A 134,331-nucleotide genomic window follows, 5' to 3' on the forward strand; every position below is an offset into this window, starting at 1 on the left:
GTCATTAATTATTTTATCACTAATAATTGCAGTTTAACATTCTTAAACTGAAAATAGATCCATTGATTAAGAATATATATGGATTAAACAACAATCATAGAAGTACAAGTGAAATCAAGAAGTACAGGGTCCCGTGTACAACATTTATTTTGAAGTCGATAAGCGGAAGTTCAGTTCTGCTAAAGCTAGCTTGATGCTATTGGCTGCGTAATGACAGGAGGAGGCGGCAGGTGAACGATTAACAGCGTTCACTTTTCTCCGTCCCGCCTCTTTAAAAATAAATAAACTGAAAATTACTGTGAGCGGAGATGTTCCGCAGTGACTGACGGGCTCCAGTTTACACATAAAAACCATTATTTCATTCAAACTGTGGATCAACACGAAAGCGCGCCGCGGGAGTTTGGACTTAGCAGGTAGGCTATAAATAACTGTCGGTTGTTGTGGATATGAAATGAGGCGCAGCAGTCTGTGTGAGAGAGACATCTTTTGTTTTGTTTTTTTTATTGTGTTGTTGTGCAGGAAGATGTTTCTGTCTTGTAGCTGCAGCAGCCGGTGGTGTTTAGACTCAGTGGACACTTTTAAAACTGTTGACAAACACACAGCTGAAATGTGCTGTTGAAATGTGACGCAGCGCTGTTTGTGTCCAGCAGCATTTTATTATCACCAGCGTCCTTATAAAGGTTGGAAAAGACACTTAAATCCATCATGGCTGCTTGGACAGATGGCCAGACATCCAGTTATAAACACATGGGCGGATTATGAGATACTGGGGCCCTGGGCACAAACATGTCAGAGCCCCCCCAGAGGAACTGTCAGTGGAACTACAACCCCAGTGGCTGCCACTGTGGAGGGATAGGGTGGCACATGATACACACTGGTGCCCAATGAAAGGAGCCGCCAAAAGAAGAAGCAGCTCTTGTTTGTCCATGTAGAAGTGGATTTTCTGTCTTGTCAACTTGTTTCTATTATACATTTGTTTTTCTTAATCTTAAAAGTCTTAAAAGTGTGATCCTGTATTAATGCAGTTGATGGCATGACATGCAAAAAGAGGTGTTTAATAGTGACTAAAGTGACCTTCATGTTGTTTGTTTGCTTGTGAACCCTCGTATTTAGCTCCAGAGCCTCACTTTGCTTCTGTGTGTGATCAGAAAAGAGGAAACTGAAAGCTATGAGTTTTTCTTTGTGGTGAAGTTGCTGACAGCTGTGAATTGTGTTTCTGGGTTTTCTCCACAACATTCCTGTAGCGGAGTAGCCAAGTACTCCCTGACAGTGCTGAATTACAGTGTTCTTTACATTTTTAATCCACTTTACATAGAAAAAAAGTGCATTCAGTGAAACCAATAAGAAATCTGCTTCTGTGTAGTTTTAGGTTGGAGTTACCTGTGAAAGGTAACTCTCCTCACACACTTTGCATTGAGAATTAATCACATTTAATACTGTTTAAAACCAGCAAGCCTTAAAGTGGACCGAGTTAACACAGGATCTGCTTTTATTCAGTCTTACTGACCTTTCACTGAGAACGAGTAGGTCTTTGTGTGGACACAAAGACCTACTCTATTTACCTTTGTAATCAAATTCAAATTCAAATTTTATTTGTCACACACACAACCATACACAGTATGACATGAGGTGAAATGCTTGTAGCTGTGCAATGCAATGCCCGACCATTAAATGACAGTGGTTTTACAGTATTTACAATTTACAGGTTATACAAAATTTACAGATTTAACTTAGAAATTTACAGTAAAAAAATGTGCAAATAGCAGAAAGAGATTATAAATTATAGGAAGTGTGCATGAAGAAAAACCAGAGTGCATGTGGTGATGTGATGTGTGTGGGAGAGTCCAGTCCTACACCTGGTTCAGGGCCCGAATAGCCTGGGGGAAGAAGCTCCTCCTCATTCTCTCTGTTTTGGCTTTAAGGGAGCAGAAGTGCTTCCCAGACCTCAACAGTGAGAAGAGTCCATTGTTGGGATGGGAGAGGTCCATCATAATCTTCCTAGCTTTGGACTTGCACCGCTTGGTGTAGATGGACAGCAGGTCAGGGAGTTCTGATTGAATGATGCGTTCGGCTGAGCGCACCACTCTTTGCAGATCTCGTCTGTACCTGCTGTATTTATGTCTAGTGGTCCCTCACTCAGCGTTATTGTGGTTTTAATTCTTTGACTAAATAGAGTCTAATATTTTGAGACTGTTTTCTATAAAATGACTATAGCAGAAACGATTTTGACTCAGGAATCTCAGCTAGAAGATGAAACACATGTCAACATGTAGGTATGAATGAGACCTACAGGGTGATGTGACCCTTGAAGTTTCCTGAAAAAGCAGCAGACATGGTCTTAATGAATCATCTATTGCACTATAAGTCAGATTCTGAGTGGTTGTTCCTGTTTCCGTTGGTCCCAAAGCTTGTTGCTGTAGTTCTGCCACAGCCCTCGCACTGAGGGACCCTTCAGCAGGCACGAGGCTGACTCATCAGAGAGTCACTCCCTTCATGGGGCTGGATTCAGATTAAACAAACATTATCAGAGTTTACTTTTGCTTGCATTTTTCACAGACCTTCCATGTAGTCTATTTATCCACCAGCTGTGTCACGTATACACTTCACCAACAGCACTTTTAAATTATGCTTTAAGCCACCTTTCATATTTTAGAAAATCCATCTGTGTTTACTATTGCACTGCTGCTTCTACTTCTAGTACTTCAGCGGCTTCAGTTACTGCTGCTGTCAGCTTCTGTTATCACTTTTACTCATAAATATTTCAGCTGCATGTAGCACTGATCCCCCTACAGCTCTCACTCTGCCGTTACTGCTAAATAAATGCATAATAAACTCCCACTGCAGATAATGCTGTAACGATGTGCTGTTCTCAGGTCGGTCGCAGTGAGAAAAGGAACCTCGGAGCAGCAGCCATGTTGTCGGGGGAGGAGATTCTGTGTAGCACGCAGCAGGTGATCGCAGGGCTGGAGGCGCTGAGAGGGGAGAACCGCAGCCTGCTGGAGAGCCTGCAGGAGGCGCTGGAGAGCCGGGCGGTGCCAGAGAGCAGCAGCGTTGAGCAGGAGAAGACCAGCATCATCCACCAGTCGCTGGAGAGGATAGAGCTGGGGCTGAGTGAGGCACAGGTACCACCAGGAAATAAAGAAGCAAGCAGTCGCAATGAAATCTTGTGTCACACGTCTTTGTCTTCAAGCTTTTTTTTAAGGCTGAAATGGAAGAAAATAACATTCCCAGATAATTTAAAATTGAACTTCTTGTACTTTACATATTAAACAAAGTGATTTTTTTTTATGAAATAGTTTTGAGTTTACGTTTAGTTTTAATTATTTTAACTGACTGTGTTTTTATTTGAACAAACAAACGTGTTTAGCTTGCCAGGCGCAGTTATTTTGAAAAAGAAAAATTAATTTTGAGACTTGCATTTCTGTCATGAATGGTTGATGACAAACTTAAATGAACTGACACATAAAAATATCTGATGTCTGTCATTTTTTATTATTATTTTTTATTTATTTATTTTGTTGTTGTTGTTCCTGTTGGTGTCCCGAGACACTGATGACTGTTTTTCCTTTGATTTGTTTTGTCTGAAGCCGGGCTGTTGACAAGTTTTGAGCTCATTTACTGAAGCATAGTCGTTAAGTCACTGATCTCCCTTCATGGTGCACGCAGTCTTCTTTCTGTTGTTTCTGTTTCTGTTGGGTTTACATTTTTTTACATTGTCTTCAGGTGATGATGGCGTTGTCAGCTCACCTCGGTTCTCTGGAGGCAGAGAAACAAAAGCTACGAGCTCAGGTGAGTTTGTCGAAAAGACCTGTATACTTGTGTTGACACTCATCATAGGCTGCTTCATTTGGTCTCCCTTTTTAAATGTTTGTTAAAGCAAACATCTAACTTAGCATTCACCTGTCATGGAGGCAAATTCATATATCCGTCTTTAGATTCAAGATTTGAAGCATCATATGTCTCGCCGAAGAAGAAGACGTCCTCTTCACCAAAGAAACAAAATGCAAAGGAGGAAACGATGTCTTAATAAATTGTCTTCCTCTCCCTGCTCATCTCACTCAGGGCTGTAACACATGCGCATAAACATGCTAATCTAGTCCTAATTTAGTCAGCAGATTTGTCTTGTCACACTCCTTTTACTCCCTCCACCACAGTAGTTAGAAAAGCATGCTTCACACCCGGCATTGACAGCTGAGGTAAACAGTGGACTGACAACCTGCCACAGAGGGGGAAAAACTGCAGTCTGGGGTCACTTTGCTATCTGTAGAAAACTCGCTACAGATGAACAGCGGCAAGAGCTTTTGAAGTGACTTGGATGAAAACATAACTGCAAAATATTTAAATGGCACATATTAGTTTTTTGTTTCTTATGTATTGATTATTGTTGATATTTTTCAAATATGTTAAAATAGAAGGTGTACAAAAGCTTTTTTTTTTGTAATGAAAACTGGTAGAAATATGCTGGCGGGATGTGGCTGAATGTAATGTTTTTGATCTCTCTTGGCTGACTAAAACATGTTTGTCCTACATCGGCCACCGTAGCTTAGATTAGCACTCGAAGCGCTAAGAAAACAGGATTCAATTGGCTGCAATCTGCATTCTCCTGATATCTACTGGTGAAAACGTTACACACTGTAACTTTAAGCATTTAGATATGGCAGTGTCTCCGTTTTTGTTGCATGGCTCCTTCATTCTCTTGCCTGTTTCCTTCCTCTTCTCTTTGTTATGTATCATCCTCGCTCTCATTTCTGCATCCTCCCTCTCAGGTTCGTCGTCTCTGTCAGGAGAACCAGTGGTTGAGGGATGAGCTGGCTGGCGCTCAGCAGCGGCTTCAGGACACGGAGCAGGAGGTGGTCACCCTCGAGGAGCAGAACAGACACCTGCAGTTCATGTCCTCCATACGCAAGTATGACCAGGATGAGCCGCCTCTGGTGAGGACAGAAAACATGCTAACCCACATATGTCTGCAGAAGAGTCTGTTGGTATTTACCAGCCAGCTGAGAGTTTGAGTAACAACAAACAACCTGCCCTTCAAGATGAGTAACAGGGAGAGTCAGCGCTTCGCTGTGTCAGCACAGGAATCTTAACCATGGTGTTTGTGTGTATATTCATCAAATTAATATGCTGAAAGTTTGTCTGCAGCTGGAGGTTTGGAGGACTTTACTAAAGCTGTTGTAATTATATACTGGGCAGAAGGACGTCATGTCCCATCTCAGCAAGTTTAGCAAGTTTTTGCTGATGTGTTGGCAAACTGTTTAAGCTCTAATGTCATAGAGCAACATTAGCATTCATTTGGATTCCAGCTGGTTTGCATCTGATGAATGCACCACCAGTTTTCACTCTCTCTGCTTTAGCTTCACTCAGCTGCCTTCCTGTCATTGCCAATTAGCGTGTAGGACAGTGTGCAGTTGCGGGTTTATCAGAGCTCGCTGACAAAAAGCAGCTACTGAAACGGATGAACCATATAGTCAACTTTTAAGCTTACCGTTAGTACTGCTGTCTTCTAAGTCGTGCTGTGTGTGTTTCTTATTTCAGGATGACAAAGACACTTCCTCCAACAAAGAGTCTCTGGATGACCTCTTTCCTGCTGAGGATGAGGAGCAGTCTTCGAGTGAGGCTCTTCTAGGCTTTGAAATGTGTTTTTATTATCGTTTTGAACACCTCCCTGTCTCCAAAATGACAAAACCCTTTTTTTGATAGATTTTTTTTGGATACAGAGGAGGTGTTGAGTAAATGCAAACTGTTTTTAATTTAAATTAGTCAATACATTGAGCGCCACTCTCATCGTGATTTAGTTTGAGTGCTTTGAGAAGTGTCAGCGTTGAAACTGGAGGCAGATACTGGTTTACATCTTCACTGGGCATAGATAAGCTCAAGGTGTAACTGTTGCTTCTAATCCTGATATCTGAGTAACTGCTGACACACAACAAACGCATTTTATCAGCTTACACATGAATTTAGAGCGCATGAAGGTGGAAGCATGAAAGCGATCTGTGAATCTCTGTAGTGTGAAATACGACGCCAGTCTGAAGTTATCTTTTAGGACAGCGGCTTCCTTTTAGAAAATGGTGAAACATGAGTACGCATCGCTACCTCCTTTGACTTTTGTTTTTTGACAGCGTTAAAGCCTGACAAAAACTTAAAGATATAAACTTTAGTGTTTTTAGAGGTTAGACGACTGCAGGTTGAGTGTGAGTGACCAGGGAGAAAAGATGAAATGGGAAAATTAAAAAATTTCGCCTGCATTTATTGTTACGCTTAAACTTTTCTATTATGATCAATTTTACTTAATTGCCTAAATAGCAGTGCAATTATGCAGCCAGTTTTCATGTAATACATCTTTATTTGGGCTTAACACCATCCATCCATTCATCTAAAAAATAGTTTTCATCATACTTTATTTGTGAGACATACAGTATAGAAAACAGGTCAAATTAAATATTAGGTTCCACCCTGCCTTGTTTTTGGTCCTCTCTGTTAGACCTGTTAAAATGATCCAAAATGGAACTGGGCCCTTCTAAAGTCAGCATGGTCTTGCTTTTATTTGTTTGTTTGTCGTTTAGTGTCCCAGCCTCACCACAGCAGTGCAGCAGCTGCAGCCCAGCAGGGCGGCTACGAGATCCCCGCCCGCCTTCGAACGCTCCATAACCTGGTCATCCAGTACGCATCCCAGGGACGATATGAGGTCGCGGTACCGCTGTGCAAACAGGTGGGAGGGGCTTCCACTGTCCTAACTGTTGCTAACCAAAACAAATCGCCTGACAACCATTTAACATGACCTCATCGTGTCTCCGCAGGCTTTGGAAGACCTGGAAAAGTCCTCTGGCCACACCCACCCAGACGTAGCCACCATGCTCAATATACTGGCGCTGGTGTACAGGTGATGTCAGTTAGCATTGCAAAAGCGTCTGTATTGGTATTTACAGCTACCGCGGTGGCACTATCAAAGCTGGGTTAACCATTCGAGGTCTTCCAGACGACTCAGAGTTCATGCTTTATTTGTTCCGGTCGAGTACGTCATGTGACTCACCTTCAGTTCAGAAATGTCCTCGCGGCTTTCGTCTCGTCTAACCCATCAGTGCCGTTTGTCTAGCTGGTGCACGTCTTTTCCTTCAGCTCTGCCGGCAGAATGATGCACTTTAAATGTTAAATGTCTTCAAATGTTAAAGACGTAATGATGCTGCAGATAAAGTGATTTATTATTCAGTTTTAGATGGAAAAAATGGTTTGTTGTGCTTGTATCAGTTGAGGTAGGCGTATAAATGCTTTTCCTGCCCGGTTTGAGCCGAGCGTCCCGTGTAAGCAGTTGGTGTGCAGTAATTAAGCGGATCAGCTTCTCTGTCATCAGCATTATATTGCTCTGACTGGTTGTGGCTTTGACTCTGGCTTGTGATACCTGGCAAATTTGAGGTTTAATAAAAGTTTCTTGTAATAGATGATAGATTATCTGAAACTCTTAGGGAGGAAGTGTCCTTAACAAGCCAAACGCTTCTCACTGGGTGAACAGTGTGGTTTGTGTTGTTTCCCTACAGAGATCAGAACAAATACAAAGAGGCCGCCAACCTGCTGAACGATGCTTTGGCCATCAGGGAGAAAACTCTTGGGATGGACCATCCGGCTGTAAGTTACTCGGCTGCACTGGAAGAAAACTTATAATGAGGCGGCTAAAACTGGTTTCAGCGTTCTCTTTCATCAGCGTAAACATGAAACATAAAACCTTGTGGGTTACAAGAATTTTGATCCTCATTTGTTGTTCGTTGCTTCCGACATGCCTGACCTGCAAATATTGGCTCCCTTTGTAGTCATTTCATGTGGTTTAGACTTTAGTGAGTGAGCTGGTGTAGCAATAAATTTTCCCATATCACTCCTATACTAAAATCCCTGCATTGGCTTCCGGTTGAGTATAGATATAAGTTCAAAATCCTCACCTTTACGTTTATGTCTCTACAAGGTGGGGCCCCCATCTATATCTCGGAGCTTCTCCAGCCCTATTCTCCAAAGCGAACTCTTAGATCCACTGATAGCGGTCGTCTATCTATCCCACGGACTCGTCTGAAAACAAAGGGGGATCACGCATTTCAAACCCTGGCTCCTATACTGTGGAATGGTTTACCCCCCCCACTACGCACCATCGACACGATGGCTTCTTTCAAAAAACAGCTTAAAACTCATCTGTTTAGACAGGCATTTGGGAAATGTTAATGCGTAACATGTTGTTTTATTTTATATTTATATTGTACTATTGCTTTTTTGATATGCTTTTATACTTTCTTTATGTTGCTATATTGTTTGTTTGACATGTTTTCTTGTGAAGCACTTTGTAACAGCGTTTTGTCTTAAAAAAGTGCTATATAAATAAATTTTACTTACTTACTACTTACTTATTTGTGTGTGTGCGTGCATGTGTGTATGCAGGTGGCAGCGACGCTCAACAACCTGGCAGTGCTTTATGGGAAAAGAGGAAAATACAAGGAAGCAGAGCCGCTTTGTAAAAGAGCTCTAGAGATCAGAGAGAAGGTAAGAAAACACCTTTGTATTACAACAGATATCCCAAATTCCTACTAATAACTCACTTTAACCTTAATCTAACCTAGATTATGGATGCCCGACTTATAACAGACTAAATGTTTTGCTAATTTACTTCCATCCATCCATTCTCTGCTGCTTATCCTTTTCAGGGTCATGAGGGGGTCTTAGGGTAAGAGGCAGGGTACACCCTGGACAGGTCACCAGTCTGTTGCAGGGCTAACACATAGACAACCATTCACACTCAGGTTAATTGGAAACTTTAAATTATCTGCATGTCTTTGGACTGTGGGAGGAAGCCGGAGTACCTGGAGAGAACCCACGCACAGGGAGAACATGCAAAGACCCCAGTCTGATGGTGGGATTGAACTCCGGAGGCAACAGTGCTAACCACTGTGCCACCGTGCTGCCCTTGCTAATTTACTTAAACATCTAAATATGTCCTCTATCTTTCGATGTCACAGAGCTGAGTGAGCAGGCATCCCCTGTATCACATACTGGAAGTGTTATGGAAAGAGTAACTGGTTGATCGTCCCTCACCGTGCACCTTTTTTTTTTGTCGCCTCCTCAGGTTCTCGGTACAGATCATCCAGATGTGGCCAAACAGCTGAACAACCTGGCTCTGCTGTGTCAGAACCAGGGGAAGTACCAGGAAGTGGAGCAGTACTACGAGCGCGCTCTGCACATCTACCAGAGCAAGCTGGGACCAGACGACGCCAACGTGGCTAAAACCAAGAACAACCTGGTGAGAGGAAACCTCGTTGTCTGGATTACTGAGGCTGTTGTTATTTACGATATTATTATTTTTTTCAATCATCATTTAAACCCCCCCCCCCTCTCCCTCTCCCTCAGGCATCATGTTATCTTAAGCAGGGGAAATACAGACAAGCTGAAGCTCTTTACAAAGAGATCCTGACTAGAGCGCATGAAAAGGAGTTTGGGTCTGTTGAAGGTACAAACAGATTACTTCATGTAACTGCTCATGTTTATGTAATTGTTCTCGTGACACGATGACATTTTAAGAGCGTGAGATAACCACAAGGGATCAGTTCCACCACTGAGTACTGAGAAAACTACCTAACGCTGGCATAACACATTCATTTTTATCATTTTAACATGAGCTGTGATTCATTCTGCTCAGTTTTAGCTTTCTGTGTTGTCTTTGTGTATTCATGTTGAATTTGGCTAATGTACCTTTTTTAATGTTTGCATGATTCGCATTCAAATATACCCTATATTTACCCTATAAGCCCCGGAGTTTGTCCTTAGGGGCTTCTCTGACAGCAGATACATGACACATAATAGCTTCTTTGCCTCATATACTATTTCATCATATAAGTCTCAGTCAGACTCTGTGGAAATCTGTCATTTTTGTAGTTTTATTTCAGCAGTTTTCATATTTTTAAATGTAGGTCTGTCTCAGTCTTTCTGCAAAAACAGTTTTATTTAGATTTTTTTTGTATACTGTACAGTTTTATATTGTTCTTATCGTATTAATGTCCAACTGTGTCCAAAAAAAGAAAGAAACTTCAAATTTCAATGTAAACAATTGCTTGTTTTATGTCTGTTGTCCAGGTGACGGGCGTCCCAGCTGGTCCGGCGTGGTGGAGGACGGCGGGTCCACACAGGACGGACTTAAGCGCAGTGGCTCCTTCACCAAACTCAGAGAGTCGATCAGGCGAAGCAGCGAGAAACTGGTCCGAAAGCTGAAAGGAGTCGGAATGGAGGAAACAACCCCAAGGAATGCTGGGTAAATGCTCTGTAAACAAGGTGTTTTAGCTCCAGCTGAATGCTGAAAAGCCACCTGATGAACAGTTTGTTCTGCCCCGTTTTCAGGATGAAGAGGGCAAACTCTCTGAATGTTTTGAACGTTGGCGTCAGAGAAAGTCAGGATGGCAGCGAGGTGAGCAGACTGTTAACCATACAGTCTGAAAACCAGAAATCTGCAAGCATCTCATGCACATTTAAGATAAACGTCACCTCTTAAGACACATTTTGTGTTTTTTTTTTTGTTGATCAGTCGAGCCAGCTGACGGATACTCGAGGCCTGAGCTCCAGCACTCAGAGTCTGATGAGAAGAGGCTCACTCGGTGGGAACAGCTAACGCAAAAATAAGAATATCCCCTAAAAACGCAACACCTTTCAAAGATGACGATCGGCACAGAGCAGTGTGTTTAATCAGTGTGGGAACATCAGGCCTGAGTGGATTCATCATTTTTAGTCTTCAAGGAAAAAAAGATAATTGACTCGACTAAGATGCTTCCAAAAATCTGACTTTTAAAATTAGTTTGTTTCATTCTAAAAACGCACAATTTCAGTTTTTTCTTTTTAAAAAAAACAAAACAAAACAACAAAGCATAAATAGAGGGCTGGGTCATGTGATGAATTTTAACTTGACGTTATCGGAATTGCACTATGACATTTTCTTCCGGATCACTTGAAGTTTTAAATCCCGTCATTCCTGGTTTTAGGTTCAGTTCTATGATTTCCAGTTAACTTTTGATCTTGAACTCGTAGGACCTGGCGTCCACATATGTGGACATCACATTTTGGGTTGTCTAGACCACAATACAAAATTTTTCCCCAATCAGCTCAAATAGCAAACAGAAATTAAAAATGCATGCCATGAAAGAGTTCGCGTCTTAGCAGGTTAATTTTAAGTTGTGCTAAAATCACTTTAATCTAGTTTAAATGCATTTCCCCTGCAGACTGTGTTTTTACACAAACGTGACCACGTTACACTAAGGAAAGCGGCAATCTGTAGGTTAACATTTGAACTATGGGAAATTTTAAGACACTTCACTTGATGCTTTGATACTAAAGATCATATTTTTTAAATGGAGTTGTTTGTAATTTGAGAAGCAGTGCAGGGATGTAAAGTTCTTTACACAATTTTTAAAATGTAAAGTGTAATTTTACATTCAAGGAAGATGATAAGCTATCAAAGTTTACACTGTTTAAAGTAAAAAAAAAAAAAAAAAAAGGTACGTGTATTTTGCCTTTAAAATGTGCTGGTCATGTATAATTTATATTGTTAGACTGCTGCGTTATTGGACCAGAAGTCCTGTTCGGACACGATGAAAATAAGGAACAACTTAAAAAACAAACAAACAAACAAGTAGGAGCAGTTTCAGGATTCCAGCTGTTGGTTTGCACCTTGTGAAAACAAATTGTCTTTACAAAAGCAAATATTTGACTTTTTAACTTAGTACTTTTTACAGTCAGTACTTTTGCACATATGTACATAGGTAATATCTTCTAACTGCTTATGGATGTAAATCATTCTCTTAGGCTACGTTCACACTGCAGGCGAACGCGCATCAAATCCGATTTTTTTGACCCTCTGCGACCCATATCCGATCATGGTGTGACAGTGTGAACGGCACAAATCCGATATTTTCAAATCCGATCTGGGTCACTTTCGTATGTGGTACTGAATCCGATACATCTACATTATTATGTAAATAACAAAATAACTTCAAGCAAAAATTGGGAAACGTCAAGTCCGAAGTCTTTATATTAAGGGCCATCAGTCAAACAATATTGTTTGCTCTGGGTCTAAACAGAGCGCGTTGTGTGTGACGTCTTCTTTTGTGCATGCGGGTCGCTTTGAGCGTTCACACTAGAGCGCGTTTGCTGTTACATTTTATTTGTAGTGTGAACAAGCAGACAAAAAAAATCAGATTTGATCAAAAAATCGGAATTGAGCATTAAGACCTGCAGTGTGAACGTAGCCTATGTTCAGTATTTATTGATTATCCGTTTGTTGCATTTTGAATTTCAGATGTGTAAAAGTCTCCTTAGGTTTTTTGCTGTGTGCCCAAATGTCAGCTTTGGCCTGATAATATTAAACTGGTTTTGAGGTCGAGATGAAAGTCTTTACCGAAAGCCGCCGTGTAGATTTATACAATGTTTCCAAGGCAAAGCACAAGAACAAGTAGTAAAAATAGCAGCGGCGGTACAGCTTTGTAGCCAAGTTGAAAATGTTTCTGGCAAACATCACTGATGTCTAACCAGGAAAGTAATCAAATCATGAGACAACCAACAAGCAATGAGAGAGGACGGGTGGATCGCTCAGCAGCCGAGTGATACATAAATATGATGGTGCATTCGAGGCTTTCACTCTACGCTGGTAGAAGTAGCATTATCAACTACTGAGGTAGCCTACGTTTAGATATTGATGTATTCTTCTAATGTTACATCTATGCTTTTCACTGAAATGCCTGAAATCTACTACTACAAAAAGATTCAAATAATGTGGAATGTCATTCTACTTTCTGATATTTATTAGAGATATTTTTTTAAACTAGTTGAACTGAAGATTTGTTACAAAGAGCGTTGAATAACAAGTTTTACACAAACCCTAACACCTGAGAATTCTGATAATAGACTGGGTCCCTGAAAGCAGCATTACCACCTGATCCATGAAGATTTTCATTCCATGAGACTCCTCGTAGGAATCTTGTTTTGCATTTACAGTGGTAGAAGACAGCCACTGCAGTCTGTTTAAAGGGCTGAAGTCGCACCGTGTTAGCTGCTGTTAAACGACAGTCTGTTACAAGCTGAGTGAAGCACATGTAAGAATGTGGAAAAGATGAATATTTGTTTTATATTTGCAAATTTGAGCTGTAATAAATTAAACTAAGCCACCGATAACCCTTGTATATGTGTGTTTTCTTTCCTCTGTTTGTCTGAAAATGTTTTCAGGGTTTCATAAATTAAAGCCCTTTTTTGTCTAAATATTAAGATCAGCGAGTGATGGATGAACACTTTCGATTCAAACACTTCCCACAGAAGAAAAACACAAGTCAGCTGTTAAATACAAACATTTATATTCCAGCTTCCTGGTTGGAAAACAGTATAAAACAGCATTTATGTACAGCTGCAGTAGAAAAGGAACCTGACAGTATTCTTGTCTGTATGACAGACGCTGCACAGACACCAGTGTTAGTGTCACATCTCTGATGCAACACGCTGACCTACTGACACATTTCACCAATCAAAAGAAATTAAAAAAAAAACTAAATGAATTGAAACTTCTGCATCACGGTAATGCTGAAGACTGAAACACGCACATTTAGAACTTAGTGTATATTTGTCTTATTTCTAGTCAAAATTATCTCATTACACTTAAAATAAGACACAATCAGCTACAGGGCAACATTTCAGTAAGCTAAAGGAACTTGTTTCAAGACAGTGAATCTTGAAACTAGAGAAAAACTAGAGATTTTTCACTTGTTCCACTGGCAGATTTTTTTCACTTAATACAAGATATTTTAGCTTAAAATAAGTGAAAAAATCTGCCAGTGGAACAAGTGAAAAATCTCTAGTTTTTCTCTAGTTTCAAGATTCACTGTCTTGAAACAAGTTCCTTTAGCTTACTGAAATGTTGCCCTGTAGCTGATTGTGTCTTATTTTAAGTGTAATGAGATAATTTTGACTAGAAATAAGACAAATATACTTGGTAAGATTTTGAGTTTTTGCAGTGTGTTGCTGGATTTTCTGTAGCATGTGCGTCTGCAGAAGCAAAGGCTTCTTCCTTTGATTAATAAAGGGGAAAATAAGTTTACTGCTCCGTACTTCAGTGAAAAGCTGAACAGAGTACTGAAATATGTACTTAAGTGGTTCAAAGGTCTGCAGATGGTCTACTCTGCAGACCGAGTGCAACCTTAAATACTGACTGACCCATGAGCGGCTTTGACTGAGGCTCACATCGTTGGTGTGGGAGCGGCTCTCCTGTCAGAAGTCATTACTGTCACCAGCAGAGCTGAAAATACTTTAAATACTTTTACAGTATTTTTACCACTTGGGGAAAAACAGACACTTAAAACATAATTCTGAGTTTTTCCTTCCTAAAGTTAAGGTGGACCTGCCCTTTTAGAGCCGACCCATATTTAACCCTAGTCTGGTGACAGCTGATGACTCGGTTTATGGTGCTGCTGTGGTGACAATGTCATACGGTTCGTGTCACCTTCAGGTCTGATGAGCAATCTGAGTGATTTTCTGCAGCATTTCCTCCGACTCCAGCTGCTCGAGAGTCAGCAGAGACAAACCCAACTGGTCCTCCTGGAGAGAAAGAGAGAAGCAAGCATGGCTGCCTGGTCAGCTGTTGTCCGGAAACGTCAGCGCTCATAAGAGCTGTGCAGCTCCGTGCAATTCAAACTGCTTTACAGCAGCATTTATTCATCTGATCAACAAAGTCAGGTGGCTCATGATCTCGATGGCAGTGGGTTGATTGTTCTGGTGCCAGAGTTGTGCCAGTAAACAATCACACCAACAACTCGTCAGACACTTTAAGATTAATTTGCTAGATTATAAAACTTTTCCCCATTTAAGGTATTAAATTATAACATTAAGTTTCATTTAGCTTCAGAAATGAAGCAGACTCTTAGACAAGAGGACAGATGTTTGAGCCAATCACGGGGAGAAGATCACTAAACCCACTGCTTTGCTCCTTTTAAAGCCAGTGAGTTGTCCTGTGTTTGTTTACTCGTTGCAGTGGTGCTTGTGATGCTTGGCCGGTTGTACCTGTCTGAAAGGCTGAGCCATCTGCCGCAGGAAGTGCTTGGAAAGCTGCACGGCCTCGTCCACAGTGAGGTTCAGACTGCCGTCGTTGATGTGCTCCTGAATCCAGCGGGGTAGCTTCCCACGTTTGTCTGCTCGTGCGTAACGCTGCAGAGCACAGAGGAGGTTAGTACAGGCTTCGCTCAGCTACTCCAGCGTCAAACTCGAAGGACTGCTGCTGTGAAGCAGAGTGTAGAAGCCTGGAGTACTGCGGCAGGATCAGACAAATATTCAGACACACCTTGTCAGCAAAAATCATGAGTCCATAGTCAGTTTTGCCTCGGATGGCTCTGCCTACGCACTGAGCCGCGTGGCGCATGGCGTCAAACGTCAGAAAGTCGTTCTCCCTGATCTGAAACTGATCCCGAAGGTACTCCAGCCGAGCCTGAGTCGAGTTACAGAGAGAGAAAAACCCTTAGGGAATCACGACAAAACTATCCAGACTGAGAAAAGGGAAAGAACACAAACTAAAATGTGTGGTTTTGTTACTCGTTTGATAATATAAATCCTTAAATAGCAAACATCACACAAAATATGAATAGATTTAACTTTCTGAGCTTTGACCCCACACAGAGGTGACTCTGACCTTTAGGATGCGGCTCTGCGTATAAACATACGGCACTCCAAACATGATGACAGCACGGCCATAATGGTGCACTGAACAGAAAACACAACGAGACTCCGAGTCAGCGACAAAGCGCACGTTTGCTTCACCTTATCGTCTCCAGCCACGCAGGACTCTTCTTCTGCTGTTTGCTTTAATTTGTCCTGCTGGAGCCGCACAGAGCAACTCGATGACTTACCGAAATCGATCCCTTCAGACACTTTTCCTCTGGCCACAGACAGGAGGATTGCTCCTCGGCCGTTCTCACACGCCTAAACAGCAGAGACAGAAAGGTCAAAGGTCAAAGTCTGGTACCAACACAAAAGACCTGAACATCTGTTTGTTTGTTCACGGCTCAATTTATGATTTTGGTCTCTTTGTTAGTTAAATACTACTACAATAATGGGTCTGACCTCTTGGTATTTCTCCAGGGCCATGCTCGTCTCTGCAGCATCCTGAGTCTCGATGAAGATCAGCTTGTTTCTCTGGATATTCTCCAGGATACCCTGCAAGCGAACGTGACCCCAGAAACAACAAAAACACACAAAATTAATTTACTGTTAATATATTAGTTACTAAACGGACTGGGATTAAATAAGAGAATGCTTCTTCCTGCTCATTTTTGAACATGTAAAGTTATCTACTGTGATTATTTTTCTCTTTATGTTTTATTTTGTTTGTGTTTTTTTCCTTCATTGTTCTATTTTTTTACATGTTTAAAATAAAACCACTTCACAGATTACAGAAAGATATGTCAGATTTCTACAGCTTCACGAAAGAAAAACGGCGGTTGTTTCAGTTACTCAGATGCTTGTGGATTACACACACTGACCTGTTCATACCAGGACGCCACGATGTTCTCCATGTAGACGTAGCTGGTGAAAAACGCCACAATCCCATCGGGAACGATCGCAGACATCTCCAGAAGCAGGTTACCATAATTCCGAATCACAGCTGGAGAAGCAAACATGAAAATTATCTCGTTACATGTTGATGAAAACACAGCGTTGTCATTTGTAGTTGTACGGCCTTTGATTTGAGAGGTCACGCTCAAATAGCACAAGTTATTTTTACTAACCGAAATCTTCTCTGGTCTCAAACTTGGAGCTCAGGGCCACCTGGTCGTTTCCTCTGCCAACAATCTGTGGAAGACAGAAACAAAGTGATGGAAATGTTTATGTTTCTCTCCTCTTTTTGTTCATGTCTCCAAGGTGGTGCTGCTTTTGTGACTCCACCCAGGACCACAGTTGGGTTTTTTTCATATTAAGTGTTGTTACAGACCAGAGGGCAGAGGCAGGTGCGCGCCAGTGTCATGGTGAAGGACGCCATGGTAACCGGGCGAAAGTCAAGGATGCGGGGATAGATGTCCAGGGGGGAAAGTGTCTGAAGAGAGGAGAAACATCAGGGGTAAGATGGTGAAATTAGATCAGGCTTTCATTTAGATCCTTCGAATCAGATCTTTCATTTCAAAGGCTTCAAAGAGGCGATGACCTGATGTCTGTTGACTCAGGAACAAACGAGGTGCTTCTAACGGCTTCACTTAGACGTTTAAAACTAAGAACAAGACACTGCAAGAACGAATTCAGACTCCTGCACATGTAAGAAAAACTCAGCAGTCACACATGTCGTTGAATAAACAGCAGGATTATATTTCAAGACAGAACGTGTTGAATGGAAGTTTTACAGTATTATGATGTTATTATCGGAGGTCTGCAGGGAAAAAAATGAAGCGAGAACTTCACCTAATTTTGTTTCAAAGAATAAAAAGGAAACTTGATTACTTCACTCACTGTGCGGACGTCACCAGATTGTTTTTGTACCTTTAATGAATAAAAAATGTAAATTAAATGTCACCGGACTGAAATGAGCAGGAAGTACGCACCCCTGAGGTGATGACGACTGACTGGAATCTTTGGAAAACTGGTTTGATGGCTATAGACGGGTCCATGCAGCTGAGAGGGGAACAGACAAACACACTGACCTGTGATACACAGATATCAACCTGGCATCTCCTTTTGTGTTAAAACGCTTTGTGTAAAAGAATGAAACTAAATGACAGTCACAGGTAATCTCCTCTGCAGACGGCAGCACATGAACTTGTTCAGAATTCATTGTGCAGCTCACCTGAAATGCAGCACGGGGTTGGCGATGGTCGGAGTTCTGTCTTCAAAGGGCTCGATGATGATGGTGAAGCCTTTTTAGACACAGAGAGATACTACAGATCATAATCCAACAGCATCTGCGTTTATTAATGCCACCGTGTTACTTGGAGTTGAACAGAGGCGGGACTTTTTACTACCTTGGCTGTAGGTGCTGACGAGAGTGGCGAAGTTCGAGATGAGAGTAACAGCTGAGAAGTCTGCGATGTCGGCGATCTCCAGAGTTCGAAGCAACGACTGCAACCGCTCTGCACAAAACCTGGAGATACAAGGAGGATGGATCGGTGATAAAGAGACGGGAAACAGAAACAACCAAGAGACTAAGCGAGGCTGTTCGCATTCGCAGAAAAGAAGCTGAAACTGACCTTAGAGGCTTGCGGTCGATGCAGACTTTTTCGAAAATGTCTTTAAGGAACTGCGGCGCGCTCTCCTGTACGACGTGTTGGACCCTCAGACGAGACTTCAGATACTCCAGGAAGCGTCTCATGAAACCTACAAAGTGCTCGGCTGTACGAATAGAGCCAGGCACCGCCTCTGACAGAAAGAGAGGAGGATAGTTTGTGCTCATGTCTACAATAAGATTCGGCTCTTCATCTAAACCGTCCAGAAAGATTACAGTTCCAATGTTTGGAGTTGGACGGAGGACTTAATAGAGACAACTTGAAATGCTTACTACCAAACTCTACTTCTAAACCAGCGCTTCAAAATTTACTCTGAGCTGAGAGAACAATTAAAGGAAAAACCTTGAAGGATTTCATCAGGCAACACCGGATTTGCGAGGTAGATGTCGGTTTCTCTCGCCACATTGGCTTCCTTCAGCCCCTCCACCAAGCGTCTGTACTCCTCCCTCAGCTTAGCAGCATCCGTCTCCTTTATCCTATAAACACAGGCAGATTACAGTAGCTTAGATTAATACTCATTCGTAAGATTTCCTTATTTTCTGTCTCTTTAATCTGTTCTGCAAAATTACAGCCAGTAAGAGGAGCAAAGACGTTCCAATTATTGGTGCAATCTTTCATTCGTTCAGGAAAACATGGATGCATTTCCATGTTGCAAGTGATGATGCAAGCATTACTTGTGTATGGTGTTCTGGAGAGTGTCCACGTTGGTCTGACAGCGGTCCAGCGTTCGCCTGGTGATATTTACGCTCATGGAGTCGATGCACACGTTGTCTGAGGAGAGAGTGAAAGAAAATATGAATTATTTTAAATAATTACTGTAAACAAATTCCTAAAATAGACAAATACATTCAGTTAAATGCACCGAATGTGCATATTAGACTCAGATTAATTGCTCACCGATATTATGAGCCTCATCAAATACCACTACAGATTTCTTTGCCAGCTCTTTAGACACCAGATCAGCTATCTTGGGGTCCAGCAGGTAGTGGTAGCTGTACACCACAATGTTGGCATGCAGGATCTGAGAGAAATCAAGAGGAAACAAGCTTCAAGATACAACATTAAACTCTGGATTATTCAGTAATGAGAAGCTGGTGTGTTATCATTTATTTTCCAATTAGAGCAGCCAGTGAGAAAAATGTTTTTCCTATAAAAGCATGCAAACAGCATTTTACATGTAATAAAACACTCAAAATCTCATTCATGTTCATACACATTACATGGTCACGGATTTGGCGTTTTCACAGTAACTCACTGAATAGCGAGCCAGATAGTAAGGACACCAGCCCTTCCTCCTGCCAAAGGCCTTGAGGTCATCAAGGTTGTAGATGCCAGCAGGAAGAGGCACCTGTCGGCCGACTGAATCGAACTCCTGCAACACAAACCAGGTTTTCCTGTTTCCCAGTTTTCAGGCATTGCAAACCTACACAGTTTGTATCTGAGACTCATAAAACTTTATCAGTTCCTGAGTTCATGTAGGCGACAGCCAGAAAGCAAAAACACTTTTCTAATCTGCATATCTGATGGTGTCGAGTAGTGGCTGGATTTAGATTTTCAGGCTGATTAAATGCTCCTAACTAATCATGTCGAGCCAGTACGTTGTAATCATCCAGCACAGAAATGAAAAGATTACTAAAGAATAGAAACCTGAACTTGTTTTTAAACTTTTAATCCATAAAGATCAAACCCCACCCGTTACGTTGAAGCCTGATGCTGTCATGTCATCAGCCATTACAAAAAACAAAACAAAAAATAACTTCTGCTTCTGCTGAAAAACACCATCTGATGTGAGTTCTTACCTCGTAGAAGCGACAGACGGGCAGGTTGGGGTTGCTGTGATGTTGTGCGCGGACGTACGATGCTGTCAGACTGTGGCACTTCCCATCGACTTCCTTACCGAAGCGCAGAGAGCTCACCTGTGTGAAGACAAGCGTGTCGGTCACTTTTGAAAGGAGAAAGCTGAATCCTGAATCGCTCCTCTGGCTTTGTGGGATGCAGGTGTTCATACCTCAGGGTGGATGCAGAGGTTCTTCCTGGAGGAAAGAGCAAGAGCCAGGAAGTTGTTGCTCTCTCCTGTTTCTTTAGTGTAAAACTCCATCAGCTTCCTCAGCTCCTCCACAACCTCATCGGAAAGAATCAAACACAGTCTGAGACGTCGGGGCTTTGAAAGCTTCTTCTTGTTTAACTCAAAAAGAAAGTTACACAGTAGAAACACGCTTCACTGACGACTGATTTGACGTCCACTCACCTTCTCGATCTCTGGAACTGTTCTAGAGCAGTAAATTAACTTGGTGACCTCCAGAGGGAAAGCCTGAGAGAGAGAGAACATATTTACATGCTAATCTGCCACCAGCTGTTAGTATGAACCGTTTATGAGAGAGGCTGAACTCACCCTTTGGTAGGCCACAATGAGGGACAGTAGAGAGATGGTCTTCCCTGTTCCCGATGGCATCTCCAAGACTCCATGACCCTGAACGGGAACAGGTTCGGTTAACACAGAAAGCAGCAGCTGAAAGTAAACACTTTTAAACACGCGTGTGTGTTTGTGTGTCAGTGGACACACTGTACTTCCCTGAAGGAGCAACACAATACGACACGATGACACAAAAGGTAAAATCTGGACTAAACACTGTAACTTTAGGAATCATCTCTTCACCTCCAAGGAAGAAAAGGAGGAAAAAAGTAACTCAAATTTCAAAATACATACATGCATGACTGGAAGAAAAATGTGAACTTTTCTTTAACTGGAAACAGCAAAGAGCAGAAAATATGATCATCCTAAATAACTGAAATAACAACTGGATAAAAAAGATGACTCGTCTTCCATCTTCTTCAGACCAAAATGAATTTATCGCATCGCTTCCTCCTCTGTCCCCAACAGCAGCTGTACAGGCTTCATATATCACATGTCCTCCTTCACCACATCCATTTCTCTGAGTCCTTCCTCTTCTCTCCTGCCTGGCAGCTCCATCTTCAACACCCTCTGACCAATATATCCACCATCCCTCCTCTGCACACGTCCAAACCATCCCAGCCTCTCTAACTTTGTCTACAAACAATCTCAACCCTCTGATGTATTCAACTGTAATCTAACCAGCCTGGTCACTCACAATGAAAATCTCAACATCCTCAGTTCAGCCTCCTGTCTTTTTTACGGTGCCACCGTCTTCAAACCAAACATCATACCAAGTCTCACTACCATCTTGTAAACCATGCCTTTCACTCTTGCTGATATCATTCTGTCACAAAACACTCATCTCCATGCAATCCACCTCATCTCCACTGTTCATTACTCTCGTTCACACGTGTCATCCAACCCAGGGTATTTGTGTAGATAGGAGCACTGTGCATGAAAACCACACCTTCAGATTAACCTCTAACGCCACCCACCTTGGCATCCAGCGTCCTCTTCAGCTCCAGCATGTAGGAGTACTGCTCGGGGTAGATGTAGTCATAGGGAAAATACACCAGCAGACCCTCAATGTTGAGCCTGCAAGGAAACAGCAACGATGTTAACAGTGCACAGCAGCTGTACAGGCTTCATTCTGGACTATCTTTAAGCCAAGTATGTGTGAATGAGTGCGAGACATCTAAAATAAAAGTTAAAACAGTGATTTGGATAAACTAGAGCCACAAAACTCTGATTTTATGTGGACTTGGCTCAGGTATGTCACAGTTGCTGGAAACGCGCTAACACTGAAAGCCCATGTTGTCTGTTTGTACTCAGTAAAACACTCACTTCATCTTCACAGCACGTTTAGCGGAAGCTCCTCTTCTTTTTACGTAACTTGTGTTATTTTAAAACAGTCATTAAAATTTGAATGTGCGCCAAAAACACAAAACAAAACGCCGCATTAGCAACGCCACAGCCTGCTACAGCATTTAATTCTTCTTCGTTTATCGTTTGAACGCTATCAGACGGATTACCGCCCCCTGCAGGCCAAAAGGAAAACTAAATACTCCTCTGTAATGCTTCGAAGTTACATTTAAAACCCGTTATTTAATCAGTTTATAGTTATTATCGCCTTTTATTTATTTTATTTATGTATTTACATTTAGATTTGACTACGACTACTTCAACTGGAAGTGTTAGCCTGCTGCTATCGACGCTAACTTTGACCACATGCGAGTCATAACAATTTCATTTCCGGTGAATAGTTTGAAAAAGAAACGCTAACATAAATGGTATACTGTGTTGCCAAACATCGACACAAACAGCTGTTACATCTTACTGTGTAGCTGTAAATGTGACTTTTCGGTCGTCTTGCTTGTTACGTTATAGTTGTAATTCACAGCTGTGCTTTCTCCATGCTTTCGTTCATTATTTGGGCTTCAGCGTCTACAGCAAAGGCATGCATGTGTTGGGTAATTTCATTATATTTTGTGTTATTTGGAATACCCTATTATATAACTTTATTTTCACAGGCTTTTCCGGAAGTAGTTCTAAGTCAGCTGCATTAATGAGATTTTAGTCATTTTAAAGAGTTGCCATTCCAAAGAATGACCACACGGGGGCAGCACATGGCAATAAAATCGCCCTTGTGCACACTAGAATCACTACAGTCCTTTCAAAATACTCCTATTGGGATGAGTTTTTCATCCGCTACCAAAACAAAGCAATCTGAATTCTCAGAATATATTAATAAATAATTTTAAATAGCCAGTCAACAAAATTACAGTCCTTTGTTGTTGTTTTTTGCTTTCCATGTTCTTCAGTTTCACACATATTAACATTTATTATACAGATTTACACTTTTACTGCACCTGCGCTGAATTGAAAACTAGTTTTTAGTGGTTTGAAATTTAATCTGAAAACTATTAAAAATGAATCTTTTTGTATTTTTTTTGTAGTTACATCACTGTGGTTCAGGTTTGGAAATCTTTATTCACCTCATCGCTGCATGTGAAAAACACCCATAAAGTATGCCTACTAGTGTTAATGTCTGTAAAGTGTGTGTCTGCAAAGAAGCAACCGCAAAGTTTTTGCAGTAGGAAACATTTTATTTGTACATTTACAGATTAATTATACATCATAGATGACATTTGAATAATAGGCTACTGTGAACATGCAGACAGTGAACGTCAGGGAGGCAGAGAGTGAGCCACAGCATGTATAAAGACATATCTCAAAACTCAAAGCAGCACCTTTTCTTATTCTTACCCTTAAAGCTTTTAAACAACACCAACATTAAGCATACCCAGCTTCTCTCTGATGATATATTAAAAAAAAAAAAAAAAAAACCACAAGGTTAAACCTGCCAGTGAAATGTTGATTAAATGGGATACAATCATATTAGAGGATGACAGTAAAGTCAGCAGCAGCAGAGTTGATGTAAAAGAGTGGAGATGTCAACATTTCATCCCCAAATCACACCTTAGAAAGGAAAGATGAAGAATTTAACCTGCAGCATTAAACTAGTAGTATTAGCAGTTTGTAGCTTAGTTTATGTATGCAATGTTAACTCTGCTGCATAAATACACATTTATCCTGAAAGAATTAATAGCTGTGCATCTGGAGATTCCTCCTGTTTTCCCAGGCCGATCTGGAGACAAATATATTTGACTCTGCAGAGAAGTGAGCAGGAAATCCTCAGTGAGAGTCAGATTAACAGGCGATACAGATTAAAGGGAGCAGTGGTGATGTTACTGCAACTGTGCTGGTTAACTTGGAGCAGGGCTGCCAACTTTCTGCTCTCAGTTGGGGTGAGATGAGGGCAGCGATGTTTATGTGGGACAATTAAACACACAAAAATGATGCATGTCACAGGTGAAGGACAGCCTGCATTTCCTCTGATAACTTGTTCGTTTTGCACACTTCTCTATCCCACGCTCTCAGCTGGGATGTACTTGTGGATCAGCGCAGCTGTTTTACTTTTCTATACTAGGTCCATTAAAAATGTGGGAAGCTGTCTCAGAATGTGGGACAGTTTTAAAAGACGATAATCTTTTTTGTGTCATTTTTGGATGCCTCCTCACTTTAAATAACCCAGAAAGAGGAGCAGCGACGTATTTTAGGTAATTTTCAGGATAAATCTGCCAAATTTGTTTTGCTGGTAAAAATTCTAAACGCCTCTTGGCTTATTTTATTGGTTAAATTAATGATTAAAGATGTCGTCCTCCTATACAGCCTGCTGTTACGGTAAACATCCATAAACACTGTAAGTTGAAAAGTTTTTTTGAAAAGCTTTGTTGCAGGGTTAATTAATAGTTCTAAATAACTAATACAGTTAGCTCTGTTGGACTGTTTGGTTAAATATGTGCAGCTGTTTCGCTGTGGGGACTCCCACATGTATCCTTGTGAAGCTGCAGGTATTTAATACACTCACAGGAAAGACTTCCCCCATCAGCTGAAAGCAACAGGATGCTTATGGACCTGTTTTGGTTCTAAAATGGGCAGAAAACACCTGCCCAAAAATAGATGCAAATGGGTGTATTTGTTTTAAATAAAGGAGGGTCTGCAGGTTTGTTTGGACACCGTGAGAATGATGGTGTGCATGTAACCGTTGGCAACCCCGTGTTATAGTTTAAATGTCTATGTGCATGAGGTTCAGCTTTGAAGGCTCGAGCAGCAACGTCCTGCATTTCAAGCTTCTTGAAGTCTTTTATCACCTTCAGACTCAGCTCTCAGGAGTTGGTGAAAAAAAAAAAAAAAAAAGTTCTCCTCCCTCCTCCGTCAGTCCCTCCATCTTTTGTCTCCATCAGTCTGTTCAGAGTTTTAAAGGATATATTAAACCATGTATAAATATATCTTTTTGTCTCATTAATCTCAATCACAGCTCGCAGTGGTTGTCCTCAGCTTTGTAGCGGTCCATGATGCTCAACACATCCTCCAGGATGGATGGGCCCAGATCCAGGTTCAACCCCGCAATGGAGTCAGAGCGCGACACACCAGAGGGCTTTGTGAGGCCAGCGTGGTGGAAGACGGTGCAGGGCGACTCGCTGCGTTCGCTCCGAAGATCCTCGTTGCTCAGGTAGGTGTCGGAGTCCAGGCTGAGGCCCCGGCGAACGTCCTGTGGCCCGCAGATCTCTGACATGGAGTCCTCGGAGGAGCCCTCAGAGAGGGAGCCGGAGGAGGGGACGAGTCTGCGGATGGCTGGGGAGAGGGAGATGTCACGGCAAGGCTCGGACGCCAAGCGACCCACCACGCCGTTCTCACAGAGCGACACAGTCGGGTGCTGCTGGCGCTGACCGTCTCTCTGGCTGCAGCCATTGTTCTGTTTGGGGCTAGCCGCAGGAGGCTGCTGATGGTGGTGGGAGGGACCATCCAGATGGAGGCGCGGCGGTTTGGGTGGAGCCTGTTCGTGAGCGATGAACACAGGCATGGAGATGGTGTTCTTCAGCAGGCCGCTGGACGAGTGCTGGTAATGGAAGCCGTTAAAGGCGTAGCTGTGCACGTCATCTTTCGCGGTGAGGCCCTCTCCCAAGTCTCTCTCCATGCTGTGCGAGCGGGCGTGGCCGTTCTGCGTCCGGCTCGTGGGTGGCAGCATGTCCATCTTACCCTGGAGGAAGCCCACGTCTCCAAACATGTCGCCCTCGCCTTCGGGCCCTACGTGTGCGCTGTGACGCACGTCGCCCAGCGGGGGGCTGATCATATCACCTGAGAGGACGTCCCGGAGCTTCAGCTTCTTTCCCTTCTTGGGAGTCGTTGTTTTTAGGTACATGGGCGTCTTTGCAGGCATCTTGATGTGGCGGTTGGGTTCCTCGGGCCGTTTGAGCTCCAGCAGGAGAAATTCAGCGGGAAGCAAACAGTGCTGAGTTGATAAGAAGCTCTCTTGGCTGTTTTTCCCCACTCTCAGCTCAGATATTCAGTCTGTTCTGCTTCTCCAAGCGAGTAAACAAGTATTTAGGTCGGTCAGAGTAGCGATAGCAACCCGGCGGTTGAGCCTCACACTGACATGTGACTCAGGAAGGGAGAGGAGAAAGGTCTTGATCTCAGATCAGCTCCCTCTGTCTTCCCCTCCTACGCAGAAAATCCATATCAAAGCGAACGCCGAGCCCTCGTCTCCTCAAACTCTCGTCTTTATCCTGGCTCAGGCAAAGAGCACGCAGGGGATCAAGAGTGGGATCTCTGGCTGCCTTGCCGTCTGCTGCCCGGTCGGTCCTCCAAGTTCCTCAGAAACTTCAGGAATGTGACATCAAAACACTGGAGATCTGTGAGGAGAAATCAGAGCGAAAAGGGAGTCAAAAAGCGGCTGAAAGAGATCGAGGGGGAGAGGAAAAGCAGATAGATGGGACAGAGTGAGGAATGAAGCCAGGGGGGAGATTTACAAGCACTTTTTCAGAGAGCCAGAGGACACTTGAAGGAAAACACTCCAAGAATCCACAGTGTTTGCTCAGAGGGCCCTGCCTGCCCCACACTGTGTGAAAATGTGTGACTGGAGGTCCTCGGGCTGCTCTTACAGAGTCACGCATTAGTCTTGCATTCCCAAAGACCCTTCAGCCTCATCAGTGGAAACAAATTACCACACTGAAACTGTCGGTTTCAAAACACCTCGTGCCTAATCACAGCATCTCATCAGGAAATAAAGTGTCTTTCCCGAGAAAGACACAGGGAACACCCGAAGCCTCGAGATCAGAACTCCAGTTATTTAACTGGTTAAACATGTAGAAGTGCAGGTTTTTCAGGACCACAGTTTATCCACAGCTCTTCAGTTTCCACTCTTTTACTTCAGTCATAGCAGATTAAACCTACTAACACTGAGAGTCGCCTCACCAATGGTTAGAAAACAATAAAGGGGTGAAAAAACAGGGAAATATCCGATACTGACAAAGTGTCTGAGGTGAGAATTTGTTCTATGCTCAGTAACACGCTGACATTATGCATCTGTGTTAAATTGCTTAGGAATGGAAAAAACCAGCTAGTGTGAATGGCTGAAAGAGGCCAGTAGTAAAAAGCAGTTTGTGTGTTCAGTAAGAGCAGAAAAGAGTCAAGTGCCAGTCCTTTTACTCACTGAAGTCCAGTTTTTACACCTACAGTGCTTAAAAAAAAAAAAAAAAAAAAAAATGTATTAGAGCATCTGTCATAAAGACAAGTACACAAATAATTTAGATATCTGTCAGAAAAAAAAGACTGAATTTACGTTTAGATACCCAAATCTGAGCCGGCAACCTGAGAAGTGAGAAATTAATCAAGCATTCAACCGCTAAAACTAATTTATTGTTCGTGTTTGCAAAAAAACTAATTTGGTGTCTTAATTAAAAAAAATGTTTTAATATTTTTTCAGTATTTTTGGTAAAAGTACATTTGAAAATTCACAGATAACAACAATTATTATAATTTAATATTAAAAATTTAAAGAGTAAATTACCATTAGACAAAAATAATAGCTAATTACCAGTTCTGTTAATTTAGGGCAGCTGAGGCATAAACCTTAGATTGGGTGATCTTAAAAAAAACAAAAAAAACAACTGTTTTAGTTTTTGATTTTAGTTTATTTAAGGTTACTTTAATAACCCTGGAAACGGCAGTACTTCCCTTGGTAAAAGCTACACTCGCTCTCTCGCTGTCATTTTTGACACCGTCTCTGCTGCACAGAGCTGTTGCTTTTGCTTCTTCAGTGACCCAAAGACTTGCATTCAGACAAGCCTCCATCATTTAATAGGCGAATTAGAGAAAAGCTTTCCATGCATCGTTTAGAAAAACAGAAACAGCAGAACCAGTTCAGAGCCATCTGGTTGTATGTTAAAAACCAGTTGACCCACTTTTGGTCAACCTTTGGAAGAATTTGGTCTTGAATAGTTTGTTTTCTTGTATAATTTTCAGATCTTGTGAGTCAAATTGCTGCTTTATGTGCGGTCTCCGTGTTTAGAAATGAGAGAAGCACGCTCGCAATGAGCATAAAAACATTTTTCTTTAAATCGCACAGCCGTCATGTGTTTCTTGTGACTGCCCGACCCTCACTGGGTGTGTTTACTGAGAATACTTTGGATTGCTTAAACAGATCTCTTTCAACAAATAAAATCTGCCGTCTTGAGTCATATTCGTGCCTCCGTCTGAGTGAAAAAACTTTATCAGCAGGGTTGATTTGTGCAGCTCTGAATCGTTACTGTCCCGGTGTTAAATCTTTGTATTTCTGATGACTCTTATCAGTTCTGACTCAGTCGTGGTTATTTTTCTTTAGCTTTTTAAATACGTAATAAACATTAAAAATACCAGAGTGAGATTTTTAGCTCAGCTTCAGAGTTTCCAGCACATCACAGAGGCATCTGAAGGGGACCTGTGAATCTCACACTGGGGTCAGACTGAGGTCAGGTTAGAGTACAAAAAACATGCGGCTTGAAATTTGAAAGAGGGTCTGAAATGAGTAAACTTTGAGTTCAGTTTGAGATTGAACTGTTTGCTTCTTTTATACAAGTTGCTTCACTTCTTCAGAAATTCTCAGTCCTCCTGTGATTTTGCTCTGGGACAAACTCTCATCAGTTATCAGGATTTTATTTCCGTCTTTTGGTATTTTCCAGCTGCCCCGTCAAACGGAGTTCTTGGGAAACCGCCGGCACAAACGGGAGAACTTCAGCTTTGGTGGAGTCTTTTCGCGTTGCAACATGTATCCTGCGACACATGCAGGCCACCCAGGGGACACGCTTTAATGAGGCCTGAAGTTTCAAAACACTGCTATGTGGAAAAAAAAGATTCCTCACAGGTTACACCCTGGAATAAAAACAGTCAAACGAACAGGAGCAAACACATGCAACACAAGTGAAATTTGCTTTTCTCAAATTCAGTGAACAGAAGGAGAGGGGGAGGTTTCTTTAACCAGCATTCAGAGTGTGAAAACAGAGAGTGTGGCTCTGGGTTCAGGTTCATTTAAGACCGAGGTCAAACTTCACTGTGCTGATAAATGATTAGAAACTATGCAGCTCTCATTTATTCTTTTAATCAAACCAACTGGATGTGTTTTAATAACATTACAAGTAGTTATCCTCTCTGTCAAAACAGAGCCCACTGAGCATTGGTGGTTTTTAGATATCGGAGTGAAAAAAGAAGTGAAATCTTATTTAAAAGCTGCTAAAAACAACTGAGATACACTCCCCGGACGCTTCATTAGGTACAGCTTGCTAGTACTGGTTTTTCGTTCAGAACTGCGTTAATTCTTCATAGCACAGGTTCAACAAGGTGCTGCAAGCTTCCCTCTAAGATTTTGGTACATATTTAGTTGACAGCGTCACACAGTTACTGCAGATTTATCAGCTGCACATCCATGATGTGAATCTCCTGTTCCAGTACATCACAAAGGTGCTCGATTGGATTGAGGCCACTTGAGTAACTGTCTGAGATGATTTGAGGTGTGCGACACAGTGTGTTGTCCTGCTGGAAGCAGTTATCAGTAGATCAGCATGGCTGTAAAGAGATGGACGTGGTCAGCAGCAACACTCAGGTGGACTGAGGACTTTAAATGTTGGTACTAAGGAGCCCAAAGCGTGCCAAGAAAAGCTGACAGGAGTGCGCACTGTGGTCTTCTGCTGCCATAACACATCTCCTTCAAGGTTCGATGTGCTGCATGCTCAGTGATGCTTTTCTGCACAGCTATTTGAGTTAGTGCTGCCTTCTTGTCAGCTCAGCGCAGTCTGGTCTTCTCCTGTGACCTTTGACATAAACAAAGCATTCTTGCCTAGAAAACCGACGCTCATTTTCTCTCTTTTGGACCCTTCCCTGTAAATCCTACGGATGTTTGTGTAAGAAAATCTCAGCAGATCAGCAGCTTCTGCAACACTCAAACCAGCCCGTTTGTCACCAACAACCACACCACACTCAAAGTCACTTAAATCACCTTTCTTCCCTTTTCTGATGCTCAGTTTGACTTTTAACAGGTCGTCTTGATAATGTCGAGAGTTGCATTAATGAGCATGTGAACAGTATAAAATTAAATTGCTGTCTGTATTGACCGGGCAGTTAAATAAAGTGGCTCCAGTTAAGCAGACCTGAATCATTTGTTGTACCGTCTGTTTTAATTAGCTCAGCTCTGACACACGATGGTCTGATGAACTCAAATCTCCGGGATGAAGACACACGGCTCTCTTCTGTGATGAGCAATCGGAAGTTCAGACAGTGTCTGACGGGTGAAAACACCTCAAACCCTTCCCCCGATACATACTGGCAAAGACATGAAAGGGTAACTTCCCCACTTATTAACACTCCAGGTGTTTTCAGCCCAGTTAGCGTCAGGCCTCTATGGAGGCCTAAAGACTTTCTTAATGAGTTTATGGTTTAAATCACGAGTTTGAAGTCTCAATTAACACTATATGATATTCACTCAATATTTTGGTTTCCAGGAATTAGACCAACAAGGAAGATGAAGCAGAGTATGAGTTAGGGTGTGGCTATTTTGTGATTCACAAGTCATCATGAGCGGTTTCTCCCTCAGTTCCACCCCCAGCTGAAAAAAGTCAAAATGGTAAAAGGCTTCAAAAGCCCACTGGTGGGTGACGTTACACTGGTGACATCCATGCTTCTTCATCATCATCGTCATCATCATGTTTCAGATGTCAGATCTTATCCTGCACGACAGCAATTACTGCAGGATAAACATAGTGTAGTAAAAAGTGAAATGGTTCCTCCTGAGTCGTAAGAATGTGGCTAAACTCCAACAAGACTATTTAAAGAAAAAGACACAATTGAGGTCACAGATAATCACGGGTCAATAAAAGCCGATACAGGCCTGATCTGTAACAACTACTGAAACCTCCTAAACCAACGTGGAAGTGCCAGAAACTGCAGTTCAATGAATGACCTCTTGATGTAGCCGCAGTGACGTCACCGGTAAAGTCCTCTGATGAAGCCTCAAGCTGAGGTATCCAACTTTGAAACGAGGGTCACTGCGTACTCATATCCCAACTAAGGCCAGCTATGAAACATGCTTTATCCTCCTTTGTGACTCTAATGCAGACCAACAGTGCAGTTTAACATAGTCCAAGTTCAAACACGAAACTGATGTAACGCACATAAGTTTATAGCTATTGCTAATTTTCAACAATTGTCCCTTGTTGGGCTGACAATCAAAATTTCCAAAAATAAACTTTGCCCTGCGTTCAGTATCACTTCAACCAAGCAACTGACACAACAAACTCATCGGGAAGGTGTTCACCAACGTCATAGAGCGAAGGGGACGTTTTCTATATATCAAGTCGCCCCCTGCTGGACAAGTAAATGCCAGTTTAAGGTATAAATCACCCATTTAACCTGTTTTCAGGCTCTGAGCTTGAAATTATTATCTGAATGACAAGTGGATGCATGCACTGGTGTAGGCTGCCTCTCCACTAACTCACCTCACTGAATTGCACGTCTTGAGTGGAATTTTTGGAGCATTTTGAATGATAAATAATGTGGGTTGTTATGTGGATATTGGTTCTATGAGCCCATCCAAGAAGCTCCAGTTCTGATGGGTGAAATTGAAGCCTATGATTAGGGACAAAACAAGACTTCACCATCCCATAGATGACATTATGGCATCTTTTATTGCCTATTGTACCAGATGTGATTTACACCCTCATTTCCTTCATTTCTCTCTCTGGTCCTACAACAACACTTTGCACAAACAGCTACGAGCAGCAAAGGAACCGAGCAGGGCAGCAACTCTCTCCGTCTGACAGCCAGAACATTAAGATGACATCATAAACAGCTCCGTCTAATTTGAGCCTCTGAGAGTCACAAAGAAAGCGACATTAACTTGTCAGCGCTCATTTTAACACAAAGGGGGCAAAAAAAATACCAGTTATATTTATGCAGCACAAGTCCAAGCAAAGAAACACCACACCTGATGAACTAAAAAAATATATATATAATGAGACTGACCACGACTGTACAAAGACAAACAGGAATAATGGACCGGTCAGAACTGGTACAGAAGGGTGGAGGCTTCTTCAGATGCTGGAGAAACAGTTTCTCTGGATTTTTATGAGTTTTATGGTTAAATTTGACTCAAAAGGCCTGGAAAAGGAGACAAAATGCTTTATTTTTTACCCATATTTTAATGGATCTCTACGTGTCAAAGCTTTGTACGCTATTTATTTGTTATTTTCACATTTGCCAACTAAACTTTCGATAACATGGCCATCAAAACGTATTTCCAGCAGCTTCATGGTCTAACAATCCCAATATGCATCTACAATTACAACACCTACAGACTCAGGAACAGCTGAGAGCAGCAAACAAACTGCTGGGCCTCTCTTTTTGCTGGGCTTTTTACTCTGGCAAAAATACTGTGACAGAAAAAGTCATGTTTGTCCACTCACTCTCAACGAGTTATTCCAGTTAATTCATGAAATAAAACGTGTAAGATGCTTTTAAAAAAAATAGTATCAGATATAACTCAATTTCTAACTAACAGGCTTCATTATTAGTTTTGTGGGATGGGCATGGCTGGCTGGCCTCCTTTCTGAGTGACTGCTTTTATCCGGTGATGAAATAATGGGGGAGGTTTCTTCTGGGATGAAAACAGAGCCTGAAGGTTCAGTAACTAGTCTGATTAGTTAGAAAATGATATGAATCATATTCTATTCCGTCACAGTCATCTTGACGTAATTGCAGTGTTTTTGGCAAAGTGCTCCCCACCACCATCGTCAAAACACCGAATGAGGAAGAATGGCACTCCTTTTCTCCTCTGGAAAATCATGCCTCAAAGTAATCAAGCTGTTCTGGCCCTGACTTTCCTTTTATTTTAATTTGTCACCCATTTGTAGGAGAAAACGTGGTCATATTCCTGCAGCGAAGGCAGTTTTGTGTAGAAGGAGTCGCAGAGCTACAAACTTCGCTTGCATCTAAGTGACAGAGAGGAGACTGTTGTGTAATGTTATTAGTGAGGAAATTCAATCACTGAAGTCATCACCATCACACAGAGAGACGCTCACACTGATGGCTGGGACAGACTTGAATTACTTAATACAAGATCACAAGGAGTGCAATTAATTATGCAGCCAGTTCCCAAAAGATCAGACAACCAATCGCAGCGCTTCTTATTTTTTAGTAGATCTCTCTAAAACCAATTTCTTATCCCTGGCTTTTACCACACACACACACACACGTGTCGGGTATTCCTGTCTTGTGGGGACATCTAATGCTTTCCCTAGCCCCTTACCCTAACCATGAAAAATGAATGGCTAACCCTCACCCTAAACCTGACTGTAACCCTGTCACCAAAAGGACATTTTGAGTCTCAAAATGCCTTCAAACTGGTGGGCACCAGGATTTTGGGCCCCACAAGTAGTAAACTTTCAATTTTTGGTACCCACAAAGATATGAATACACGCTTATACACACGTACCCCTACTGGGAGCTTTGTAGTGTCGATGAAGCGTGACTCCAATGTTTGTTGTCCTTGAGCTCAAGCGTGGGTTCCCAGCGCAATTCTGTCTCAACCACAACATCAACATAAAACTGACGGACCTCTGAGCCTCACTGCGACACACCGAGGTGGGCATCACATACATGTGTACTCCTATTCGCCCTATCAGCCTAAATACGAACGGAGGGAGAAACTCTCAGACGGCTGGTTGGGATTTCTTTGCATCACCTTTCCTGGAAGCTGGAATTTGGGCCACTGCTGATGATGCAATCAACCACAGAGGAGGCCGAACTAACATCTGTTTCTGCTCTCAGGCCCAGTTTGTTTAAAGTCTCTCCACCAAAACGGACCGGAGCCACCCATGAGTCCTGTCATCTCCTGGGACAAACACGTACTACACGCCTGAACGCGCGACTCTGCGGCTGCTTTCATTGTTGTTATTCTCCGCAGAGTGGCGCGTAATTGCGCTCAGCAGGCGACTGTTGACAAAAGCTTTTATTTTCTCCTCCATTAATCCGTTTATTTTTGCCATAAAAGCAAAGCTTACTCCGTCTGTTATCTGGCTGTTTTCCCACAAGGTGGTTTCACGCTAATGCAGTTTGTGTCTGAGAGCTGATGGTGACTAATTTTCCATCTATCATTCGTGCCGTGGGTGTACATCCAGCCTGCTTCTCCTTGGCTGATAACTCACAGCGATTATTGCTAAGTACAGTAAAGCAGACTTCATGTGAAACCCCAGGTGACGCAATGTGCGCTGTAACGAGTCTTTAATGTTGAACAAACCCTTTTTTCTGGCTTTAGGTTTAACGTTACTGTTCCTCCCCCACCCGCTCATAAATGTCTGGAGGATAATAATCAAAAATATTCTATTTTTCTATTCTATTCTATTCTAAAATGCTGCCAAACTGAATGAAGGCGAACTCTAGTTAACTTCCCCTCTCTCCCTCCGTGCGCGTTATGTAACTGCAGCCTCTCAGATCATCCCATGTCCTCCTGAAGCCTTCCTGCAGCTGACTGATTGGTACCATTGGAGCAAATCGACACATGCAGCCACAGATACAGGTCCAGTCAGCTCTGACTGACCCACGAGGCTTTTGTTTTCAAGTATTAATAAACTTTAGCCGATATACATACATATTTTTTACAAAAACAAAACATCAGACTCTTACAGCGAGTGTCTCCTGGCTGTGACCTCCACTCTTGGGTAGTAGTTTGCTCCTGAAGCAGCACATGTAGCAGTGACGTGCTATAAAATAGAGTAATATGTCAGCCTCCCCCGTCTGGGGGGGGGGGATGTCTAAGGCGCTTCTTCTGCAACACTTAATCTTCTTAGAAATTAGATCATCACGAGCCCAGATGGGGAGCGATTGTCCAACATCGCCTATTCTGTCACTGCGCGGTGAGTCAGAGTTGACTGGTGGATGAAATAAGAGTCTGGCTGTATTGTGTCCCCAGAAAAAAAAGTATTTTAGAAATTAAATTCATTAAACACGCATAGCTTTACGTTGTTTATGACGTCAGGAGTCGGGGACACGTGCTGAAACCTTTATTTTTAAACACTGCGTTCCTTCAGATTTGTCTGCTCGTTGAGCCAAACTGCGCAGGCAGCGCACGCTGAAACTAAAGGGAGTGCCTCTCAGAAAACACACACACATGTTCATAAATAAAATCACACACTGCTTCATTCTTCTTATTTTTGTTACACAAAACTACAAATCTCCTCAAAGTGTAATCTATGACCACAAATCAACAGCTGACCACACAAAAAAAAGATAAAATAAAGTGATTTATCTGATATGTACCTACAGTTCCGTCATTCTCCGGGAAATAAACCCACTCTTCTAGTTTGGTTGTAAAATCCACCGACACAGGGCTGAGGTGCAGGGCAGGTAAACCTCTTAGTGACGGCTGATTACTGTCTCTTGAGCGCTCTGAGCGGAGAAAGTAAACTGGTCACCTCTTCGTCCCTTACAGGAGTCAAGTCTGCAGCACTGAGCAGGGAATGCTTCCGGTCATGAATTTCAAAATAAGGTAATCCTCCTCTAAAGCAGCGGTCCCCAACCCCCGGGCCTCGGACCGGTACCGGTCCGTGAGTAGTTTGGTACCGGGCCGCGAGAGTTGAGGCTCAGGTGTAAAATGTATGGTTTTCAGGGTTTTTATCGGTTTTCAGCGTTATTTTGTTATCGTTTTTATTGTTAACTCTGTTTTCCTAGGTCTTTTCATGTGTGTTATGAATAAATCTTTTTTTCGATACTGGTTCTAGTTTTATTTTGTTATATTTATCCGAGACACCTTAAAGGCCGGTCCGTGAAAATATTGTCGGGCATAAACCGGTCCGTGGCGCAAAAAAAGGTTGGGGACCGCTGCTCTAAAGCGCTGTCGCATTTTGTATCACCCACCACCCTTGGACTCAGTGGGGACACTAAATAAATAAATAAATAAAAAGAACTAAGGCAGTATAAAATAACCTTAAACGTGATATTTAATCTTGAACATTTTTTTAAATAAGTTACTTGTTTTATAAAATATAAATATAAAAATAGCCCTGTCTTTGAGAATCACTTTGATAATGAACCCATTTAACGCCTTTTAATCAACACAGAACTCATTTTGGCAAAAACGAGTGTGGGCTTTTATTTTTTAAAGGTAAAGATTAGCTTCCGGTGGCACTGAAGGCGCAGACGCCGTGATTAATAAACTGTTACATGAGCACGTGGGACTGAAACCACCAGAACTTCTCAGATAACACACGAGCGACAGTGTTAATCATACAAATGACCGTGAAAGAGCAGCGAAGCCGCCGAGACACTGAGGCGATGAAACACCTCTTTGATCTACAGGTGCGAAACCATAAAAGGTCACAGGTCACATGGTGAGAATTAGCCTACTATCAGGACGTAGATCCCAGTTTATGACTTCTTTACTGCAGAATGAACTCGTTCATATTTAATTGATCAGTAATTAAATCATCCCCACTGACCCAGAGTGAAACTGAGCAGTTTACTGACCATCTGTTCACTTTAACCAGCCAATTACAGAGCTCTCTTACTGTTGATCTCCTGATGTGACAGACTGTGTGGAGGTGATGAGGGTACTGCTCTTTAATTTGATTAGCAGCAGGCGCGAAACCACAGACCTGCTGCTTTGCAGTCAGCAGCCAGCCTGATGCAGAGTGATTCAGAAAACAGAGCAGGTCTCTCGGATGCCTCACCAGACTTTGTTTAGTGTTCATAAAGAAAAATATGGTGAGACGTTTGGAGAGCTGTGAGCTGCATTCAAAATCTCAGCAATTCACCCTGCAGTTTCTTTTTTTTTTTAGTTGAGCACAGAAGATAAATGCTGTCTGTATTAATCTGTTTAGACATCATCGTGCTGTTAGGTTGGGAAATATATCTGACTCAAGGAATGCGACTCACTTAAAAATATCACGACAGAAAAACATTTTGCTTCTGCTCAACTTGGTTCTGTAGTATATGAAGTTATCACAGAGTTTTTGTGTACGTGACTTCATATACCGACGGCTAACGGTTATGTTAATGTCATATATCCTTCTGTTGTATCTAGGTCAGTGAAATAAACATTTATCCTGTTGTCTCCACAGAGCTATAAAGTCTCAGCATTACAGGGAATAATTATGCATTTTAATTGGCCTTCAGTTTATTTTACTGCTGGAGCACAAAATTTGGAGGCACAGTCTGGTGCTCCCAACAGCATTGGTGCTGGGCATAATTGCTGCAAAGTAATGAGGACTCAACAAATGGAGAATGCAGACGTTTGCTGTTCGCAGGTCAGATTGCAGACACATCTTGTTTACAGCTCCTGAAGGACGCCTGCAAGGCAAATTAAACCCATTCCCTCTTTGCTCATCCACTCGAGTGTGCTTTGAGCCCTTCTGCAAAGAAACGCTGGCGTCTTTTCCGCTGAAGCAGCATCACACAATAAAACTGCACACGTGCAGAACAACCTCCAAAGCACGGGAGATGTTACTTTGGGGATTTGAGGTTTCATTGTGTGCGTTTCTGGAAGCGCTTCATCTTCTTCTGTGACACACAGGGAAGCAAAAAGGGTCCCAGAAGTTCAGCAGCGGTTAAATCTCAAGGTTTTCGGTGGAATTCCTCAAAGCGAGACCAAAACGACTCTAGCTTTATCTCGCTTGCCCACTGTATTACTCTCACTCGCTATCTGCAAGTGTTTGAAGGCGTGTGGAATGTGTAAACTAGATAAGCAAAGAATTACACAAGATGTGGTTAGATCACTGAATCGCAAACACACACAGATTTATGACATCACCTAAGTAATTCAAGATGTAATCAGGGCAGTATGGGGTGGGTCCATCTGCAGATCCATGAGACCACTATCATTTGTCTCTCCCTGACACACACACACATACAAATGCACAGGCCGCCAGGCCCCCCAGGTGCTGCCCCATGCAGAGACCCCCTGAGAGGTTGGTGTTTCTCCACTTCTTAAACACAAAGTCGGGGGTGGAGGTTTGTGTTTGCATTCAATAACAGAGCTTAACCCCAAAGCAAGGACGAGTGTGAGGTCTGTTTAAGTTATTCATGTGAGAACAAAAACAAGAAGGCTATTAAATTAAATCTAAAACTATGAATTGCTTTCATATGAAGCGTTCTGCTTTGTTTTTTGCCTGCAGTTCGTTAAGAGAGGGAAGAGAAACAAGAAGCAGAATTGCAGGAAGAAGGAAAAAGGTTGCATTTCCTCACGCTCTGGAACATGGCACCACGTTGGTCCTGGAAGGCGATGCTGGCAGGCAGGAGCACAGTCAGGGCCAGCCTGTCCTCTCTTATTGTTGGTTATTATGCAAGAGGCTAACTCAGCCAGGTGGAATTAATCTGTCCCCACGAGACACAGATTTCACAATAAAAGACCTGAGATTAAGTTCCAGTGTCGAGTCATCTCAAGACTCACTTCCCAGGAAGATTACTTTCTGTTACACACAATTAAATCTCCATAAAACTCATTTAAATGTAGATTCTGATCATTTAGTATAAATAATACATATCTGCTGAAGTTACACAATATTTTTAGTCTACAGTATAAAATTTAGCTCCCATGGTTAGTTTCAAGTTCATTATTTAAGATTTGTATTGATGTGAAATGAACAGTGCTACTTAACATCTGCTCATTTATTCTTGTCCTATTAGCGCTTGAGTCAGTGTGTCTTTTTTATCTGTATTAGCTTCCTGAAGTACTTCAGATAAACCCAGAAAGCCATAAATCTCAAAAATGCTGTAGCCTCACTGGTCTTAACCCACACAGTCCAGCATGCAGCCCTGCAGTGGCTCTTGGTGAGCGTAGGCGTGTACTTCCATTTCCGAGCAGCGAGAGTCACGAACAACATACAACGGAGACACAAAGTGACCTCATAGGCAGGAATTCTGGGAATCTGTGAGTAAATGAGCCTCCATGTGTTTCCATTTAGTTTGCAGTGATTGAAGCAAACTGCTGCTCCTCAGGGGTGATTGGCCGAAGGAAGAGGGAGAAAAAGAGGAAAATGAATCCTGGAAAACAGACGAGGAAAGGCAAAGAGAAGAGGAAGAAAGACACCAGCTTTGAAATGAGGTAAAGGAAGTTAGTAATACTGACTTGGTTGGAAGTTAGAGGAGTCAATTTCAGATTATATTTACAAATTTCTTTGGAAATTTTATCAAGCCTTAATAATTTAACGGTAATCTAAAAGATCAAACTGGAATTTTTAAAAGAAAAACACAAGTACACATTCATAAACACAAACACGAGAGACATAAACAAGCCCTCTGAGTTTCAGCAGTGAGTTTCGGCCCTTGACAAAGATACGTCCACTGTGAGGACCTGCAGACTGGCCATTTCACATCTCTTTGCACGTGTTTCTGATTGTTTTGTGGATTTTCACTGCCTTTGTGGTCCTGTGTCTCTGGGTAAGGTGAGAGAAAATATCTCAGAAACTACAGGGTTTGAGATTTAATATAAACAGTCATGTTCCTGATTAATCCTATGAAATATTTTGTTCCTCTAGCTCCAAACGCAGGACAGAATTTGCATTTATGTTGCATTTATTAGGTCAAAAACCACTTTACAGCCACCTGGGTAACATCTATAACACTCGAAGCATTTAATGATGCTGGTTTCTCTTTATTACAATTCAATTCTTTCTTATATTCTTCCTGGCAACAACAACAATGCCTGTGGTTATTAACCCTGTATCACCAAGTCTATCATCTTTGATACACAAGCTTTTGAGACCTCTACATCATTCATGCATAAAATACTGGATGTAACAAAAATGATACAAATTAAAACTGATATCTGCAAATTGATATTTTGTTTCTTTTTTACTTTTAATTTGTCTGAAGGTTCACAGTTAAACTTGATTTTAAAAATCAATACACGCTAGTTTACACCCAGCGTCACGGGTGGATGGACTGAATCTATAGGCGGACGCTCCAACGGTAGAATGTTGGTCGAAATTTAACTTCGAGGGGATAAAAGCTTTTTCAAACTTTTTTTTTTGGGCAAAGCTAAGAAAGTTTTCAAGCTTTATTCATTTATTTAAAATGAAATGTGTCAGCTGAGCTTATAGATGCGGTTTTTATGTACCAGTCATTGTTGAAGATTATTTTCAGCTCCAAAATAACTGCCCTGATAATTAAAGTAGTCTCTCATGTGCTATTGGAGGGAGCTTTGTGAAATTGATAACATGTAGATTGCATGAAAAAAAGGCTGACTCAGCCGCTGTGACGTCACCGGCTGTGTTGTAGACAGTTTGAGAGCCTTTAGTTTGGGATTTTGGTCATTGCCATATTTATCCAGCATCTGTTACGAACCATCATATCACAGTAAATGTAAGTCTGGTTTTTGCAGCGAATCGGTCATCGCGTGTAAAATAAAACAATACTGGAAAAACTGGATGCTTTAAAATGTGTTTAGTTCAACCAAATGCTGACACGAGGGCTGGATGTGAGGTCACTGCCTGCTCATCATGTAGTGACTTGTATCCACTTAGAGTATAAAATAAGCCTGTGGATAAACTACTATAAATATTTAAATCAACCTAATCTATCTGTTGTTGCAACACAGGAAGCCCCTTTGATAAATTATCTTGAACATCCTCAGACTGAAGACATAAAATATCAGAGAACAAGTAAATTCAGCAGTGAACAGTGCACCGCTCCTTTAAAAATAACCACATGGATCAAATTAGCCAGATAAAATCAGCTGGCGTGGCTTTGAACTGTGGGGAGTTAAGTTAAAGTGCTTCATGTGCCACTGGGCTTCCCTGCAGATTGACACTGTAAATGTCACGCCATTTTTCCAGCTGGGTTTCTCAGAGAGTCGCCCGGCGGTGGAAACCAAAACAGTGAATGATGTAAGAGGACTGAGGGCATGAAAACACAGGACACCGTAAATGTGTCACTGTGGCCTTAAAATATTCAGCTGTTAACATAAATGCTTGACAGAGACGTGCACGCTTACACAAATACATACGTTCACCTCGACAACTGCAGTGTGTCGTTGCATTAGACATAAACCTTGCTCCTCCAGCCTCTTCAGCCTCCTTCCTTTCCCACAATGCTCTCCTCTTCTTTGGTCTCCCTGCGTTCCTCCCTCTCTCCCTGCACTCCTTCCTCTTTTCCCCCTCCTCTTCTCTGTCAAGGCTCAGAGGTCATGTGGAGGGTCAGAGCCCCCGCCCTCCTGGAACAAACACACCGAAATAAATAGCAGCAGAGAAAGAGAGGAAGGGAAGCGGCCGGATGATTGCTTTTCTACTTATCGCTGTGCCTGAATGAAGCAGGGAAACAGGCTGTACGTATGCGTCCAGAAATTCATTTTGAAATCTCGAAGGTGAGGATGTGTAGCATGGTGCTCACTTCCTCACAGGGGTGTTTCAGGGTCGAAGTGCAATTCAGATGAGCTGGCAGAAGAAAGCTTGCCCGCTAGTGTCAACACACTTTTAAAATACTGGAAGTGCACTCAACAAAACTGGAGGTGTGTTGGTACAATTAAACACACAAAAGTCCTATTATTTCATTTTTATTCATATATATCGCCAAATCACAACAACAGTCACCTCGAAATGCTTTATGGTAAGATAAGATAAGATAAGAGGGTTCGAGTCTGACCTGCGGCCCCTTGCTGCATGTCTTCCCCTCTCTCTCTGCCCTCGCTTTCCTGTCCTTTCTCCACTGTATCTGTCAAATAAAGTTGTAAAAGGCCAAAAAAAAAAAAGGTAAGATAAAGAACCTAGTAGAGAGAAACCCCCAACAACCACTGATAACCAAGCATTTGGTGACAGTGGGAAGGAAAAACTCTTTTAACAGGAAGGAAACCTCCAGCAGAACCAGGCTCAGGGAGGCATGCGTTTAATTACATTAAAGGAACAAACACCACAAAGACGGCTGATAGACACAGTTCAGATTTTAAAATGAGTTTATGCTTGAGCTTATCACACTGGCACTCAGGGGTTAAAAGTGACATCACAGCTGACACGTGCGGCCGTTTTGCCTCATGCACCTCGATCATCAAGACAGTTGTTGCTGTTTTTCCTAAACCAGCACTGATGCTGTTTTTTCTGAGTTGCAATCATGAGGCGTATGCTGCAGTAAGTCTGGTTCTGAGGTGCCATTAAAATCGTTTATGGGGCTGCGGTGACATCACAGTTTATGTGAGCGTTCACCAGTATCAGCCATATTCGCTGTTTGCCTTGCGGCCTAGATGGCGCTCTCCTGTAGGCACTATTTACTAATCACTACACCTGAAGCACTCATCAAAGCAGACTAATGCATGGGTTCAAGCCTTAATGTAAATTAAATAAGTGAGTTATATAGTTAAAAAAATCTCCCATTCACTAGAGACCAAAACTGCAGTTGTTTATTTCTGGGATTTTTACCATTACGGAGTTTTGGAGTCAGCCTTATGTGGCCATTAGAGGAACTGGAATTCTGAAGTAGCCTCATTTTTTACAGAACTTACAGATTTTCAATCTATCGATGCAAAAAAACTTTCCAGCTTTCCAGTTTCCAAGTTTTCTCATCTAACATTCGGCTGAAAAATAAATAGGTGGATTTCCCAAAATATCAAACATTTCCTTTGAGGTTCAGTTCAAGGGTTAAGGTCAATTAGTTTCATGTTAGCGGCAGGTTCAGGGGCTATATGAAGAGTAGTCGAGTTTACAGTCCAAACACGTGTGTTTATATGCGAGTGATTGACAGACAGCATAAACCTGGGAACCTCAATAGTTGAAATACAAGACAAACAAACATCCAGCATGCTTTGTTGGTCCTGGAACGTTTCCAGGGCAGCTAAGGTGTGTGTTTGTGTGTGAAGCGTAGGAAAAGCAGAGGAAGCTTTAAAACAGTCACCAATGTTTATCTTGTAAAACATCAGGCCTGAGAAGCAACCGGTGCTTATGTGCATGTGCTAAATCCAGCGTATGTGTGTGCATGTCTGTGTGTGTTTGTGTCATTTGGATTAAGAAGTGTGTATCTCCATTCTTAAGAAACATCCAACAGAGGCGAGTCCAAAGTCCGGTGCCAATGTTTACTGCACTGTCTGTTTAAGTGTGTGTTTGTATGTGTGTATTTCTGCGTGCGTGAGCGCGGTTCTGGGAACACGCCAGCTGTGGATAGCTACTTTTAAATTTGGCCTGTGGACTGGTTCAGTTTGCTCCACAACAGGAAGTTGAGATGTTGATGTTGGGAGTCTCTGGGAACGGAGGCCTCGTGCAACACTACAAGCTGTGCCGACGTCATCTGAAACGATTCCCCGGAGTTTAATAAAAGTCGGTGAGCTGCAGCTCCGTTTGAGGAATGTGTGTTCAAGCCTCTGAAATGTGTTCACGTAGCTTTGGCAGCTTTCTGAATGGCAGGTCGTGCTGTCATCTTCATTTAAAAAATATTTTAATTGGTTCGTTTTCCTGCTCTTACCAGAAAACTTAGCTGAAGATGATTGTGTTAAATGGTTTAGGGTCATTCAAAGCTACTGTGTGTATTTTCCATCGGCATGCTGCGGCATGCTTTAACAACGCCGAGGCATTCTTTGCTCAGGCGATATCGTCCTGATCGCGCAATCAGACAAACTAGAGTCATGAACACTTGGGTGAAAAAAAATAACATCAGCTACCCGCTTTATATTCCAGTCAGACACATGGGACATTTTTCACAAATGTAATTTAAGATTTTAATGTAATAATTACTACAAATAAATCTTAAGCAGATGAGAATCATTGATATTTCTATGTTTTGGGTCTTAAAATGATTTAATGAACCTCTAGGCTTGAAAAATAAGGCCAGCGTGGAAGGGCCAAAAACAGCACTTCCTCTTTGAGGCTGACTTCCAACGTGTGATGACGCCCATGTTGAAATACTACTTTACAGCTGAAATAAATTTGTTTATATTCTGGTGGAAAATTTGTTTCTTCCTTCATAAAAACTGTGCAGTGCAAATATTTTTATAACTCATCCAGGCTGTCAAGTGACAAGTGTTTTGATCCAAGAAGGCGTAGTTCTCTGCTGATTAACAGAGGTGTGTGTCTGTGCATCCATCTGTGGAGGGCTGCTTGCTAATCAAGTTCGCTAGCGTTACCTGTTAGCTTCACACGCCACCCTTTTGTCCAAAAATGGCACCTTCGACTTCCATTAACTAACACCGTAGCAGCAAAAACACAAACGCTGAGTCTAAAACCAATGGTGACGTCACCGTGGCGATAGCCATCTTACATATACAGTCGGTAAGTGGGTGTATTTATTTACGAGCTTTTTCTCCTTCAGTGATTCACACGTATACGGCAACTATATACAGCCTAGACCTGCTGAAGTCTGCTCCATCCATACTTTGGCTTCCCTCACCTCCATGCGAGGGTCAAACCATCATACCTGTGATTTGACAAAGCATTCATCATCCTGAGCCACAGCAACCCAGACAAGATGACACTGGGAAAAATAGCACATTTAAACTGTTTCAGGCAGTGACACGTCCTGCACTGGAAGTAACAAAGGTTCTTTTCCCCTGTTTTCCAGTTTTTCTTCCACAGGTTTATAAAGGTGACGTTTAGTAGTCCTTGTACCCGACCATTTTCAGGTGAATGTTTCTTTTGCTCATTAAGCCACTCAACACTGATCTATGAATCATTTAAGGATCAAAAAAGACACCTAACATAAAGAACCAATTTTAAACTGTATCTTTAGACACTTTGTTACTTTGTCATGAAAACATTTGTTCCATTTCCTCCTGCTGAATCCATGAAAATGCCACCGATAACAGGTCGGCAGGTATAAAATTCTGTTTTTGTACTGACGGGGTGATTTACTTTAGCCTTAAAGGTCCAGATGAAAGACAATACTCGGTTAACTTTCCTCCTGTTTCAGCCGAGGTGCATGGTGACACACTTTCAGACAGTTTGTATCACAGGCTTAAATTTTAGGACATCACAAAACTTCACGAGGAAAAGTCTACATTAAAAACAGGATCTTATTTTGAAAACATCCAGCCCCTGATTCTCAAGACATCTGCGCTGCATTGCACAGACTCTGTTGACTGTCCCTTTCTAAATAAACAGTCTAATAAACTATCTCAGATTACACTCAGGGTTTTGGCTTAATAACTTTTAGATGTTTACATATTTGCTGAAAACATACTCCAGGATTTTATATCTCTAAGAGCTCTCTCCCAAAATCCGCACAGCATTTGAAGAATGACATTAAATGTCAGTTTCAGGATGGTTATCAGTGTAGAGAGGAAAACGTTTTTCTTTTTTCAGACTCTGGCCGGGCTGAGAATGTGATGTTCCTTTTGGCTCTGACAGGAAAGCACAGCATTGTTTAGTTGCACAAGCGATCCATCATGGAGGAGGAATGGGACCAGTACAGAGGATGAAGAGGAAAACGGAAGGAGATATGAAAAGAGTTTGTTTTGATGGCAGCAAGGACAGTGACCATCAAACCATGAACTGTAGTAACCTGAGCACAAGGAAAGAAAGAGAGAAAGGAAAGAAAATGAGGAAAATAAAAAGGACAAGGGAGGAAAGTAAATTTTTAAAAAGGAAAAGAAAGGAGGAGTCTTCCCAGGATGGGAGCAGCAATGGGAGGAATTTTTTTTTTTACACCAGGCACAGGAAGCGGCGTAAATGTTTATCTTGTGGGGACCAGTTTGGAGTTATAGACCTTTGGAAGGCTTCCCACTTTCTGCCTTCAAACTGCTGTTTGAGGGTTAGGACCTGGTTCCTGGGTTCAGGTAAGAAAGAGTTTTAGGTCAGGCTTAGGGTAAAGGTTCGGGTCAGGCATGCATTGTGGAGAGTTAGGATAAGAGGCTAGAAGAGCCTAGGGAATGCAGTATGACTGCCTGTGTGTGTGTGTGTGTGTGTGTGTGTGTGTGTGTGTGTGTGTGTGTGTGTGTGTGTGTGTGTGTGTGTGCATCAAGGCCTCGTGGGAACTGCAAACTTGACAATCCCAGACTCTTAGTTTGATGAAGTGGGGGCTAAATGCTGTTATCTCACACACACTCTCACCCTTATGCAAAACAACATAACATACATGTGCTCAGGCTCTCAGTTCTCCTTGAAGTCTGATCGTTTGTTTGTTTGTTGGTTGGTTTGTTTTTCAGATAATGTGTTAAATCAATCAGCTGTTGATTTCATCATCTCACATTATCCGCCTGTAAAGTCCAAGTCCCAGTTAGATATCGCTGACAGCATCAGGAGCAGAGTTCCCACGACACTCTGGGGGGTCTAAAGGTCTCCATAATAATCCAGCAGTCTTTAAAAACATCTAAGTGGAGGCTTCACAGACAGAAGCAACCAAAACATCAGGACCACTGTAGTCAAAGGGACGTCGTTATTTCCATCTGCATATACATGATTCTGTTTTTCCATGTGCACATGTGGAAAGCGTGAGTCCGAAAGTAGCATCAAGATCCCAGCACCGAACAGAGCAGGCCTCAGTGGCAACAAGTCAGATATGGCATCCAGGGAGGAGGTGGGTTGCAAAGTAGCTTCACGTTCACTATACAAACAGACACACTTATGCAGACAGACACATTTGTGGAACCATAAATTACGCTTAAAGCAGCTTGAACAGCTCCACCTGTATGTCTACCAATTGGATCTGTTGAAGGGTATCAGCTGAGCCATCAGCTGATGTTGGTAGGAATTGGCTGAAATGGACGGTGTGGTCCAGAAGTAACACAATTCTGCATGAAAACATGCAGAATTGCAGGGTTTCTTTCGTCCACATGTCGCGTTCATTCAAGGTAATTCAATCAGAACATACAGTGAGTATTTCCAGCACTCAAGGTTCTTTGTACTGTAAGTTAAAGACCTTTGTTACGTCCCTCTGCAGCTTCTAATAGTCTCAGTGTTTTCAGCTGGTGCTAATTGGCCACACCTAGTCAGGTGTGGATAGAAGCATACCTGAGGCAAGCTTCCCGGCAGTGCACTAGTCTTTGCCTTGGTGGCACCAGCCATTTTAGCCAACCTGGTTTTCCATTTTAGGATGAAACCTCTTCTCACCCACACTCTGTTATTCATCTCTGTTTTTATGTTGCGGCTTTTGAGCCGGGTCGTAACATAAGTGGGGGCTCGTCCGGGATATTTGGACATTTTAGTGGAGACTGAATGTCAGTTTGTTTTGCTTTTAAGTGGGTGAGTGATGGTGGTCACTGTAATTGTGCAAACTCCCTTTAGTAAGTGTGTTTCAGCTGGGTGGCTGTGCTGCCCTTCCATCGAAGCACTTGTTTGTTGTTTTGCTTTATTGTTTTAGTTTATTGTGTTTGGTGGCTATCCTGGGTGGGGGTACGCTTCAGAGTTTGGTAGGAGACTGTATCTCTGGTCTGCTGCCTGCTCTCGAGTTCGCGTTTAAAGTTGCCTCGAGCCTGGTACACCACTGAAGACTAGGGTAGGAAAAGTAAGGGTTTTGTTGTTTTTAGTGTTTTAGGCTGGGAGTTGCACATAGTAAATCAGTGGCACCAAACTTGGTAGGAGGTTTGAGACTATTCATGATTATGGTCTGTAGCTGAGGCAGGTAGGCTGTTTTTAAGTTGGCATTGTGTGTACACCATGTGTGTGCATATGTCAGTGTTGATAGATGCTAATGAGATCCTTGTGAGGTGAGCGTTTTGTGATGTGACCTTTAGTGTTGTGGGGAATATGGCTATTTTGTTGGATCACTTGTGAGTGTTGTTGGCCAGGTGATGGCAATAACACTGTGGGGTGCTGAGCCACCCTTGATGTGATCATTGTGTGGCCATAACTCTCTATTTTGTGGTTGGTCACTAGTGTGCTTTTTATGTTGCGGCTTTTGAGCCGGGTCGTAACAACCTTTGAATAATAATCTTAAAAAACCCAATATTCAACCAACTGTCATGGTCTGGCTGGCAGACCGTGGGGATATGGGGAATGAGGACCCAGGCGCGGTGCTCTGTGTATAAACAGTGCGTTTATTTACAGTGATGGAAAAACATGACAATAAATCCCGTGCTCTCCCGACTCCCGTGACGTGTCCTCTTCCCAGTGTTAGTGCTCCTGTCTCCGCTTCTCCGTGATGAGCACCCCATGCTCGCTGCCCTCTCGTCTCTCGCTACTCCTGGGAACATAAGAGAGAGGCAGCTGTCAGACATGCAATAATGCAGGAGACTCAAACTAAGAACTGGTCGAGAGACTAACGTGAAGCCACGCAATGATCCAGCGTCGGAGAGAGCTCCACCACACTATCAAGTAGCTCCTCCGACGAGGCCTGATCAGCTGCAGGTGTCACATGGTCTTCAGGTGTGGCCAATCACCTGCCAGGGCCACACCCACACAGACACATATGCAGGGAGAACGAGGGACAGCAATACAAAATACATATATTATAATATTAGTCCAAAACTGCTCAGTTTTGACACAAACCCCCTGTGAGAAGGCACTTTGTGACAGTGGGAAGGAAAAACTCCCTTTTAACAGGAAGAAACCTCCAGCAGGACCAGGGGAGGGGCGGGGCCATCTGCAGTGAACGATCGAAGGTGAGGGAGGGCAAAAGGGCAACACAAACAGTGTGGAAGAGATTTAGAGATTAGTAATAACTAATGATCGAATACAACATGGTGTATAAACAAATAGGAGATTGAAGAAGAAACACTCGGTGCATCATGGGAAGCCCCCAGCAGCCAAGGCCTATTGCAGATAACTAAAGGGAGAGTGAGTCTAAGGGTTCATTCTGGTCAGGATTATCTAATCCAGATGAGTTTGATATCAAACCCACCCTTTGCTACACTGTCACAAAAAATGATCTCAGGGTTGTATTTACTGTAAGTGAAATGATGATTAATACAAACAGCCACACACACGAAGGCCGATACAACACAGATACTGAGCTGTGAGGCTGATCTATAGGAACACACACAGGCACTTATGTGCACAGGCACAAGCATGTGTCTTCCACAAAGGCTCCAGTCACATGTTGAACAGATACATACCAGCACAGTGATGTCAGTTTGTTCATCCCAACCTCACACTGCTGATCTATTCATCGGAAACTTTGCAGCTGAAGGCCACAGTGAACACTGCCAAGTCTTTTAGCTGTCAGAGTCTCTCAGAAATCATTTGTTCTTAGGGTCTTCTGACGTCACGATAGGCTGTATGAAACTCATCGGGTGTAGCTGTGTGCTTACATTTTCTGGAGCACCAGATGGGTGGAGTCAGCGCAGTAACAGAAGATGCAAGAAGTGGCACCAGGCGAGTTTTAAAGAAAATCCTTCTGACGCAGCAGGTGGAGCTGACACAGAAGGGAGCGTCCTGTTCTCGACTTTTCTTCTCATGCAGGAGAACCGGTCACGATTCCTTCACCATCTCCAACAAAAAACGTTGTTGCAGAACTCGTGTTAATCTGATTCCTGGTGGATCAAATACGTCAAACTTTAAGTGATCTATCATATGATTTGATACATTGTAAGTCTGATTCCCTCAAGAAGGATTCAGACTTTTAATTACTGTAAACAACAACAATATGTTTTTAAAATAGCTGATGTTTGCAGAAAGCATCAGCAGAAAATAGAGGTGTTAAACTCAGTTGGATATCAATTTGCTGTATCCCACCAGGTGCAGTTTGCTGAGGCATGTTGCCAGTTTGTGTAGAGGTCACAAACTGGCAACATGCCTCAGCAGGAGCAGAAACAGATTGATGGCGCACCTCTTCCTCAGCACATAAAAATAACATTAAAGGGACATTCCACACGTTTGAACTTTTTATCATTTCCTGCATTTTCTGTACATTTTCTCCCAAAAACGCATTACATGAGGCCTAATATGGTCAGTCTGAAACATTCCCAACTGGCTGTTACTCTACTGATCACACGGACCACATAGCATTGACATTAGCTCAAAAAAATTAAAGGAACAGGTTTTAATCAGCGTCAGTTAAATTTCTGGGATACCGATCTGGTCGGTAAGTAGCAGAGGGCGCTGTTAATCAGTTTCAGCTGCACGAGACGGGCAACAATGGAACAAACCTCAAAACAGGAATGATTTTACAGGTGAGGGACACAGAAATTTCCTCCCTTCTCACCTTTTCTGACTGTTATTTCACTTGATTTGCATTTGACTCGGGTCATGGTCACTACTGGTAGCATGAGGTGATACCTGGACCCTACAGGCACATGCTTGCTGAGGATGCACAGGTAGTCCAACTCCTCCAGGATGGCACATAAATACAAGCCGATGCCAGAAGACTTGCTGTGTCTCCAAGCTCAATAGCATGGAGGAGATTCCAGGAGACAGGTGCTTACTCTATGAGAGCTGGGCAGAGCCGTAGAAGATCCTTAACCAGTCAGCGGGACCAGTATCTGCTTCTTAGTGACAGGAGGAACAGGATGAGCACTGCCAGAGCTACAAAATGCAGCTTAGAATGTCTCTGACCAAACAATCAGAAGCGTACTTCACGAGGGTGGACCCTGTGCTCACTGCCCAGCACCATCGAGCCCGACTTGCATTTGGCACAGAATACCAGAATTACCAGGTGCACCACTGTGCTTTTCACACATGACAGCAGGGTTACCTTGAGCACACGTGACAAACGTTAAAGGGTCTAGAGAAGCTGTGCAGAGGGTTCCTCCTGGTCCACGACAATGTCTGGCCTAAATCCAATAGAACACCTCAGGGACGTTATGTTTTGGTCCATGCGACACCTCAGATTATCCAGTGTCTTTGAATTGTTTGCTTGTTTACACAACAATCATAACAACAAAGTAATATCCAGTGGGATTAGGATTAGACGGCTATGAATCAGGTCAAAGTTTGAGTCTGTTATTTAATAAAATAAGCTTTAATCAGGTTACAACACAGCATCTGAGGGTTTTTTTGTGTGTATTGTGGATAAAAACTACTACCGTGTGCTACTAACGGTAATGAACAGAACTATGTATGTATGTGGCATTTTCTTTGCTGCTCTGTTCGGTTCAGCGCACACAGTTCCTACTTTCCTGCCAAACACGAGGATTCAAAATAAGCCTAATAACGTCTAATAAGTCTCTGAGCTGGATCTGCTGCAGGATTCAGTTGCAGTTTTCACAGAGTTCAGAAGGACTTTCTGGCAGTTGTGTTAAAATGATCAGCTTGGCTGTCCCAACATAATAATAAGACAAAGAGGAGAAATGAGAGGTGGAGTTTACATTTGTGTATTTCTGGCGTTAACAGACACTCTTATCTGAATCGGCTTCCAACAAGCAGCTCACAGAGACAGACAGACTCCCTGTCTGGAGAGCGTGGGCGCCTGGGAGAGGCAACGACCACAGGACAGTAATATGTTCTTTACTTTTATTTAACGCAGATGATGGGATTAGTTGGTTAATTGTTTAAGCAAAGAAGCTCTTTAATAGTAATTCCCAGTCCTCTGGGTGCAATAAATCCCTTTAGTCCTTTAACATCTGTGTCCTCCACTCTTCAGCGTGCAGCATGTGGGAATTTTTTTAGAGACTCTCATGATAGCGAGACAGACGGGCACAAAAGAGAGAGACATAAGAGATCTTGTGAATGGAGATTGAAAGTTCAGCCTGGCCACCAACGTCACCCTTCTCACACTGCGCCCCCACAGGCGCAGGACCAGCACTGCGAGCACTGCGGCTCACAGACCATCAGAGTCCAAATCCAAGCTGAAGTCGTCCTCTAAGAGGATCACGTCTTCTAAATATACTCTCACCACAGGTAGTTTCCCCGAACAGGGAGCTAAGCAGATTACTGATAACAGATACGCCGAACGCACAACTCAGAGTGTGAGGGAACTCTGGGAAAACACCACTATCAGTACAGGTCATCCACTTAACAATACAAAAAAACCCAACGCATCATACTAAAAGCAGATGACAGCGCTCCACATTTCCCTATTTCAGCAATGAGGTTGCATGTTCTCAGAAGTCTGGATCACCATATTCCATCCCACGGATCTTATCTGGAAAACTTCAGCTGTGCTGAAGAGTGAAGAATGTTTTTGTGATTTTAAATTTAGTGGGTTTTCCAGACTGTCTTTACTTTACTTTCAGTTTTGTCATTACTAAAAATATAAACCTATTTAGCTGTTTTGATGTTTTATAAATAAATTATAATGGAGAAGAAGTTGAGAATAGATATTACAATACAAACCAAAGTTTATTGAAGGCAGTTCACGTGCAGATGTCCCAAATTTTGATAAACATCTGCACCACAGCCTCCTCAGGCCAAATTAAGAAAGACCCAAGTCAAAGATAAATGTGACCTAATCAGGGCAGTCTTTACAGTTTTAAAAGCGCTTTGTCACATTAAATTATGATATTTTTATTTATAACCATGCTAAAATATTTTCTGATAAAACAATACAATGGTTTAAATCATAACTGTCTTACCATGAAATATATTTTATTGTCAAGAATGAAAAATCTTGACTTCTAAAACGTTGTTCCTCAGGGGTCTGCACACACTTGGGATCATTGTCCTTCTGCAGAGCAGAGCAACCAACCCGCCAGACGGCCTCACATTTCACTCTAGATTACTTTGGTAAACAGAGTAGTTCACTGTCGACTCGGTGACTGTAAGGTGCTTAAGCCTCGTGGCTGCAAAACCAGCCCAAATCATCACCCCTCCAACAGCGTGCTGGCAGTTGGCTTGAGGTGTTTGTGCTGATGTTCTGGGTTCTTTAGTTGATGCTGTGCATCATTGTCAAACATCTCCACTTTGGTCTGCCGTGCTCCTGAAGTCTTTTGGTTTGTTAAGATACAACTTTGCAAACGTGAGCTGGAAACACGTCCAAAAAAGCCCCACTTGTTCATTCTTTTTCTAATTTTGTCGTCATGAGCCAGCCGAGGCCTGAACATCACCGTGGGGTGAATTTGCTGAGACATTTGCCAACTCCATGTTTGTCCAACGCCTTACAAAAAGTACTGTACAACTGATAATCACTGCCCTGTAGTTTCTGTTAAATAATTTTGTAATGTCATACTTTGTTTCTACCTAATCTTTAGACAATACTAATATTTTCCAATTTCTAAAACCTTAGAATTTAAAGTTGAATTTATGATGTTGTAGATTTGGTGTTTTACGTTACTTCGTTTGGCCAAGGAAGACATACGAGATTTAATGTCTGAGACTTCCTAATTAAATAAAGGTAATAATCATTTTAATTAGCTATTGGATAACCTCGTATAACATTGTGTTGTGCTGTGCTGAAGGTCACAGGCGGGTACAACACGTAGAACCAAACTGGCAGAGGAGAACATGTGCGCTCGCGTGTGTGATAGGAAACCTTTGAGGTTCGGGATGAATAGTTTGTCTTCCTGGAGCCAGCGCTGCAGGATGGGAGGGTAGCAGGAAGTGAGTCAGTAGTGGATCGTACTTAACCAGGAAACAGCCTGTGTGCTGCTGAGGTACTGATCCAAATCCACAGGGGCCGAGCCAAGAACTGCACGGTTCAGGTCTAAATATATAAAAGAACAAGATAAAAAAAAATGACAGCCTGCTTGTGAAAAATACATCTGAAAAGCAGGCCAAAGGGCGTTTTTAGATAATCTGATTTGACTGGAGACACAGACAGACAGCTCAGCGCTCACAACCTTCATCCGGCTGAACAATCGTGACTTCAATGAATTACTTAGAGACTTTGACAGAAAACAAAAATGCGTCAAATGAATCATCCGAGGTACTGACAACACAGGAAATACTTGAAACTGGTTGATCATGTATTAATTTTATTTAAATACTTACAACCTCACCTACAGTGTACAGTTAGAAAACTCCAGTCCTCCAAAGACGGGAACTGGATACTGGTCAAATTTACATAGTGAGGAAAAAAAGGAACCAAACAAAAAGAAATCCATAAAGGAAAAAACAAACAACTTTCACACTTGCTATAGCTGACACTCAGCCTCCTGACAGGCTTTTAAATGGACTGGCAGGGAGGACGACATAATAGTGAGTTTTTCTTATCTGAATCTTCATACACAAAACCAGACGTGAACGTCGTTCCTCTCCTCACACTGCTGCAGCGCGCCGACGCCCCACTGAGGTGAGTGGTAATCTCTGACATACAAAATGATTCAGCTCAAAATTTACAAGTGAGGAAGTATATTTACTCAAGTATAAAAAAATAAATTAAAACGTTTATACACAAGATGGACGAACACGATCCTGAGAGCTGTTGTACAATCTTCACTTTCTGGAGGTCAAAAACATCTGAACCCGCCACAACTGACCGCTCACGTACAGATTCGCCAACGAGACTGGCAATGAAACCGCTCCCCCCTTACAACAAACAGGAACAACCGCTTTCCCTCACCCTGATTCAGACGCTGGATTCACTTCTAATTCACACAGTTCATGGCGTTTATGGCAGACGTTCTGGAGAGAAGACTTGCACTCTCATCTAAGCTGCGAGTCCAAACCGTGAACATTTCCACAATTACACGTCCACTTTTTCAAACATTTTTTTTAGTTTGTTTCATTTATTTTGGTTGGCATGGTTCAGATGAAAAGCAGGAGGGGGCACAGATGAGTGCGACACGTACAAGTCGTCTGAATTTTAGGTCCAAATGTAGTTTATGATTGTCATGGTGCCACCAGCCAAGCATTTCAATTGAGAATGCAAGGCAGAAAACTTCTCTATTCAGAACAGCTAATAAAACAAAACAAAGAAACTAAACGCTGAGATGTAGATGACTTTTAATTCAGTGGTCCAAATTCAAATGTAATTAGGAGGAAATACATGGAAATAACTTTGACAAAACCAGTTTTGGCAGCAGAGATAAAAGGACATGATTCAATGGATAACTAACCGCTAACTAAATGTGCCATTGGAGAGCGAAGTGACAGAGTCAGTCATCAGTCTGAGCAGCTAAACCTGTTTCCTGCTTTTTCCTAACGCCCCCTTAAGCTTTATGGAAACTAGAGCTTAAGTGCTCTCCATATTCACAAACCGATAAAAATAAATGTTCAAGTGAAAGTCTGTTTCTCCTCACAGCAACAAGACTGGAGTAAAGGCAAAATCTGTGAGAATTAGGGGCTTCAACGGTTGTGTAGTGATTAAAGAGCCTGTCACCTGTAAGAGCTAAACACCTGAAATGGAGCTGTACATGAACAGCCTGAAGGGTTACAGCCACTCAAAATATAAATACAAGCCTCAGAGACACAAGCTGACAGTGCAAAGGAGTAGAAAAATACTTAAAAAAGCATTTAAGTAGAATAAAGACCATTTCAGTCATTTCTGCAGAAAAAAAGTAACGTGGAAAGAAAAAAAAATGCTTTAGTTTGATGTGACGCCAAAGACAGAGGACAGTGGATGAAAGCAAAGGCAGTGATGTGGAGGGCATTTAGTTTTTGACAGGTGTAAAGTAAGTTGCCTCAGTGCTCTTGATTCTGTTTAAAGAAACACCAAAAATAAACAATATATTGTTGGGAAAATCAGATATAAAAAAAGCTTTTAATTTGTTACAAAGAGCACAGCCATCTGTAACTAACCAGAAAATATGCATATATACACGAGCACATCAGCTTTAAGAAGAGAAGAAATATGAAACAGAAGGATGTGAGAAACTTAAATAAAAGGAGATTTAAACACATGTGATGCCTAAAGTTTCATTCCATATAAATGTGTGTCTGTTGTCAGGATAATCATTTTCATTAAGCACTGAGATGAGAGAATACATCTATTTATACATCAATAAGTCTGTTTAAAATAGAGATTTCACTTTAAACGCTACCCGAGAGTCTTTTATAGAATCTGAAACACTGTGTTTGGGTGTGTGTGTGTGTCTGTGTGTAATATGTCTGCTGCCAATCTTATCAAAACTCGTCTTACAGGCAGTTGCCGCAGTGCACGTTTCTCTTTGCACTGACATTTTCAGTGTCCAAAAACCTGAAACAACCCACACCCAGCTGCCACATCTGGGGCGTCAGGGTCCCAGGATCAGTGTCACTGGCAGAAGGGAGAGGCTGTGGGGTCAAAGCCTTTGAAAACTTCCTTCAGGGAGCCGTTGTCCTGCTCTGCGGCCGCCTGATCAGACTGTGCAGGGCTGTTTCCCCCAAAGGGGCTGCTTGTCCCGCCAGGCTTACTAGCCTGCTTCACAACACCAAATAAAGAGGATACTGGTAGGTTATGGACCCCTGCAGGCGCCTGGTCTGCAGCAGATCCAGGAGCACCCTGACCTCCAGCTGCAGCCACCCCAGCTGCAGCAGGCCCGCCCTGAGCTGTGGAGTTAGGTGAGGGCGCAGGTTTGGGTCGGGGCCTGTTATAGCTGTTGTATCTATCCGTGCCTTGCTCTGTACTTTTCTCTGGCTCAGGTTGGTCCAATGCAGACTTCCGAACAAAGAGGGGCTCCTTGGATTTAGGTTTACTCGTTGTGGGGTCACTGAGTTTGGACTCAGTTTGGCTGGCTGAGTTAGGAGAGTTGTTAGCGCCACTGCTGGTACCAGGGCTGCCTGGTTTGTTAGTCCGAGGGTCATACAGACTAATGCTGCTCAGCACACTGGCACCCCCTGGTGTCCCGGCCCCTACACTGCGCCCTGCCCCAACTGAGGAGAGCAACCGTGGGTCATAGGGAGCGATGGCAGGTGGAGAAGAACTAGATGTTGGTGCAGGAGATGTGGACGGAGGGGGCACAGGTTCTGATGGCTGCTTCAGTGCCGACTTCGGTGGCTGGAGACGGGGATCAGAGGGGACTTTGCGGGCAACACGGGGGTCAACAGGCTTTTCTATAGAAGCTGCAGGCATGGACTGAGGTTGACCCATAACTGGCATAGTGGTAGGGGGTGTGGGTAAATGAGGAGGAGAAGGAGTCTGGGACGTGCTGGAGTTAACATTCTTCAGGATGCGAGACAGAAATTCAAATTCTGGGAGGGTAGAAGCTGAGGAGGAGGGAGCAGGGGCGTCTAAGGAAGGAGGAGGCTGTACGGAAGGAGGTTGCGAGTGAGTGAGTGGCGTGTGTAACTGCTGCTGCTGACCACGGGACAGACGTGAGTCAAGGGTGGACACGGGAGGGATGCCCGGGGGTAGAGGAAGCAGGTCCTGCTTGGGAATAGGGAGCGGAAGCAGATCTTCAGGAGACCAGGTGATCGTTTTAGCGAATGCTGGCATGTGAAGAACAATATCCTTCTTGATGTGGCTGAACTGCTGCAACTGGGAACGTGGGTCTTTCAGAGCCATACCCATGAGCGGATCCAGAGGAATCGGCACGGGCTTGTCCCGTAGAACCCGCTCAGTCTCCTCCTCATCCACTGCCGGGGTCGTGAGCGGAGGGGGCTTATAGACCAGGGGAGGTTCAGGCTTAGCAGCTGGAGGCGAATGGGAGGCAGATCCTGCTGAGGCAGCAGCAGCTAGCCTAGCTAGCCTGGGGTCTGCAGGTGGTCCAGATGACGATGGAGCGAGTGTGGAGTGGGTGGGGTCAGAGATTTGAGCTGACTCAGCAGCACGTGCCAAGCGTGGATCCCGAGCTAAGCGGGGGTCTGCTGGGCGAGCCGGAGGGTGGGAAGGAGAGGCTTTCACAAGGCGTGGGTCGCTCGGATGCACGTCAGATTTTTGAGGAGCCTGGGTCTGCTGACGGAGGGTCTTCAGGATGGAAGTCACGCTCCCACCGCCATCCTCATCCTCGCTAGAATACCAGTTCCCTGAGTCACCTAGGAAAAGAGGGATTTGACATTTTGGTCAACTCTAAGCAATCACTGAAAGGGTCACCTCCGTCTCATTTCTGTTACACACAAAATGGTTTTAAGTCTTAAGTCTTTGGTTTTACAGGTTTCTCCTGTTCTTAGACAGTCATACGGAAAGAGGAATACTTGCAAAGGATGCTACATCTCACTATGCCACAGGAATCATTTATACACAGATGCAGGTGCTGTTCCTCTACCTTCAGTGTCTCTGCTTTTTTCTGCTCCTCCCTCAGCCATCCTGCGAGCTCTTTCCTCTTCCTCTTGCTGCTTCTGTTGGATCCTCATGAAGAGGACGCGCTGAGCAGGTGGCAGAAAGTCAGGCACAGAAATCCCCCCCTGATTGGCTGTGGCTCCATTAGCAGGGCCTTCCTGGTTGCCTGACTGATTTCCAAATGTTCCTGTGCCTCCTCTCTCGTCCATACCGGAAAAACCCTGGTAACTGTCACCTGATAGGGAACAGACAACATTCTCATAAGTTTAAGAGCCACTATTGTTTGAAGTAAGCTGCTCCAACTCTATTTTGGTATTTAGTATAAAATGATCTCACCTTCTTGAACCACACCCTCCATCTTCATACCCTCTTGCTGATTGTAGAAGTTATTGTAGAAGTTTCCTCCTCCCTGAGGAGGACCTGGAGGCATAGCACCTCCATGTGGAGGGCCCTCTCCTGGTGGAAATCCTCCCATCATTGGTGGTCCACCGGGTCCCATGTTGGGAGGGCCCTGGTTCATTCCAAGGTTGGGGCCCATGTTCTGCATGTCAGGGGGCATCATACCTGGAGGGGCAGGGAATCTGGGAGGAGGGGCACCAGGGGGCCCTTGAGGTCCAGGTGTTGGGGTCTGACCCTGGTTGGTACTGGGGCCCTGGCTTCTAATACAAAAGCGGGAGTATGATTTAGAATTCGGATAGTGACTCTCAAAGCAAACATTTTTTTTAATTATTTAGAGTTAATTAAAAAAATGTAGATACTAGTTCCTGTTACACATTATTCTCTGCTAGTTGTGCATTTCCTAGAAGTCTGACAAAACCAATAACCAAACACTAAAATAATTATTGCACTGAAAATCCTTTGTCTACTCAACACTCAGGGCCCGCGGGTTTTGGGAGGAACCTTTGAGCTGTTGTGAATCTAAGCAGATGCTTCTCAGCCTTAACGCAATTTCACAGATGTTCAGAAAACGTTTTCAGTTCTCAGAGTAAAAACCTCAGACAGTATTCCTACATTCCAAAAACTGAGAACTTGGATCTTCTTACAGACAAAGTCAGGATGCGGATTATACAAATACTCACTTTAATTCTTTGCATTTCTGATCTCTTACCTAACTGCGAGTTTCTGGGCCAGCTGTCCTGTGGGCTGAACTTTAATCTCAAACAACGAGGGGATCTTCTTCCCCATGCCTCCTCCTCCTCCTCCTCCACCAGCAGGAGGTGGGGGACCCATGTGGGGAGGAGGAGGAAGGCCAGGGGGATTCGGCGGGCCACCTTGGAAGGGACTTCCATCAGGACCGTGGACAGGTGGACCGACGCAGGGACCAGGGACAGGAACAGGCCCTGGTCCTGGGGGACCTTTGACAGCCATGGGCACCTGATTAGGTCCAGGAAGACCCCCAAAGTCACCAGCTGGAGGCCCAGCAAAATCCACACCACCTGTGTTGGTTTCAACAGGAACGGGCCGGGGAGGGGTTGGAAGGAGGCCGACTCCAGGAGGGGGCTTAGGAAGCGGGTTAATTCCTTGCTTCTTCAGCTCCTCCACCTCTTTTTCGTCCTCAGCTCCAGCTTCTGCATCCTCTGCCAGCATCTACAAAACCAAGAAAAATACTCTGCTGGGTGAATCTTAAAGAAACACAACTGAAGGCAAACAAAAACAACAGTCTGTCAACTTAAACTGGCAGACTGTGCGAGTGACAAAAATCTAACTTATATACACTTAATATTGTGAGAGTTTACAGAAGATAAACGAGGTGACTGTCTTCGAGGTCGGAGGTTCCTACCTTGTTAAGCAGCTCCCGAGTATCATCATTGAGTTCCTCGTGGGAGAACATACACTCGTCACCATTGACACACTTCCCTGTGGTGTGGAACAGCTTACAGGGGAATTCACGTAGCACAGGAGTCAAGGAGGAACACTCGTGTCACATTATCAGCTGTGTCAACATCAGACAAAGTGGGTACGACGACTGATACAGCACTGCATCATATTTAACCTCACTCACATACAACAATACATCATTTACCCTGATTATTGGATAAAACAATTTGCTAGTTCATCTTTGCTTCATAGTGTTAATGGTTGTTAAAACTAATATGAAAACTAAATGGTCATTTTAACGATTGGAGCTTTTAAAAAACAAACCCTGAAACAAAACACTGGTGCACATATCGAGCAAAGGGTCAACTTTGGCCTGGTGGCCCGAATAAACAGGTGTAAACCCTGGATTGATTTCACTTATGCAACTTCATACTGGTAAATATTGCCAGCTTGACTCTTAACTTGACTTACTAGTCAGAGATTCAAGTTTAATTTGATTGGAAAAACTGGTTCTGATCCACAACTCCAGACTGCCTTATCTATACTGATAAATAGGCTCTCCATGTGGTCAACAGCAAAGGATATCATGCATGTAAGGACAGTGGTCAGCTCGGGCACAGAATCCAGTGATGTAGAACTTGCACAACTCCTTCTTCTTTGGCAGCTCAATGTCATGGCTGAAGTTACAGTGGTCGCCCTGTTGTATGGGAAAAAAGTGTGTGTTATGGATGTCAGGGCTGAGACAGCAGCCAACAGATAATTTGTAGACCAAAATAAACAACACAGAAGACATTTCCTCTGCATTATCTTGCAGCTGTGGTTATTACATGCTGCTATAAGAGTTTATATTAGTATAAAGCCTTTTATAATATTTGCATTAAGCTATAGATTCCTGGCACCAAACGTTGAAATTTCCACTGGAAACAGTTATATTTTTATCCAGGTAGGAGGTAGCTAGTGTGCTAAACAGTATAGTTGAGTGTAAATTTTTTTCTAAAACATCTTTATAAAACTCTAAAATACTATTTTAAAAATGTGTTTGCGTTTGAGGTATGAAATCATGAAAAACTGTTAGAAAGTTACTTTCAGCACAGCGGGCAACCCTCCGCATATTTGATTTGGCAGAGATGTGCGCCGGATGCCCTTCCTAATGCAACCTCAAAGGAGATGTGCGCATGTCCGATTGGAACTAATGTAATACAAAATTTGTATATGTGCACTTTGAAAAGTGAACTTAACTGTATGTATACAATAAAAGAGCATTAATAATACATATTATTGATATTTGTGCCATCCTACCCAAGTGCATCTCCCCTCGATGTAGTACTTGCAGATGGCCTTTCCTTTCTTGTCCTGGTGCTTTTCATTCTGATTCCTCCTCCCCATTCCCGGTCCATCACCTCCAACACCATCCTGAACCCACCCCACACAACAAGCAAATACAAATTAGCTGTACTGTCCAGTTTGTTACCAGATCAGGGCGCTTAACCTGAGCTCATAATAATTATGAAAGTTTTACCCCGTTGTCCATGTCTCCGTTGTCATCATTCCCCATGTCTCCTCTTCCTCTCCCTCTGTTTCGACCCTTTGCTCCTCTAATCATGCCACGCCCTCCTTTACCTCTGCCTCGCCCGCGGCCCCCTTTACCACCTGGTGGAGAAATCAAGAGACAGTGTGAGTGAACTTTTGGGCAAAAAAAAGGATATATTTCCCCATTAATTTTGCATAAATCCTAGTTTTAGCCATTTTAGCTCCCTTAACCCTCCCTTTAATGCAACTTTCTGCTGATTGGCCTCACAAACTGTGTGCCATAGTATGGACATCTAGCTTCTATGACATCAACAGGATGAAAGATTTTAAAAGGAATACTGAAACTGAGTGTTTAGAACAGTCTGGTACCTCAGTTTTTGGCTCACAGAAACACTTGCACATACACTGATGGCATTATTTGAGTCTTTGTCCATATTTAATACGTGCACACACAATTATCTCAATAACATATGAAAACAAGAAAAAACAAACAACGTAGGTCAAATTTAAATAAAAGGAAACGGAAGGAAGAGACGAAAAACAAACCTCTGCCTCTGTCTTTGGACTTCTTGTACTGGTTGAGCTCTTTCGAGTAGTCATCATAGTCATCATCACCCATGTCGTAGTCATCATCTCCATACTGTAAGGACAAGGATTATTATTGTCATTTAACTGACTCTTTGTGAACTTGGAGCAAAATATAATTCTGAGCTCTAATCCTCACCTCCATTTCATCTCCGTAGCCGTCTCCATCATCATCTCCTCCCATCTTTCCTCCTCCGCCTCGCCCTCCTCTTCCTCTGCCTCCTCCTCTTCCCCTCCTCCCTCCTCTCATTAATCCACGGCCTCTGTGGTTCTTCATACGACCTCTGGCCCCTGCACGAAGACAAAGAGAGAAGTAAGAATAAGCTACAAAAGTGGGATTCCACCTGTCAGCAACTTATCTGAAATTTGTATTGATAAGAGAAGTTGTGTGTATGTATGCAAATATGCTCGAGTGCAAATTCAACTGTGGTGCAGGTAAAATAGTGAACTTTGATAACACAGTGATACATTTTTCTCTTTCCTTGTTTGAAAACATCCCTAGAAAAGACAGCTGGCCTTGTCACAACGTTGGATCTTAGGTTTGATTTTTCCGTGTACAGTCTTGCTATGAAACCGTGTTGACTTGTCAGCTGAGCACATATTCAGCATACAGCAGAATATGTTTAAAAAGTCTATTTTTCAAACTGCCGTGAAATTACCTCGCCCACCACGGCCGCCACCTCCCTCCTTGGCCTTTCGGTACTGGTTGAGCTCCTTGGTGAAGTCATCGTAGTCGTCATCCCCCATGTCTTCATCTTCCTCTCCCTCAAAGTTGTCATCTTCGTAGTCATCGTAACCTCCGTAACCCTGTTTCTCCATCTTCATGTAACCACCCCTCTTTGCGCCACCGTAGCTCCCACGAGACTAGAGAGAGATAAGACATTGATAAACTGAGAATACTTTCACAATGTTCACATTATATTATGCACACGTAACATGTGTGTTGGGAAAGTTTTCTTTTCAGACTTACAGAACCGTACTGGGGGCTGTACTCTCTATATTTCCTTTTCTCACTGGGACTGTAGTCAGACTCATCACTGTAGTCTGAGTGGTCATCATCCGAGGACGCATGACGCTGAGAGAAAAAGGGACAAATGTTAGAGTTGATATTTTTGGGTTAAGCCAGAAAACGGGTGTTTTCATCTCTGCGTTTACTACAATTCTTACTTTATGTCGTGATTTGCGTTTCTTCTTGGACCTCCTCTTTTCTCTTTCCCGCTCCTTCTTCCGCTTCCTCTTACGACGGTGGGCTCTCTCGTCGTCTGAACCGCTGCTAGCGTGGCGCTCCCTACTTCGCCGAGGCCGCTCCGCCGACCCTTCGTGGCCTCCTTCACCTCCACCCACTTCTTCACCGTCTCCACCTGGACCGACTGCTGACACACCTCCTGCCATTTCTTCCTCCTCCATTTCTCCCCCATCATCTTCCAACTCACCCTCCTCCAGCTCTCCATCTTCTGCCCTGTATATGAAAAGAAAGCCATCTTTAATATTATGGTCACAAAATTTTACAAAGATAAATGCACAATAAAATTATACAAACAAAGAGGAGGAAGCAAGAACGACTTTATACACGCAGCTGGGGGTAAATCGGCGAAAACGAGTACAGAGGCTCGGCGAATTTGAAAATTGAAGATACAGGGATACACGCACAATTCAAGAACGAGTCATCGATCATAATCTGCTGCTAATATCATAGATGGTGCCATTTTTTCCTGATTGAGCCGTTGCGATTTCAGACTTTTCAGAAAATTATCGGTCAAATTAATCTAGATCCTTGTTTACTGTTTGTTGTATTTTTGTATCCTGGGTATGCCGCTGAGAGGAGACCCTGGGATAGATACAGGACATGCTGGAGAGATCATGTCTCTCAACTGGCTCAGGAACCCCTCCGTGTCCCCTTGGAGAGCTGGAGGATCTGGCTGGGGGGGGTCTGGGGGTCTCTGCTTACACTGCTGCCATGTGACTGTGATATGAAACACGAGCTGATGGTTGTATATAATTCTAAAAGAGACTATTAATCTGTAGCACGCACCACTTTCTGCCAGGAAAATTTCTGATGCTGAAGATTTACAAGGTTATACGGTGTATTCTGATGGACAGTCTGTCACACCGCAAGATGGGTAAATGTAAATTTAACTGCAGAATTTGAAATCTATGGCAGGTTGATGTTAAAGTTAATGATTTTGTATTTGTATACACATGCATTCCTGTAAAGACTGCACATAATAAGTACCTGGGATTGCCATAAGAATAAGATGACCTTTCAATCATATAAGCCAGGTGAAGGAAACACTAAAATGTCAAACACAACACTTTATGCATACACTGGGAGGGATATATAATCGCACTCAAGATTAAAAAACAAACTCAAACGCTCCTGCAGTGAGGTTAGACTGCACAGCTGCTTATTGACATATTATCTAGGTCATCCAAACAGAAGGATAGATAAAAACACGCTGAATGGTGAACTAAAATACTGTGTATTCAAGGCGAACTTTCTACATCGTCTACACAGCTTCCAGAAAGCATCAACACCTTTCCTTTGGATTTAATCTCATAACGTGACGAGCACGAACAATTTCAGACTTCAAATTAGGTCATGTGTATATGTAATACTGTGCTTCTATTATTAACACTCACGACAGCAATACTGGTGTGTTTTCACCTTGTGAGCCTCTGTGCGTGTGTTATCATACACAGATAAAATGCAATCATCACTCCTACAGCAGCAGAAGTAACCACAAAGGAAGTCTGCGCAATATGCCAAGTGTTTGTGTTTTTGTCTGTACGCAGACAGATTTTAGCCACCACAGCTGGAACACTGCCAGAGTAAAAAAATACCCTATAAGGCCTTTTTTTTCCTCTTTTGAATGTATTTTAACTTCTAATATGAAGGACATCCATCTGGTGTAGAAAAAATAAATAAACAGACAGTTCCTGCTGTTTGATGTCTGCTGTTACTGAGGACTACCTCAGAGAAGGTTGAGTACTTTAACGTGTTTATGTTTGGCCATCTCTCAAAACAACAACAAGAACTTGCAACAGAGTGTTGCAGTAATGGGTCTTAATCTCAGATTAAATTGCCGAACAAAATATGTATTTATCATAAACTTTTATTTCCCACAGAGCACATTTCCTGCCACAATCTAGAAGCCCGTGGAAACTTCCTACTGGCTTTTAGCTGAGGGAGCCAGATCGATGCCAACTTCTGGGCCGGCCCACAAAAGGAAAAGAAAAACCATGTGGCACTCTGTTACGTCAAAACTGTGCAAGACACACGTCATAAAATGTTGACACAAAAATGTTAGTAACAAAGAAAAGAAAAAATATTAGTACCTCCCTAAAGGCCAACACCCAAAGTAGGCTGACAAGCACTGTGTCCAGCAGTCAGGGAGAGGTCTGAGCTCTGGATGATGTGAACAGGAGTTAACTGATTCACTGAGAAGACTACTGCCATTCAGTATCAGACTCTCAAAGGCAGGTTTTGTCCTCCTCTGAGCCCACAGTGAGCTAAGATGGAGCAGGTGGTGGAAGACAGCTGATCTGCTTTTGAGGCAAAATGTCAACTCCACTGTACGTGTAGTATGCACCACATCCTCAGCTCACCGGCTTTCTCAGGGGAAGCAAATTAATCAGCCTTAATCATCAGAGCCCAATTTCTCCCCTCAAAACAGCAAATATATTATTAAAAAAAGAGAGAATGCCACAAACACGTTAGCTTAAAGAATGAAAACTGTCTACAGCAAAGTCCAACTTCCACCACAAATCCTGGCTGCTGCCAAGATGTAGCCTGCCAAGGGACTGCTTCAAGGAGTACAAAGGTCATCTTTCATTAGTAGCTGTTCCAGATTTGACTGATTTTTAGGTTTTAGAGTGCAAAGATATCCACAGATGACCTAGTAAACTCTCACTTTTATTAAAAATGGGCTCATAAAACCTGGATTCACTGCCAGAAAAAAAAAATCAGTTATCTGCTAATGGCTCACAAGACACAATCCAGAATAAACTACAAAATCTGTCTTCATATTTGGTACTCGGGACCATGAGCCAGAATTAAACTACACTTATTCTCTCTGGAAATATGTAAAAAGACACGCAGTATCAGATACCAACTAACCCAGTCCAGTCCATTTTTGACATATTATCTAAAACACTTTAATAGACTCTATAAGATGATTTGTCCTAAAAAAGCTATCAGCTTTTAATCAAACACCACAAACTCAGACCCCTACTTTATGACTGGCATGATTGCACAGACCTGTTACAAAGGAGGGCTCCCTTTCATAGCACAGGGATTTGGCTGTATTGTGGAGGCAGGTTGTTGTGAATAGGGGGTGGCTGGGAATCGCTATGGGCACAAGCTGTTGGCCCCCCTGCAATTCTGAAATACCCCCTTACACACACATATCACCTGCTGCTTCCCAATTTAGGGAATAACATAAAACAGCAAACCCCATTCAAGCATACTCTATACTACCAAAACAAGCTTAGCTGTACAGAGCTGTGGAGAGGAAAAACTGTTATTTACTTTGTTATTTGTAAGCTGAGCACAATAAAGTCCAGTCCTGTGCATGATCAGTTCGCCATGTTAGTTACACCAGACAGTTTCCATTTATATCCAAAGTGTAAAATCTCCAAACAAACCTCCTACCAGACAGCTTAGGTTTAGCAGAGCACATGATTATTCCGGATCAAATGGTTTACCATGCATTATGGCACATTATTAGCTCAATATTCGACTCCATAACTTAACTCTATAAGCACAAAGGGCCACATTTAAAATGGGGAATACTTACTGTGACGGGCTTTCTTCACATTTTGCACTCAAAACAACAAAAAAATAAAGCTTCTCGCTAAACTTTCGGGGACACTAAGTGGGAGTTTGTGGGGATTGGAAAGTGGGGGACCAACCGGGTACAGCAAATTTTGCCAACTGGGGACAGTGGAGAAGGGAACTTTTGTGTTTGACTTTAAACACTTTTGGGATGCTTTGCAGACGTTTTACACATTTTGGGGGAGGTGGGGGGACTTCGGGGGGATGTTGGGGACGAGTCAGTGTGGGCACGACTGTGAATAAAAATTGCATGTTAGTTAAAATACATCCATAACTACAGTAAAACGAAAAAAAATCTAAATTTAACGACAATTAAACTTAAATGTTTGAGGGCGTTCATAAGGGGAGCTAAAGGGTTTTTCTTATTTGAGTTATTTACAATTAATGAGACGATGACAATTTTAAGTGCGTAACGCCAAGGGTGCAATTAAGCGCTACGCTCCGCCAACGGCACAAATGCATTTGAACCGATAATAATCGACGATAGTGATCAAATAACTTAAAGTTGGGCTACTTAAAAAACAGCAGCCATTAGAAATATCGACGACCTTAAAAATCACAGTCAACATAAGTATTAGCCCTTAGCTTAGCCTTTCTCTGTTGTTGCCAACAGCATACGTTAGTAACACCAGCTAACATGCTAACGCTGCTAGCCTGAGTAGGCCTCACCGTTAGCAAAAAAAACCACCAGTTTAATGTTTGTTTTTTCCTTTTACCGCTGTGATCGCTACTGATACCAAACACACACGATTAATTGAACTAATTAGTTAAGTTTTTTAAGAGAGGGTGATTAGTTAACCAAGGCGCCGTGATCAATCGTCGAATTGTTAAGTATGGTCGCTTAAAGTATGATTTATCAGCCGTTTCAACCTCATCTCTTTTCCTTGAGACAGGCTGGCTCGAGTCGATTGCTCGTTGATTGTGATAAACGTAAATAAAACACAGGGAACAGCGTTATCCCAGAAGTTTTTTTGGCCTCCCAGTTGGCGTTGTCGTATCAACATGGCGTTACCTCTGTACTCGTTTTCCAGAAAAGGCGAATTTAATCCCTCTGACAGAAAAAAAGGAAAAAGAAACCCCGGGCTTTTTGTGTAAAAGCACAGGACAAATAAATAATTTCATTTAAATATGACTGTAGAATTACTCGACCTTTCGTCAGTCAGGAGACTGTTGTGTTCGTGGTTGGTAGTTGGGGAGTTTGGATGGACAGTCATGCTTTCCACAGCCATTTCCTCTAGCTACATTGAGGTGCAAAAAATTACAACTCGACACTGGAAACTACTGGCTTATGCGTCACTTCACACTAGGATCTAATTGTTTTGATTTTAGGAAGAGTTTCAGTTCATAGTAGGCAATTCTCCACTACAGTTGTAAGAGAAATATTGAGTCCTGACGTTCTCCGTCCTACTGTAGCGATGTGAAATGACGACTGATGAACCTAAAATGGCCGACCGTCTTCTCCAAGGAGAAAAGGGGCTGGCCTTCCCGAGAGTGACATCATGACGAATAGCGTACGCTCCTCACGGAAATCAACGAATGGCAAATTTACAGGGTAAAATGTGGCCTGGATATTGACTTGCAGGTAAACCGTCTCCCCAAGTAATCTTATTCGATTATTAACGATTTCAAAACGTATATTTTTTTTAATGTTCGTACTAGATCGATGTATTTCTCCTTGTTATTTACGTTGGCTTGAAGTCAATTTCATTCACTGTATTTTATTCTTAGGTCGCTGTATTATCTTTCGTATAATATTTCGTGTTAGTGAATAAAAAGATTGGTCATTCTACATCCCATTTTCTCCCGTGGCCTCGTACTTGTTAGGGTCATTATAACACAAAGGTTCAATATGTTCTTAAATTCTCGACACTCTGCGGGCAGTCTGATTTTAAGGCAATACCCAGGGAAAATTTGCCCCAATCTCCTGCACAGTTACGTGACAAAGCTGAAACTTACTTAATTACGTACGCTTTCAAGTTTAAAATTTAAGGGCTCAGTGACCAATGCATACGCTAAATCGCAGCACGGCGATATATGTATATGTTTCTATATCTATATTTCTAATACTGAACTCATTAAAAGTTAAAGCGACATATATTTTTATTATTATTATTAAGTGAAATTAATATAAATATAGCATTCTATTTACAACATGTGAAACTACGAATAAGAAAAAATACATATCCTCAAAAAAAAGTTCGTTAGAAAAGGACTTCGTTAAAAAAAAAGTCATCTATTGTTTTGTTCTGTCGACGTCATCAGCTAGCGCCTGTTCAGCGGGACCGTCGCGGCATTTGAAACAGCTCCATCTGTAGCTGCACAAAATATTAATTTACCCCGGATTTACCTTCATTGGAACGAATTGAAGTGATCGATATGATCGAGAAGGAGGACCCGGTTATTAGTGAGGAGGAAGCGGCACAGTACGACCGCCAGATCCGACTGTGGGGACTGGATGCCCAGAAGAGGTCAGTTAGCTCGGGAGGCTAATCGGTGCAGCCGGAGCTTTGACTTGCTGTACTTACTCGAGTACATCGTTAAAGAAATCTATCTTTTACAAAAAGCCACGATTAAATTATATAATTTACTAATGAATAATAAATGTGTTATGCGATCTTACTTGAAAATATTGATAATTAGCTGAGTAGGTAATTTCTGTGATTGCTTCATTCAAACAGATGATGTAAATAATATCGGCACAGACTTCTTGTTCAAACTGGAATTATTACATGTGAATTAACTGTTTAAGGATATATTTCAGTTAATGCTCACGTGATATTAAAGCTTCAAAAAGGCTGCTGAATCTCACAAAATCAAGCTTTAGTTTCACTCTCAAACGGCTCAATATGCGTTATTTGTAACAGCTGCTCGTTTTATTCTGTCTGAATGTTTTTTTAAGAATCTCTTTAATGTAGTCAAAATGTTTACAGAACATTTCATATTGATTTTCTTCCAATCAGCACACAATTACTTCTGAAACCACACAGTAAGCAGTACTTAAACTGGTTTTTAAATTCTGTCTGTATTCCAGGTTGCGAGGGTCTCGAGTGCTCCTGGCAGGTTTGGGTGGTCTCGGGGCTGAAGTGGCCAAGAACTTAATCTTAGCTGGCGTTAAAGGACTCACCTTGCTGGACCATGAACAGGTAAGCACTCTTCATCGTTATCCCTGATTAGAGATGTCACATCAAGAGCAGCAGGAATTCTTTTACACATTTTTCAAACAAAACACATTTACTCAAATCCAATAAAACAGTGGAATAGTATGTGAGACCTTTAGATTTGCAGTACTAAAAATGCACACTAGGTGGTTCCAGTAGATGGATCTTTTCAAAGCTATTGATAAAAAGTGCATTTAAGTATTAAAATAACAACAAATGAAAAATGTTTTAAGTACAACAAAAGATGAAATACAGTGCGTCAAAATGCAAACCTTTTTTTGTACAGGTAATCCCCAGATAGAAAAAGAACAGTTGTTTTGGTACTTGTTTCTCCTACTGAAATGTTGCATCCAGAGAAACTGAATTAGTTTTTGACAGAAAGGATGTAAATAACTAATATTCACTTTGAACATTTCCACATCTTGCCATAGAAGATATCTTCTGTTCAGTATTTGTCTGATACCCTCCAACCTCAACCCCACTCTGTGCATTTTTCCAGTTCCAGGCCAATAAGACAAGACTGATCAGGGTTTGTTTAAGCAGTTTTTGTTGTTGTTTCTTTCAAAAACATCAAAATTCATATAAAAAAATGTTCCTCTGATAATCTGACGACAGGCTCGTATTATTAAGCGTGTTTGTATCAAATTACATCAAACACCAAATGTGCAATCTGTCAGCGGGAATTCACATTTTGTGGGAAAGTAAAACTGAACATTGTAATTTAGCTGTTCTGTGATGATTTTATAATAAAAGTTGCACACTTCTGTCTTCTTGTTCCTTGTTCTCTGACACTACATGAGGGAAAAGTGGAGTAAAAATATGATAGATAATTTATGATCATAAATATAAATTAACACCTGTCTGTGTGTATTTAGTCTAAAAGGAGATCTGTTATGTGAGCACAACAGCAGTAACAGTTGCAGTAAGAGCCTCATCCAGCTGTGCGCTCCCTGTCGGGGTGTCTTCCAGGTGTCGGAGGAGTCATGCCGAGCTCAGTTCTTGGTTCCAGTCACGGCTCAGGGTCAGAATCGTGCCAAGGCCTCTCTGGAGCGAGCGCAGAACCTCAACCCAATGGTGAAAGTGCACGCTGACCCAGACAGAATCGAAGACAAACCAGACGACTTCTTCCTCCAGTTCGATGCGGTGAGTTTAACATGCTGACTCCTTTCTTCGCTGACTCTCCTCTCGTCACCAGAGGTGCAAGATAAGGAGGTGAGGCAACAGAAATTTAAACCAATGAGATATGCTTACCTCAGAGCTGCTGTTTTAAAGTAAATTCCAGTTAAAAATGACACCTGGTTGTCAGGCCAGCCTCTTGAAGTCTGTTTTTGTCTGTTTGGTCAGAATTCACACCAGTGGCCCATTGGAGGTCACTTTATAGCTCTGACAGCGCTCATCCTCTTCCTCCTCACCTAAAGGAACAGATACCGATCCTGCTTCTTGGTTACGGGCTTTCTACGGTCCTGTGCAGCTCTCTCGGAATAACTGTTTGTCTCCCAGAATGTCCTCCATGTTCTTGAGACTGTGCTGGGAGACACAGCAATAACACAGCAGTAACAATAAGTAATCCTGGAGGAGGTGGCCTACCTGTGCAACCTCTATAGGCGTCCAGTATCGCCTCATGCTACCAGTCTTCACACTGACCCTAACCAAATGCAAAACAGTCAGAAAAGATGAGGAGGGAGAAAATTTCTCCACCTGTAAAACCATTCCTGTTTTGAGGATCGTCTCATTGTTGCCCCTCCAGTGCACCTGCTGTTAATTTCAGTGACCCCGAAACAGCTGAAACTGATTAAAAACCCGCCCTGCTGCTTAACCGACCAGATCGATATCCCAGAAGAAGAACTCTGATTAAAAAATGTCCTGTTACATTTTTCAGCAGTGTGTTGACTGACTGCACCTCACAGGTTGACCACTAGGTGGCGCTATCAGACCATGTGGTGCACTGAAACACCTGCGGTGAGATAATGTCTGCAAGGTGTGGTAATGACATGAGCTTCATTGTCCAGCCAGTGAAAATAGTGACGTTTAGAATTAGATGCTGCACTGATATAATTAATATATAATTATATGCAGATTATAAACACAGCCATGCTGCTGTGTATGTGAGGAGATTAAACCTGAAACTGAACAACTTAAAACCCAAGAGGCTGGAAGGAAGAAGGGCCACATTAACCCCCCCAACCCTAACCCACCTTTCACTAAGACCACACTGACTTAAAGTACCCACCTGTCAAACCACGGTGAGCAGACTTTCCTTGTTTGTGTAGACTTTGCCTGAGGGAATTACCCACACTTCAAACTGTTGCAACATTAAACACGGGGGTAACAGGGGAAGCCCTGAAGCTCTAGGGAAAAGGGCAAACAAGGAATAAAAAGACTAAACTAAGCGAATGGATTTTTTAACAGCGTCGTTCACTCAGTGAGCCGGCAGAAGGATGTCCGGGTCAGCGAGTCGGTCAGTCGGTCTCTTTGCTGATTTGAAAATCAAACTTTCTAATCAAAAAGCAGCACAGGACACGTTATTGCATGATACATAACATAAGATCAGGTGGTGCGTCTCATTCCTGTTTATTTAGTCTGAGTCACCTGTGATGGTTTAATGCCGTTTGGAATGGAGCCCTAAATATTGTCACGCATATTTATTTCAGTTAAAGGAGGAGTTCTTACAGTTGTTTTCTTTTTATTAGCTTTTGATTTCTTGGAGTCTTTATTTTATTTCAGTTCAGTGTTTTCATTTAGAGTGTCGGAGCGGTGACGCAGCGGTGCAGCATGGAGGTTGTGGGTTTGAATCCGGCAGCTGGCTGGCTCGGGCACTTCTGTGTGGAGTTTGCATGTTCTTCCTTTGCCTGTGTGAGTTTCTCCGGGTCGTCCTGCTTCCTGGTTGTCTTCCTGATTGCTACTTGTCCTGGGTGCCTTTCACCCTACGCTAGGTGGGCTCTGGCGCGCACGCCATTACCAGGAGATCATGAAAACTGGTTCCAGATCAAGACCTAGTTGAATTTTCTGACTGCATCACCAGGATCAGGAGATACTTTTAACAAAGGAGTAATAATAATTACCTTTTTCATAGTGTAGGAGCTCAGGATTAAGATATTACATTTCTGTTTTCCTTGTAATAGAAATTTACTTCCCTCTTTGAGTTCATCGTGTAAAATATGATGTAGTGAGTAGCTGGTGCTAAATACCGTGACAGTATTTTTGTGTTGTTGTCAGGAAAAACAAATGAATTATTGCATTTTACATTCGGTTTCATTGCTTAGGCGCGATCTAAGTTTTGTCAGCTGACGGCGAGAATTCATTTGAACACTATCAGAAGAATAACAGATTTTTTCCCCTCCCGTTGAGCCAGAATCGTCGGCAGTCTTCCTCCCTCCGGGGGTGCTAAATGAGTGTCAGGAGGAGGGAAAGTAGTACAGGAGGAAGACGAGGGTGGGAGCAGTAAGACAAAAAAGAGTGAGGACAGGTTGAGAAGGATGTTAGTAGGACAGATGGAGGGAGGACGAAACTTTTAAAGAAGAGAAGGTGAAACAAAAAATAGAAAGAAATGATTAAAAAAAGGTGGAAAACAGAAGGGGGTCTCTGCTGCTTTTATCTGCTTCCACTGATGTATCTGTGTGTGGCTCAGCGGGAAGATGGAGGGTGATTAAAGCGGAGCAGTTGGAGTGTGGTCGCAGTTTTCATCTGAGAAGCCCAATTACTGAGGGATGAATACAATAGAAAAGCACACAGTGTCCATCTGTGTGCCTGCAGAGAGCTGCCGACAGTGTTTACAATTCAGACTCTTTGGTTTCAAGTAGGAAAGAAAAGGAAAAATCGCACGTCATAACTAACACACACGCTGATAAATCTGAAATGTATCCTTTACCCTTTTTTTTATTTATGTATTGCTAAAAAAATATAATTATCTGCATTTTTTTCCTTTAAAGACAATAAATCTGTGCTGCTAATTTTACAGGGTTTTCCTGTTATATCTGACAGTTTGATCAATAAAATGCAGCGTTGTGCACGAGTAAATAAAACTCACAATTAACAAAATGGTTAAAAGATAGATGCTGGTCATTTCCCTCGGCTCGGTTTGGGGCAGGCACCAAAATTCACCAGAGTTTCTTGTTTAAAAAAACCTCCTCAAACATCGACCTTTGAAATGTAATCCAAGGTTTTTCAAGCGTGCAAGAGGTGTTTCCTCTCCCAGTGGCCCAAACTCTTCAGTGTTCAGCCGAACTGAAACATCTGGCTACAGCGAGCCTCTCGTGGTTATTTCTGATGCTGCTCTTATATATAAAACATTTCTACAAAAAAGATTTCAGCCTTGCCTCAAAGGAGAATCTGTAACTATTTTATTTTTATTTAAGTGGACTTAAATGTACGTGAAATGGTATTTGATTAATGTAAAGGTAAAACACTGGCTTAGACTCACTGCCTAATCTGTATGCCGACGAATCATGCTTCATTTCTCAAAGGCCAATTATGAGGCAGAACAAACCCAGTCGTGTTCTCAGAAGTTCTTATTTTTACCTCCCTGTTATTATTCCACAAAGACGCTTTTAACAGCTATGTGTTTGGTCCTGCATGCGTCTCTGCTCGTAACTTCATTTTTCTACATTTTCTGTATTTGGATGTGAACAAAGGTCCTCTGTTACAGTGAAAACACAGGTGCACATTAAAATACCCGTGGTTATCTAATATGAAAAACATAAACGTCTTCTTTGGACACTGGTTTGGCTGCATGCAGCTTGTTTGTGAGCAGTAAGAGGTCGTGCATTTGCTGAGACCTGGAAACCACCAGCTATCGTTGGTGTTTGATTTAACTCTTATTTAGCTCCTCAGAGTTTATCTGCCATTTATCCTGAAAGGGAAATCCAGGCTAGTGTGGGGCGTTTCACTTTGTAAAAGCACTCTGACCTGTGCAACAGTGCATACTGTGAAATGTATAACTGCTATCATTATGCCTCAGTTAAACACTGAAAAGTAATTAATGCTGGAAGTATTCAAAAACGCTTTATGTTTCCATACAATGGCTCACCAGAGCGTGTGTGTGTTTGATTTTGTTTGTCTATGGCTCGACCCCCAGGGGGCGCTTTTGTCTCTTTTTTTCTCGGGTTTATTGAAATTGTTTTCGTGAACCATTTTTTGCAGTTTGAAGCTGAAGTTTTTGCATATTTTCTGACTATGTTCGTTTAGAGAGTAAAGTTTATTTTCACCTCCGTTTTTTGACACAACACTACGCCGAATGTCTAGAAGACTAACATGCCAGGTTACTCATACGAAGATTCCCATTATGAAAGCAGTTTGTGCAGCTGCTCGCGCCTGTTGTTGCTCTTTCTATTAGAGGTGAAATGGGGACGTTTCGTTTTAATTGCTGTGTTGTGTTTTCAGCTATCGGCCGTCTTGCAGATAATGTGTTGTACTGTACAGCTTGTCATAGTGTGGGTGTGTAAATGATAACAATTATTTATCTCGAGACTCCTCAAATCTCCAGAGAGTGTTTTAAAAACACTGGTCCTGTAGCCCCGGCCTGCCCGGTGCGATGAGGGGGTGTCGGCAGCCGTCTTATCTGTGGGTTTAGGGTGTTTTGGGTGTTCTGGACTGGGTCAGTTGGATAAGGTAGACCCTGCCCACCGGTCAGTTGTTTACAGTCATACATGAGCCCACTCTGGTTATATCATAGCCCACTGCGTCTCTCGCCACACAGAGATGTTGGTGTTTTTTCTACAACTTCAGCAACTTCATATCATCATCGCTCCAGGAAGTTTGGCTTTGGTGCTTCAAACACAGAAAGACATTTTAATACATGACTAACACTGTAAAAAGGTGGTGTTTTTGTTTTTTTGAGCCACCCAAACCGAAACCTAAAACTGAAAATATTTTTTATGATGATTCCACTGGGTCTAAAATAATAATTCTGCTTTTGCTTCTGGTTTCACAAGGGACACCAACTCAAGTGTTGTGGGTGGAAATCATTTGTTTAACCCTTTCACCCACCACAACCTACACTTCCTCTGCTGCAAGAGACTCAAATAATGAGGTGCCTAAAACATAAAATCCAGTTAACCATAAAAAAATTAATGACTAAATAAATAAAAAATACGCCAAACAAACAACCAGGGCTTGAGTTACATGTAGTGTTTTATAGAGCAGGGCGATATGGCCAAAAATATTTATCATGATATATATTTGAAAATTTGCGATAACGACATAACCGACGATATAATTGATGCGAGACAAAATACAACTCCACAACATTACTAGCGCAAAAAGACAACCTTCCATTTATTTTCACTTAAACAAGAAGCTGGTTTTTATGTACATTAAAGCTTTATAAAAATGTAACAGTGCAAATGCAAATTCCTTGCTGAAAGTTTAACCAAAAGGCATTTCCAGTAGAAATGGGCTGACATATCCTGAGCATAACCATGTATAATATCCACTGAAGTTAAAAAGAGGTGCTTTGCAACATTAAACTGCAGTGTGCAGTACGCATTTTTCGGACCATAAGGTGCACGGGATTATAAGGCACATTAAGCGAAACAAAGCAGTCAGATAAATCAAACTTTATTAAACTCATTCTTCTTGCTTCCTCCACTTCTGTACCATTGATTCATTAATGTTGAATTCTCTGCAGCTGCTCTATTCCCATGTTGTTGCAGTATATTAATGACTAACCTCGTATTGTGGATGGATTATCTCAGTTGTTCTCCTGACTGAAGTTTGGTCCGTTTACAGCATCCTGCCATGCGATTGCATTTGTCTCTAACCATGAAGAACCTTCACGTTAACTTTTATAAGTGGAAAAGTGTTAGTGTTCGTCCTCCAGCTTCACTGTTTATGTTATGCTAACATAGCTGTGTCGCTAGCGATCACGTAGCACATCATTATATACCAGCTAGCCAAACTTCAGTAACCCTACAAACGTCACTGCTGTTTAGTTTCCTGTCTTCATTTATGTTGGAAGTGATAGCAGAGCTGTACGTTTGAATTTTTTCAGAAATCTCTTAGTCAGAACATGCAATATCATGCTTAGGTAACTAGCGAAACTAGCGAGCTAACTTCCGCTAGCTTCCTGCTAACTTCTAACTCCGTTAAATGTAATACATTTTGTTTTCATGGATGCCTGGAAGTTAAACTTTATAGTTACACCTGGTAAAGCAGCAATGCTGATCGTTTTATTAAAGATGAAAGAATTTAGACAGTTTTTAACTCTAAGTGATGCTGCAGTGTTGTTTGACCTGAAGCATACGGAGTTTAGGACCCAGATTACTCCCAGATTTAAGAGCATCTTAGAACGGCCGCTTGCATGTTCTGCAAAAAAATGTGCTTTGTTGTGTATCTGACGGACAAACACCAAACCAGTTCCACATCACGGAAGTTGCACCATTTTTACAAACCAATTCTGGTTCATCTGTTTCACTCAACAATCGGCCATGTGCGTATGAAAACAAAGGCACTGCGCATGCGCGTTTTACTCATATTCTATCGCGATATTTCATTTTCCTATCGTTGCCTAACATTATACCGGTATTACCGTGAACGGTATAATATGGCCCAGCCCTAGTGTTTTATATTCATTCAGTATTATAGGTGGTGCTGGTTATTTTAGATTACTATGAAGTGCAGGTAAGTGCCTGCTTTAGTATTTTTTTCCCTAAGGATGCCTCTGTGGTGTCGCATCAACGTGATTGGTCAGTTCAGCGATGATCCCGTAGCAACACCAACACAAAGACATCAAAAACACCATCAGTCAGCCTGGCTTTAATATAGTACACTGTGTCACTTTAATGACTTTAATCTCGTTTCACTCGGTGGTAAACTGCTGCAGTAGGTGTGTCTCGAGTGTTTTGGCAGCTCACCAGCTGCTGTTCAGCATCTCTGTTGTTCCAGGAATGAACATGCAGTGAAAGTTTCAGGTGTTTTTTGCTTTTTTTTGTTTTTTAAAGGGGGATTACAGGTGATTTTTAAGTAAAATAACTTCTTTTGGGACCAAATGTTTCTAAGCAGTTGGGTCTTTCCACGCGAAACCCGTAAATCTGAGAAATGTTTTCAGAATCAGCTGATTTTATTTTATTTATTTATTGTATAACAGCTTCATCATTTAAATTTTACCTTCACACAATGAAAATTGCGAGAGTTGTAAGCCCTTGAAGTGCATACGGTTGGGTCAGAATTTAGTTTCTTAATTAACTTTAACTTGCTCCAAGTGTCACAATCTAATTACTGTAAGATTTTATCTATAACTACAGTAATTTAATGTCTGACATAGAGATGAAGTTGTGTGGACGAAAATAAGATGACTTATGACAAAAATTTCCACGCACCCCTGTGTTCTTCAAGAGCCTGAACCTCAGAAAGTATTTATAGTATGGAGGTCAGATTTGACACAAATTCATTAAATATAGTGACAGTCTTGTACACAAAGAGTCTTTTAATTCTGGGATTAATAGATGTTTTTCATAGAATGTTTATATCAATGGGAAATCCAGCGTATTTCTTTTGAAGCCCGGTGTAGAAAGGAATAAGCAGCTGACGTGGTGTCATGTTTTTTCCAGAGCAGCTTACTGGGGCATAGGTCTGAATTTATGGTGTGCAAGTTGCACCCGTTAAGGAAAGAAGTGCACAAAACACAAAAACAGCCAAACAGGATGCAAAAGAGGGTAGAAGTTCATGCTGAATATAAAGTAACTTTAAGAATTTTCCTTTATTCTGCTCAGCCTGTGTGTCTCATTTTAATAAAACAAAAATGTTTTCTTTAATCTCTCATAAATATTCACGTTTGTTTAAAGGTATACCGTCACAGAGGAGGTTTTCTAGGACGGAATAAAAATAATTAACAGTGCAAAGACAAAACTCCCAACGACTGTGGAGTGGGAGTTAAAGTCGTATGTTTCAACTAGTGCAAAAAAAGTGTAGAGATTTTAGAGTAAATGTCAAGTTTTCAATAAAATGTAACAGTAACCATGATCATACGACTTGAAAGTTGTTTGTGTCTCCGTCTGAGAGCGTTACGAAACTGCTCGGTCTGCCCTGAAGAAAAACTGCTTTGTTATCTGTAACTGGAAAGATTTGCTCGTTAGCCTTCAGGTTCTGATGCTTGAGATCAAGATAAGACTGGGAAAACGAGAATTTTTTGAGTGGGAGAAAAGACTTGATATTAGTAGAACGGGATTTTAAAAAAAAAATAATAATAAAAGGTCACATGAAAAGGAGTCTACACTTTCAACCTCATGTTTGCAAACTGTAGGATTTGTATTAAAGGGGACCTATCATGCTCATTTCCACCGCAGTGTGTTTACTAAAGTATCTTTGCATGACTCAAAGATCATAATAATCCTAATCCTTATCTCATACTGGTGCAGCCTCCAGTTCGTCCTCTGTCTGAAACAAGCTGTTCCAACTCCTTCCCCTTTAAACAACCTCTATTCTGATTGGCTGCCCCTCACAAACAGATGGTTTAAATATGCTCGAGATGACCTTATTAGGGATATCTGCACTCAGTGTCATCACACAGAGCCAAGGGTAGAAAAAACTGTCTGAAACAGCATTTAGGTAAACCTTTTTACTCACTGGGATTAATTGTACATATGTTGATCTCATTATGGCTCTCTTGCAGAGCATGTCTTTATCCTGTCTTCCTTCTCTCTCCCAACCAATCACAGCAGATGGCCCCTCCCTGAGCCTGGTTCTGCCGGAGGTTTCTTCCTGTTAAAAGGGAGTTTTTCCTTCCTACTGTCACCAAAGTGCTTGCTCATAGGGGGTCATATGATTAACTTACAATATAAAGCGCCTTGACACGACTGTTGTTGTGATTTGGTGCTGTATAAATACAACTGAATTGAATTAAATTATTTCAATATCTGAATCCCTAACGAGCCTTTAACACTTTGTGTTTGTTTGGGAATTTTTTGTCCCTCAGGTGTGTCTGACAGGCTGCTCCAGAGACCTGATGATACGCGTTGACCAGCTCTGCTCCAAACACAACATCAAAGTGTTCTGTGGAGATGTCTACGGTTACTACGGTTACATGTTCTGCAACCTGGGACAGGCACACAACTATGTCGAGTAAGTGCGATGGGGGCAGGTTCTATTCCCAGTTGTTGAGAATAAAGCTGGTCGTTTTGTGTATTGTAACATAGCCTCAGACATATTAAGAAACCTTCATTTTTACTTTCTTCTTCTTGTTTCTTCTTTAAAGGGAGAAACCCAAAGTAGTAAAACCCAGCGGTGAGTCCAACGACGGCCCGAAGGCAAAGAAAGCCAAAGTCGACCCCAACGAGACCACCATGGTGAAAAAAGTACGTGCACAATTATCAGCTTTCACCGTATCACAGGTTTATTCGTCTTAACTGTGTAGACTGAAAGAACTGACATAAACAAAGATGTTTTTTAACTTAAACAAGGAGATGTATTAGCAATCTTGCCTTTAGTTAAGAGAAGGAATATTGAATATAACAGCACTTACCCTCATTTTTAGTTCTTTCTTTCTCAAAGGCTCAAACTAAAATCGATCTTTCTTTTGTATTCTCTTTCTAATTTATGTTTTTAAAAAGGGCTTATATGATATCACATTAGCAATAACAGTATCAGACACATTCATTACTTGTTTTTTGAGGAATTAAACTTGAAACTGGAAAAAAACATAGAAAAAGAACATTATCGATGTTAAATGTTTAAAATTAGCGTTCTATTAAATAGGAGGTTGTCATCATATAAATTGCTTTATATTTGTCCTAAAAACAAGGAACGAACAAATCAGTTCAAAACCTATTCACTCCATATTGATCTTCTCCAACCAATCAGACGGCCAGTTTTTGCACTCTGAAGGAGGCTCTGGCGGTCGACTGGACAAGCGAGAAGGCCAAAGCCGGTCTCAAGCGAACACCAGTGGACTACTTCCTGCTCCAAGGTACATAAAGCCATTTTTTGTTTCCAAATGTGGGATGATTGAGTTTTTAAATGTAAAAATAAACTTTCCAGCATCATTTTTAGAAAATCTGTTGTAGTAACAGCTGATCATTTTTCAGTTTGTGAATTAAGTGAAATTATAATCAGAATATCAACATGTTACAGAAAATTATAACGATTTTTTCGAAGTCTGTTTAACAGTTTCTGGCATGTACTACTTTTAAACTTTGTCTTTAAAAATGACCATTTGAATTCTGTATAATTATTTCTCATGTGTATGAACACTTTTCTCTAAAGCTTTAGCCTTTAAAGATTTTGTGAAGAAGTTGCAAAGGTTTTTTACATTTAATTTAATTTTAATTCACCTTTAGGTGATGTTGTTTCATTAGCACGTACATGTGAATTGCATAAAAGAGCTGAATATTTGTTGCATTTCTGTGGCAGGCAAGATTTCCCATGCATCGATTTGGGCAAATAACATAAAGAATCCTGAAGGGTTTAAATAAGTATAGAAAATGGAAACTGAAAAAGCGTAGGGTCCTGCAGCTAGACTGAAACACATACCATGAACATGCAAAAATCACTGTTCCAGTTTAGCTGATGAAATATCACCGCACATGCGTGGAAGGTCATGTCCGTAAAGCGTGGTAAATGTCATCTAAATATAAACGCCAGTGGGATTTGAGCAAGATTGTCTTCTAGATAAAACACAGTAGCTTTAGATTTTGTCAAATATATTCGGTAACTGTTGGAAAATAAAGAGTATTCTTAAAACACAGCGATGGTATCCTGCTCCAAATGATATATTGGAATCGTTTCTGTTAAATGCTCCGTAACCGTGGCCCCAAATTTTGATCCATGAGATAAATTTACCTTCCTGTTTTTCAGGTTATTTATGTGTGTCTGATGACCTTCTCCACAGAGTTGTTATTGTCCCTCCTGTCACCTGGCCCTGCACCATTCCCACACTCTGCACGCTAGTTTCCATCACAAGCTGTCCATGGCCAGTCATGTGCACTGAGCGTAGAACAGAGAGCGGCCCGACACCTACACCGCACGACAACAAGCATATCAGAACAGGAAATACAAAGACAACTATTAAAGGTGTTAACTCAGAAAACACTTGTGTGCATAAATACGCTAAACCACAGTTTATGGGAAATTTCACTGGTTGAATTGATCACAAATATTAACCACAATGCGCTACGTTCAAAACGTTTCGTAGAATTTCCCCATGGGGCTGCGTCGATAAGGGCATGGAGCGTAAAAATCTGCCAAATCAAATATGCTGAGCTACCTGCTGTGGAGATCCCCTGTGAATAAGGGAGCTGCTGAGAGTTACAGAGTTTGCAGTTACCCTCTATTATCAGCATTTTATTTGTATTCATTTTATTTTTTGCAATAGTCAGTTAACATTGTTGACTAATGCTTTCATAGACTAGACTAAATAAAATTAATAAAACTGGTATTTTATTAATAAGCTTTTAAATACTGACCTGGAATGATTTCAGAGTTTAAACATCTAAGTGTGTTTTAATCAAAGACGTTTTTAAGTGGAACACACACATAATGCTTTCATATTCAAGCTGTAGAACAGTTTTACTCAAAGCACAAACCTATTGTTAACCCCTCTCATTACATCAGTTCCATTTTGATGGAATTGACATGAGGTCAGTCTCCTTCTGACCTCATGTTTAACTCCTCTCTGGAGGGGAGAGGGAGGGGAAACAGGAGGACAAAGGAGGGAACAACTAAGCTGTAGTGCCTCTTCACCTCACTGTGCAATACCTTTTGTGCAATACTTTTGTAAATAGTCAACGGTGCAATAGACTCAATACTTGAAATGTGCAATTCACTTGTATTTTTATTTTTATTCCTATTTATTCTATTTATCCCCTTCATATATTTTATTTATATTGTCTCTGTATTTATATATATGTGTGTGTGTGTAACTCTGTAACTTCTGTCGGTGCTGTGCTTTTTTGGAAATCGAATTTCCCAGAGGAACCCACCCGAGGGATTAATAAAGTTCTATCTTATCTTATCTTATCTTATCTTATCTTATCTTATCTTATCTTATCTTATCTTATCTTATCTTATCTTATGTTCCTTTAGGGAGGGGGTGGTGAGGTGGGTGAAGGGGGAGGGGCGTTCTCAAACCAGGCAAAGAGCTCCTCTGGAGTTTGAGGTTACTGTCGGGGGTTGGGGGGCTCTGGCCTTTGTAATTGTCAAATCATCAGTCCTCATCCGTGCATACCTTTGTCCAGTAGCCCACCCTACATCGATATATCCTGGTACCTCAAAACCTGACGCAGACTTTAAGTTGGATGATACCTGAGCTGCTTCAGTTATGTATATCTTGCTCATGTTCTGAGGTAGACTTTAGCACTGGATCTCAGCTTGGGGATCTTTACTGGATGCATAGCCTGGCTGGGATTTGAGCTCATGATCTATTGTTTCAAAGATCATAATCTCTAATTTGATCATCTCAGGCACACAGTTCTGACTGTGAGTGCAAAAGCTCCACCCACTTGTGTTTGGCAGCCAATCAGAAGAAAGTTGACTTAAAAACGGAGGGGCTAAAGGGGCTCGTTTCAGACAGTGCAGCTCCTCAACGCATCCTCTAAGCCAGTGGTGTCCAAACCCAGGCCTCGAGAGCCGGTGTCCTGCAGGTTTTCGATGTGTCCATCACAGCTGATTTAAATGGCTAAATGACCTTCTCATCATATCTTGCAGCTATCCAGAGGCCTGTTAATGAACTAATCATTTGATTCAGGTGTGTAGACCCAGGGTGAGATCTACGACCTGCAGGACACCGGCCCTCGAGGCCTGGAGTTGGCCAAGCCGGCACTAAGGACTGGTATAAGATAACTATTTTGACCAGTGAATCATGCAAAGCTACTCTGTTAGAGCCCAAAAATAAGGTTCTGAAAAAGAGCATTAGAGATTCCCTTTAAGACTGTTTCACACCCACTCACAGCAGCCACATGCAGTCATGTGACAGTGGCTGTCTGCTTTATTTGCTTACTAAACGGTCAACCTGCTCCTCAGTTTCTCATCTCGTTCCGGTGGATTTTGCATTGAGGCAGTCTTGTCTGGTTAATTTTAGTTTTTGCCAGCTGTCATGGCCTTTAGTCTAATAACACCCCATCTGAAACCCACCTACCCGCTGCAGCCTCGCCCTGTCTTCAGTCTGCTGAGTTTCAGGCTAATTTCTGAGTGGAAACACCACCTAGTTGTTGTTTTTTTGTTTTGTGAAGGCGAGATGGGAGGCAGTGTTATTATTCGTCTGCTGTTGCTATAATTGGAAGTTGTGGTGGTTGTTTGGTACCACCAATGAGGAAGTGGCTCTTCCTCTGTTATAACTGCTTCCTGTCTCACTAGGAAGGAACAGTCGAGAGATGTGAACCGTGTGTAGGGTGTATGCCTTTGTCTTTGCTTTTATGATCTCTTTAATTCCTCTTTTTATTTAAGATGTAGTCAGAGGGAAAAAAATGACCAGCAGAAGATAAGATGACACTTGAACACAAGCGTTTCCTCCTTTTTTTAAAAAAAAAAAAAACTTTTATCTGAAACTAAGGCTTTAATTACTATTAAAATCAGCCTCACAGAGATTTCTGAATTGTTTTTCTTTCCTAAAATTATCATTTAAATATCAGCCCCATGCATCCAAGAACTGGGAGAAGCGTAAATTCAAATAAAATTGGCCATTCAGCCAAGGTTTTTGCAACATGGCTGAAACTTGTGTGTGAGGCATTTTGTATTTTGTGCAGAAAGTATTTCAGACTTCAAAGGATGCGATTTTGAATTCAAGCTCCAGTGTAAGCTGTTTCATTAAGTTAGCTCAGTGGTTCTCAAATAGAGACTGTGCCGTGGAATTTTGTGACAGCGGTGCATCATGAATGCACAACATAACAGCACAAAGGGTATCAGTACTTTATATGGACTCATACAAAGTACTCTAACGCAATCCTTTAAAAAGCTCCTGTCATCAAGAACTCGTCGGTTTGCACAACTGTCGACTGCGTGACACATCAAAGGCCCCAACTGACAGCGGGGAGGTTAATAACGGGAAAAGGCATTGCTTTCTTGTGATGAGCAAACTAAAGACAACAGAAAATGTGTCATAAATTCTACATTTCTTATGATTTCAGCTGAAGCAAGGATGTCAGTAGCGCTCCACCCAAGTATGTTGTCTGTTGGATCGTTAGCTAATGCAAAACAATGCGTCAATCAAGGTAAAGAGGCACGTGGAAACCAAATGTCCCTTATAAGAGATTTCACAGGAGGCAAAGTATATATTAGTGGTGTGGGTGCAAAAGATAAATAAATAAATACGAGTAATTTTCCTCCTGCAGAGTGCTGTTTGATTTAGCACCATTAGAAAACCACCGTCCATCCACACTTGACAGATAATCACTCCAGTGTGTCCTCCATGTGTAGTAAGATATGCCTCGAACACCTTAGGTGCCCAGGAGACATCCCCAGAACCACCTCAGCTAGCTCTCTTTAATGTGATCTCCTCATCACCCTATCTGTTAGGGAGAGGCCCGAACCAATCAGAAAGCTCGTTTCCGTGGTCCCTGTCTTCGGTCACTACCCAGAGCTCGTGGTCAGGAAAGTAACGTAGACTGCCGACCAATCAGCAGCTTTGCTTTTACACTCAGCTCTGTTTTCACCACAACATCCTCATCACTGCTGACGCTGCCCAAATCCACCTGTCGGTATCCCGCTCCCCTCACTCGTGAAGTCCTCCACTCAGGGCAGCAACTCATCCCTGCGAGCACTTCAGCCTTTCCCTGCTGAGAAACTGTCTGAGGGCATTAGAATACCTACATGGATGTTACGTTCAAACCTCACCAGTTTTTGTGTTAGAGGTCCTGATGATGGAGAGATTTCTTGAGTTTCATGTGAACTAAACTGATGTGCTCTGTTTGTGGTTTGTTTGTTAAAACAGTCTCATTTATTTGTTTTAGTCAATTTCAGAGTGGAAATGTTATTTTTCACTTTCACTTTCTGCAAAAGTAAAAACCAATGAATAAAAGAAGAGCTTGCTGGATGATGTCGAGGCTGTTTTACGTAGATAATGCCACCGATATGTTGTTTTAATGTGTTTGGTGTGCCGTGGACACAAACAGGTTTAGTTGTAGGTGCTAATATGGAGATAACACACATTTTTCGTGTCTTAAATCTGAGGTGTACATGTAATAAAGGAAAGATTTAGTTGTGCTAATAAATATCCACCTGCCTACCTCTGCAAGATGAACATGATTCTCACTCTGTCCATTGTTTTTGATCTGAATGTGCAGGATTTGGCATTAAGGACCATCTCGAGCATTTCCCCTCCACTCTAATCTGCGATGGTATCACCGCTGCCTGTGTATGTTCAGAGATGGTATCTTTGTTCCATCCATGTTCACATTATTATATCGTGTTATGAAATTCAGTTTGATTTCCTTCCCGAGCGTGATGCCATTTGTACCAGCCTGTAACTTTCTACTAACAAAGTTTCACTGATAAAGGGCAGAGCCGAGGTGTGAGAATGATTCATCGCTGCTACATGTGAGCATGTACTGTGTGTGCGGTGTGCCACGCTGGTGGAAATGGCCGTGGGAGGACTTGACTTCCTCATGTGGTTTTGAGTTAATGGACGAACAGGAAATACGGGGGCGAGGTGTTGATGTGTGCATCTGTGTGGTGCAGCTGGAGAAGTCGGTTGTTGTTTGAAATATTGCACATGACCAAATAGTTTGTTCTTTTGATTTTTAATTTCTCAATCGGTCCTAAAGCCGACACAGGAAAGGTTTGGGTTTTTTTTTTCATCTTTCTCGCTCTGAGAGGCAGACTTAATACTTCCTCTGTGATCCTGTGCAGGTGGATGTGTGTTGCACGCAGGAGTCTGTGACTGCGCGCTCTTAATTTGATGTGGGGGAAACGTGGGCCTAATCGGATGAAATGGTTGATGGTGCAACCACATACTGATGTTATCCTGGTTCAAAGGGAGCAGCAGGGGAGATGTTGTCTTTCCATAAGATGATAATTCACTGTGGAAGTCACTTAAAAGCGTGATGTAATTATAAATGGCAATAGTGCAATAGATTATGTGGAAAATATTGCCTTAGTTAAATGGTTCAAACTTCTTTCCTGCGTCTCAACTGTCATTTCTTTCCTCCCGTCTGCTGCTCTCCACAGTTCTGCTGAAGTTTCGTACAGACAAAGGCCGTGACCCCGACCCGCAGTCCTTTCCAGAAGACAGTCAACTCTTGAGGCAAATCCGTGACGACGTCCTCGAGTCCCTGTCATTGAACAGCGACCTCCTGAATGACGACTTCATCAGGTGACTTTAAATAAGTCGATTCAGAATAGATCATCTGCTCTTTCAAACACAAACACACCAAACTTCCCCTGATAGACATTATTTTATATAATCAAGATGAATGTACTTTTTTTAGAAGGTCGAAGCCACCTTCCTCACTTTGACCCTCTTGTCGGCCATAATGCCTCTCCATGCATCTCTTCTGTGACCTTAAATGGTAAAAATGGTAAATGGCCTGTATTTATATAGCGCTTTTCTAGTCCCTAAGGACCCCAAAGCGCTTTACATATCCAGTCATCCACCCATTCACACACACATTCACACACTGGTGATGGTAAGCTACATTGTAGCCACAGCCACCCTGGGGCGCACTGACAGAGGAAGGAAAGTTAAGGACCTTAAGGAAAGTTAAATCTCTAAACAGGACCATAACTGTGCATGCAGCCTTTATTCCTTTATTCCTTTACAGTAATGTGTGATCTCTGCAGAGATCAGAGAATTAGAGGCACTAGTTGCAGTTTAATGTCAGCATAAACAGCGATCCACCACAACATAAAATCTCTGAATAACATTGAAGGTGTTTGCTTTTCCATATTTCCTGTCACATATTTACTGCCACATGGGCGGATGTTCATATTAAAGATGATCAAAATTTCAAATAATGAGCTCGCTGTATGTAGAATACCTGTGAAATCCTTTTTGTCTGCTATAAAAAATGCTTTTCAGAAGCCACCAAGGCCCAGTGTTCATGAGAAGCTAGTCTAGTAGTTCAAGGATAAAATTACTGAGCTGGAAATCACAATAAGAAGTTCACGTTACTGAGTCTTCAGACTCCAACCCAGACAATCCCAGACAGCATACATGTACACACACAGCAGTATAGATGTGGTTTTAATGTCAGGGCTTGTTGATGGCTTGCATGGCTGTTATCAGCTGTTCTAACAGGAAAATTCAACTTTAAAAAACGTGGCACACACGGGCACGAGGGCCGATGAAGACTCAGCAGCTGGCTCTGATTAAAGGCCGACTGTTAGCTGCTCTCAGTCTGCAGATGAGTTTCCTGGCTGTAATTTCACCTTCACTGCTTTTGATTTTCGACACGGTGGGTTGCCAGTTTTTGGCTTATAAACACAAGCTCATTAATCCACTACTACATCCTCACATCCACCCTGATGGCAGGAAGAAGCACATTAATGTTAGCTTTTCTCAAAGTCTCTCTAATCAATTTCTCACCAGTGTTTTGAGACAAAATAACATCACCTGGGGGAGGGGGCGATGGCAAACCGATTTACCCAAACACACATGCTTCTAGTGTGAGTGAAAAGACGTTTATTTAGTTCACATCAGCCATAGCAAGACAAATAAATCAGCTGGCAGATGAGACTATGGAACATTTTTTTTTTCTTTGTTTTGTGGCTCTTGTGCTCTTTTTTTAGTTACTTAGTTAGTCACTTCCTTAGCGTTACACTTTCTATTTAGTGGTTAATGTTTCCTTGCACTGTTTATCCTCAGCTACTGCTTCTCTGAGATGTCTCCAGTGTGTGCAGTCGTGGGAGGAGTTCTGGGACAGGAAGTTGTTAAGGTGAGGATGTAAACATGAAGATTTTTGGGGCAGTGTGCAAATTGCACACAGAATTGTATGAATCTTGCAGCTTCAGGAAACGTTGTGAAAGGGCTGATGTCATCCCCTCTGAAGCGTCTAACGGTATTCAGTCGGTGACTTTGTGATGAAGACGGCAGGTCTGGTGTGTCAGCTGACATGTGGCCACTCGGCTGGTCGCTGGGTTGGATCCAGAGAAGCGGCGGCGGCTCTGCTCGGTGCAGAAGCGATTTTCGCTGTGACCACAGTGCAGCTCGGTGTGACGCTCTGGCAGCAGCCGTTTAAATGGAGAGATGATTTGTACTGTTCTCAAGCTGAAGCCGTAATGACCCCATTCATAAAAGAGCCTAATGAAAGCTGTTAGTGGGAAGAAAAGCGACTGAACGGTGACACCAACACCTTTCCTACATGCTGTAATCTCAGGGTAACAATCAAGCTTGTTCTGTTGTTTTAATTCCCTCAGGCTAATCAGTTTATTAAAAATAACAAAAGCTCCTTGAAATTGTGCCAAAATCTATGCAGCGAAATATCTTACAGAGCAATCACTCTTTTCTTTGTTTCTACATGAATCAGTTTGCTGATAATCAACAATACTTAAATTCAGCTGATCTCCTCTTCAACCCCTCCTCCTTGGGCAGCACAGCCTCCATGTTTAGATCCCTCTGTGGAAGTCTTGTTCTGTGAACTCTCAGACTTCACCGTGAACCTCAAACTGCAGCACTGAGGTGCTCTGGCTCCCATCCACAGTCCAAAGACATGCAGTTGGTGAGGTTAGGTTCATAGGTGATTCTAAATTGCCCAGAGCTGGGAATGGTTGTCTGTCTCTCTGTGTTCGCCCTGGGTCAGCCTGGCCACCTGTCCAGGGTGTACCCCACTTCTCGCCCTATGGCAGCTGGGATAGGATCTAGTCCTCCTGCCCCAGAATTGCATATGTGGAAAAAATTTATGGAATATTGGAAACTGACCCGACTTTCATGTTTCTCTGCTGACATCACCCCGGTCCACCTTGCTCTGTTACCCACTCTCTGACAGAACAGTGAGTTTTTTGACAGAGAACCATGTTGCCAGATGTGGAGATGCAGACTCATCCAGGCAGTGACCTTCAGAATTAATCAACACAACACAAGCAGGAGTACTACACACACTGATCACTCGAGCTACGCCTTAAGGTCCTGTCCATAAATATAATGAACAGATCTGAGGACAAAGGGCAGCTCAAGGAGTCCAAAACTCACTGAAAATGTGCTTGACTGTGCACCAGATGTTCTCAGTTCTCACTTTGAGTATACGGGGACCCAACAGCTCGTAACAAATTTGGATCAGCTCTCAAACTTCGTACACCACAGCCCACAGGTGTCCCAGGGGTCGCCCAGTTTTCAGCATTCCTGAAGTTCCCAAAGAATGTGTAGATTAGATGGTCAAACTCTCATACTTCCTCCAGAATTTGGAGGGATTATGGGAATAATGTTATAGTCAATGATGCTATAGTGATTTGATGCCTGCATGTTTCTAATATAACATCCAGATCAGAATCAGGAAGCTCTGCTGTCACATCCCGATGGAGACGTTCAGGCTAAAGCTCCTGAACTGTGTCAGTCTCCACTCGTCAGATGCCCTAGTTGCCAGATTTGACTCTCTGTGACTTTGTCCTATTCCCAAACTCAACGCCTGGGAGGAGATCAAACGCAAAAAGCAAATCCGGGGCATGAAGGGAAGGACAGCCGAAAGAGTTGCAGGGCTGCTCAAAGCGACAGTCTTTAAGGGAAGATCAGCTGGATTTAAATTGATATTGTATTTTATTTTTTATAAGTGAAGTCAGGGAGCTTTCTAAGTCTTTAGTGTGATTTTTGCTTACCAGCGACTCTTGTGGTTAAACCCAACAGTCAACATGTTGCCTGTTTTTTTTTTTTTTACTTAAAAACATTTCAGATAGGCGCAGTTAAGATTAGAAACCTGTTTTTCTTTCTGGGGTGAGCGCAGGGCGACACAAATGGGCGAGTTCATTTCAGGGTGAGTGTGTTAGACAGGCCGGGGGGGGGAGAGGACAGACAGTTCAGAATCAGGCTGCGTTATATTGGCACAAGGCCAACCTGCTGTCTGGATGATGATGATGATGAAACCTGCTGCAACAGCCAGACTGTCTCTCACAGTGAATCTGACTGATTTCTCTTGTACACAGAAACATTAAGTCCATTTATGAACTGACAGAAGTGTGACAGGCTCTAGTCAAGTTAAACCCCGGCATTGAAACTTGGTTAGCTGCAGTAGAGTATTTCATCCTGCCGACGAAGCACGTGGAGGTTTTATTTCTCGCAGATTCGACGAGAGGCCGAACTTTTGCAAGCAGCCACTGTAGTTCCTCTTTAAATAACATAACATAACATTTTTCTCCCCTCTTTGTCTTCAGGCTCTCTCTCAGAGAGACGCTCCTCACCGCAACTTCTTCTTCTTCGACGGTCGTAAAGGCAACGGCGTGGTGGACTACTTTGGACCAAACTGAACGTGTCAGGCTACGCCGGCTTACAGGCAAACTTCAGTTTGTCCTGTCTGATTATTTATGGCAGCGCTTGTTCTACTCGTTCAGTTTCTTTTCTTTCTTTTTATTTTTTTCACAGTTGGATCCATTTCGCCCCAAAATCTGATACACGAACAGCAGGAAGATTTTTTGTTTTTTTACATTTGTTAATAAAACATTGTGTAGTAAAATGTTTCAGCTTCTCGTGTCTGCTTTTTATTAAATCTTCCACCAAACTGTACTGATGATTCTCCTTCCTTTGCTGCTGGGGACATTTTAAAGTCCAGGACTTGAGCTGCAGCGTTGCATCGGCATGAGAGAGAAATCACACGCAGGCTAGATTCAGGGCTGATATCAGTGTGGTTTATCTGAAGGGGAGAGACAACCGACAACACCAACAACACATGATGTCTCGCAGAGTGTATGACTGTATTTGGTCATAGCCTCCCATCGCCTGACATGTGACTCATCCAGCCAAACATGGTGGTGTAGTGAGTATGTCACAGCACAGCAAAGAAATAGGAAAGGGCGGTGGCTGCCATTCAAATGAGACGTGACATAAAGTCGCAGCATTTCCTCTCTTATGCCCCAAAACAGGGCAGCAACAACAGCATTAGCACAGACAGGCAGCATCATTACATCAGCCCCTAGGTGTGGTGTTTATGCTGCTGCCCTCATACCTGTGAAACCTGATGCTCAGTGGAAAAAGTGACTTATGTTTTGATCCTGGCTCACCTCGGCGAGTGCTGACTGCTGCATGTCGGTGATCTCTGAAAGCAGTGCAGATTATAACTGATGCAGCACGTTCACCAGATAAGTGCACATCATCATGATACTGTGAACCTTTGCATGCAAACGAGGCTGTCAGACATGGTCTGCGATAAATGACCTTTCTTATTTTAAAGCAAATATAATGTGAAGTCTTGTTTAAATCATAAAGAGTGAAAGTTACCTCAGGCTCGTCCTCGTTTTGGTTGCCTTTTTCCTTTGGTAACACTTTCTAATACAGCCTCTGACTAAAGGCCATAATTCCTCAGTAATTAAAAAGAATTCCAGTGTATTTTATTTGAAATTGCATACAAATACCTAAAGGTAGGTACATTAGAACAAGGGAATAACAAGTCAGGTTTTTACAGAAAACAAACAAATAACTATATCTTAAATATTAGTACTGCCTAATTTCCTGGTAATTTAGCAGGAAAAACAAACAATATTTTCTCATCTTGCAGTACGCTGTAAAGTACTTTTTGAGACGTGGGTTGTGTTATGGAGTGGCTTCACCTTGTCTAACCTCAACTAAATAATAGAAAATCTATTGTGTAAAAAAATAAAGGTTTAAAAACAATAAAAGGGTAATTCACTCAATATGGCCTGCACCCCAAAAAGCATAGCACACTTATGATGTAAGATTGGGAAGTGTTTTTCTGCAAAACACTACTTAAAATTATTTACAGTATCATTTGTGTCTCCTTTCCTGTAAAATACCCAAAATACTCTTTCACACATAAAGACATCTGACAACCTCTGTTGTACCCTTAAAGATGAGTTTTGATACCTTATCCTATATCATTGAAGTTGTGGTTTGGTGACTATTAGAATAGTAGAGATCGGCCTCACTAACGTCTGATGTGAACCCAGTCATTTTGTCTATAAGAAGGTCTTAAAGGAAAGCTTCAATGGGTAAAGAGTTAATGTTGTGGCTCAACATCCAAACTTTTAAACCACTGAGTTCACTGTAATTTGTTGTGTAAAATGTACACAAATCCTGTAAAGGAAAGTGTATTTTTAAGGTATTTTACAGTAAGACTAATGTGGGACTTGTATCTGCGTTTGTAGAACAGCTCTAACTCATTCAAGGGGTTTTATGAAAAAGTAAACAAGAATCTCGGGCAGCTGTAACGTGCCCCACATAAAAGCCGTCATGTCAAATTGGTATTAGTCTGATTCTGTCAGAACTCAAGACGGGGATATTTCTATCCCTTGACTCACACTTGTTCTTGGCTCCTGCTGCAGAAATGAACATATTTTTAAATTAAGATGGGACCGGATCTATTCACACACGGGGTTCACTGCAAGTTCAACGCAGAACGAGGAGAATGAAAAGAGAACGAGGTTGAGTCCGGGTGCGGAAAAATACCCACGTATGGAGTAACTCCGTGTACTTTTGAGTGGTGTCGTGTTTTTGTCTGATTGAGGGCTATAGAGCACCAAAACAAGCCGACCCTTGTGATGAAACCAGAGGGGCGATTAGGCAGCACGGGTGCTGCTCTTTTCCCGGGATTAGCAAAGCAGATTAATTATGGAAGGTCCCTTTAAGCTCATTCTGCCCCTTTAATTAAACCTAAACTCTTATCTACCAACACACACATTCATTTCACTCTCCGTGCTCTCAGGACTACATGCTGACTCCACTGCACTTTATCTCTTTCTCTCCATCCCCTTCTTCTCTCAGCCTCCTTCTTTCTGTCCTCTCCTCCTCCTCCTCCTTCTTCTTTTTCTTCTTCTCCCCCCACACACACAGTTAAATCCCAGCCCGGTGCTCCTGCTGTGTGGTCACTCTCTCCGTTTCGGCCTCCACTTAGCAGCAAAAACCAAGTGCCTATTGTGGCAGCCAATCACATCCCGAGTTTTACTCTCAGAGCTAAGTGATTGGCTCTTTGTGCTGAGCAGTTTTAGTGAGGCTATCTAGTTCCAGTGCTGCCTGTTGACTCAGTAACAGACAGTGTGTGTGTGTGTGTGTGTGTGTGTGTGTGTGTGTGTGTGTGTGTGTGTGTGTGTGTGTGTGTGTGTGTGTGTGTGTGTGTGTGTGTGTGTGTGTGTGTGTGGGCTCAGCAGCAGGTCTGTCTCTGATAACGTTGTGTCTTTTGTGGATTATGTAAAATGTATCAAGACTCCAACTAACAGTCATTTCTAATTCTAGTTGATCGCCCAAATATTTTTTCTTTATCCATTTAGTCTCATAAATTCGTAAAACATGTCCTGATGTTCCACAGGTCGGCTTAACAACCTTAAAATATCTTGATTTAACAGAAAAATGTGCTACGTCATAAGATTCACGGAAATATAAAGAACTATGCTTAAATCAATAATTAGGAGTGTCATAAACATTGTTTCAGTCATCGTGGCTTCCAGTGTTAGTGTGGCTGAACAGTGTAAAGGCTCACCAGAACTCTTTTAGCAGTTAATTGCATGTCTTTGGACTGTGGGAGGAAGCTGGAGTGCACGCAGGGAACAAACAAACAAACTGAACAGTGGATCTGAAGCCAACAGCCCTAATGTAGCACCTACCACATGAGCTATCCCAGTCCAGGTGAATGCAGCCTGGACAGGCCGCCAGCCAATCACAAGGGCTAACATACAGAGAGCCAGGAGAGGCTCCAGCGCCCAGAAATCAGATGGATGTGTTGTCTCTTATTTTATTTTTCCTTTGTCTTTAAATATGACTTAAATAATGGTTAAATAAAATAAGGTTTCTATAAATAAAATGGCTTTTATTTTTCTCATGCACTGAGTTTACACACTGTTCTTTAACTAAAGCTAGCCTGTTACATCAACAGTGCACTGCTAAGAGGAAGTCTAAAGAAAAATTGCACTCTATTACATTTTTAAAAAATGAATCAACCACACAGCAAACAATCCTAAAACTGTTAATTGATGAAGTAAATTTAATATCAATATCTCAGGGTAAACATTAAATGACAGAGGAGTCACACATGGCCTCTTTAGAAGCCCCCAAACATGTGCCTGCGTACGTATTTCAGTCCTGATCTGGTGTCAGATTGTTGCATTGATAATCGCTGTAAACACTTGTGGTGTGTCTGTGAGCAGCGAGGGTCTCGACCTCATGTCTGCTAATCTGCTCCAGATGTCCACCACCCGCTGTCACGCAGAGCCACAGAGCACCAACATCTGTAAACATCTGATGAACAACATCCTAAAACGGTGCTGCTGTCCTCGCCTGTATCACCAGAGTGATGTCATCCCACAAATCAAAATGAAACTACAAGCTTCCAGCTGGGCTTCCTGCTAATATTAGTGCGACGCTGGTTATTTAAACGGATTTATTATTAGCTTTAAATGTATTTTCTTACATTACATCACCACGAGAGAGAATTAAGTGAGCATCTGCCAACGTACACACCTCGGCACCCTTTATGTATTAGCTTTAAGCTAATAAGCCTGCAGACAGTCTTTATCTTTAGACCTTAAAGGCAGTATGAAATCATTGTAAGGTGATAATTAAAGCTGAACAAACAGCAGCTTAATAATCTGTCAGTTGCATGAAAACAGACAAATCCTAAAATCTGGGAACAGATATGAACAAAGTTCTCAAGCCACCCCTCATTTCTTTACATTTTGCCTCCAAGGGGCCAGACTTTCTCCTCAGTCTTAAACTGTTCTTGAATAATAGTTGTTTAGACATTTGGCTGCTTGTTCACTCATTTTCAGTCCAGTCCTTGTACCTGACAATTTCCAGGGGGATGTTGTTTTGTTTGTTAAGACAATGCACACTAACCAATGAATCATTAAAACATTTTTACAAGAACCAAACTCCAGCGATGAGCCTGTGTTGTGTCTACATGTGACAGTCAACTTCACAAAGAAATCATTTAAAACTCTTCCCACCCCCAAGCACGGTGGTGCAGTGGTCAACAGGTCCTTCCTGTGGAGAGTTTACATGTTGTCTGCGTGGGTGAGTACTCTGGTTTCCTCCCACAGTATAAAGACATACAGTTAAGTGAGGTAGGTTTATCTGGTGGTGTGTATGCCACCTCTCACCCTACGGCAGCTGGGATAGGCTTGAGGCTCAGTGCCAACAGGTCTTCTGGAGTTATGAATCCACATTGCAAATTTTTGATTCAAGTAATTTGGGAGGTCAGGTGAGAGGTACAACAGTGACTGTCTACATGCAGCCAAACCTCTATCAAAACTGATGGAAATATGAATAAAGAAAAGTAGCATCAAATTTGACTGTAAAATCAGATGCAGGATCCTCTGGAAAAGCATCTGATTGGAAACGTAATCATATTTCAGTATGATAGTTATCCCAAACACACTGCCAGGGGAGTAAAAGCATGTGAGGATAGAAGAAAACAGAATGGTCAGCCATTATTTGGCCTCCCCAGAGCCCGGACCTCATCGTTATTATAAAAAGTGTGAGATCATCCTGACAAAGAGCAGAACAAAAGGCAGCCAAAGAGCTTTGAATGTCCTTTAAGAATCCTGGAGACCTATTTCTGCAGAATAATTAAATAAATGTAGAGAAAGATGCCTGGAGAATAAAGAGGGTCATACCAAGTATTGGCTTTCAGGCTTGTTGGAAATGTGCTTTTGTGTTTTTGTCTCATAAACTGTACTTTTGTGTATGTTTGCAGATGTTTAAAAAAAAAATCCCTGCACATTATTTCGATTTTCATACTAAAGTATTAAGAAACTACAGGGGGCTAAAGACTTTTGCACAGTACTGCATAAAGAAGTAAACCCTGTGAGTTAGAAGCTCAGGCTTTAGACTCAAGAGAATTTTATGTTTTTACTTTTAGCTCTGGAGCTCCTGGAGTTAAAATCACTTGTGTGAAACAGGTAATGAACTAAAGGCCTGAGGAAAGGTGTAGTATAACACAAATGTGGATTATTTTGAACTGAATCATGCAAAGCTACTCTAGCAGAGTCAAAGAGTAAAAATGTGAAACTAGAAAACAGCATAGGACCTGAAGGACACATCATTCATCCCACTTTCCTGATAAAACTTAGAAATCAAACTCCAAACACGGAAAAATATTTATTCTTATCTTTATTGTATAAAAACAAAAAAAGTACAAAATTCATGTAGAAATTTTACAATAGAAAAAAAGTTGAAAACAGCAAATACAAACTGCATGTGACTGGCCGACCGACACTGAGCTTTGCTGGTAGGAAAGAGGCGAGCGCTAAACCAGGAGAAACATCAGCTACGAGCTCGCAGAGTTCACCGGCCGCTCTGATGACGGCAAACACGGCTAAAAGCACTGCGAGCAAAAGGCCGGACAAATATAAATATACAGGCTGTGAAGGAGAGTCTACGGAGCGAGCGGTTTAACCTCTGCTCAGCTCAGAGTCAGCTGAACTTCTACAGGCTGTGGTATCATTACGACTTTATACACAAAGGCTTTCAAAGGTCTTAAAAACAAGGCCCCGTGCTAAAAACGTAGAAAACGGCCGAGTGAGAGCGGCGTTTCAGACAGGCTGAAAGGCCCCACGTTTCCTGAAATAAAATGAAAACCGATAAGTGGGCACTTTAATCCAAAGTACGTTACAGTACATCAATCTGCATTCTTGAGCATGTGTAGCACCAGCAGCACTACAGCTGTCGAATAAAAACAGAAATCACACGGTTTTGGAAATAAATTTACAAAGAAAATCGTCACAGACGACTCGGCGTCCGTTTGGTTCGCCCCAGTCGATTCAAGCTGCTAAACACTGAGTATTGCTATGAGCCTGCGACGGCAGATTTCTTCTTCTTTGTGCTTTAAAAGAGGCTAAAGGGAAACTTTTTGGTACCATTTCTTCCCCATCTCATTTCATATTCACAAATGTGGCTTTCACATGGTTCAGTAATGCTCCTCACGTCTCATTTTTCACATTTGCTTCGTGGCCAAAGACAGCAGAGAACAGAGTGTGAGTGAGGCCGTTTGTAATGCTTTCTAACACAGTACTGCTGAGAGTGTTTCTGCATGAATGAGTGTTTTCACTGTGGGTGATTTCTAAATCAGTCCGTTTTTTAACTGTTTCAACTCAAGTAGCACTTAAATTAAAGTTTTTGATCGGGAATGTGTGAAAAAAAACAAAAACAATAACATAAAAAACCCCAAACAAAAACCATGCTACAGCTAGGCTACTTTTCAAAATAAATTATGCTCTTAATACGAGCAATCGACCCCCCCCCCCCCTCTCCCCGCTTTTTAAACTACAATGAAAATAATCCCACAACCAGAGGGCTCACCTGACAAACATCATCGAATACTTTCCAACAATCATAAAGATCCAAATCATATATTTCTCTTTTGCTGATATCTTCCCAAATCCACTGGATTTAAATTCAGACTCTACAGTTACAACATAAAAAACAAAACATCTTCCAACTCTCCATCCAAACCTTTGGATTGGGATAAGTTTCATCTTCCAAAAGAATATTTACAGTTGATCAAGTAACTATGAACACTGTCAACACACGCGGGCGAGCGAGTGAAGCTGGAACGTTTGAATGTAATGTGAACGCTCGAATCCAGTGACTGCAAACAAGCCACTCCAACATTAAGTGTGTTTTATTCACTCTGTGTGTGTGTGTGTGTGGGGGGGGCTGATTGTCCTGGTGTTGGAGATTAGACCTCAACAGAGCGCCAAGCAGAAAGGCACATTGTACACTGACATGAAGCAGATTGAGAGAAAGGTTCGGTCTGTGCTTCGCTCCGTTTTGTTTTTCCCTGCGATGCAACCACAGCGCCCAGTTTTCACAGTTTATAAGAAGAGGGACACAGGTTGCACGATAAAGACACAACGGCAACACGCACACATCAGACGAGGGTCAAATCGTGCCTTTGACAGTCCTGTAATGCTGAACACCGCAGCAGAAAAACACAATTTTTTATATATTCAGAGGGAAGAGCTGGAGAGATGCAGTCTATTGAAACTGAAATGATTTTGCATCCTCCAGCTGATATTAAAATCAAAAGATTTACCATCCTAATTTTAAATATCATTTCTGTACTTTAACCCTGGAAGAGCATCACAAATCCCAAACTCTGACAGCACGGGGTTGGAATTAGGGCTAAGGCTCAGAGGTTCACATACCTCATACACTTCTAGTGGCTTTAAACTTTTCTAAGGACCTCACAGCTTCTGTTTGACCCACATCTTCCATGTGTGCACACACACATACACTCCGACTCACACGAGCTGAGTCACACCTGCTACATAAAGAGCTGAGCCCCGAGACACGACATTGAGAAAAAATAATAATAACAATTTTACAAAATATACAGGTCAGTCCATCAGCAGCGGTCCGTACCAGCAGACGGGCTGACTGACAGGCAGTCAGACGGACAGGCAGGGTCCAGTTTCCACAGGAAGCAGCCCGATCCAGCTGCCGCTTTCATCTTCCCAACGCCTCTTTTGTTCAACGGATGTTTTCAGTCGCACCTCCAGGTGTGAGTGACGATGAAGAGCAGCAGCCAGTCCGGGTTGTCTTGTTCGCTACAGCAAGTCTATGTGAGCCTGTAGAGAGTGCTGAGAGTCTGGGTGATGAAGCTGAGGAGGCCTCGGCAGACGTCTCTGAAGTCGTGCCAGTGAGGGCCGCCGTGCTGGAGGGAGAAGGAAAAGACCAAATGAAGTCCAAATAAGATTCAACAACATTTCATTATTCAACAACTGACCTTTTTAGATGCTAAAAATGCGCATGCATTGACAAAATGACCCCGAAACAGCTCATAGAAGACACTTAATCACATGGCTGCAGCTTCATGCAAGTCAATGTTGTCTCCAGATGCCCTTGTTGACACACGGAGGAGCAGCAGCAACAACAAAGTGATTGAAACTATATAAACGATGTCAGCTGATCATTTATGAACTTTCAGAGATGCTACATTGGTTGAAGATTATGAAGAAAACTGTGCAGACACCTCTCTGAATGAAGAGAACGTTTATATACCAGAATCATGTTTAACCTCGATTTACTCAAATCATATCAGCTGCAAACATCTGCCCAGTTATTTAATCCCATTTTTAACTTCTTAGGTGCAAAGGTTAACTCAGGCTCAGTGGATGCTGCTCAGAAACCGCTTATCCTGCAGAGGTAGCCCCGTCGTGACATGGCAAGTACTCGTGACGCTGTAATCGCCTAATCTGACAAAGTCACCGTGTTATTGGACACAAATGTCACATGATTGAACATAAATGTGCCATTGTCTTACTCCTAGGAAGAGAAGTAACCAGAAAAGACACATACGTCAACCCCACTGTGACAAAGAATAACATCTACTAAAGGAAAATTCTTCCTGCTGTGACAAAACAAATTTCCCACGTGTGGGACTAATAAAGGTTATCTTATCTTATCTTATCTTATCTTGAATGGACAAAAAAAATATATAGATGCATTTAGATGTTTCCATGTTGAGCTATGAAAGGTGCCTTTTCCTGCTTTTTGATTTGTTTTTCATGTTTTTAAAATATTAATAAATATATGCTTCTGAAACAAGAAGTGGCCAGAAAGAGATAAATGGAGAGAAAGACTAATAATGAGGAGCGCTGAGCCCGAACACGAGGAAAACAAGAGTGTTCCTGTGTGGAGGACGATGAACCTCTGTGGCTGTGGTTGTGGTTACACCTCCCTATATGCTTCCTTTGCAACCTCCATCCCTCCTTCCTCCCTTTCCTCATTGCTTTTGTTTCAAAGTGCTCGTTCAGAAAAACTGACTAGATCATAAACAACACGCACAGTTTCCTCAGTTTCCCCCAGAGACTGAAGTATCTCTCTCAGTGTGAAGACAGAGCGGCAGACAGTTACACGAGAAGCAAACCCTGAAACCTGCTGCACTTGTCTGCAAGGAGGAGTACGCGGGGAGGCGGGTGGGTGGCTACATCCTCATAAAGTGAGCAACTCATGTCTGAGTGCGAGCCAGGAGGAGGTGACGTCATCTTTGTTTGTGTGCAAAAGGCGGGATGGTGAGGGAGTGAGAGGGGAGAGGAGGTGGGAGGGAGGAGGAGGGGAGGGGGGGGGAGGTCACTGCCGACTCCTCACGCGATGTAGAGCACAGAGGCAGGGCGGGGCCGGAGAGGGAGCGAGATAAAGAAATAACAATCAAAAGAAACAGACAGTAAAGGGAGGAGAACGCTGTCATTCAGACAAAAGGAAGAAAAAAAAGGATTAAAGAGCTCCATGTGTGACCTAATTTCTGAATGAAAGGAGAGAAAGAAGAAAGAGCTAGATGATGCAAATTCTGGAGAAACCTCAGGATTGCTGTTATTGCAGGTCTTAGTTTCTTACCTGCAGCTGAAAAAAACAAATACTAGACACAAGGCCTTTATTGTGCTTTTATTCTTCATTTATAACTAACTTGGGGCTCTTATTGTGAAACTCTGACATAATTATGACCATTCCGAGGGTTTGATATCTACAAGGGACTTGTAATTTGAAAAATCCAGCAGAATTAAAGCATCCTAATAACTTCCCATATATAACTGAAGGCTTTTATTTTGAAAACAACAACAGTTTAACAAAATAATGGATTTTATTTTGAAAATATGAAATACCTGATCTTTCTCATTACTTTCTTCAACTAACAGTGGCTTTTATTTTGAAAAAATTGCATATTTTAAAGCACATTGTAACGTGTAATGTAATGTGTAATGTGTATGTGTTAGTCCCCGTAGGGAAATTACTCCTCTGCATTAAACCCATTCACCCAGTGAAGCAGTGGGCAGCGCCCGGCGTACCTCAGGGTAGCCATTCAGTGGAGTTGAACCCCCAACCTTCCGATCATGGTGCAACCACTCTACCTACTGAGCTATCCCTGCCCCCCTAACTTCAACTAACAGTGGCATTTAGTGCACACATAAAGCAACTTCTTATGGAGCAGCTGTTGCCTAGGCTACCATCTAACGTACCTGCCACACCCTCATGTATCAACAGTATCCTTTGCTACAACTGCTTCCCTCGCCTCACTCGCTTCAAAAGGTGAGAAAAGTTTAACTATGGCCTCGCAGCATTCATTATTTTACACCTGCTCCCTTGTAGTTGCTGAAACTCCGTCACTACAGAGTCTTTGGGCACCAGGTTGCTCTAAGTCACTTCCTGTGTGGATGCTCCTTCATGGCAAAAATGTATTGAAACAACTAAGGGCTTTTACTTTTAAAATCTGACATGATCTGCTAACAGCGACTAACTTTGGGTCCTTCCCTGCTGCCCAGATAGAAAACAGATAACTAATGAACAGGAGCAAACAATGAATAAAAGATGGAGATAGGAGCGCACACAGTTGTAATTGATCCACTCGTTCGCACTCACAAATATCGATCTCTCTTCGCTCTCATGCACACGTGCAATTACTCATTGAACTCACATCCACTTATAAACCTGATAACAATGAAAGAGCAGGGCGGGGGAAAGAATCAATGTAACTGCGCTGCTTTCAAGGACTAGAAAGCACTTCGCACTTACGTCACCATCAACTCCACACTGAAAAAAAACCCCATTGCAGTCGCCAAAACAGCTCAGCGACTTTAGGGTTAAAGGTTAAAACTGAGCCCAGTTATTTCCCGTCACCCTCCTTACCGCTCTGCGGAGGAGCGTGACGTTCAGCTCATCTCCAATTGTCCTCAGCTGGTTCGCCACCCTCCTGATCTCCTGCTCCTGCACTGCTTCTCCCCCAGGAGCTCTGCGGCGAGGCGAAGCCCAGGATGGCCGCTCATTTCGGGGCAACATGTTAGACTGAGGTCGCAGCCGGCTGGAGGGCTGCTGGAGCTCCTGTCTGCTCGAGTCTGCAGAAGAAAAGAAAACTGCATATAAGAATTTATTTTTACCTTCCCCATGAACTCCATCTGCCTCTCAAGTGAGAAGAGATGTTCACGTGTGAACGGCCAGAAGCTCCTGCAGAGTTTCTGATTATCATCAATTGATTGTCAACAAGCAGCATACATTAATGGCCTCCTTGTGCAGACAGGTTAAGTCAGAGGGGATGTGTGCCCACACAGACACTGAACTCCTCCACAGAGGAAAACCGGATTAAAAATTACATACAGGGGAATCATAATAATTTAAATTTTATGCATTTCAGTGGGAAAAGAGGCCGAGGAGGTGGATTTTCTTGACCTCTGAGAGTAAATCAGGCTAAAAAGAAATGTTTCGTTTTCTCACACAGACCGACAAACATACAAATTTCTTAAGGAGGAGGCTGATGGAGTGACTTATCTTCCTCTTCATGGAACTTGGGAGAGTAATCTCTTAATCTGCTTAATAAGTCTGGCATAGAGAGCTTTTGTGTGTTTGTTGTGTTTACAGAATGATTTTTGTTTTGTTTTCTTGGACAAGCAGATACCTGAGCCTCCAGTCTGATTCCTCCGTCGTGACAATCCAAACTAAAATCAGACCTGAATCTGTTTGAGATATTATGACTTTAAGAAAACTCGATATATATCATCTTATTCTTTTCATTTACATATCTGTACTTACTTTGTGCATTTTGGTTTAAGTGTTTCTTAAATCCTTTTTCATAGTGTGGAAAGCATCGTAACCGGATAAATACTTTAACTACCTCAGTCTTTTAATTTTGATGCAGATGAACTAATTAAAAGTTAATCATCTGCTGGCTTTGATTTTAGATTTCAGCCTCTTTAATTTGAATAACTCGTCTCTAAAAGCTGAACAGATGCCCTCTGTAACCTCCCTACGGCACACCTTTGGTTCCCCGGCTTGTTTTCTACTTTGTCCAATCACACAGCTTCTTTGAAACAACCCTGTCACCGGCACAACGCCGAGCGCCAGTGGCGCCCCCGGCAACCGAAGCATCCACTTTGCTAGGAGGATTATAACTTATCCTTTAAAGATGCAGGTGACTAGACAGAGAGAGACGGAGTGAGACGGCGAGAGAGAGAGAGAGAGAGGAAGAGAGAAAAGAGAGAGCGGCGAGGAGAAAAGAAAAAAAAAAAAAAACACAAACAGGAAAACCCTGGCTTGTTGCCAAGGTAACTCTGAGGCAGCACTCCTGGAGACATCTGCGTGTGATTGGAAGACAGCACAGGGGGCTGAGCTGTGATAGGATGACCTAGAGGAAAGGGGGCGGGTTTCTAGATGAACCTGTCCGTCTGATAGGCTGACAGGGTGACAAGGTGACAGAGAGACCCCCTTGACCAGTTAAGTGTGGGAGCCACTAGAGACAGAAGGGGTGGGTGAGGTGAAGAGGGGGTGGCATTAAAAACCTCAGACTAAACCTAAAGACACACCGACGGGGGAGGCAGAAGGCTTAATGGTGAGCTGGATAACTCTACCTACTTTAGTTCTGTTATTAATATTTCACTAATATCTATAAACTTGGGATGCAACAAGCCTCCAAAACCACCATTTCTAATGATCTTTAAGCAGTACAGCACTCATCAGGCTAATATGGCCATAACGTTATGGGAGGATGTCCCGTGACATGATACCGTGGACGTCTGTAATGCAGTGTCTTTACTTTTATAACACCCGTATAAGAAACAGATACCTGCAGATGAACCGAAACAGAGAAGAGCAAAACAGGGAACTGGGAACTATCTAGTTTACTGAATTTCCGCTGACTGCGCTGGAAGCTCTGAAACATTGTTTCCTTAACAAATACACAACCTAAGCAAATGCGCTGCACACGAGCCCGCGAATGACGTGACCGCAAAGGAGCGCATTGTACGGCAAAGCAAACTATCTCACCTTGATGACTCGCTGCGAGCTTTGGAGCAATTAACTAATGAGTAAACCATTTTAAGACTCGCGGCCACAAACTTTCCTAGACATCACCTGAAAGCATAAAAATCTGGCACATTGTCTGGTCTTTAACCTGTCAGCTTCCTGGTAAAAGATAAAGAAAAAAAATCTGTGTAATGTTTGATTGCGGTGATGTGTGAATAGCAGCTATTCAGGTGTCTCTCTCACCTAAAGTACTTCCTGCAGCGACAGAACATTTGAAGCGGACTACTTCCTGCTGTAAAGCATCCTGACCAGGAATCATCCAACGTTCATGTGTGAAAACAGTCTGACCCTCTGGTTTATTAAATAATTGGCTGACTGATGGTGGCTCAATAATTATTACAGCTTTATGACTAATTGATTAACTCGGTTTCTGTGCAGATAGATGAATAATCAACTTACCCACTCACTGAATAACAAATCCACTTGCCCATTAACTGGCTTAGTGATTGACTCATAAGCCTGCTTAGCAAACTTTTAATCTGATAAACCGACTTTTGTAAAGCTGTTTTTTTAAAATAATAATAAAAAAAAACCTAACTGAATAAATCCCTGCAGCTTTGACTCTTTGGCCTCATTTCCTGCTGGTGACACACTGACAGGCTGACCTGACTCTGTGCTGCCGGGCTGAGCCTCTCATGAGGAGGAAACTGCAGATTGTTTCTTTATTGCAGGCGGGGACATGTCTCAACATGCCTGCATGCACAGCTGAACTACAGCTGAGAGAGGAGGAGGAGGAGGATGGTAAGATATTTGTTTACATTGCTACAGCCCTGTCACAACAGCATGGGTTAAAGTCAAACCTGCTGAGCCACTTCTGCAACCTCACCTGAATTCACCTTTCTGATAAATTTTCCTCCAGGATACAGACTCTTGGGCTTACTTCACCTGATTCCTGAATCGCCCGGAGAGGTAATTTTCTTTCTGAAGCGGAGGGCTGAATGTCTTAAACAGCCTCAGGCACAAATCAACATCTTATCACAGACACCTTATTCAGAGCGACAGCAGCACAATGAGCTTTCAGAGCCCTTTTTACTAATATTACAAAGTGGCAGCGACTCTAATGTCCCCTGGAATGAATCCGGCCTTGCGCCATAAACTCTGAGCAGTTTGAGGCGTCTGTGGCGCCTTGGGCAGCTTCTTGAAAGATCAGCATAAAGGCCAGCTGGCCTCAAGGTCACTCTGCCAAAGAGGGACCACATGTTGATCCCTGCGACAGCTGGAGCACATCTCATCTCTACCCTCCACCTGTCCCCACTCATCAGCGCTGCCCAAACAAACTCATGTCAAGTAAATAAAGCCACGGCTCCAGTAAACACATAACCAACCGATACTCTCCTGCTAACTGATAACGCTGGTGTTTACTTAAGGGTGGGGGTCTGGAAGGCAAACACTTGCGTGTGGTTGTGGCTGAGTCACATCTGATCACAACCGCTACTGCTCGTTGTGTATACATGCAGCTTGCTTCCTGCTGCAGCGCCTTTTAAAATCAGATTTGCTAAGGCTCACCTGACCAGCCGAGACAAACTGAGACAGATTCTGACATTTTGATCTGTTACACTGTAAGACAGAGACTTTTTCTTTTCTGGAATATGTTAAAAACTACCACAAATTAAAAGAAATAAAGCTTCAATTAAAGCTGCAAGTGTACTGCACAAGACAAAGTTTAGCTTCCCTGAGTTGTTGAACAAGAGTTGTTGTATTTGTGCTATATCCCTGACAGAATGTGCCCCACATGGCTTCACACAAACATACTATGTTCCACATTTACTCTGTTGGAATCACTCTGGCTGTGGCTGAAAGGGTAATGATTAACACCGCACTCGGGCTTGGTGTTACATTAACCTTCTTTTCTGCCAGCCTGTCAAAACAAGTAGAACTACCCCACGTAGTTTTAATATTACACCATGCTACAACTCACTGTGTGCAAAACTGTAAATATTCAATATTACCTGAACGCTCTCCTGAGACGTCACCGGGTGCAGGTGCACCTCTGCACCTCAAATCCCTCCGGTTGGGAGGCGATGCTGCGGGTAACTGCTGGTGAACTCGGGGGTCGTCGTTGTCGTCTGGGTGGGAGTACGACAGCGGGTACGACACATAGAGAGCCTGCATGGGCTGCAGGTGATGGTAGTGATGGTGATAGTGGTGGATGTGTATGGCACCAGTGCTGGTCCCGGAGGAGGAGGGGGTGGTGGTCGTACTATTGAGCATCCCAGGCCAGGTGTGGAGGGGGCAAGGCAGCTCCACTCGGCAGGTGTTGTGACACGGAAGAGAGGAGTTTCCTCCAGCAGGGGTTTCTCCAGCGCTCTGTATGGTCTGTGCTCTGGCCATATCAGTTGTAGCCTAATTAAGGAAGACAGAAGTTTTAAAATTTTGTGTTAATTTTCAATTCAGTTGTGTTTTTACAGTTTAAAGTTTTAGTTCTGTTTTTATTGGTTTCAGCGTTGGTTTTGGTTTTTGTTATGGCTGCCATTCATCAGAAAGTATAACACACACCCCAGTCTCCATAAACACAGGCACTAAAGCTTAACTCAAAATTAAGACCTCTCCTATATATAGATTTTTTTATTATTTTGCCCATTTTTATAAATATCCAAAGTTATTTTAGTTTTCATTGTTTTAAAAGGTTTTTACTGGTTTTTAGAGGTTACGTTGTTTTTAAAGGTGCAAATATACAAGACTGTGTAAATTAATTTATTATAACAACTAAAAATACGTCAGACAATAATCATTTTAGTTTGTTGAGCGCACAGAGGCAGCTGGACGGTGTAAAAACAAGTAAACTGAAGATTTAAAAAAAATAAAATAAAAAACCACAGATCTATTTTTAGCGCCTCTGATTTTTCCTCCGGTATATTCTGCTGTAGGCCGCTAGGAGGCACCAGCGGCTCCATTTTCGGAGCACGAGACCTGTGTTTGTAAACAAATCCGTGCCGCCCGTGCACGAGGAAGCGCGCTCGCGAACTCACACAGCGAAGAACAGGGACGCGCGCGCTGATTTAACGGCGGAACACTTCGATGTTCGCTGTCACCGAGCAGAAAGCGGGGCACGAACAAAACTCAACAAAACCGTTTATTTAATATTTTGTCGCCACAAATGCACCCAATGTTGTTCATTTCCGGGCACAGAGTCAACACTGACAATTTAAAAATAAAATCCACGAGAGGAAAAAAACACAGAAACAAAAAAAACAGCGTTGACTTTACGAACCTGTCCGCACTACCGCGAAACAAAATTAGCTTATATTTATGTTTTTACCGCCACGTTGTTAGCTTTTCGTGCTCTGACATGTCGGGGCTTGTCTCTGTCAGAGCAACGCGAACATCAGCTCACTGCACAAGAAAATAAAACTCTGTGTAAAAATGCACTGTTTGAGTATAAAATCTGAAAGGAGCTTGAAGTAAACGGGCTCGTTCAGGTGAAGTCTAAAGCGCACTCCTGATCCCCACAGCTGGGCAGATGATGCAACTTTGCGCTGCCAACTTCTGCAGAGAGAAATCCGGCGGAAAGCGCTTACTTGGTGGAGGTTTTCTGAAGATCCGCGGCGAGGCTGTCTGCAGGTCTGAACCTGACGGTAACAGGTGGCCATAAGACGGAATAAAAGCTGCCGAAAGAAACCGTGGATGCGCCGGTGAGAAGGCTCCGGAGATGTTTAAAGTCCGCCCGGAGGAAGCCGTGTCACTCCATCCCAGGTGTCCCGCTGTGAATGGAGTCGGTGAATTTTTTTTAATCTCTTTTTGTCTCGGGTTACGTCGTCAAAACAATAATATTGATGAAGATGAGGTGAAGCGGGCAGGTAGCGGGACTACGTTCTGCCTGGCTTGCTGTCTGTCAGGGTTTTCCGTCTGAGCTGGTCCGTCTCGGCGTTTAAAACGCGATCGGTCAAACATCCGGTCTAGCCTTTCACAATAAACTCCACACAATACAACCAAAATAAACACATCTTTCTCTTTCGGCTTCTCCTGTCAGGGAGCTTACTTCCATCTCTGCATGTCTTCCTTCACTTCATCTTCAACATCTTTTGTCCAATATATCCACCATCCCTCCTCTGCAATTGTCTAAACCATCTCAGACACACAATATATCTGCTTTCCTTTTCCCAATCATAGTCCCTACATTTAATATCCCCCCTCTCACCTGTATAGTCCCAATCACCGCCTCCAAACACACACCTTCCCTCTTGGACACTGGTGTACAATCACCACTCAAATCTAATAGAAAGCCCCCTTATCTGTTTGCCAAATATGATATTTTAAAAAGATTTCCCATCTTTTCTGTGACAGAATTTTCCTATTTCAATCCAAGGATCTGTGAGTGTCATGCCTCTTTCGCATTCAGTAACTAAGTTAAGCAAAATTGGACTCTAAAACTTTCTAGTTGACTTGCATAAAAATAAAATCACTAAGATGTATTTTAACACTTATTTTAACAAATATCATTAATGATTCAAAAAAATTAATGTCTGTGTAAAAAAAACACATTAAAGCAAAAGTTAGTGCATATAATAGAAATCACCACATGTGGGCTCACTTTATGTGCAGACTGAGTCACCTATCCAATGATTTGTGCTTAATTTACTTTTGCGTTTGCATTGTTCTTGCTTTAGCTTTTATTTTGATGGGTTTGTCTAACTTCCGGTCCCTCCCTCCCTCTCCTCCTCCACAACAAGTGCAGACATGCTCCTTGACAGGATGCTGCTGTCTTTAACTCCACCGCTGTCCCCTCTGCCTGCCTTCTCTCTTTCTTTTACATTTTCTTTATATTTGACATTTTATCAAAAACTTTTAAATCCTCTTCAGCACGTCTCCATGTTTTTTTTTTTAACTCGCACATCAAACACTCCTTCATATTTAACAGTTAATGCCCTTCTTGTGCTCTGTTTTTTTTCCCTTCCCCCTTATCTTTAACTTTTTTCATGCCACAGCCCCACACAGCGATCAACAAAACACCCCCCACCTACACACACCTCCTTTCACTCACAACCCCCCCCCCCCCCCCCAGCTGGTTTCCCTCTAATTTCCTTCTCTTTTTCAGACACATCCTCAGCAGCTGTAAACAAACAGGCTGTCTTCCTGTTTGGAGTGGAGCTGAGTCAGCCTTTAGCATACAGTAGTGCTGCTAACAACACATTCATTGCATAATCAGTGTGTGTGTGACCAAGACATTAGTGCTTCTGACTGTGGTGAGTTCAGGGTGCATGTGATTCATGCAAAAAAGGAACATATCTTCCGCACTGAGGTCACAACCCTGGGAATTCTGTTTGTTGCATGGGTTATCTGGCAGGGTAATCCGAGTTTAGATCCAGGAGCGTCACTGGTGCACCCATGGCTTTGTTCTGACTCAGCTCAACACCGTCAGCAATAAATTCCACCTTATCCATATCTGGATATGTCTTTGAAATGCAAAGCGAGTGTGTTGAAAGCTTCATTAAAAGTAATTTAATGGCATTCATCAGGAATTTCCTGCAGCTAAACACTAGAAATTATAATCCTGTATACTCGTGTTTCTCATACCTACAGTGCTTCCTTTATCTTGACAGATGTCTCAAATGTTTTAATGTTGTTAATTATAGTTTTCTACAAAATCAGCAAAAAAACCAACTGACATCACTTTTCATCGAAATCTTTATGCCATACTTGGCTGGTTTAGAAGGGATGTGTTGCCTGAAGCTGCACCTGCTTCTGAAAGCTACCAACTGTTCATCCACAGAGAGATCAGTAGGAGGGAGAGAGAGGGGGAGTATTTTGGTAAACGGGCTCCAAACATGGTCTAAAAATCCCTGGAAACAGCAAGTTTGTCCATGGCCTGCCTGTGTGCTCCGGTTACTTGTGTGTTAAACCTGCATGTACTTCAGGATATCTCTAAATCTGCTCTGTCAGCCATGGCTCGCTGCAGAACATTGACAGCATACAGAGATTAGAAGTGGAAACTTACAATGTCCCCTATCCTCGTGGCACAAATAGGCTAATTCCTATAAAAAATTATGAAAAGCTGAAGAAGAATTAGACTGAAACATTCTTCTGAATATTAACACGACTGAAGGTTCGCAGTTAAAGGTTATTATTCTTTTACTACCACATAGTTACCCGAGCTGAACCCTTCACCTCACAGCAATGCTCATATTTAACATATTGACATAAACCTGCAGTAAAGTTTAAAGTCACAACAACAACTCAGCTGTGCAAGCTTTTGTTCCCCCAAGTCTGAGAGCTCTGCATAACATTAGCATCCTAAATGACACCAGAAACTCCGTCATCTCGACCCCTGACCCTCAGATCATTGTTTTTTGGATGCACCCCTCAGCTGCAGGGCATGTGACAAGGGGGCTGCTCAGCTGAGCAGCGGGGTTGGAGGTTGGTTAATCGGCTGGAAATGGCAGCTCGAGTGAGGAACGCTTTCCAACTCTTCCAGCAGCAGATTGCTGCACATGCCTTTGTTTTGGTGCAGGGGGTGGGTCTCCTGTCAGGTACATGCCCGGGCGAACACCCTCTGCCAGCTTTGACACGGGCAGACTTTGCATGACATGTGGTCAACAGTTAGCTTGTAGGGGCGAGATAATGAATGGTAATCTGAGTCAAGACCATCAGGCTGCGTCTGTTACTGGTTTGATTATGAATACGATGAATTATTTTAAATATAATCAACTTTCTAATATTTGTCAGAAGAGTCTGAAATAACTGGATTATCACTGAAGGAGATAGCTTCAGCTTTGTCTCCCTCTTTGTTCTTCTTCTGTCGTCTTCGACCTTTCTTCTCAGGAGCAGCACATTCGGATGCACTTCTGCTTTCACCCATGCAAATTTTGTAGGAGTTTTACTGTCACACTCATAGCTTGATCACAAACAGGGTTATGAGTGGGGCTGAGGCCTGGATCACATTCAGGAAAACAGATGCTGTTTACAGACTTTCCATGTAGAAATTTATCCCGGTCATTGTTTTGGATTTTTATATTTAAACACTATGTTTGTTGTACACCTGTAGTGCATCTGAAAGCTGTGAACACACCTGTGTGGTTACTTTTCAAGGCAGTGTGATAAGCTGATTAGACTGAGTAAATCTAATCGAAATAAATGTATTTAAACATCCAGACGTTTGCACTTGTGTTTGTTCATGAATGCAAGTCCAATGTTTCCTCTTTTGTGGTCTCTACCAACTCTTGCGGATGATATCAGGCTCTGGCTGTTAAATGTTGTTGGTCTTTCTGTATAAGCAGGTCAACTATCAGAAAATAGTGCACTACTGTAGTTTTAATGGAATAACAGCCTCTCACTGCATAATATCCTCTGAGGTACTGCTGTTGTGTCCTTGACAGGGGGCTTGTGTCTTACATAAACTAGACTTGAGCCTCTGGTAAAGATTTTGTACCTTAACGCAGCATTTTATTTTTTATCCATTTATATATATGTGAAACCCATCTGCACATGTGCAGGAAGAAAAACAGCAGGTTTAAACTTAAATTCGTACTTGCCGTGAGGTGATATTGCTAACCTGTGCAGTTAAAAATCTTTCTGTTTTTTTTCCTCCTGATATCAAACCTTAAATTATAGAAGAAACGGTGCAAGCACGTTCCTTTAACAGCTCGAAAACAAAGACATACCTTTATGTTCCTTGGAAGGTTCACATAGTCACACTGAGGCCGAATAATTAGTCCCAGAAGGTTTGTGGAGATTATACCAGCTGGAAAATAGACTTTTACGACATTCCTGTTTCTAAAAGTACACAGCTGCATTTTAGACCCCTTTCTGCTTGAAGCTGCCTACTTTCTCCAAACATGAGGATGTTAGAGCAGTTAGAATAAAGGAAGTTGGAGGCAAATTGAAGGATAATGCTCTTCTGAGTCTTTATTGCCAGACCTTTGACTGATACATAACCTTTCTGATTCATAAAAAACGACTGGTTATAATATTGAGATTCCTGCAGCAGGAGAACAAGTGCAAACTGCACGGTTCAGACCCAATGCAGGGCTCCCCAAACACCTGCTGATGCCACCTGTGATCGAGTCACCTGCCAGGTTTTTGGTTCCAAACTGCATCACCAACCTTGTTTTCTGTCCTGCAAAGCATGTCTCTGTGTTGGAGGTGTTATTCGCTGTAACCCGAGGGCACTGGTGCAACAGAGAGACGGTATGACGGCACCAGATCAGGTGTACGCACACACACTCTCTTCGCTCTCTCTGACAGGTAATCGATACCTCTGTAGCTGTGATAAGAATGTAAATGAGATCTATCACCTCGAGTCTCATCTCGTTCTTCAGTCCAACTGAAAACCTCAACCTCAACCTTCATAACGTTGCTGAATTTGGTAAGGTTTCATCTAAGGGTTATGCAGCTGATGGATCTGACCTGAAAGTTAAGAGTTTAGCTTAAATGTGTTTATTTTGTTATGTAAGTGCCAAATTTAAATGTGCTTTGTGTTTTAGATTTTAATCAAGAAAACCTTTTTGTTTACCTTTCACCTGGATGCTTTTCAAATTTCATGTAAAACGCTTTGTTTTGTTGAAGTGAGCTGAACAAACAAATCTGCTTCTTTTTCATTGGTTGTACGTTTGTTAGGAGACGTGATGAGAGCCTTTAGACAGGTCAGAGGAATCCCCATTGTGTGTGTGTGTGTGTGAGTGTGTGCATGTGCGTGTGTGCGTGTGTGTGTGGCTGCTGTTTGTCCTGCAGTAACCAAAGCAGAAAGCCTCAGCTTTTGTCCCCACAGCTGAAAGCTGAGCCACTGTTTGGGTTGTTACAATGACATCATCGTTTTAACCCTCACCCACTCCGCCCTTCATCCCACACCTCCTCCTCTTTCCTGCATCCAGGGCTGAGTTTGCACTCGGACACAACATTGAAAGAAAGGACGTGTTTGTAAAATGTAAAAAGACTCGATAGTGATCTTATAGTGAATTATCGGTGAATTATAAGTAAAAGGACTATTTAGATTTAACAGAGAAAGTCATGTGACTGACACTTATTATGACAGCTTACTGTTAATAAATTTCATCCTGTAGGCAGCAGGAGGTCTGACTTAAATGTTTTGGCAATAATAATTGTTATGGTATGTTTCTAAAAAAATATGTCACCCTGTTATTGACATCATCCACAGAAAAGGTCAGGAAATCACCGCCAGCATCAGAAAAGCCAGTCTGGGTATACTCATATACACATTCATCACAAACATGCAAAAAATTTGATGGAAATTCATCCAAAGAGTCAGAAACACATCCATATATACTCAGCCATACCAACACATGAAGCAGAGATTAAACTCTCTGAGGTCATCCTTTCTTTCCTGATCTGCACTTCTTTCAGCCTATTTACTTTACTTTTCCTTAGTCATCCTTCAGCCCTTCCTATGTTTTCATTACCTCTGAGTCTGGGTGGCCAGTTGGCAACAAACTAATGTACTTGAACTTCAAGTGTTTCTTACACAGCATGAATGGAGAAACCCAAATGTAGGAGAAAAGCAGACAAGAAGAGTAAAAAGGTATTGAGTTTTTAATTTGAGACAGACATCCGTTAACACTCACATTCACACCTATGGGTAATTTAGAATCCCTGGTTAGCCAAAAAAAATAAAAATAAAATAAAAACATCCATCTACTTTCTGGCTTTATTTACGTAAGTTTTATTTACGTTTTTCAAAATAAAAAAAAAAAAAAAAAAAAATCACAATAATGATGCAAAGGGCTCCAAAACCCACAAAAACTCCTGTACCAAATTTGATACTCTTGGAATTTCAAGGTGAACGTCTTAGTTATGCATCGTTATTTTAACTTTTAATTAATCCCCAGCTCCAAAATTAAAGTGATGAACAGATTAAATGTGCATATATGATTCTGCACAGTGACTACTTAAGTAGGCTCATTTCAACTTGTGCCAGCATGTTCTGTCAAGTCTGTGTGCAGCAGGGGTTAATGGTGGACCCAAAGTGCAGACTCACGGAGATGAAAATACACACTCAACACAGCTTTATTGCTAAACATGACAAAACAACTAAGCAGGATGGCGGCCAGCCCACACAGTGTTGCATGAGGGTGATCGTGACACAGACCAAGGAAAACACACGGCTTAAATACACAGAGGAGCAATCAGGGAACGCGAGACAGAAGGGAAACACAGCTGGGAAAAATCAGACCTAACGAGACAAGGAAAGCAAAATTAGAAACACTGAAGTGAGACACGGACTTTCAAAGTAAAACTGGAAACATAACACAGAGACACGGACTAGACAAGGGGATACAGCTCTAACATATAAACCAAAAGACTAGAAATTATAAATAATGACAAAATCAAAGTTTAATAAAAATGCAAAACTCAAAACACTGGGTTAACGACCCAGGCACCCTAACAGGTTTAAATAATGCTTGAAATCATGGTATATTGTACATGTTTACTTCCGTTTTAATACCACAATCACTGTTAAAACTGTTAACCCTCATTCCTGATGTTCACCTGTCTGGCAATCACCCTTTCAAATGTTTATTTTGAGGCTCCCATTGCTAACTTTTGTAAATTTGATCAGTCAAATAATCTCAAAACAATCTCAAAATGTGGAATGATGCTGTGGTCCTGCTCACAGTACTTACAGAAGGTGCAGGTTTTGAATTTTCTGTTATTCAAAACCAGGTTCTTATCTCAGTTCCCCTTATACTGTCCTTTATTATCTTCTACTCCCTTCATCTCTTGTCTTCATTTAACAAATTAGCCCTCATTGCTGTGGTGACTATCAGCTAAAGAGCCAGCAGCAGCGGGAGAAGCAGGGACCTCATCAGGTGAGCTGCAGAAAGCTACCTGTTAACAGGTAAATGTAAAGCTATCTGAACGCACTGTGGCAGACCAGAGCTCGCTGTTATCAGATGTGAGTTGTAATGTTAGCAGAGTGTGGATGGCATGATAACGATGCTTTGTGCTGGGTGTTAGCAACTGTAGATAAAATGAAAAGAAGCTCTGCTGGACCTCACATTTAAAATCTATGCTGCCCTGTGAACAACTAATGATCCAGTGGGTTGTAGAACTCCTTTTGCATGATCCCACTTCAGGCGAGCTTTAGCTGAGGGACATCTAACGATACTTTGGTTTACAGAGGAGTCCACGATCGACTCAGTGACTGCAAAGTGCCCAGGTCCTGTGGCTGCAAAACAACCCAAATCATCACCCCTCCACCACTGTGCTGACAATTGGTATGAGATCTTTGTGCTGATGTGCTGTGTTTGTTTTTTCCAAACGGTGCATTATCTTCAAACATCTCCACTTTGGTCTCATCTGTTGCTGCCAGGCTGTCTCCTGGCAACCCTTCCAAACAAGCATTGCATGAGCATTGCATAGTCCGACCTTGGGGTGGATTTACTGGAACGTCTCCCCTGAGAAGATCGTGACATTAACACGCATCTGAATGCTCCAGAATGCAAACTGTCAAAACATCTGCTTTTACAGAGATGTTCACAGTTACTGATCATCAGTTAATCTTGATTATCAGCAGCCTAACTCCTATATATGGACCACATAAAGTTAATTCAATTTCACATGACTGTAAAACCTTAGAGAGGGATACGGTAAATGTCCTCTTCTGTCCCTGCAGCTACATTCTGCATAAATTGACCCATTATTGCAGATGACATGACATGATGACTGCTTAATGGTTCTGCCTCATGATGGAGCAAAACATTACCTGTTTGTCCAACGACTACCTTAACTCAGTCGACTCAGGTGCGACATCACTCGTGGCTCCACCATCAGACTGCTCGACAGCAGTCAGTAAAATTAGGAAGACAACATTACATCATTACAAGTATAATTAAAACAGACTCAAACTGAAAAGATTAGTTCTTAGTTTAGATTTGAAAACTGTGAGGCACATGAACCAGAGGGTGAGGCTGCCTCAGAGCTGCGACAGACCAATCAGCAGGAAGAGCCTGTCTGGTGTCTTAAAGTACTAACAGCTGCCAGTCAACCGCCCCAAGCATTCAGCGTGGGGTATAAAACTATAACCCATCTAATAGAGCCTTAGTGGCAAGCCAATACAAGAACTTATAAGTGAATAAACAAATCATGAACTGTACAGGTAGCCAGTGTAACGATGCCAGCATGGGTGAAATGTTTCCATCCACTCGTCAGGAGTCTGTTTACAAGCAGCATTTTGGAGCGAGTGCATAAAAGGGATAAAAGTGCCTCGCCCAGTCTGATGTATAAAGAACTGCAGTAATCTAATCTGGAGGTGATAAAAGCATGAATCACCTTCTCAAGGTTATTTAAAAAAGCTAAAAGTGAAAAGCTTTTCTTTTTCCAAGCTAAACTCTGCAAATCCAATTTCAGAGAGTAAACCTGAGGTTCTTCACAATATGAAACCAGAGATCTGACAAATATCTCCCTCGGGATGAGTACTGCACCTGATACACCTGCGTACACATATATGTTTCATATTTCATACATATTTTGTCATTTTTGTACATTTTAGGATTAATATCAGGACCGAGTATAATATAAGTAAAATGGAAAAATGCATTTTGTAAAATTTAAATCTTACATTTTTAGGTTTATTGATTATAAAAGCCAAATAAACAGCATCTGATACATTTTGACAAGTTTCAGTCTGTATCTGTCTTTAGCGTGGTGGTGCACAGCATCTGACTTCAAACCTTCCTTTGTTCTCGAGGTCCACCTGTAGGTACAGATTTAAACCACATCTGTGAAAACAAGGATCCCTATTAAAGGTCCTACAGCAGTGTGTTAGAACTGCCACCGTGACAAGCTGTGGTACCATAAAGGTAGAATAAAGCACCTTATTTTCTCAAAGTGTGCACAATCAAATACCTCAAACTAAATCTGTGGCCACAATGAAATTTGTAACCTCTCTTAACATATTATTGTCTTCTTCTTCAGTTTGGTTTTGTTTGTTCAGATTAACAAAAAGCTCCATTAAGAACTTTTCCAGATTGCATCCATGCACAGTAAATCAGAAATATGTGTTTATGTGTCGAAACAACAGACACCCAGTGTTGTGCTTTAGGTTGTTTTTGTCCAGGGGCTGGTTTCACAAAGATACTTTAAACGGGTCTGCAGGCTTAAACCAGGCTTTGCTCATACATTCATCTAATGGAAGTTAGATTGTTTGCTACCAATGTTATGGAGAGAGTACTGAGGAGGGAAAGAGCTGTTAGAGACTGCAGTAACAGCAGGGAGGACATCGTCAGCCACTATCCAGAGGAATTCACAGAATTCATACAGGCTGAACAGGAAGTTTCCTGCACATTTTATTACCATCTTTGTCTCTTGACTGACCTTTCCAAGTAAAATCTCTTTATAACTGATGAATTTCTCCAAAAGAGAACCATTTTTATTCTTTTGGATCTAAATGGTGGGCTATTTTTTTTCTTTGAAAAATTTGTCTTCTGCGTTTAAGTAGATAATTGATGCAGGAGGACAGGCGGCTGCTCAGATCAGCTTTTGTCACGTCTATAAGTTTTTTCTGACGTCTGAATAACTGTGAAGTTGTAACTGGGCAAGAAGGAAACTGCTCCCGTGCACTGACATGTCAAACCACTGTTTGATTTTGACAAAGACACGCGTCGTTAGCAGTAGCGGTTTCTGCATTAACAGGTAGTGACACCTACCTGTTAATGTCGTTAGTTGCATTAACAGGTAGGTGTCACTGTGTCTGAAATGCTTGTTTAAAACAGGTGTTTTAAACATGGACATTTTTTACTTTGCATGTGTTGATAAGGGAGAGGATTCCTTGTAGATTGAGAGAAATACAACCCCTTTCAGCTGAGCAGCACGGTCTGATGCCAACATGGTGTAAGTTTACAGAGATTACAGAAGGAAACAAAGAAAACAATACAGAGAGAAAAAAAAGTGCTGCTGCGTATCAGGAAGAAATCTGAGAAATCTGACAGGTTTATGAAACAAGAGAGCAGGAGGGGGGTGTCAGGCTTCTGAAGAGCAACAGCATTACATCATCCGTTTCACCTCAAACAGAGTCGGACAGATGGACCTGGTGTGTGTGCATAAGCACGTAAATGTGTGCCTGCGAGTGTCAGCCAACCAAATCCTTGTTATAATAAGTCGAACCAACACAGTGTGGAGGAATGTGCATCTGCAGCACATCATGTCTGTTCACTCATGGATTTATTTCTCCCGAAGCAACGAGGCAGAATATGAGGTTGGGGGAGATTTGAAATCATTTAAATAATGACAGACTTAAATTCAGCAAGGTCCAAAAAAGGCATCAAAAATCCGTCGTATTTTCACGTAAACCTGGAAATAATCAAAACATTTAGAAGCTGAGAATTAAAAAAACAAAACAGGGACAGTATGAATGACAAAGAAATGCTCCTGCATTGTTTTCAGGTCAGAAATCAAATGTAGGTTGATTATTGCCACTCGCTGAGTTAATGTGTTTATACAGAAGGTCAGATTTCCTTCATTTGTATCCCGTCCACTGAAGCAGGTGTTGATTGTCTGGCTCATGGCAGGTCGTGTCAAGTCGAGCTTATTAATAGAGCGCAAAACAACAAATGTCAGTTAATGTGCTGTACAACTGTTAGGGAAACACCGCGAGGTTAAAAGCAGAAAATAGACACACATATGTACACACGGCAGACACATGTTAAATGTAATAATAAGAAACCCATTGTGGCATAGTTTTGAATCTTATTAATTTTGTTTCTTGTTTTGTTTCGCTTTATTTAGACTCAGACTTTGTTTTTGGTTTCAGATTATATTGTATATCCTCAGTTTCTTTGTAGTCCCGCTTCTCTTTCTGTCCCCATGGTTGTCTGGTTTTCCTATTTGGTTGCGTCAAGTTAGTCTTGTTTTCCCAGTCAGTCATGTCCCATTGTTTAACTTTTTGTCTGTGTCAGCTTCATGTGTCTAATTCCTGGTCTTGGTGTTTGTTACTCCCAGTCTTATTTTGATAGTATCTTGTCTCGTGTACATATGTTTGCATTTGGTTCCCCTCTCTCATTAGATTCTGTTTCACCAGGTGTGTCTGCTAGTGTCCTTTGTCAAGTCCTCTCTCTCGGTTGTGTGTTTTCCTGTTCTGTGGTTTTGCCTCTAGAGTGATAGTTTCCCCCACTTATTTTTTATTTTTACTTTCACTTCCACCCACTGGTTAGAGTTACACACCTAAGACTACTATGGCTAAAAGAAGCACAGCTCTTTCACAAACTGAGTGACCAATCATCCTCAGTTAGACCCTAACCCGGTGCATCAGGGCACGCATGCCAATGGACACCTTGCTTGTAAATTAGCCACACCCAGCGACTTTGGCAAAGCGGTACTAACTCATGCACTGGGGTGAAAACAGGTTGACGAACTACATGCAGCACTTCGCCCTAAAAAGCATTTCAAAAGACATTTATTATGCACGTATGAAAATTCTGCAATGCGTGTGCACAATTTCACAACATTAGAGCGTCATTAACAGAATAATCCAAAGTGCTGACGTTACCTCACACATCTGACACGGTGGTTAACTTCTACTGTATGCGTGCATCAGAGCAACCTGGTTGGCTAATGTATGACATGTATTTTGTTGGACTTTACCACAGTCTTTAGGGAGTCTGTTAAGGACTCTAAGTGCTCATTACATAATGTCCATGCTGAAAGTGAACACACTATCAGACTGCAATCTGTCACAAGACGGGCTGAGGTGTCTGTTGAACCAGGACTGACTTCCAAACTCACAGCTACAAGAGTTAATACTGACACACACACACACACACACACACACCTGGTCATCGACATCAGCAAGTTTCAAGGATACACCAGAGTTCATCAGATTAGCACGCGAGCTGCTTGTGAAGCCCTCACGTCTCATAAAACCATGTTATCCCATCTGATCTGATAATGTTCCACAGAGCTCCATCTGATATCAGGCTGTTTGTGTTTCTCTGCGTTTTGGTGCACTTCTAAACAATGGAGAAGTACACTTCATTGGCAAGATGGAGCCGTGGCGGTGCAGGTGTCCAACTCCATCACTGTGGGTTTGATACACCACAGTCTCTCTGTCTCTTTCCAGTTCTTCTCCTTACGTTCACCCATCTGTTACTGCCAGAAATCTCAGATCAGCTGATAAACGCTGGCCTTTTTTTTTTCCACCCTGAGAAGTCGTTTGGAGACACTGTTCTCGTTCTCTGACACCACATCCAGTAAGTAATCCATTCTTTCTCACACAAAGCTTTAACAGTTTTCTACATGAGGAACATTACGAAATAGATTTTTATTAAAAACTTGTTAAAAATTTAAACTTTAAACAAGATGTTCGAACTCTCAGTTCTTCTGACTTTAAAATCTGATGTTGAAATATAAATGAAACTATTATAAAATGGGTATATTAATGAGTATTTCGAGCCATCACCCCAGCTCACACCCAGCATAGAGTCCAGCATAGTAGTTGATAAACTGTTTGAGTCTAAGATCATTTTCATCCCATCTCAGGATGTAATGCAGTATCAGTAACTTCCTTCCAAGCACTTTTAAACACACATCCTTATCAGTTTGTTTTTTTTATGTTGTAGCATGTTTTATTGTCATTTTTTTTATTGTTTTTTTAATAGTTTGTGCATCATTTTCAGTGTTCTTGTAATTTGTATTTTGCATTTTTGGGAAAAACACAACTTTAACTTTGTCTTGTTTTGTTTTCAGTGCCTGGCCTACTGTTTGCATTTAGGTCCCTGTTTTTGTTTCTTTGTCAAAACCTTTTCAAAACAGCTATATCAATTACATTTGTACTATTATCATCATTATGGTGAACCAGTGTCAGGCTAATTTGAGATAGTAAAGACCTCTTGTGTCATTTTGAGGTCTTTTTGACAGGGTGAGGTTTCAGTGCAAAGAGAACGAGACAAATATTATGTTTAGTGTTGCATTGCTCTGAGGACAACTGCAGGCATTTTCTAAATTTCCCAGAGGAAAGTTAACGACGTCTCCCCGAACAAACTTCAGCAGTAACCTCTGCTTGAGTCACTGACATTGCCGTGTAAACCCCCGAGTGCCGGGTGTTTATATCAACACTAGAAACCGTCGTCACTTTCCTCTGTCCGTGATCAGAGCCTCGAGGGAGCTCGTGTTATCCCCGGGGAGGCTGTTGTTTGGCTCTCACAACAATGAGCTCATCGCTGACATTCCCCCTCCCCTCACTTGATCCATGCTCAAAGTGAAAGGGGATCCACGTCTCTGCACCGGGCCACCAGTTCAAAGATGGAGCACTTTTTAAGCTTAGATGGGTTGACACTGACCTATATGACAGGGAAATATAGCATAATGATTCCAGTTAATCAGCCAGGAACAATCAAGACTGTGTAGCATGTGTGAGCATGTGAGGTCTGATCTCCCCGGGTTATTTGGTAACACTATGGTAACACTTTAAAATACAAACAGCTGATACATGTAGATCTGAGCTATTAAAGTTTAAACTCATATTAGTTGCAATAATAAAATAATTGTCCTGACATCAGCAGACATAACACTTTCTATACTGAGTTATAGCTTAGCTATTCTTGTTTTGTAATAACACCAGCAAGCCTGTCCTCGGTCTCGGGGCCTCAGTGTTGTGAAGCATACACTTGTGTCAGGTGGGCAGGACCAGTAAAACAATTGCACAATAACCTATAATTCATAATTGCATAACAACCTGGAAAAAACACTTCCACCTTTTCCACTTCTGTTTAATGTAAAGAAGAAGTCTATTTTGAAAATGTTCACATCTAATGAGCAATATATTCATTAAACAGATGCTAAACAACAAGTTGAAATGGCTTTAAAATTTAAATTTCTGCAATATTTCCCCTTTTTTTTAACATTTAGTCAGTTTGCTGAAGGTACGAGGAAGCATTAGTGCCATGAAGCAAAGACAAGTGTCAGTATGATGTTATAGCAGGCCATAGAAAAATTGCTGTCAGTCACCTGGACCAGACAAAATTAGAGATTTGGATTTAACTCCTCTGATGATCTGATGACTTGCAGCACAATGTTTCATGGAGCAAAACACAGCACAAACACCAGAAATGGTGCCCCCCTCCTCTGCATGCGTTCAGCCTTTAAATAGCCATCCAGTGTGCCAGCTTTGGACCTTTTAACAGCTTTGGCATGAAACAGTGCAGCACAATTTCCTTTACTGCTCAAGCTGTGACATATGCTTTGGAACACTTCTAACTTAAACTTCCAACTTTAACCACAGTCTTTTCCCAAACCTCAACCAAGTATTTCTGGTGACTAAAGCGAGCCAAAGAGCTGGTAAAATACAGTAAAAATCCAGAGCAAACAAAACTAAAGAGTTCCCAGTCTTATGATTCACGCCGCCACCACTCGACCTGCCTGTTTATACCTTTTTAAAACAATCAGATACAATTTTACAGAAGCGATCCAAAACGTTTCCAGATCATCAGCTGTTTTCTGTTTCTGTCGCAACTTTCAGATAATCACAACGCTCATAAATGTTTTACCAAACAATTATTAACCAATTTGTAAACAGGTTTAATGATTTTATTGTAAAGTAGCCTCCAGATTAGATTATGTCACCTGTCAAACGACATATTTCCATACTGTATGTGCTGTCATGTGACATCATGTTACATAAAAATTGATTACACCACATCACATTGAGCTCTATCACAGGTTTGTCACAGCACATTATGTTCCATCATAACCATGATTATATAACCTGATGTTGTGTTACAGTCTCTGCTCCTCTGGGCACTTATTTATGTACCTAATGTGAAGTACTATCTAAATTAACTCCGTGGGCACTGGGTCATAAAAACTGTGCAGCGTCAGAAATTAGATATAATAAAAGCAGCTTAAAATCTTTTGTGACTTTAGTTTTGTTGGAAGGTTTTGTTGAGGCAGACTTCTTTGACTGCTCTCATAATATCTCATCTTACAGTCCACTAAGACCACTGATTCTTCTGGGGCTCTTATTGTGTAACTGATGCTGCTTGTCTGGTGTTTCCCTCCACCTGTCTCTTAGTTTGGCAGCAGGTCTCATCTGTATGTGTTCCAGGGATGGCTAGATACACTTGGTCTGGTTGCAAGATCTTATCAGGTGATTAACAAATCCTGTGTGGTCATTACTCACTCAGCCTTCTGCCTAACAACAGAGGAGCTGTTTGTTTTGACTTCATGCGCTGAAACTGGGCCACGGCAGGATACTCTGTCATATTTGTGCTCGCTAGACAGAGCGTGTGAGACGGCACATGCTTTAAACGTGTACTGCTCATATTAAATGATCTCTTTTCAAAATCCTTGAAAAATAAAGCACATAAACATGCCTGTGGTCTCCTGGGGAAACATTAAACGTAACCAACTCAGCCTTATCTCACCTGCGTTATTCTGCCCAGACTAACGAGACACAAAACAGTACGTCATCCGGGCTGGAGATCTCTGAATGTGCTTAGTCACTGTAAAGCTGGTTGATCCCATTACCTTGTGTATTATATCCAGTTGCATGCTACAGCAACTACATTGAAAATCCTGCTTTAAAAGCTCAACAAAATTTACAACATTAGAAAGGACAGTTAACCCCAAATTCAGATCCTCTGGACTTTTGCATCAGAAAATCCTAACCTTTGATAAACTGCAGGAGTGTCTCTTTAAGAAATTATGTAACTACAAAAAGTAAATAGATAAATAAATCCACAAAGCTTGTTTTGGGAAGCTTTATGGAGGAACTATTTTCTGTCTACTTTCTCCATCCACCAACCAAAACAAGGGTGCAGGTAGCCAACATCAGGGTCCTGACATCAGCTCATCAAAGGGTTAACTCTTTCATTCTCCTTCATATTCCCCACGGGTGAGAGGAAGAGCTTCTGTAGGGGTTGTCTACAGAAAAGAGTGTATTCCTGTTTAAACATTATTAATAGTTTTGGTAAATAGGTTCTTGTAGTTGGTGTCAACACATAAAATCATTAATGGGCAAAGTCAAAAAGTACTGTCCGGGTACATTCTGTAGAATTACAGGAAGTGAAAAAAACATTTCCCCGAGACTCCACATACACTTGCAGCTCCGCTGAGGGTGGATGGTATTAATGTTTACACCCTCATCACAGGTCCATGTGATGTTCTTTTGGTGGGTGTTGTTCATTATAAAGAAAACTGTTTTTACAAAAAGCTGTTTTTAAAGTAGCCTTGCAGTCACGGCTTCATGAATAAGAAGTGGCTGTTGAGTTATTTTTTCTTCAAGATATTTTTTTGGCACTTTGAGGACCACGAGATGATTTCATTCTATTATATTCAAGAGAAAAGCTGGCCCTTTTCTACAGCTGATATTTCCAAATGTGGGCAAAGCAGACCAAAATAAAACTATATGTTTAAATAGAGCTGTGGGAGAGAGGAAGAGGAGGTCAACTTGATTTTGGGGTGTACTGTCCCTTTAAGAGCTACACCTTTATCAGGACCTGTAAAGCAAATTTAAAAGGCAGATAAAGGGTGTCATTAATTTAATGTGCTTGCTGTCTGACATATTCTTGCTGATAACTGTTGTGAATGTGTGACACTGGGCTGAAACAAATACCAGATGTTTAAAAAATAAATAAATAAAAATAAAAGTGTAAAATATAAATCTTGTATCCTTTTTGTTTCACGTGATGTAATTCTATTCTCTAAGTGGTATTTGGAGATGATTAGAGTGACCATAAACTTGTGTTTTTATATTTAAAACTGCGTCTAAAATGTGTTTATTGTAGTTCTTTTAGCTCACTTCTTTTACTTTATTTTTCATATTCAGTTAAGCTTTTAGTTTTCTATTTTTTTACAACAGTAGTTTTGTTTGATATATCTGATTTTTCTGTGACGCAGAAAAATAAAGGAGATCTTATCTATTTCATCTAATTATATTTAAGAGAAATCTGAATCTGTGAAAAATAATTAGTAAGTAGAAAAAGAGTAAATGTGTAATCTTTTCTGTACAGCTGTGAGGAAAGAGCAGTCACCTTTATGCTTGAAGTAGGCAGTGCACTTTGTTCTCGGTTATTTTCCATGGATAGATCTCCTCAGGTTCAAGGTTTAATGACAAATTTTTGTGTGTTCAGGTCAGCTTACCGCTGGTTTATCAGGTCATGTTAGCTGGCTGGCTGCTGGTGCCATCTCATGGCCGGTTTATGAATTACATTTGCCAAAATTTAAGAAGGAATTACATATATATTGTACTTTGGAGTATGGATCAACAACAGAGAATATATTTTAAGATTATTATTGGAAAAACTAAACTGATGGTCGAGTCAGGTTTGATATAACAGAAGATTAATTCATTATTGCCCACAGTAGTCATATGTGATGAGTAATTATAATGAGTAATTATTTACACATATTAGTAAGATTGATAGTTATGCTTAACAGACTATTCACTTTAATATATGGCTCAAAAATCTTTGATTGGTCCATTTATTTATTTATTTATTGTCTATAATATAATAGATACCAGAGATGGGCAGTAACGCATTACTGTAATCTGATTACTTTTTCAAGTAACGAGTAAAGGGATTACTATTGCAAAAACGGTAATTTTTTTTTTTTTTTTTTTTCTCTTCTAAATGACATCAGAAACAGCAGTATGCGACATTACGTGATGGCAGAGCTTCAGTTCATCCTTTGTCATTTTTTTTTTTTTTTTTTTTTTTTTTTAATAAATAGGACAGGGGGAATGAATGAGAGAGAGAGGGGGAGAGAAAGAAAGAAAACCCAAAGGGGAGAAGAGACGGTGAGAAGGGGGGGGAAGAGAGAGAAAAAAAAAAAAAAACTCCTGGGTCACCTGTATGGAGAAAAAAAAAAAAACAAACAAAAAAAACAAACAGAGGAGACAGCAAACAACAAAGAGCAACATAATAATAGAGAAAACAAAGCACCATCACAATAAACTAGCTAGTCATAGATATCAGTATTTACTAAGTAATAAACGATATTGTGCAGCACGCAAGATAGACAGCGCACAGTGTGCTTTGAGGCAGCAGCCAAGAAAGCTTTAGTCCGCGTCTGTGAATACCCATGTGTGCATACCTGTGTGGATCAGCATGCTTGCATTCCAAAGGTTTCTCCATGTAATGATCTGCTAGGGAGTGTGGGGGGGCCACAGCCCCGTCCTCCAGGGTGTGAAGCGGGTATGGAGGAGATCAAAACTCCAGACATCCAGAGGCCCCCAGAACACAAGAGACCATGGAAGACCAACAGAGGGGCAGCCGCGCCACTGTTCCAGAAAGAGCTGAGGAGAGTCCCAGATGAGGGCTCGCCCAGCAGCCGCGGAGCAGAAGTCAGGGGGAGTTGCAGTGACGCGCCCGTGAGCTCCGCCGGCCCCCAGCTGCGCCTGAGTGACCGAGCCCTAGGCCGAGAGGCCGGGGGCACCCCACCTCCAAAGGGGCCCGAGCGAGCCCCAGGCCCCAGGCCCCGACAAGCGGCCGCCAAGGAGTGAGCCGGTGTGCACCCGGACACCCACCCCCAGACACAAAGAACCACCAACACACCGACACCTGAGGGAGTCCGCCACCGGCAGGGGAAGTGGTGGTGGGTGGAGATAGGCCTCCAAACCTTGGAGGGCCTGAGGTGTCCCCAGAGAGGTGGCGTCTGATACCCAGCCTGACATATAGACACAGACATACAGGCACACACAGACACAAACATCCATTCCCACCCTCATGCTCTCATATGCACTCACTCCACACTCAACCAACGTGGAGACAGACATAAAGAGACGCTGTACACACAATCACACTCCCCAAGCGTACTCTACAAACCGGGTCTAGGTACCCTTGCCCCTGGAGGGGGGAATTGCACCCAGACCCAGGTGGTGTTACCCTTTTCCCTGCGGTGGGGAGAGGCAGACCACCCCGACTCCGCAGCAGCAGGGAGGCCCCACACCCCAGACCGCAGTCGGACGGCCAACTCCTCCTACTAGCCCTCCCGCTCCAGCAGGCCGCAGAGAATGGGGGTGGGAGAAGACTCCAAACCTCCCTCCACCCGCTCATTGTAGTGTTGATGCATATGTGTTCTAAGGTGCAATTAAAACCCAGGAGGGCATGGAGCTACCTGCCAAGGAGCAGCAGGTAAGCGCATAGTCCCTCCTGCTAACCCTCAATGACTAAGTGTATTTAAAATTGAGAGGTGGGCAACGACGTCAGGGGTGAGGTATACACCCTGATGGTGATTTGGACTCCGTGATTGTGCCCACCCCCAAGATCCTATATGTATGTGTAATGAGAGTGTGAATAATGTGAATGTCTAAGTTGTGGGATAAAATTGAGGCAGAGGCAGCCAGAAGGGGACAGGGGGGGGGGGGGGGGGGGTAGCCTCCTCTGCACCCTGGTGACATACCCCCACTCCAAGGCCCTGCATGTGTGGGTGGTTGTGGAGGAGCGGGAAGAGGGAGGCAGCTGGAGATGGGGAGGGAAGGAAGGGAGGGGCAGGTAACCCCTCCCTGGGGCCAGCTCCCCCGCTGACCCCAGTAGGCACTCCCACCCTCCGCGACCCGCCAGGGAAGGGGGGCCCAGGCCCATCAGACCGGGGCCCAGTGCAGTAGCGCCCCCCGGCTCCACAGAGCCCTGGACAGTCCACCCAACCCCACCACAGAGAAAACTGCACCCACCCCACCAACCACACATCTTCCAGACTACATAAGACGGTAAACGCCCAGGCTGAGATCTTCCTCCACCTCTCCTGTATCTCCCCCTCCTGCAGAGAGTTCCTGAGAGAAGAAAGCTCCTGCAAGATGTGACCATCCCCCCCACCAGTTGAAGAGCCCCCCAGGTGGCTCGATGCACCGGCGGCACCCTGGTCCAGGGCCGGGCCCCCATGCACCCACCCGCCCACAACCCCGGCAACACACCAACCAGGACCCGAGCCCCCGAGGCCCGGCCCGGGCCCCAGCCCAGAGACGGAGCGCCCCCAAAACCTCACGCCCATCCCGGACCCACCCAGGGGCAGCCAGGTTGCCAGGTCAGTAACCCACGTCCGTCAGCACAGACCCTCCCCTAGCCCCGCTGCACGCAGCCGCGAGGAAACAGTCACCTGAGAGCCAACAGAGCCCTCAACCGGACGTGACCGCTACCCCGGGTTGAGCCCCCCAAGGAAGATGCCTCCGGGGAACCCCCCGACGCCCTAAGCCTGTCCCTACCCCCTCACCAATCACAACAGTGAAGGCGGGACCAAACTATGACCCCCCACCCCCACTAGGTGATGGAGCTGATAAAAGGGGCCCAGAGCAATTGATCTAATGTGGTGGCAGAGGCTGTGTCAAGACTAATGTAATCTAATAGATAATTTCTATATTGGTTAGAATTAAGATTATTTTTATTTTTCCAGTTCATGAGGACTGTTTTCTTGGCTATGCATAGGGCAGTGAAGATCATATGGGCTATATTCTTTTCTGAAGTGACATTATCTAAGCTGCCCAACAAACACACTAAGGGGGAGGTTGGAATGTTACATTTCAGACATTTTGATAAGTCTTCACATATCTCGCGCCAAAACTTTTGCACTGGTGGACAGAACCAAAGAGCGTGGATGTAATTGTCTGGTGTATTGCCTTGACAGTGTGAGCAGTTGTTGGAAGATGTAAAGCCCATCTTGAACATCCGATGACCTGTATAGTGCACTCTATGAAGTATTTTGTATTGTATTAATTGCAGACTGGGATTTTTAATTAATTTAAAAGTTTTTAAGCAAATCTGAGACCAGAAGTTTTGGTCTAGGTTGACTGATAAATCTGCTTCCCACTTTGCAGTAGGAAGGGATATTGATTCATCTAATTTAGAAAGTGTTCTGTATATTTTAGATAATAATTTGGGGGATTTAAGAGTAAGAAAATGTGCCGCACTTAGTGGTGTTTGTAATTCAACTTGACTGAGGTTAAATTTCTTTTTTACTATGGATTTAATTTGTTGATATTCTAAAAACCTTGTCTTGTTGATCCCATATTGTTCAACTAGTCTGTCAAATGGAATAAATTCTGTTCCCTCTAATATATGTTCTAAGTATTTAATTCCTTTACAACTCCATTCTGGGAAATTAATCATATTATTGTTTTGTAATATGTCAGGGTTATTCCAGATAGGTGTACGTTTGCATGGGATTAATGAAGACTCCGTTATTTTTAGAAACTCCCACCATGCTGTTAGAGAAAAGCTGATGTTGATACTTTTAAAGCATTCATGTCTTTTGATGTTTGAGCTAATAAATGGTAGGTCTGAAATCTCTAGATCCTTGCATAGTGCCTGTTCAACATCTAGCCAGGGCTCAACTAAGAAGGTATGTTCTAACCATTCTGAGATGAACTGAAGCCTGTTGGCTAAGAAGTATTGGTGAAAATTAGGCAAATCTAATCCTCCTCTATCCTTGGTTCTTTGTAGCGTTTTTAAGCTGATACGCGGGGGTTTATCTTTCCAAAGGAATTTGGAAATATATGAATCCAGAGATCTGAACCAATCTTGTGATGGTTTGTTAGGGATCATCAAAAATAAGTAATTTATTTTTGGCAAGATCATCATTTTTATAGTGGCGACCCTTCCCATGAGTGATATGGGTAAAGATTTCCATCTAGTCAGATCGCCTTCTACTTTCTTTAGAAGTGGGATGTGGTTTAGTTTAGTTAAGTCTGAAAGCTTAGGAGAGACATTAATACCTAAATATTTAATATTTCCGGATTGCAGTGGGGCAGAGGAAGAATTATGGAAGGAGCAGTTAATGGGGAGAACTGTAGATTTTGGCCAGTTAATTGAATAATCTGAAACTCTTGAAAACCAGTTTATTAAAGTAATTACCTCAGAGAGGTTGGTTTGTGTGTTTTGCAGAAAAAGCAACACATCATCCGCATAGAGACTGATTTTATGTTCTATGTTCTTACATTTTATGCCCTTAATTGTTGTAGCCTGTCTAAATGCTGCTGCTAGAGGTTCGATAAAAATTGCAAAAAGTGAGGGGGAGAGTGGGCATCCCTGTCTGGTGCCCCTCAGGAGATAGAAGCTGGAGGATGTCTGGTCATTTGTTCTGATACGAGCCGTTGGGGAATTGTATAATATTCTTATCCAGTTTATGAAAGAGTTTCCAAAACCAAATTTGTGTAAAGTTGCGAATAAAAATTTCCAATTAACTCTGTCAAATGCTTTTTCTGCATCTAGAGATAATATTATGGCTTCGATGTTTTTATCGTATGAGTAGTCTATTAAATTAAGTAATCTACGAGTGTTTGTTGAGGAGTGCCGACCTTTTATGAAACCAGTTTGGTCAGGATGAATTAAGAGGGGGGTCATTTTCTCTAATCTCTTTGAGAGAGCTTTGCAGATTATTTTAAGGTCTACATTTAAAAGAGAAATTGGACGATAGCTTGAGGGAAATAAAGGGTCTTTGCCTGGTTTTAGCAGGAGACTAATGTTGGCAGAATTCATATTTGGTGGTAGTCTGCCCTTTTCCTCGATTTCCTGCAACATGCTGTGGAATACTGGTGCCAAAATTGTCCAGAATTCTTTGTAGAATTCTGCAGGGAAGCCGTCTGGACCTGGAGCCTTATTATTGGGCATACTTATCAGGGCTTCCTGGAGTTCACTTGGCGTCAGTGGCGAATCCAATTCCATTGCTTGACTGTCTAGTAATTTTGGAAGAGTTACGTTGTCAAGAAACAGATCAATTTCATTTTTAGATGGGTTTATTTGTGGTGAGTATAAAGTTTCATAGAAATCCCTAAAAATGTTGTTTATTCTTCCAGGATCATATATTGTGTTCCCCGATAAATCTTTAGCAGCACATATAGTTGTTTTTTCTTTATTTATTTTTAGCTGGTTAGCTAGAAATCGACCTGATTTGTTACTGTGTTCAAAATTCTGCAAGCGAAGTCTTTGTATAAGGAATTGTGTTTTTTTATTAATAGTTTCATTTAATTCTAGTTTTGTTTTGCATATTTTGTTCAATGTTTCCTGATCTTGGTTGCACGCGTAGGCTTCTTCTAGTGATTTGATGTTTTTTTCTAATTCCTGAATATTTTTGTTTTCTTCTTTCTTTTTGTGTGATGAGAAAGAAATTATTTTACCTCTCATCACAGCTTTCCCTGCTTCCCATAGAACAGAAGCAGATATTCCGGGAGTGTCATTAAAGTCTAAATATGAAGTCCATTCCTTTTTAAAGTATTTAATAAAGTCTTCATCTTTAAGTAGTGATATATTAAATCTCCAGTTTTTACTTGGCGTAGTATTATTCTTGTGCATTAGTGTTAAAGATACAGGAGCATGATCGCTGACAGCTATAGGATGAATCTCAGTGTCTGAAATGTCACACAGCAGTGAGCTGCTGACCAAAAAATAATCCAGACGAGAGTAAGAGTGATGAACATGCGAGAAAAAAGTATATTCCTTACTGGTGGGGTGAAGAGAGCGCCATGCATCGCAAAGACCAAAGTCGTTCATATACTGTTTGATTATATTTGTGGACTGCCAATTACGCTGAGTTCCTGTTGTGTTGAGCCTATCCATTTCTTCATTTAGTCCAAGGTTGAGGTCACCGCCAAGAATGAGTGTGCAATCGAGGTGTTCAGAGAGTGCACTAAAAAAACCGTGGAAGAATGAGGGTTCATCAACATTTGGACCATATATACTAACAATACATAGTTTTTTGTTCAATATTGATAGTTTAATAATTAGAAATCTGCCCTCTGGATCTATAACTGTATCGAGTACTGTAAAATTAACATTTTTATGTATTAAAATTGCTACTCCCCGTTGTCTAGAATTATAACCGGCTGCAAACACGTTAGGAAACTCAGGTGTTTTAAGTTCATTTAAACCTGTGACAGGTTTGTGAGTTTCTTGTAATAAAACAACATCTGCCTGTAGTTTTTTAAGCTGGTTAAATATTTTTAACCTCTTTCCTCTGGTGCCAGCTCCATTTACATTCCATGCAAAAACGGTAATTAGATTACCGTTACTTTCCCATAGGAACGCTGCTTTACTAAAACCGTGATTTTTTGCGAGAATGTCTCACGACAGTGACGTAAGCGAGTGCACCGTTAGTGACAACAGCTGTGTGCAGATCAACAATGGATCACATATCGATTGTGGGAGAGAGTATGAGTGTGCAGCGTTTAAAGTGTGGAAGTACTGACCTTACTTTGAGTTTGATTCCATAAAAAGTGACAAAAACATTAGCGTCCATCGTGCGTGGGAAGAAAACTTCTTTTTACAGCGAAAAAAACCCCTAAACTTCCGAGCAAGCACCGAGTGCCCAACGATGTAATGGGAAATTCACAGAGAAACTCGCGGATTCTTCAACTGACCGCGGCACACCTGCACCAGGGTAAACCTCCGCCTACCCTTGTCCTGCTTTACAGGTGAAAATAGAGCAACAGGACCGCTGAGTCTTTGACTTTATTTATTTTCTGCTGTGTTTTACTTGCATCTATTTGAAAGAGTGAGTGTAAACACAAAAAATATTTTATTTTATGTGCTGGAATGTGTAGAAAAAAGGTTTAAATGGTAAACTCATTTATTCAATAATTCAATTTTTGCTTGATGCATAAAGTTAAAAGATTAAAACTGATAAAGCAAGTTAAAAAAAGAGAGACTTTTCCATTTGATTACATTTAGTATGATGGATTATGTAGAAAATGTAGAATTGGGCTGAAAGATCTATCGCTTTCTCACCTCTTCAGGTTGTAAATCGTGTTTTTAAAAAGTAACTAAGTAATTAATTACTTTTGAAAATAAGTAATCAGTAAAGTAACGGGATTACTTTTTTGGGGAAGTAATCAGTAATTAGTTACTGATTACTTTTTTCAAGTAACTTGACCAACACTGATAGATACTAAAGGTTGCAGATTCCTGATATGCCTGGTTCAGAATGAACAATTAGATTATGGATCTAATTGTTTGTTCTGAACCAATACAACATAAGTATTGCACTTTTGGTTCTGAAGACCACCACCACAGTGGATTATGTGGGACTTACAGTCATTTTTAAATATAATTCTTCATTTTCGGAAGCTCAATAATAATAACTGGACTGTGACATAATTTTATTTTATGAAAAGCCTTTGCAGTGACCGCCTGATTGAAGTCTGGAATCTATGGACAAAATACCGTTTCCTCCATTTAGATGCTCTGCCAGGTGTTTTGTATCTAATAGCTGAAAAGCTGTTCTGTTGCGGTGACATCAGTGCCATGGAATCTATTTGCCTTAAAAAAGCCCTCTTGTGTTGCTTTTTGTCCACTTCAGAAATCATCACACAACCATTAAACACTGGTGACCTGCTTCACCTGGCAGCCATGTGTGCCCATGCTGTTTGATTGGCTCCATGTTTGACATATAATGTGGCCTGCTTCGGACCATGTTTCTCTCCTTCTCCATACTTTTGTCTTCTGCCTCCCTGGGAGTGTTCTCATCTTGGTTAGATGTTGTCAAATTGTTTTCCTTAGCCATGAAAATAAATCTGTGATCATGCACTTTTTCAGTCTTCTGTAGTCTTTTAGACCTTTTATTCATTTTTTAAATGTCTGATTGCTGATTTGGCCACTCCTACAGTTTTTGCTCCCTCTCTCTCTATGCTGAGAGTTTTTATTTATGTTATTGTTTTGTTGTTGTTGGTTTTTTTGTTTGTTTGTTTTTTTTTAGCTTAATGGCAGCCTTCCTCACTTACACTGCCATCTCTTCTTCTCTCACATTTAAAAATGCAGCGAAAAGCCATAAAATACAAGTTGAACTTCAGAATATTAGGTGTGCTTGAAATAATAATAAATGGACAGGTGTCACAAATTAATTTTCAGTCAATTGTCCAATTA

General features: G+C 42.1%; 6 protein-coding genes across 12 annotated transcripts; 2 read left to right on the top strand and 4 right to left on the bottom strand.

Moving 5' to 3' along the window:
* Window positions 1-200: 200 nt before the first annotated feature.
* Window positions 201-13,182, top strand: klc3 (kinesin light chain 3). Its single transcript, XM_004569619.3, has 14 exons — window positions 201-413; window positions 2,874-3,122; window positions 3,724-3,789; window positions 4,767-4,931; window positions 5,536-5,611; window positions 6,564-6,709; window positions 6,798-6,880; window positions 7,533-7,620; window positions 8,416-8,517; window positions 9,098-9,271; window positions 9,379-9,478; window positions 10,102-10,276; window positions 10,363-10,429; window positions 10,547-13,182. The coding sequence occupies exons 2-14, from the start codon at window positions 2,913-2,915 to the stop codon at window positions 10,628-10,630; spliced, it is 1,536 nt and encodes a 511-aa protein (XP_004569676.1). The 5' UTR covers window positions 201-413; window positions 2,874-2,912; the 3' UTR covers window positions 10,631-13,182.
* Window positions 13,183-13,917: 735 nt separating this feature from the next.
* ercc2 (excision repair cross-complementation group 2) lies at window positions 13,918-22,604 on the bottom strand. 2 transcript variants are annotated; one of them, XM_076873438.1, is made up of 23 exons: window positions 22,487-22,604; window positions 21,645-21,744; window positions 20,647-20,724; window positions 20,503-20,565; window positions 20,263-20,376; window positions 20,054-20,170; window positions 19,510-19,626; window positions 19,152-19,275; window positions 18,929-19,025; window positions 18,597-18,730; window positions 18,219-18,387; window positions 17,994-18,112; window positions 17,819-17,888; window positions 17,577-17,646; window positions 16,976-17,077; window positions 16,773-16,836; window positions 16,527-16,648; window positions 16,108-16,200; window positions 15,894-15,966; window positions 15,677-15,747; window positions 15,332-15,475; window positions 15,055-15,198; window positions 13,918-14,592 (listed from the first exon to the last, which is right to left on the bottom strand). In XM_076873438.1, the coding sequence occupies exons 2-23, from the start codon at window positions 21,675-21,677 to the stop codon at window positions 14,500-14,502; spliced, it is 2,211 nt and encodes a 736-aa protein (XP_076729553.1). In that variant the 5' UTR covers window positions 21,678-21,744; window positions 22,487-22,604; the 3' UTR covers window positions 13,918-14,499. The 2 variants fall into 2 exon arrangements, with proteins under 2 accessions (XP_076729553.1, XP_004569677.1); XM_004569620.4 differs by lacking the exon at window positions 22,487-22,604 and adding an exon at window positions 21,994-22,183.
* A 630-nt stretch (window positions 22,605-23,234) lies between these two features.
* Window positions 23,235-38,355, bottom strand: zgc:154093 (cdc42 effector protein 3). Of its 4 annotated transcripts, none has more exons than XM_004569623.3 (2): window positions 38,257-38,355; window positions 23,235-26,405 (listed from the first exon to the last, which is right to left on the bottom strand). In XM_004569623.3, exon 2 carries the CDS (start codon window positions 25,931-25,933, stop codon window positions 25,025-25,027), a length of 909 nt encoding a protein of 302 aa, XP_004569680.1. In that variant the 5' UTR covers window positions 25,934-26,405; window positions 38,257-38,355; the 3' UTR covers window positions 23,235-25,024. The 4 variants fall into 4 exon arrangements, with proteins under 4 accessions (XP_004569680.1, XP_004569678.1, XP_004569679.1 ...); XM_004569621.5 differs by lacking the exon at window positions 38,257-38,355 and adding an exon at window positions 35,339-35,503; XM_004569622.5 differs by lacking the exon at window positions 38,257-38,355 and adding an exon at window positions 35,335-35,503.
* A 15,332-nt stretch (window positions 38,356-53,687) lies between these two features.
* On the bottom strand, window positions 53,688-68,102 carry zc3h4 (zinc finger CCCH-type containing 4). Of its 3 annotated transcripts, none has more exons than XM_004569626.5 (14): window positions 67,790-68,102; window positions 62,974-63,265; window positions 62,777-62,881; window positions 62,466-62,670; window positions 61,946-62,097; window positions 61,768-61,861; window positions 61,211-61,341; window positions 60,991-61,104; window positions 60,277-60,388; window positions 59,654-59,763; window positions 58,982-59,460; window positions 58,210-58,529; window positions 57,860-58,108; window positions 53,688-57,629 (listed from the first exon to the last, which is right to left on the bottom strand). In XM_004569626.5, exons 1-14 carry the CDS (start codon window positions 67,867-67,869, stop codon window positions 55,930-55,932), a joined length of 4,143 nt encoding a protein of 1,380 aa, XP_004569683.2. In that variant the 5' UTR covers window positions 67,870-68,102; the 3' UTR covers window positions 53,688-55,929. The 3 variants fall into 3 exon arrangements, with proteins under 3 accessions (XP_004569683.2, XP_004569682.2, XP_004569684.2); XM_004569625.5 differs by having other exon boundaries at window positions 58,210-58,532; XM_004569627.6 differs by lacking the exon at window positions 67,790-68,102 and adding an exon at window positions 66,603-67,765 and having other exon boundaries at window positions 58,210-58,532.
* A 777-nt stretch (window positions 68,103-68,879) lies between these two features.
* sae1 (SUMO1 activating enzyme subunit 1) lies at window positions 68,880-91,323 on the top strand. Its single transcript, XM_004569628.4, has 9 exons — window positions 68,880-69,108; window positions 69,672-69,783; window positions 70,768-70,941; window positions 79,709-79,854; window positions 79,988-80,087; window positions 80,593-80,698; window positions 86,890-87,034; window positions 88,526-88,595; window positions 91,021-91,323. Exons 1-9 carry the CDS (start codon window positions 69,017-69,019, stop codon window positions 91,111-91,113), a joined length of 1,038 nt encoding a protein of 345 aa, XP_004569685.1. The 5' UTR covers window positions 68,880-69,016; the 3' UTR covers window positions 91,114-91,323.
* A 5,578-nt stretch (window positions 91,324-96,901) lies between these two features.
* On the bottom strand, window positions 96,902-108,462 carry bbc3 (BCL2 binding component 3). The gene is made up of 4 exons (XM_004569629.4): window positions 108,118-108,462; window positions 106,549-106,942; window positions 102,434-102,639; window positions 96,902-99,464 (listed from the first exon to the last, which is right to left on the bottom strand). The coding sequence occupies exons 1-4, from the start codon at window positions 108,187-108,189 to the stop codon at window positions 99,369-99,371; spliced, it is 768 nt and encodes a 255-aa protein (XP_004569686.1). The 5' UTR covers window positions 108,190-108,462; the 3' UTR covers window positions 96,902-99,368.
* Window positions 108,463-134,331: the final 25,869 nt, after the last annotated feature.

Source organism: Maylandia zebra, linkage group LG14 (genome assembly GCF_041146795.1).
Source record: "Maylandia zebra isolate NMK-2024a linkage group LG14, Mzebra_GT3a, whole genome shotgun sequence".
NCBI lineage: Eukaryota > Metazoa > Chordata > Actinopteri > Cichliformes > Cichlidae > Maylandia > Maylandia zebra.

Bases quoted from the DNA above. Each gene is read 5' to 3' on its own strand.
- zc3h4 (XM_004569625.5), bottom strand. From the start codon at position 67,869: ATGGCTGTGGAAAGCATGACTGTCCATCCAAACTCCCCAACTACCAAC. The intron at 59,461-59,653 runs GTAGGAACCTCC...TTGGTTTTGTAG, and splicing joins CTCGGGAGCTGCTTAACAAG to ATGCTGGCAGAGGATGCAGA. The intron at 58,109-58,209 runs GTGAGATCATTT...GTTCCCTATCAG, and splicing joins GGAGGGTGTGGTTCAAGAAG to GTGACAGTTACCAGGGTTTT.
- ercc2 (XM_004569620.4), bottom strand. The intron at 17,647-17,818 runs GTGAGCTGCACA...TTCCCCTCTCAG, and splicing joins AACCCCGTGCTGCATTTCAG to CTGCATGGACCCGTCTATAG. The intron at 15,748-15,893 runs GTAAGTCATCGA...TTTTCTGTTCAG, and splicing joins GTCTGAAGGGATCGATTTCG to TGCACCATTATGGCCGTGCT.
- bbc3 (XM_004569629.4), bottom strand. From the start codon at position 108,189: ATGGCCACCTGTTACCGTCAGGTTCAGACCTGCAGACAGCCTCGCCGC. The intron at 102,640-106,548 runs GTAATATTGAAT...TTTCTTCTGCAG, and splicing joins CGTCTCAGGAGAGCGTTCAG to ACTCGAGCAGACAGGAGCTC. The intron at 99,465-102,433 runs GTAAGGAGGGTG...TTCTCCCTCCAG, and splicing joins TCACGCTCCTCCGCAGAGCG to CACGGCGGCCCTCACTGGCA.
- zgc:154093 (XM_004569623.3), bottom strand. From the start codon at position 25,933: ATGCCTGCAAAGACGCCCATGTACCTAAAAACAACGACTCCCAAGAAG.
- sae1 (XM_004569628.4), top strand. From the start codon at position 69,017: ATGATCGAGAAGGAGGACCCGGTTATTAGTGAGGAGGAAGCGGCACAG. The intron at 70,942-79,708 runs GTGAGTTTAACA...TTTGTCCCTCAG, and splicing joins TCTTCCTCCAGTTCGATGCG to GTGTGTCTGACAGGCTGCTC. The intron at 80,699-86,889 runs GTACATAAAGCC...TGCTCTCCACAG, and splicing joins GGACTACTTCCTGCTCCAAG to TTCTGCTGAAGTTTCGTACA.
- klc3 (XM_004569619.3), top strand. From the start codon at position 2,913: ATGTTGTCGGGGGAGGAGATTCTGTGTAGCACGCAGCAGGTGATCGCA. The intron at 4,932-5,535 runs GTGAGGACAGAA...TTCTTATTTCAG, and splicing joins ACCAGGATGAGCCGCCTCTG to GATGACAAAGACACTTCCTC. The intron at 9,479-10,101 runs GTACAAACAGAT...TCTGTTGTCCAG, and splicing joins GGAGTTTGGGTCTGTTGAAG to GTGACGGGCGTCCCAGCTGG.